Source organism: Patagioenas fasciata, chromosome 4 (assembly GCF_037038585.1).
Source record: "Patagioenas fasciata isolate bPatFas1 chromosome 4, bPatFas1.hap1, whole genome shotgun sequence".
NCBI lineage: Eukaryota > Metazoa > Chordata > Aves > Columbiformes > Columbidae > Patagioenas > Patagioenas fasciata.
In genome coordinates this window covers 15,775,315-15,916,956 of record NC_092523.1, presented here as the reverse complement: position 1 = coordinate 15,916,956, position 141,642 = coordinate 15,775,315, and the positions used below count along the sequence as shown (strand labels likewise).

Below are 141,642 nucleotides of genomic sequence, written 5' to 3'. Positions count from 1 at the left end.
TTTGTTTTGTAATGCTAAATAAGCAAAATGTTCATTTTTCAGCTCTCTAGACTTTTGATCGTATTCAAGCCCTTTGCTGCATCTGTTCCAGTTTGTTCCCTCACACCTGTGTTCAGAAGCGAGGTTGCACAGGAGGTTCCTAAGGAAGTCCACCCACCACGTTATCATCATTTACGTGTCTCTCTCTGCTGGCAGCACCTCTTCTGCCACAGTACAGGTTCTATTTGCCTTTTTCACAGGCACATCTCTTCTGATGGATTATAATGACTGACAAAGCTCCTACTCGTGTCAGATCCTCTTTGCTATTGTTTGGTGACCTCAGTGGAGAAATACAACCCTGAACATCAATGATGTTAACCTCCTTAAAAAGTCACCTACTGTCCTTCCCTCTAGTGAGGGATAACATTTAGGAAAATCGTCTTGTCTATGAAATGTATCTTTAATCACTCATTACATTATTCCAGAATATGGAGGCATTAAAGGAAGTTTCTTCTGCTGAGAGAAGAACTTTTACTTAAAGACAGGGGGACGTGCCAATTCCACAAACTGTCTTTGCTTACACACACTTCACTCACCGATGGTATGAGAATAGCGTCGTCTTTTCCTTTTTGACAGAGTGTGTGTTTCAGCCAGGTGACCTCACTGTCATTCTGTGTTTGGAATTCTTTTTTTCTTTGGTTAGTAGTCCGAAGTGCCTGTCATCTCAATTACTATTATACTTTACAACTACAATAATGATCTGCTGTATTTAAGCATAAATTGGGCATTGAATGTTTCTAGTTTCCAAGTTTTTCATACACTCTGTCTTCCCAGAGCCCTTCCTGAGCACAGGGAAGAAAGGGGAGCAAAGGAATGAGTTTTCCCTTGGGTGCAGCAGCAGCCACATCCATCTTGTTCAAAAGTTAGGCTTGTAGTCCAGCTTGAACCTTGATGTGTATATAAAGCAACTGTGCTTTCATACTCTGCACGGAGATGAAACAGAATGTCCTGAAAGTGTTTTGTGGAGAGATTTGCTTGAGGCACTTTGTTACCACCTATAGTACAAGAACACGGCTACCCTGCAACCCAAATAAATGAACCACTTGGCTATTTTTTTATGTTACGGCAGCTGTTTTTCCTTGCAGTTTCTTCTCTCAGAACTGCTTAATTTCTCTGAATATTAAAATACTGAGTGAACCAGAGCTGTCCTGGTAGAAGATGGAGTTCAAGTCCCCCTGCTGAGTTTTACAGAACAAGAACTTGAATCTTGCTAACTGCACCTCAGCTGCCTATGGTGACCAACTGACTGTTGGCTGGTTGTCAGTATCTCTTCATAATTTTTAGTGCATTCTACGTAAAAGGTTATTTGCAACTTTACTGTCTTCAACCTAAAATACTATAGGGTTATCTATGGTACAGTTTTTAAATCACACAAATGCAATTTGGTTGGGTTTTTTTGTGGTGGTGACTTTTTGAACTAATTAAAGAGTCATCAGTACAAGTTCATTTGCAGTTTTCATTTTTTTATGGGGTCCAGCAAGTTTGTAACTCCTGCAATTGGTGACATTTCACTCTAGAACCTGATCCAAAGTTCGTAGGTGCACTCAGCAGCTGGGGCAAAGTTTTTGCTGATGCTGGCAGATCTCTGAATGCCTCAATTTTCTATTCAAACTACTTCTCTAGTTAACACACCTACTTTTCAAGGGTTTGTTTTGGTTTTGGTTTTTTAGCCTGTGATATCCATCCCAAATACACACACTCACTGTTTCTTCCCTCCCAACCTATGTTCTGAGAGCATCGTGTGTACAGAACAACCTCTGGCCCTGATCCGTCACAGGCAGCATGCTGCCCTGAGCTGCCTTCAGAAACTCTATAAAAAGTCATTCCATAAGACCTGGCAAGCAAGAGCAGCAAGTGCTCCTGGTCACAGCGACTATCAACAGACATCCACTATGATGCAAGTCAGTTCAGGCTTAGGTGTCAACACTTCAAAGTCTGATACCTGTGTCAATTTCTGCGCTGGGAGAAGATCACTTGCCACCACATAGTCTTGTCACTCCTTGCTTTTGGAAGAGGTAGTGGGACCTCTGTGATACTGAAAGTCACTGATCTGAAGAGAACTGCTGCCCTGAAGCTGAGATACACCAAGTGACTTCTACATGTCCTTCCAAAGCGGCACTTAATTTGCTTGGAGCTGTATCTGTTTACATTGTAAAGACTGAATTTACCCAGTAGATTTTTGTTCTCTGCCCATTAAAGTTATTCCTTGTGAAATCTTTTCAGTTTTAAGATTTAATGTGAACATCTGAACAAAGGTGACTGCACATTCATATAGCTCACACTTACTCCAAGCTGTTGATAACTTGGTAATTCTCAACATTGCCTGCTCAGTTGTTTCATACACCAACTCAGAAGACTCTTGTCTTCACAACTTCAGCCACCTTCCATCGATTTCATTTGCTTGTACCTTCAGTTCAGAGGAAATTGCCCATGTCAACCTTCAGGTTTTGGTAACTTCTTCAAGATATTGTGCTTACTTATTCCAGTAGGTTCCTCATCCCAGCTATGTGTGTCACTCTCCATTACTTCCATCAGCTTCTCTAAAATCCTGGGTCTGTTTCAAGCAGGGTGTTATTTTTCTGCTAAAATATGAAAGTTTAAACACCAAGGAAATTCTATCTACATTCAGTGTCTTGTTTCCAGATTCTGTGTTTCACAAAAATTCCTTGAAAGGCTATTTCTTATTTAAACCACTTCCTCTGTTATATCTCAGCTTTTATGCTCTTATCTTTGCTGGCTTTGTGAATAAAGCCCAAAAGAAAAACATAATAAAAATAAATGTCTCTCTGGGAGTCCCTAGATAGCTGTATTTAAAGCTGGGAACATAACACTCTTGCCAAACGACGAGGGAAGAAAAATATGGTTTGAAATGGCTGTAATTTAGAAGGGCAGGAATAGATTTTTGGCACTGTCTGTGCAATTAATTAGCCTAGGGTGGAGTTTCATGGTCCGGCCACAGCTGCAAGGCACCTTCACCTTCCCTCTTCTTCTGGCCCTTGGCCAGTGCCTTCCTCCATGCCAGTGCGGAGTTGTACCATCACAGGCTGCTGGACGGAAGCCTGAAACTTCCTCTGCAAAATAAAACTGCAGATTAGCTGTTTATGTGGTCAGTTCACTAAACCGGCTGTTGATGGGGTTGTGTGAATACTGCTGCCCACACAAAGAAGACGATGATGTGGCAGAGAGGAGATGTGAAGTCACTCTTCGATTGTATCATCGATTTGAGTACACTTAGGCCGGTCATCCAGGTGAACCATTAGTTCTCATGTGCATTTATGCTGTCTGTGTATCAAGTAATTAGTGTATCCATGGACAGTGAGCTAATTTGTGGGTTTTATCTTTTCCTAGTGACAAAGCAAGGAGACTTCTTGCAAGAAGCATGGATTACCTAACTAGTCAGGGATCTTTGCTGTCTACCATGTACGAATAAGAGATCATGCAGTCTTTGAAAGCCGAAACCAAATTTAGACTAGCTATAATGTGCTGTGTCACTTCTCAGAAGTGCAGGTAGTTTAATGGTGAAATTACTTGCAAGCGTGCGATGGTTTCTCCCCTAGTGGACTGCTCTGAATTCTGACATGGAACAAGATTTTTCAGGGTCCTTCAGGACTGAAGCCCCGTTTCTAAAACTGATGTGAAGGTTGCAGTTGTGCTCAAAGATTAAACTGGATCTAATGTTGAAACATCTGAATCTAAGCCAGCTGGCTCCCTGAGGAAGTTAGGAATTCAAATGAAGCGCCAAAGCTTCTGATATCAGGATTTAGATGCTTAGCTGCAATCCACAAAGCTGAGCAAACTCTCCTGGAAGCTGACAGCACTGGCCTGTAGGAAATAGCTAGGATTAGCTCCTCAAGGACAGGTGTGTAGTGCTGGAAGATGATGTCTACCCTCTGCTTAGGTTTCACCAAGGATGGACCTTTGCTGGCCTTTCTTCTAGAGATACAAAGGAAATAAAGGCTTTTCTTGTGCTGTGGTTAGAGTGTGGGGGGGCTTGAACCCATACATCTCAGGAAGGCTGTAGGGTATCTGAAGGTGGGTACTACTTTCTCTCCTGTTAAGACATTTCACATCCCATGACACATCCTACTTGCTGAAGCAGGAGCTGGGGACCAGGTCTCAATGTCCACACTCCAAATTACTTCCACTCCATAGCATACTGAGGAAATTATTGTTAGGGGCATACCTCTACCACCATCTCATTCAGTGTTTGTCAAAAATAAATGCTTAGGATTTTAATTCCAAGGTTGGCTTCATGCCTGTGGCTCCTGAACAGGATGAGGCATCTCCTTCCACTCCAAGTTAGGTGTTAAAACAGACTTTGAAGGGTGGTTTGTCCAGCTCAGACACCTCACCAGGCACCTAGTTAGCCTGGCTGCTTCCCCAGGCACTGTACAGGATTTCTGCTGAGGTAGTGGGACACCCAGTGGGTATCTACCTCCAAGGAAGATATCACAATATTAATTATTATTAATGTAAATCCTCTTGTAATCACAGGCCTCAGTTTTCCCATGTTGGAAACAGCTTATCTGAAGATTATTTTTAAAAATAAATAAAAAATAAAAATAACTTCATAGGAAAGAGAGAAGGCATCACCAACAATTAGGCTTTACTGTTTATTTTGTGTATTTGCTTCGGGTTGGTAGCAAGATATACTGGCACTTGAAAGGCAGAGTGGGATCAGTGGCAGGACATGTTACTGGATTTTTGGTATACTACTTTATCCAACATCTCAGAACCACAGCTTGTGAAACTTGCACCCTCAGTGTGGATGTGATGCAGTAATGACATAAGAGGCAAACAGTGACCTAGACTATGCAGGAGGACGGACTGGGTCGCTTTACTGATTCCTGCTAGCACTGAGGTCCAGATCTTTGTTAGTACAATGCAAAAAACTTACATTCTGCAGGATATGATGAGTGAAGCAGACACAGACTGGAAAGACGTCTAGTAAAGGTGAAAAGCAAGTACTGAAAAGTTAATAGAACTGCCTTGCTGGTGCTGGTAGCTATAATGTCACTCCCATGCTTACTGTTAGCTTAGCTTAGCTTTTGTTTATTGAGCATTCTCAGGCACTAACCTAACTCTGCTGGGAGTTAACAGTGAATGTAAGACGCACACGTGCTGTGGCTCCGCATCTCCATCCTCACCATCAGCATCTCTTATCAGCAAGCTAAGATGCATTCTGATGTAGAATAGCTGTCTGAGAGTCCTGACCTCTAATGGCACCAAATACATTGAAAATAAATATGATTTCCACGGAGGAAATAGAAACCTTTCCATCAGTCGTCAGTTCAGTTTGGAGATCACGTACATGCTGCAATCGTGGTGAGCTCCTTCTGAGGCTTTTTCTCATGGAAGGACAATGTCTATACACATCGTCAGCTGAGCCACACACAAAGTGCAGCTCTTACCTGGCTTAGTTAGCCAGTGAGAATAGAGCTAAAGTATAAAAAGCTTTACCATGTATTTCAGCATAATTTGAGCACTCCTTCACCAGCAAACCACATGAATGGACCAAAACTGAGCCATAACTTTAAACACGTTTCCTTTGCTGATCACACAGCCAGACAGCACAGGCGCTGGCTGTGCCTCGGCCCAGGTACTGAGGATGTGATTGACAAAAACTGATTATCAAAGCTGTCGGTCTTATTGTCAGTTGGACAACTCAACCCTCTAATGATGTCCCTTTTCTAGATTTTTATTCATGCCATACATGATACACAATGATTTATATAAGTCAATATAAATTAAGATGAATGAATAAAGAGCAGTACATGGGAGAAAAATGCTCAGTGATCTCATTCATGACACGCCAGCACCAGTTCCAGTAGATAAATTTAAAAATGTTAAAATTAAATAGCCATTCCTGCTTCAGTGCCCAAAGCAAGCAGAGATCTGAAATGTGGCTTTCATTTCAGACAACGAAGGTTCACTCTGCTCTTTCTATATAAACAAGCACTAAGAATTGCTTGGTATTATAGTGCTTATTTAACTCTATTCAGCCAGGATTTTTCAGGCTAAGTAAATAGGCAATATAAGGCTACTTTAAAATGAAATATAAAAAAATTTAAAAAAAAAAATTAAACTGATGATAAAACTTCTTTCAATGAATTCTGAACTTTGAACTCCATTAGGTCCTCAAGCATGGGGAATATCCTTTTGGGAAAGCTTTAATCAAAGTAAAATGGGAATCCCACACTCCTGGGCACACTCCCAGTGAGATGCCAGCTCCTCTTCTGGATCAGAGGAGGGCTGGGTGACAGAGACTGAGTGTGGAAGTGGGGAGAGAAGCCACCAGGGACATGCACGAAGGGCCCATTGGAGGTTGTACCCTTCCCTGTCCCACTGCCTGCAGTGGTCAGTGTGACAGGACTGCCAAAGAGGGGGCTGGAGCTCATAAGTACCTAGTTCATGTCTCTGTGAAGGTCCAGCACTGGCACCTCTGTAAGACAGCTGCCTGGAAGCCACTGTCTTGGAAGGAGGCAAAGACTGGTTGATCCAACAGGCAGGCTGTTCCAGGTTTTTCCCAACATGTGATGTCTAACCAGACAGCAACAACAATTACACGTCACCTAACCCTGTTGCTGATTAGATTTAAAGCTTTTTTTTTTTTTATAACCTGAAATTCTCTGCATTTTGCTTAATCTAGTTTTGTTACTTTCCTGTTTTTAAAAATCTAAATTGATTTTGTTCTCAACTTTCAGGGTCTCATATATTTTCTTCCTGTCTTTCCCCACTGGAAAAAGAAAACAAAAAAAAAGAAATGGAGGAATGTTATGAAAGCCTCAATTCAGAAAGAAGATAAAGTTTTCTTCTGTTTTGAAATAAACATATAAAACAAGGAAAGTGTTCTGCATTTTAAAAAGAAGAGAAAAAGGAAAGGAAAGGAAAGGAAAGGAAAGGAAAGGAAAGGAAAGGAAAGGAAAGGAAAGGAAAGGAAAGGAAAGGAAAGGAAAGGAAAGGAAAGGAAAGGAAAGGAAAGGAAAGGAAAGGAAAGGAAAGGAAAGGAAAGGAAAGGAAAGGAAAGGAAAGGAAAGGAAAGGAAAGGAAAGGAAAGGAAAGGAAAGGAAAGGAAAGGAAAGGAAAGGAAAAGAAAGGAAAGGAAAGGAAAGGAAAGAAAAGAAAAGAAAAAAAAGAAAAGAAAAGAAAAGAAAAGAAAAGAAAAGAAAAGAAAAGAAAAGAAAAGAAAAGAAAAGAAAAGAAAAGAAAAGAAAAGAAAAGAAAAGAAAAGAAAAGAAAAGAGAAGAAAGAAAAAGCAAGCTTGGTTTTTTCCACTAAGTCTTCTATTGTTTTTTTCATACAAAGGTTTCAGCGTTTTGCCCCGCAGTGAAGCTTTGCAGGTATACATTAGTTTGCCTTAGCCTCAAGCTAAGAGACCAGGGAGCCTCTTCAAGTGTAGCCAAGAAAAGACAAAGGCAGCTGTGCCTTATAACACGGTCACAAAGCTTTACTGTTACAGACATATTGTTAGCTTCATTTTTCTTGCATGAACAAAACACTGTCCAGTTACCGTTATAACGTCATAATAGATGCTTATACAATTTTATTGGATTTTCAGTATTGGGGAAGTTTTGCTTCTGAAAACAGAGTGTAAGTACCAAGTACTTAAAACACAATTGGATAATACTTGTTGCTATGATTATATACCACAATGGCAATAATCCAAAATGGAATAATCTGTCATAAGTGAACATGAAGAGAAGTAAACGCTACCACAGTACTGGATGTGGGGATGTGTTGTACTGAGGCACTCTATGAGATATAGAAGTGGAAGAATAGAATATAGAATTCTTCTACTCCTTCATAGCTGTCTCCCCTTAGAAAAAAACAATAAAACGTAATCTTTTTTAATTTCACTTTTCTAAGTTCACCTAAGTCTTCTCTTAGGACTTGTCCATTTGATTTCTTGAGGCAATGGGGTTGTTCAAAGACAATGGCAGTGAATACAGCATCCTTCCCAGACCTCATTCCTTCACTTCCCTCCCTCTTTTCACACTTTTCTCAGATTCTTCCTCAGCTTTCATCACCTCTTTTCTGCTGTAAGAAAAGAAAGAATAGGAAAGTGCCTGACAGCTTTTTTTTAAAAAGGGAAAGAAGTCCAATTACTTTTGTTTTCGCTTAAAGGCATCATGCTTGAAACAGTCCATCTGCACCAGCTCTTCAATTTTCATTGACCAGGGAGAGAGATGACGGTGTGGAGCCAACATGCAACATATCCATTGGGCCAATATTTGCTTTATACCTGCCCAACAGCTAGAATATCATGTCTTAGTCTGGTTGGGATCTGGCAAGGGTGGATATACTAAAATACGAGAAAAAATTTTAGCATATTCCAACAATCTGTTTGGGGCCAGAATCATTACAAGTTAGCAGGGAAGATCCTGGTCCTGCTGAACTCCTTAGAAGCATTTCCGTTTTGCCAGTCTATTCCCAGCAAGGCTGAGGTCTCAATCAGCTGCTTTTGAGACTTTTCTGGCCTCCTCCTCCTGCAAAATCCACACTTAGAAAGCAAGCAGGTAATTTTCCTGATTGTAAAGCAAAGACAAACTCTGTGCACACCACAGAAAGGGAAGCCTGTTCTCTGTTACATGCATCAGACTCTCTGTTTCTGTGCAAGTGCTTCAGCAGGCTTTGAAGGATCTATCATGCAAATCTTCTCCAGAAAATAAATCACAGGGTTGCAGGTTGATTGAAGAAAAAAAAAAATAAAAATAAAAATAAAATTAAAATAAAATAAAATAAAATAAAATAAAATAAAATACTAAAATAAAATTCCACGCACAGCTAGTCCTAAAATCGCCACTAGATGGCAAGTGGTGCCTGCCAGGTAGCGCAGCCTGCGCCATGCACAGGCTGGACCGGTAAGGGCACGACAGAGGAGCCAGGAGGAGCTGCCATGAGATGGTCCTGGGCATCCTGATCTGCCCATCCATCAGCTCCTCCTGAGCTGCTGCATGGCACGGACCAGCACAGGCAGGATGTCACCGGTTTCGGCAGCAATACCTATTTCCTGCTTTATATTCTTTACTATAGTGTGCGGCATGCCACATAGAGGTCTAAACCCGTGTAGTGTTATGTTTATAGATACAGCATAAATTCTGTATAACAGGGTCTGTGTTTATAGGCACATCAAACTTCTTGAGCAGCAACACATTTAACAATTTTTTTTCAAGTACAACAAGTTAAATTTGGAGGTTTAATAGAAGCTATCCATTCCAGCCACAGATACCTTGCCCAGACCTTTCAATTTCTCTCATTTTGCAGCCCCCAGTTCCTAGCACTTTGCCAATCTAATTCCCTCCATCCTCACTTCTCATCTCATTTGTCTTTCACTCAACATCCATTTGTTCGCATCCCATGCACTCCAGTTCCCTCTGAGATTCCCTCTCAGCTCTGAGTTCTCCCTTCCTTTCCTCTCCCCCTTCTCTTTTCCTTTTCCTCATCACTTTGTTGCATACTCTTGGATCAAGCAGATCTGACTTCTCCCTCTGCCATTGTCCTCCTTTCATTTCTTCAAAAGTCCTCCTGTCAGCTCAATTTTTCCCTCCTCTCAGTCTTCTTGCCATGACCAGGAACTTTTGTGGATGGCAAAAGTACCTGGATGAACTGACATCTAGACAGGTTAGACACAGGCCACTAGCTGCTGAAAGATTATAAGAGAAGTTGTGAAAATATTGACTAAAGCAATTATAATCCCTTGTTCATTAGCCATCCCTATTCCTCATTTTTTACAGTTAACTCTGATGTGAGTGGAATCATCTTTCAGTCTCCCAGGACCCAGCAAGGAAGAGCTGGGTCAGAGTCAACAACCTAAAGCAGGTGAGCCAGCAGGAGGGAAAATAGAGCCCTCTCTTGAAGGAAATTATCAAACTTTCTCTGTATCTTGGAGAAAAATGCACAGGGGACTTGTATATATCATCTGGAGCCCAGAAGCTAGGACACATGATAAGGGATGCATATCAAAGCTAGGTACAGCAAATAACGAACCAACACTTTCTGAAAATGAGTTTATTAAATGCAAGAATATGGCATTGAGCTGTTCATGAGAAATACCACTACCACACACAATGTCCAAAGGGCTATGGCTATTGAAATGAAGCAATGCACAGATTCCTGTCATGACATTGATTTGTGGATGACAGGCTCCTTTTCAGCTCCACAGCTGGTAGTCTTGTCTTCTCCTCACTGGAAGGATCTCACTATCTCATTATACATGTGTTCTGACACTTACTATGATCTCTGTAAAAGCAGCTGCTACCCTATACCAAAGCAATTATATGACCTGCCCAGGCCTGCTTCCACAGTCACCATGTGTTAGAAAACAGCTCTAGGAGCTGTAATAGTGCCCATGGCCAAATGCAGATCTAGAAGCAAGGCATTTGGGGTTGGAAAGTGGAAGTTCTTCCATGCCAGGTATTGCCATAACCCCCATAGACTACAGGGAGGTCAGCTCTTCTCTCCAAGGGTGCTGCCACTCTTCCAGAGTCTGTCAGCAGTTCTGAGTGCTTCAAAGTCAACACACCTTATGGCTGCAGAGATTTCCTAGTTCTCTCTTAAGAAGCCACTTAAAGTAGCTGAATTAAATCCTGTGAATGAAATATTATTTTACATGAAGATTCTTCGATTTTGGACAAATTTTGTCCCCCCATGATAACTATAGGCAAAGTTGGAGATATTAATATTAAGAGGAGAATAACTGATCAATATACACATATATCATTCCTGTTTCGGATGGTCAGTCAACCAGACAATCATCGTGACAGTACAAGGAGGTTAGAATACAAGGACTTTGTTGCATATTTTGTAGAATACTATATTGCTGATATACTTTTGGAGCTATGAAGCATAACTCTTTGCTTTGTTAAGAGCTGTGTTCCTGATGAGGCAGCGTATATAATGCAAAACAGCACATTACCCTGCACATCCCTTCTCAAAGGGAGTCTCTTTGGCACAAAGATGTTGCTTGAAGTGTGCACTGTGTGAAACACAGCCACATCAGAAGTCCTCCAGAGATACAGAAGGACAGTTGACAGCAGCATTTTTGGCTGAAGATCAGGTTTTAATGTTTCCTACAGGCAGCACTCTACAGTGGTCCTAAATGGGCTTGGTATTATGAGAGTATGTAGAGAAAAGCACTAGGGTTTTAATCAGCTCTCATAAAATACAGACAATACTATAAAGCACCAGAAGGGTACACCACACACTACCCACTTTCCCAGGGAGCGAGAGCAGAAAACTCTCATTGCTCCTGCCAACAATAACCTCATCCACAGTGCAGGAAATCACAACTTGCCATCTTGAAAGTATTACCAAAATGTCCTTCCAGCCAGCACTCCTCTGTCTTCTCCATTTCACTTGCAGGCAGATTTCTGCATCCTTTTGTTGAGAAAAACCTCCCGGAGAAATACAAGGACTTTCTTGGTTTCCAAAGGGATTCATAACTGACATTTTGCCTGCCCGCATGTCTGTTGACTCTCACATCGTGAGAGTTTTCCACTAAGCCACAGGAGTCCTTTAGTACTAGAGATTTCTTCAACCATATAATTTACTCACATTCATGTAACAGGTAGGGTACAAACTGCTTTTGTCACATTACACATTTTCATTCTTTGTCATCTGTCACCTGTCTTAATATTGTTTTCTTCTGCTAGGTAAATCCCAAAGTGTGTCTTGCTAATGAATTATAAAAATAGCTACTTCTATGACAGGAATACCCTGAGAAACCACTCAGGCTGTGCTCCCCTCAACACCATAAAATGCTCAGAAGGAGGCAACCTATAACTCAGAATCTCTAAATTTAGACCAAAATAACACTAATGAAGACGGAAATTCTGAGAGGAGAGAACTGAGTGTCAGAAGGATGAGACAGGGTGCATATTTGAAGTCATCCATAACTGACATGCTCAATGTCTCTATTCGCTAAGATACACACAGAAAATATGAACAATATCTGTATTGCCTGCAGACAACTTGTGTCATGTTTGCTCATTTTCAGGCAGCCAATTAAGCTTGCATGTGAACTGAATACAACCAAGTCACTAATTTATTTGTGAAGTTTATGTAAGTATTTGTATTCTCACATAGCAAGCCAAAAAAATTAGTGATTTAATGTAAAAGCTGTGTTCAGATGAAATGTACAGTCACTGTACATACAAAATGATTGCCAGTGGAAACAACTCACACAGTGAACCTGCTAATTGCCCTAACTTCATAAACCCAACATTGGATCCAAGGTCTCCATGCTCAAACAGCTTGACTGCTCCACCACAGGTTACTGGGCAAGGATCACGGCAAGGTCAACACTATGGCCATGCAATGAAGCCACAGGCGTGGACTCCCCTGTCACACAGCACGTAGAGTTGGGGGACCTTGTTTTCCACCAGAGGTGTCAAAAAGCTCTCAGAGAGGCTGAGGTCCCTTTAGAGAGCAGAGCTACCATGGAGCTTCCTTCTTTGCTCAATGAAGGGACCGGACCAACCATCCTGTGCAATTACCTGGTGAACTCACATGTATGACGTCAAACACATAGGCCTGGATCCAGAACAGAACAGACATACCACCATTCTCATCTCTGCAACACATCACGTTTGAGGCAACTGAGTTCAGTTTGGAGCTCCTGAGTTGGGTCTGTTTCTCTGTGCAAGCACAATGACAGCCAGTATGGTACACAAGAGACTGCCCAAGATGTGCACAGAAACCCCATGTCCCAGCTCCATGGTTCTGGCTTCCCACTCAGTGTCAGGAGGATGTGAAAAAACTGAGTCCATGATCTCAAATTCTGAAGTTTTTGAGCAATTGGTGATCTGCATAAATGTATAACGGATAAGTCCCAAATACTCCCAGATACTACCATTGTTGGGTGCCTGCTCCTGATACGAAAAATAGACAGAAAAATTAATATAAAATGACTTGACCTGCTATCAATACACATGTGACTCTTAGACTAAGATGTGAAATCACTTTATAAATTTAAATAGTTCCAGTATCCTGAGAGGCCAGCAGGCTTACTTGATTTACCTAAGCATCAGAAGTAATAAAAATACTTAAATGTTACCCCAGTGTATCCATTGATTTAATTACCAAGCTAGTCCATCATCCATCAAAAATGAGCTCAATTATTTCAAACAAAAAGTGGGAAATATTATTACTTATTTATATATTGAGGAGCAATGGTAAAGGAAATCCGGACTTCAGATGATGTTGTATCAAATAAACACCAAATGATTAATTTTTATACACATGTTCTTAGAAGCCTACAGACTTGCATACAGCAAATGCACTACTGTAATATGGTGAAAATTCATTAAAGTATTCTAGCAAATAATAAGGAAAAAAATCAGAACAAGTAGCTAGACCAGATACTGTATGGATGACTCACACATACATGATTTTGGCAGAAATCATTCAATTTGTTTCTACTTCAATTCTTCTGTCAGAGAGTGCAAATAAATAGACTACCCCCTCCTTTTAAAATTGCTTGAAACAGACAGAAACTTAAATGCAGGAGCTATATTTATTTCACAGAAAAACTCAAAAACTTTAATTAATGACTATGAGATGTATCTAGCCATTTGGATATGCTGGTTTGCTTTATTAGTAAATCAACTAGTAGATCTTGTCTTGGTTGTATTTCTATCCCGCAGATAAATATATCAGAAGATGAGAAATACATAGCCATTTATGTGGGTAGTAGAAAGCCTAGCATAAAAATAAGGAAATAGTCAAAGAGAAGATTTATTTCAAAAGATGAACGCGCCTGAACACAGCTGCAGGTCGGGGCTCTCAGTGCATCCATAGCTAGTGGCCTCCTGGTACTAAGCAGATGAAATGGCTGTACAGCTTCATTCTTTCTCGGGAGTTTGATGATTATATAGTCCATATGTCTTGTCCTTTGCAGGGTCTTGCAAGGAGGAAAAAAACTGCCATGTGGTGAAATGAAATGTTGGTAGTTTTGTTTCCGTGCTTGGTACTCTGCATGCCAAGCCTTTGCTTTTTATTGTTAAGATGAGGCAACAAGAGGGAGATTTGGGTTGTTTTTCCCAGAAATAGCAGCTCTGAGCAATAAAACTGGGCCAAATCATGTCACCATATATATATATGCAACCAGCAATATTCAAGCGTTTCTTTCAGTTTGGTTGTAAACTCCTATAGGAATGTTTGCGTTTGAGCCTCCCAGCCTTAAAGCACACAGGCTTTTCCCCATATAAGGAATATGTACAGCGAAGGGAATTGCAAGCCAGCTATTAAAACCTACTGAGCTAATTTGCTAAGACATTGTCAAGTTTGTAAGATTAAACTTCTCGTTGTCAGAAAAATATTTGCAGATTCTCCAGGTTTAGTATTCAGTTGAATTCTAAAAATCATTCAGATTTTCTCTGAATTGTAGGCGGTGTATCCTTCTTTCACTGAAGTCCATAAACATGTCACAGTTACAGCTCAGCAACAACACAGGATCCTGACATCAGCCGAAAAAAGCAATTTGAAGGCTGAGTGTTGCAGCAGTTACTTACGTGAGGTCCCTCCCAAAATGCACAGAGCCAGAACTTGTTTTAGAGATGCACGGCTGTCACCTACTGTGTATCTACAGCTGTATTTACTTGGCAATAGTCCGTTATTATTTAAGAAATAATCAAAACCTGTTCAAAAGCAGATGAGAGCTGAGACTTCTCTGCAAAACCAGCAAGTTGTCCAGGACACATTTATGTGCCTTTGCTGCACAGCCAGAGTGGAGCATGGCCAAGGTAAAAGCCATGAATCAGGTTTTCTCCATCACCAATAGAATCACAGAGCATTAAAATTCCTTGTAGGAAGAAACACTGTTTGTACCACTGCCGTCTTCCACCTAAGGCCCTGGAAGACCCAGCAGGAGACTCTACAAGGATTTGCACCATCCTCTGTATATCAGGAGGCAACCCAGGGACAAGGTTGTGGAGACAGCTTCTGTCCAGGAAAAAAAATCACCTCTGGGAAGCACTGCCAAGAGGGGTATAGGGTAGCCAGGTAACTCTGGGGCACAAAACTCTTTGGCCTGTTTCAGGGCTGAGAAGGGCTTGGGGTGGCAGAGAGCCAGGACAGAAGTGGCACACCAGTCCTGAACTAGCCTAGCTCGAAGTGCGGCCGAGAGCCAGCACACGGGCCACATCACTAATTAATCTCACAGAAAGAAAAATCCAACCCTGAAGAAAAGGTTACAACATTTCGTTTTCCCAGTACAAGCTACTCCTATCCCGGGACCATCTAGGTTTTTTTATACAACGTTATGTGGTGTGTGCTCTTTGCGAAGGCTCTTCTAAGGTTTTGCAGTCACCTTTGTGGATGCGTGCGCTGTCTTTCACACGTTTATCTGCGGTGTCGGTAAGATGCCCGTGAAGCAGGACACATCCTTCTCTGTTTCTTCGCCCCACACACTATATGCAGTGCTTTCTGTGAGCGAGTTTCCTCACACCTGGCGAGAAAAACGTCTCAGAGACTGCAAAAAGCCAGGCAGGCTCCGCTCCCGCGTTCCCAGCCCGCATCAGGGTTTGCCATGGATACTGGGAGCGGGCATTGCCTTTCCACCGGTGCCCCCACAAAAGGTGACCTTGCCCTGGCCCACCCCGGGCCCGGTGTCACCACGGACCCGCTGGCCGCCCAGGGCTGGGCAGTGCGGCGGGGACGCCTCTAGGGGGGGCAGCCCGTCCGCCAGCAGCGCCGGCCGGGCTCCGCCGCGGGGCCTCCGGGCCGCCGCCGGGCAGGAGCGGAGCGAGAGGGGCGGCTGGCAGGGCTGCTGAGCGGGGTGTCGGAAAGAGAGCCGGGGAATCTCCGGTGTGCGCAGGGAAAGGCAGTTACGGGGCACGGCGGGGTTTGGGTTTTCCGCGCTGCAAGGTAATACACGTCTGTAGAACGGCGGATCCGACACAACATATGGGTTTTAGCTGCTTCCAAACCTCGGGGAATAGGGGTGCGGGGGGTGCGGAGCCCTTATTAGGGGTGGGGGCAAGGTGGAAATCGTGGCCCCACGACATCCCCGTTTCAGGCGCTGCCTTGTCCTCTCGGCTGCCCACCCCGCTGCTTCCTCTCGTCCCCCTCGAGCCTTTTCCTGCGAGGAGAGTTTGCGCCCAGTTTCCCCCAGCGCTCGGCGGGGGCCCTGTTCCCGACGCACGCCGCGGCTGGGGAGCCCTGGCCCTCTCGTGCTGCCCCAGCTGAGGGAGGCCGGGAGTCGGCTGCGAGCCCTCCGCCCGGCGGTCAGTGTGAAGCAATGCCGGGCCGCCGCTCTCCCCCCCACCCCTCCCTCCTTCCCTCCCTCCCGCTGCCCGTCTCCGCCGGCGGGGCTGGAGGGCGGGCGCGGCGGGACCACCCAGCTGGCCCACGGCCGCTGCAGTCCCGGGACCGCCGGCCCTGCCCGACCTCCTGCCGCTCCCCTGCGCCTTACCCCGCTGCTGCTCGCTCCCGGCCTCCTCCCCAGGCATTTCCTCCCCCAAACAGTAGTTTTCTGGTCGGGAAGAGGGCGCAGAGATCGCCCCGGGAGGCGGGAGAGGGCGACAGAAAGAAAGAAAAAAAAAAAGAAGAAGAAAGGAAAAAAAAAAGAAATAAAACGAGGTGGGAGGGAGAGCTGGGCAAATTAGCAAAGAATTACACCCATTGTCAACTAACCGCAGGTATTTCCAAGAGCTTGGACGCGAAACTTTGTAAATCAGGGACTTCGCGGGCTGGAAACTGTCTGAGCCGGAGCTTGGAGCGAGGCGTACCGGGGAGAGCGCCTCTGCCTCCTTCCCGCCGCTCCCCCAGCCCTAAAGCAGCCGCCTGCTCTGCCTCCCGCTCGGCGGCCTGTCGCACCTGAGCCGAGCCCGGAAAGCTGCCGCGGCCACTCCTGTCCGGAGCGCCCCGACTCCACCGTGCCCAGAGCCCCTCTCCGGCCGTCAGCTCCTTCCACTCGCACCTCCAGCTTTTCCCCTTAGAAGAGCAGAGCCCTTTTCTATACCCACGTATCTGGCCACGCATCTCCTCTAACACCTCAAATTTCATCTCTCGGCTGGTTAGCAGCCCTTAAAATGCCAGCACAAGGCACTCTTCCTACCCCTCCTGCACATCTCCTCGTAAGTGGATCTCTCGCAGCTTCCCCAGATGCCTCTTATTTCCCTCCAGGTCTTAAAAAAAAAAAATCCCCTTCGGGTATTTCCTGAGTGTATTGTGGCACCGAAATCTGGGTGGCAGAAGCGACGGCTTTCCCGGGAAACATCTGGGTGGCAAAAAAAAAAAAAAAAAAAAAAAAAAGATAATGGGTGATTCCAAGCAAGATTATTAAAATGGGCTGGATTTGTTCAAAAATATAAAGCCTATTCTCCTCCAGTCACTCGAAGTTGCTCTCCGGCTTCGTGCTGCAAATGAAAGCGGGATTATTTATTACATGAATTTATTTCAGGGTAGGAATGGTGAATGAAAACACTTAATTCGTGCCAGAGTCGTTGATAATCGATTATCGTGGCTTCCTGGTCTACTGCGAACAGGCGCTCATCTCTGTGGGATCCAGTAAGAAAGTGTTGAAGGTGGACGCACGCCCGTGAAGAAGCAGGTTAACACCCTGCGGATTCGGCTCACGAAGCGAAGCCAAGTTTGGGGTTATGATTGTGATATTCTCTAGCTCGTTAGATTGCCTCGACTCCCCAGTATCAAAAAAATCACGGTCGTAAAGCTCTGGAATTTCATTTTTCGTGTATATGCTGATACCCTCGCCGGGACTTTTCTGTTAGATCTGAGAATGCAACTGATGTCTGAAATAAGGACAAGCATGATACTTGGGGCACATTGTTGCTTTGGCAATGAGTCGTATTCATATAATTCACATGCGTGTAATAGTTTCCGAAAGCGTCTTGTTTAGGGCCTTTTTTTTTTTTTTGAGGAGGGGGGGATGAATGGTTTCAAATAAAGCAGTCTTTAATTTGCGAGAACTTGCCCTCCAAAAACGGTCTTCAAAAGCCTCATGGGCCGAAGACCGTCCCTAACATAAAACTGACTACACATTTAAACAAATACCGGGCGAAAAGCCCGTTTTCGAAAAGCAGTCGAGGCTATTTTGCATTTACACTCACAAGGCGAGCGGCCGGAGGTTTCGGGAGGTTTCCCTGCACCTCACACAGCCCTGGCCCCGGCGCGGCGTCGCGATCCCCGACAGACCCTGCAACAAACTAATTATCGAGGCTCTTCCCCGAGCAACATGCATCGAATGCTTGCCAGCCTGTGGCGTCGTTCCCATTCCCCCGAGATGTTTTCCGCCGTGACCGGACCCTTCCCCGCCGCCGAGCTGCAGCGCTCGTTGCCCGGCTCGGCCGAGAGTGGAAACACGATGAAACTGTTATCCCTCACTCCAGGGGCGGAAGCCGCCGCTCTCCGCTAAGCAGAGGGACCCTTCCTCCGAGGGTCGCCTCCGCCACGGGTGGCACCGGCCGGCAGAGCGGTGGCCGGGGTGGCCGGCGGGAGGCAATGGAGCCCCGTGGGCCTCAAAGGGTTAAGTCGCGGCGCGCCCCGCCGCGCGCCCCGCGGAGCCGCATCGCCCCGCGGCGGGGAGCCAATCGCTGGGCGGGCTGCGCGGGGGTTGCCCAATGGGAAGGCGCGGGGCCGGCGCTGTCAGGCGGCCGTGAGGGATGACAGCGCCGCCGGGAGAAAAAGGAGAGGGCGGGCGCGGGGCGGGACAGAGCGGGGCGGAGGCAGCGCCCGCGCCGCCAGGGACCCGCGGCGGCGCCCGGCGGAGCGCGGCGCGGTGGCCCCGGCCCTATGGGCGGGCGGGCCGGCAGCGGCGCAGAGAGGCTGCCCCCGCTGGCGCCCTCCCTCCCAGCGGCAGAGAAGGGCCCGGCACCGCCGCGGCCGCGGCCGGCGATGCGGTCGCCCAGCTGAAGGCGCGGCGCGGTCCGCTGCTCGCCCGCGGGGCCGCCCGCCGCCGGGCCATGGCCGTCCGTGGCGGCAACGCCCTGACGCCTTTCTCCATCCAGGCCATCCTCAACAAGAAGGAGGAGCGCGCCCGCCACGCGGCGGGGCGGCCACCGCCCCCGGGGGCGGCCGGCGGCTGGCGGCTGTGCGGGGCCGCTGAGGGCCCGCCGCTCCCCACGTCCGCGACTGCCGCCCGCGCCCCGGCCCCGCGGACGCCGGCGGGCTGGGACTCGGACTCGGCGCTCAGCGAGGACCCCGAGGGCGAGCGGCGCTCCGAGGAGGAGGGCGCCGGTGGCAGCGCCCGCCCCGCCGAAACCACGGGCGGGGGGCGACCGCCGGCGGCGGCGGAGGAGGTGCAGCCACCGGAGGCGGCGGAACGGGACGCCGCCGGCCTCAGTGACAGCGAGATATCGGCCGCCGTCTCAGGTAGGGGCGGCCTCGGTGGCGGCCCTTCCGCACCCTTGCGGGTAGGGCGGGAGGTCCCGCGCTGGGACCGGGAGACGATCGGGGCTTTCCGCCGATTCCGAGGGGTTGTGCAACGGGCCCAGGCTCTGCCGGGGCAAAAAGCGCACGAAACGCGTGCCGCGGGACGAGAGAGGGCGGATCGGTCAGAGCGCTTTCCCAGGCTGAGACCGCAGCCCGGGAGGGCGCCCGGCGCTTAAAGGGGAGCGAGAAACGGCTCTGCCGGCGGCGGGATGGGCAGCGGCTCGGCGGGGCCTCCGCCCGCCTGTTTGTTGCAGGCTGGCCTCAAGGAGCGCGCCCGGACGCCTGTGCGGGAGCGGACTGTCCGCGCAGCGGTGCGGGGCACGGGGATGTAGGTATCCCGGTGCTTGCCTGCCCTGACCACCGTGCTCTTTCCTTGCCCGCAGATCGCAGCCCTCCGGAGGAGGAGGATGGAGCGGGCAAGTGCGGGAAGCTGCTGCCGGGGGAGGAGGAGGTGGCGGCGCCGAAGCCGAGGAAGAAGCGCTCCCGCGCAGCCTTTTCCCACGCACAGGTCTTCGAGCTGGAGCGGCGCTTCAACCACCAGCGATACCTGTCGGGGCCCGAGCGGGCCGACCTGGCTGCCTCCCTGAAGCTCACCGAGACGCAGGTGAAGATATGGTTCCAGAACCGGCGCTACAAGACCAAGCGGCGGCAGATGGCTGCCGACCTGCTGGCCGCCGCCCCCGCAGCTAAGAAAGTGGCCGTCAAAGTGCTGGTACGCGACGACCAGAGACAGTACCACCCCGGCGAGGTGCTGCGGCCGCCCTCGCTGCTCTCCCTCCAGCCCTCCTACTACTACCCCTACTACTGCCTGCCCGGGTGGGCTCTGTCCACCTGCGCCGCAGCCGCCGGCACTCAGTGAGGGGCACACATACATCCCACCCTCCGCAGCCCCCCCACCACACACACTGGCAGCCAGAACACCCGCCTCCCCTCTGTCACCCCCCCATCCATCCATCCATCCATCTTCTCAAATTCAGAGCCCCAACTGCAGCTCTCAGTGCCTTGGACAGTATTTATTATTATTTTATTGTTATTTTTATTATTAATATTATTTGGATGGTTCCTCACCCTCTCCTATTCCAACGTAGGGCTTCTCAGCCACCCCCGCCCCGACCCTGTCCCCCCTGCCAGCCGAGGACTCTTGCGATTCGGCACGACTAGTTCATGGTATCCATGTTGTCAGTGTATTTGGTGTAGACTTTTTGTTTGTTTGTTTTATTTCGCTTCGGATTGGTAGAGACTCGATCTTGTGTGGGAGAGAAAAGAGAGAAAAAAGGAGAGGAAAAAAAAACCCCAACAACCCACAAAACCAAATGCAGCTCAAAAGACAAGATCAAGGACTCCCTCGGTGGATTGTAAGGAGGATTATTTTTGACGTCTGTTTGAGTCCTTGATCTTCCAACTCGTTGCAAACTGAGTGTGCCTTGTATGGTGCTGAATGTAAGGAAGCCTCTTTCAGATCCCCCCTGCTCTTGTTGCCCATGTTATTCCTGTGTTCCATGATCCCTGGCAAAGGATAAATATGTCACAAAAGGGTGAGACTTCTATCAAAACTCCAGGCTTCTTCTTTTCCTTTTTTTCCTGAGATCTTTCCATGTTTGGGGAGGGAGGAGTTATGGATTTTTTCGCACTTTCCAGTTGTATTAAAGTTGTTGTTATTATTATTTTTATATTCAATGTGAATATTTCTAGTCAGGCTTTTTAAGAAATCGATGTAACGGGAAATGTTAATACCATCAGTGCCTTTTACAGCTCTTCTGCAGACCTCTCCTTCAGGGGCGGGGATTTCAGATCTCCTCAGCAATGTAATTACAGTCTCTTTCTTTCAAGGTAACTAATTGCTCCTTTTTTTCTTTTTTTTCTTTTTTTTTTTTTCCCCTTTCCCTTTCTCTTTTAATGGCACTGTGCACTCAACTAGATTATTTACTTCGAAAGAATTGTGAATGTTTGTAAGCTACCCGCTGTACTTTTTTGTTTCTTTCCTTTTTAATTTATAAACTTTAGTTTAACACTTAGTTCTGCCGCTTGTGTCGTTTCTGAGAGTAGACACGGGTTTCCCCAGCGAGTTTTTCCCTGCAGCAGACTTCAGGCTGTAGTTCAGACCACGTCCCTCCTTTTCCCACTCGCACGGAGTCTGACTCTGGCTCTGGTGGGAACAGGCAGCTCCGGCGGTGGGCATCGTGGGACCTGGCGGGCATCTTTGCTCCGGTCCCCGCACCGTTCTGCTTGTGTGCACCGTGCGGCGCCTGTTTCCTCCGTGCGAAGCGGAGAAGACGAAAGGGCTAGGGCCGGGCGCCTTAAGGAGTTATTCGATAACGCGTGTCCAGGATGGAGCGATTCCCCTTTACGCCGGAGAGCCGGGGTCGCTGGTTTAATTCACGGCTGCCTGGGTGACGGTGAGGATGCGCTGCGGTCGGAGGAGCCGCGGGCACGTGAAATTGGTTTTCCCGGGCGAGGGAGGTCTCGCAGTGCGGGCCATATCGGTCTGAAACCTTAGCAGCTCCCGGGGAAAGTGCGTGGGCCGGTGGATTGTTTTCTCTCTTCTGGAGCCTGGCGGAGAGGCCGGGGCCGGGGACCGCGGGCGGTCGGAGGCTCCGGCTGGGGCCGCAAGACGTGGCTTTGCACTCCTCGGCGAAATGGCCGAGCCTGTTTGTATCCCGACACAACCGCGATAGCCACTTGGGGCAGCCTCCCACCTTGGACTAAATTCCCTCGGAGCCTTCGCGGTGAGCCCGGGCCCTCGTCACGGTGCTGGCAGCGCATCCCCGTCACCGGCTCCCATCCTCCGCCGCCCCGCCGAGGCCAGCACTGCTAGACGGGACGAACAGCTTGCGCTGTGGTATGCAGCTCCACCCGAGGGGCTGGGGCCGTGAAATGATGCTCAGATGTACCGGACCTGGTGCTGGCTACGGTATTTTCTCCACGCCGATGGAGACCTGTCCGAGCTCCGCTCACAGGAGTCCGGTTTTCCTGAGCGCCGCCGATTCTCCGGCGCCGCCGGCTTCTTTCCTTTAACGCTGGATCGCACGGCCTTCCCTCCGGCTCCCGAGCACACAGTGGTTTAGGGGGAACTCCTGCTGCCCCATCGCCCCTCGCCGCAGTTCTCGCAAGCCGCTCCAAGAGACAGCCGGGCTGTCCCCCCCCGTCACGCCCTCGTCCCGACCCTCGCCTGGTTTGTTATTTCATTTTCTCCGGGCTCCGATAATCAGCGCTGCGGGCTGAGGGCGCTTGCCCTGCAGGAGAGGTGCACCCAGGCTGGCAGCCACGGCTGCTTTCGGTGTTGGGGGGAGAGGGGCGACGGCGGCCCCAGCGGGTGCTCGGGGCGACCTCACTGCTCCTGAAGCCGTCAGGGCACCCGGGGAATGCTTTGGTTTTGGTTCCGTTCCCACGGGCGAGTCGGCAATCCTGCCGACGGAAGCAGCGCTCCATATGTAGCGGTCCCGGCGAAAGGGTGCTCTATAGAGCAGACGCTGGCGGATGCGCGAGGACTGACATATATTGATCCTGAAATCTTAAAAAAACAAACATTGCTTCCACCTTTCCCAGCGCTCTAGATTTCACGAGCAGGCCCCCCGTGCACTTGCGAAGGCGAGGAGGAGCCCCTGTTGACCCACCGGCAACTCAGTTTGCTCCTTTTCTGGCCCCTGGGATTATTTCTCTGCCTGCAGCCCCATATGAGGCTTGCAACCCCATACAAGATATACAGCCGCTGACTCCCATCCCAGATTCGATGGGACAATTTACACCAGCGGAGCTTTTGGTCCCGGTGGGCATGGGGAGGCAAAACGGTGGGGGGTGTGTGGGAGTGCTTTCGGCGAAGCTGGGTATGGTTACCATCGGGGTCTCCGTTGGAAAGAGGATTATTTCGAAGCCTGCTTTTTCCCATAAGACACCGTGTTTTATTATTTTGCTTCGTGCTTGCAGACGGATGTAGAGCTGTAGGGAGCCGCCTGATGTGAAAAGAAAGTGTCGGTCATTAGGGCTTCCCCGGGGTTCCCCGGGTTGTAACACGGATAACATACTTAGGGTAAATCATCAAACTATTTTTCTCCGAATCTGATAAAACAAAGATGCATTTTACTGCAGACAGAAATTACTGAAATAGATTATTCAAGTGAAGTTACTTGGAATTTTAGGGTAGTGTTTAATATCGAATATTTAGGCTTTGAGAGTGTCCTTGGTGGAGACTGGCAGAATTCGATATTTGCGAAAAGTCAGTATTTTGCATCGAGAAAATTTAATCGCTATTTTAATGGAATTTTTCGGGAATTTGAAGGCGTTTCTATTCCGGTTTTTACTTATAATTTTACGATTTAAAATATAAAGCAAACGCTCTGAGTATTTTTGTCTTTTCTTCATGCCAAAGTCCATACTAACCCGCATGTAACTGTACTAGGGCCAAGGGCATTACTCTGGATTTTCGACGTTGCAGTTATCAGCACAACCCGGGCTCTAGCATGCTCTCTTCATCGCCCCTCGAACACAAACTCAGCTGATCAGCACATCCACGGCTGCAACAGGAAAACAATCTCCCTAACGATATATTTCAGCTTCGGACCCTCTCCCAAAATCCGAATTCGTACAGGAGCCGTGGGAATCCTTTCCCATCCGGTCGTGGACAAGCTCCAGTCTTAACAGAAAATAGTCGCGATAGAAAGATGGAGAGAGAGAGAGTGAGAGTGTAACTACCGCAGCTACAAGACATTCGACTGTTGAAATGTAATGTAAATTGTGTATATCTTTGCATATGTCTCCGTAGGCGCTTGTGTTTGTGTATTAAACACTCGCACAGGCGCAGAGACCAACTGTGTAACCGTGAGGTTGTCTATATTTAGACACCTTCTGCTTGCTCGCAGGGTAATAAAACAGGAAACCACGTAGATTTCTCTCCCCCTTCACTTGTCAAGCAGAAACCAGCCACGCTTCCCCGGGAGGAGGAGAAGCAGCAGAAGATGCCGCAGCACAGGGAGCCCCCCCGGCGGCGCAGCACCTGCCTGGCCTCCCAGTGGCTCCCGGGAGCGAGGGGCAAAGGTGGCCCGGGGGTTAAGGGCCTCTCCCCAGCAAGCCTGGGGCTTTGGCAGATACTTTTCTGCTCCGCTTCTCCTGTCAGTGAGAAGGTGAAGCGCCCCGAGCGCGGCCCACGGGCCGGGGAAACAGAGAAGCTCACCTGCCCTCCCGGTGGCCCCCCGGGACTAGAGCACCAAACCGCCCGGAGCAAGCAGCTCGGCTTGGAGACCCCCGGAGCCCAAGACAGGGACGCTCCTGCCCCAGCAGGCCAGGAGCGCTCCTGGGGCAGGACTGACCGCGGTGGCCGAAAAGCCGGAGCCCCGCGGCCAGGGGAGCCCTAAGGCAGTGGCCGTGGTGGCTCCAGCGAGGAGCCTGTTTTTTCCCCAGGTGATGGGAAAAATATAGAGCACCTTCTTGGTCCGGAACACACCTCAGGGATGCTATCGCTCCTCGCCCGTCCGAAAGCCTCCCCAAAGCGGGGTGTGCTTTCGCCTTGTTTGATGCTGCGGGGGAAACCGAGAACCATTCCACAGCCAAGTCGCACGGCGGCCGGGCCGGGTAGCGCTTCCTGCTCCAGGGGAGAGCAGAGACGCCGATGGGCAAGGACGCTGTGACCGGAGATCCCGACCGCGCCGGTTCCTCCGGCTGCGGTGGCCCTCGAACCGCTCTGCCCCCGGGGAGTCGCTCTTCCCCCGCACCGCGGCAGCACGTCTCGGCGGCTGTCCGGTGCCTTGCCGAGAGACCACTGGACCGGGTGGACTCTCCCTCGCATGTTGGACTTGTCTTTTTTTTTTTTTCCCAACATGGTTTGGTTTGTATTTGTATATTTTTATATATATTTTGAAAGGGAATGAAAGAATTTCAGCGATCCACATGCATACCCTCATTCTCTCCAGATGCATGGTGCGGAGCAGGAGGGCGAGTTCACGCCCGGGCCTGCTCGGGAAAGGGATACCCAGGTGCACGGTGAGGGACGGCACCAGCCCCGGGCAGGCCAGGGGTGAAGGCTGCCCTCCTTCCCCCGCTACAGCAGACACTGCCCTGCCCAGCTCCCAGCCGGGTCCCACGGGCCCGAGCGGAAAGCGCTGGCCAAAAGGTGAGAGTTTTGATTGCGCTGTCCGGAGCCGTCGGGGCGACTAAAGAATCCTCTCCGCCTCTGTTTGCACATCTCTGTATCGGAACTGGGAGAAGTGTTAGCCGAAAGGCAGTTCCCAAGTGATGCTGGTGATGAGTGCAATTGTCGGGGCGTTCATTGAAAACGTAATAGCGGGGAGTGGTGGCTGCAGAACAGCAAGTTACGCCGTTCGGGGGCTCTCAGGTGCTCCCGTGGCTTTTAGCCTAAAATCTGAGTCGGTAGTAAAGAGGCCAGCACTTGTGCTCCCGAATGACACGGTTGGTAGCCAGCAACGGATCCTCCTCTGAGCCAGGGAAGCCTCTCCCGCGGCAGTAGCTCGGCGCTGGGAGCAGCGGAGCATAGCAGGGGGGAGAGAGGTCAGCCCCGCTGAGGGCCAGGGTCGGGTGGCGACCTGAAGAGACTACCTGCTGTCTCCAAAGGGGGTACAAGTTGCCATCAGGACTGGTGACTGACGCCCTTTCCACCAGAACAGGGACACAGCTATTAATAGCGACAAATATATAGGTAATAGTGCTCGAATGTATTTCAAATATTTTAAAAACAATATTATTTCTGAAAAAAACCAACAAAACAAACCACCAAAAAACCACAAAAAACAAACCAAAAAAAAAAAAACAAACCAAAAACGATCTGAAAAGACTGCAAGGCTGCACTCAGCCTTTTCATGTACGGCCGATTGGCAACCAAAACAGTGCTTCCACACCGAGCAAGAATGGTCATAAAACTATAAAGCGGGTGGAAAGGCAAAGAAGGTTCTGATTTTCAGCTTCCTAGGGCTGCACGGCATCAGAGTGCGGGAGCAACGGAGCGGGCGGGCCAGGGCAGAGGGGCGGCGGGGAGGGGGTTGGCCGCCGAACCGGGATCAGGGCGAGCGTCCACGAGGCAGGAGCCGCCTGCCAGGGTTGGACACGGGTTACCCCTTTCTTTCCTAAATTTCTCCGTGTGGAAAGCAAATCCTGCAAGCGGTGATGACTCAGAAAGATTCTACCTCCCCTGACCGTTGCTTCAGATCCCGATCCTCCCTTTCTCCACTCGAGGTTTGAAAACCCTGCTCGGCATCGCTGATCGCTCCCCTCGACGGCGAGATCCCCCTGCTTTTCTCCCGGGTGGGGGTAAAATACTTCGTCCATGCGTATGCGCTGCGTTGCGCTAAAACCGGCCGGGGAAACTCTTCGTGTCGCAAAGGACTCGAATGATAATTAGGGATGAAATGTGCGTGGAGAAAACTAATATTATTTTTGGCTTGTACGGGAATAATACCGATCTGCAAACTATACGAATAAAGCTGAGTACGGTGGGAGCAGAGGGGAGGGAGCAGTTCTGTTGGCTGCCGGTAGCACTGGGGCTTGGTGGCGAGGTTTGTGCCGGGCTTTTCTGCTCGGGACAGCGAAAACGAGGGACAGGTCGTGTCTGGGCTTTGCTTTTTAGCACTCGCATGTGGTACCGGACGGCGGCCGCGGGGTATCCGGGGGTGGTGCAGGAGGTGTCAGGGCGGGGGCGCAACCCGAGCGGGACAGCCGAGGAGACCTGGGGCCGTTTTCCTCCCGGAGGGTTGTCGTGAGTGGATTTACCGAGGTGCCGACGTCGCTTCTCTGCTTTGCACGATGGCACAGTACTTCTAAATGAACACAGAAAACCAATAATTTGTACTTGGCTAATTAAAAACACATAAAGGACGATACGCGGAATCCTTTACTCAGTTAACAAAAAAAAAAAAAAATCGGAAACGGGGAACTTCTAGGGACATATTACATTCTCCGAGTATCGCAAGAACAGAATATATGCTCTAATTCACTGGTTATAAACACCACTCTGAAGGGGTGCAGGCTCTCATTTTGTCAAGTGGTTCTGCAGGTTCTTCTAATTTGTCTAAAATTTGACCAATTTGTAGAATAAAAAATAAAAAAAATTCCTGGAAGAAACGGACGGTTTTCCTCGCTTTGACGCAAAAACTTTGACGTGTTGTTTTTAAAAGTGTGGTCTGCACCATGTATTCGTGGACCCTGGGAAGTTGTACTTAAATGTCCATGTCAGTCTATGACCCGAGGCATAACAATGGCATAGTTTTGCCAAAAATATTTCCAAACGATACTGAAATATACGCTTCGTTTTTGCGAACAAATGATTTCGCTGAAAAGAACGATTAGAAACGAAGGGAGAGGATGCAGGAAAAAAAAAATCTATCTCAAGCCCTCGCCGTAAAGGGTGAAATTTAAAAGGAAAAAACGACATTTTGTCTTAGAAAAAAATATATGCGAACTTTGCAACGTGGAAAATGCTTGTAAACCAATCTCGCCTCAGGAAGAGTCTCGTTTTCAGCGCTATGGCAAAGCTGTTTCGCCGGGCAGGCGCGGCGGGGATGAGCGGGGCTGGCGGCGCCGGCTGCGGGCTGGAGACCGCGGCGGGGCCGGGGTGCGCTGCTCTCCCTCAAGAGCCCCTCCTGCCAAGGACTGGTGTAACTACGGGAAATGTAGCCGTGTCCCTTGCAGAGGACATCTTTCAGAAACCGTTCTAGCAGGGTCCGACTCCCATCATTTCTCTCCTCCGGGAGATGCCTGCTTGCTGCTCGGGACAACCACTCATCGCGGCCACATTCCCGTCTGGCTCCCTGCCCCTCGCATCCCTCTACCTGCAAAACCTTATCTGAACGACGGAGCGCCTCTCCTCTGTACCCCGCACAGTGAGCAGAGCCACGCAGCCTCGGGACAGAGCCCTCGCCCGCATTGTGGGGAGCGGGGCGGGAGCGTCCGGCGGCCCCGGCAGCGCGGTGGCCCCGGCCCCTCTCTCGGGCCCTGCCAGCGCCCCGCCGGGCTGCTCTCGGCCTCCCGCGGCCCAGGAGGGAGGGTCTCCTCAATGCCAGGCCTGTGTATTTGCAGTTTGATTTCGCACGTCAAGGATAATTTCTTCATACAACTTAATGGACGTGGCTTGACATCCATAATGATCGCTAATCATTCAAATTATTTTTGCTAGCGCCCAGACATGTTCCAGTTGTTGTGATAGATCGCGTTTCACCCATAATGACGGACAATTACCATTTCTAATTCGCCGGCTTTTGACACCTAAATCCACCCACCATATGTGGCTGAAACGCGCCGGGCTCGGCTGCGAGGCCCTGATGACATTTGCAGCAAGCCTCTCTCATCTGAGAGAGGCACCTGGGATGTCATCAACCCCCACCCTTCACCCCCAGCACCCCCAACCCTTCCCCAGGCCGCTGGAGCTCGGCCGTTTGCTCTCACAAGCCCCCGAACGGCAACTCGGTGGCCGTGGGTGTGCGTGGGGCAACCCGGCAAGGAGAGAATTGAGTCCCGCGCCGAACAAGCCGGTCCGGTCGCTCGCCGCTCCGTCGCCCTCCTGGGGAACCCCAACTGGGCTCGGCCTCGCAGCAGCTGTACAATTCGGAGAAAGTCCCGGCTGGGAAAGCGGGAGCCGGGAGTCAGGGGCGTCTCTGCGGGCTGCTCCCTTTCCGCTGCCCCATCGTGGCCGGGAGAGCCCGTGCACTTTTTTGTGCAGGGCCAAGGGAGATCGGCTCTCAGTGCAGGCGAAAAGCCCTGATGCTGCTCGACGGTGGGGACATATGGCCTTGAATGGTCCCATATGGGAGAGACAGAAAAGGGTGGCGGGGAGGCTCAGCGGTAGAAAGGGCGAGGAGTGCTTTCCATCACATCCATCAGCTTTCCTGGGGCATCCACCTCCACGGTCCCCTTGGAAATCCGATGCACCCGATGGAAGGTCTCTCTGTGGGATGCAATGAACCCGGGAAGCAGAACTGGCAGCTCCGCGCCTCCACTGCCGGCGCGCCGGCTCCACTCGCCCGGGCCCGCCCCGGCCGGGGGGCACCTCTCGCTGTGCGGGCAGACGCTGCCTGGTACCCCCGTCCTCTCCGCGCCGAGACACGTTTTGCCAAAAGCAACCGGGCGATGATTAACCCTGGGTGATTTTTATTTTTATTTTTTTCTTTTTAAACAAAAGAATGCAGCCGCGGCGTTTGGTTTTAACCTCTGCCGACGGAAACGCGCCGCAAGTGACACGACACAAGCAGCACAGCACAACGTCCCTGCCGAGAGCTGCAAGAAGAGAAACTCCACGTTTCTATAGATTAGCAGGCATCGCTTTCTTTTTCAGCCCTAAATATTTCTGCTGCGCTATCATTTGAAGTGTCACACGAAGAATCTCCTTCGGCAGGAACAACTGTCTGTGGATATCCCAGTCACAGTTGCAAGGAAGGGCAGAGAGGGAGCAAACGAGGTCAGACCCTGGCATTGTGCTGCTCTCCCCCGCACTGCAATGCTCACCGATGGAGGTAAAGGCCTAGTTAGAGCGACAGACAAGCACAGACAGGGTCGCTCAAAGACACGCGTGTTTCCAGTGGGATGGGCAGATCTGTCCGAGGGGTGGCGACCAGCGGTGTGAGCGCCATGCGCCCGAGCATGCCGCGGCATCACCCGGGGCTTCCCAGTGCCCTCATCCCCTGGCTGTTTTGCCTGAGCTCCTCTACCAGCTCTCCCGTGAACTCGAGCTGCACACAGCCCTTCCCCGCTGCCTTGGACATCGCTTCCCTTCATCTTCAAAGCATAAAGCCCACCCAAACTCGACAGCTCCTGTTCAATACCCTTTTTAAAAAATTGTTTTTCCGCTGTTTCTTTGCTGGGCACCCGTAAAGGGCAGCGCGGCTGCCGGGAGTGGCTGCAGGGCGAGGGGACCGCCGTGTCCCCCAGGGTGAAGCTCCGGGGGGAGCTGCCGGGCCAGCATCCTCCGCTGGTCCTCGGCTCGGGGCGGTGAGCGGGAACTGTCATCGGTGGGAAAGTGCTGAATTTGGCTTGACCGCCGCGTCGTCCCGGCCTCCCTCCTCTGCGAGAGGGATAAAGTCCCTTGGACAGCTTGGGGGGAGGAAATGTGGTTCTCATAGTCTTCCTAACGGAGAAACTGGGAGGATTTATCCATCAATATGCTTTAAAATAAGGACTAGAGGACTTGACTGACTGAGGTTTCTCAGTTCCAGGCGAGGTATTTTGATGAGATTTATTTCTAGTTAAACTTCCACGGCATGTCTGAGGTGTGATTGCAGTTTCCTCTAACAAAATACTTCCGCAGCCCTCGATGTCGAGGTAAAGACGATGGAAAAAAAAAACATCAACCCACTACATGTTAAAAATTAGGGCACTGCGAGTGATTTAATATCGACTGACTACCAGGAGCGAGGGCTTCTCGCTTGGGAAAGGAAGGCTGGTCCGAAACGCCTCGGTTCTCAGGCAGACCCAAATACACCGCAGGGAAAGGTGGCACAGCTCGAACGGGCAGTTTGGGAGCCGGGTCCCCTCCCTGTAGCCCCTCTCCCCCTTGCATGCGGGACTCCAGCCCCGTGCCTTTGCTGCCGCCCCTTCCTAGATGCTTTATCCCAGTGGCCCTTATTTCTGCAGAGCCCCGGGTACCACTGAGCTCTCCCGCCTGCACCACCTACGTCTTCAAAATATCTTCTCATCCTTCCTCTCTTCGCTCTCAAGGAATCTGCCTATTTTCAGGTCAACAGGAGAAATCATAGAATCACGGAATATCTCAAGTTGAAAGAGACACATAAGGATCAAGTGTTTGACTTGGGTGTCTGTGCACACAGTTAATGTTTTGCTTGGTTGCACCTGGGAGGCTGGTGGGTCCAGAACTACAGCATGCAAAGGAATAGACTCATGTCCCTCAGTGGGAGCAGGACTAAGGTTCAGGAGCTCTGTAGTGCTAGGAAAGTCATCAAAGACACCTCAATAAGAAGCCCCCAAACTCAGCAGAACAATAATTGTTCATGATCTCACGGGGTTAGACATACTGGTGCGATTAACGGGTCTTTAAACTTTGATTTTCCCACCGAGACTCTGCCAGGTGTCTGGACTCCAGATTTCTGCCAGGTTTGATGTGTGGCTTTTGCCATGTTTTAGATCATATTCGCGCACCTTCTCCACTCTGACCTTCACATGCTCACCCTCATCGATTGTGGTGAGCTTCCTAAAACAAGCAACAAGACAAAACCATGACATTTCAGAACTCATAAATAATTTTCCCTGTGTGTCTTTGACAGAGAGTAGGCTCTTACTACACATGTCGTTCCAGCCGGCTACAGAGACACGTTATATATGAATTTGGAAAAAAAAAAAAAGTTAAAAAATAATCACCCTAGTTCTCTGTTTTTCTGCTGGGATAACCACAGGGAAAAAAACAAACAGAATCACAACACAAACCAAAACCCTCAAACATACAATCATACCAACCAACAAAATAGCAACAAACAACCCCCAAACCACCCCAACCAAACGTGCTCCCTTCCCCCCAAAAACAAACAAACAAACAAACAAAAACAACAACAACAAAAAACCAACCCACAGCACCAAAGCAAACCACACAAAACCCAAAACAATGTTTCAGCGACAGAAGGTCAGTTTTCCTTGACAACTTTGCAAGATACATACAATTTTATGTCTTAATACACCATCTTAAACCTGGAGATCTCAGAGATCTGCAAGAAAGCAAGACCTGTTCCACAGAAAGTACTGTCTTCTTGTGCTTCTGCAGTATATTTTCTAGGTATCCTGGGAACACAAAAGTCTCTTAGCTTCCTAGCAAGATTTCCACAGGGACAGCAAGGAAAGTACGAAGTCCTCAGTGCTTCTGTCCCCCGTCCCAGGAGATGCAGCTGAACCAGCCTGTAGTCCCCCGCTGGCTCGGGACGTGGTGTCTGACACTGCCATCTTGTGTCCCAGAGCTTCAGCTATTATTTACAAAAACAGAGTCTTTGTCACCAAGTTTCAATGAAAAGGTGTAATTTGCAAAGAAAAAAGTGTAGCTGGGTCTGCAGACAGTTTAACACATGTTCTCAAAGGCAGGTGCCAAGCGCCCGTTTTATTTAAGACACTAAATTTTAACATTTTAGCTTCTAGCTAAATAGCATAGTTTAAGCATAACTGAGCCTGTTGGATCTTCTCAAAGGACCAGATATTTCTGTGTCTCTCACGGTTCAGCTCAGGCTTTGCTGATCTCTCAGGTCTCTCCAGTGACACTTTTCTTCTAGTCTTGTTTACTATGCTCCAGGAAGAAACTAGCAGAGTTTGTTTATTATTTTCAGACACAAACATGAAAATCATGTCAATAGTTCTCTGCATATCTTCTGCCTTTGCTGCCACCACTGTAACCACAAATGGATATCTACAGACTCACCATGCAGTTTTGGTGAGTGGTTTCAATAGGTAAAGCTCCAGGAAAGAGAAAAACTATGGAAAAATAATCAAATGAGGCAAGACAAGGAAGTTTTACCCTAGCTTAATCATTTGAACTGACTGCCACGGTGAGGACAGATGGAGGGGAACTGAGGGGGATATAACCATTTTACACCTGCTACTACACGTATAAACATTTTGGGGACTTGGTAAGGGATGGGCAAAATGGGGACAAAAGAGATATCTCTGGAAATGCAGAAGGGCTGTCAAATCATGTATTATTTTTAAATTATCTATTTCTTTTCATCACAGAGAAGGCCTCGTGCCATGTTAAAGGGAATGACACAAAGTTTATTTAATGTTTCCTGATTTTTTCTTTTGGTATGTTATGACCTAGATTACTTAAACACAGTTTTCTTTTTTAATTAAAATAAGTATAGATTGAAAATCACTGTACCCTTTTAAAAGTATTAAAGTCATATAAGAATGGTGTAATTAGAGTAAGTGATGAAAACTTTCTGGTCAGGAGTTCAAAACATGTCAAATGAATAACGAACAACTTAGTAAGGTGTTGCAAGTAATGTTAATTAAAAATGTCCATGTGCAGTCCCTTTGAGGACATGTGAATAAATATCTAACAGTTTCTATTGGGGTCTCAGTTTATACTGAAAATGAGGAAGTCTTTATAACTCATAACTATTACAGAGTCTTTATGAATGGTCTTTCTCATATTTCCCACTGGAAACCATTAGATAATCTGTTTTTATTATACAGAGCCAAACATTTGGCTTAATATTTTTGTTTTAGAACAGACCACAGAATCGTGGGGATATTAGCCATCTCATAATTTTTAGGGGTGCCTTAAAACCACGTACATTTATTCCTGTCTTGAGAGTTTCTTAAAGTTACAATCTTTGATCCTTTTTCTCCTAAAAATATTACCCAAGATATGCATAAAACAGGCATTAAAGGAGTTTCCTACTCTATGTTTCTTCATTAACCACCCACCAATGCTGTGGATTTAAGAGTCTACACAACTAACTGAGTCTGTAAATTAACAAAAAAATCTAGACAGCTGGAGCAACCAAGCATTGGCCTTCATGTTCTCGTATTAGCACGATGAACAAGCAGAAAGGGAGCTTTCAATTACGCCTCTATTTATTTTTGTTTTAAAGCAAGAAGATAGAAGGTCTTTTCCTGCAAAGCCAATAGATTTTTTGATCCAAGGCTGAATTAAGAGATAACAGAAGTGTGTGGATTAATGTATTCCGCGTATCTGAAAAAGATTTTAAATTTGGAAGTAATGGACTTCAAGCACAATTTCAGATGGTGTTTGGTGTTCTAAACTATGAGTTATTCAGTATTTCAAACTGTCAGCTTGTAAATGTGAATTTTATTAAATGCAGAGCAATAAAATTTTGTAAGTTTCTGTCATTTTGAATTTTAGTGGCTCGGACTGAAGCCTCGAGCCTTTTAAATCACAACTTGTGTGAGCACAGCTCTAAAGCATTTACCAATCTGAAGTATGTGCCTTTCAAAGTCTCGTTATTGCCTTTGCTCACAAAATATCCTTGTCAGGATCCAGGTATGCATGTCTCCTGTCACTGATAGGCTCAACTGTCGTGTTTACAATCTATATTGTATAAAGCTTTTTTCTCTTCATTCTCACTAGGCAGAAAATAAAATAGGGTTAACAGTGATATTACCCTTCAGACCAGCCAGATTTTCTCCTTCTTAGATTTCCAAAAATTTTCTTTGCATGTGGATGGCAAGAGTCTGGCTCAAAGATCCTTGGTTTGCACTTGAGAGGACAAATAAAAACATACCAACACCTATCAGTTAACGCTAAAATCTAGAAGGGAATATTTTTTTTTAAATTTCTTGCATGACAAAATGAGATCAGTGTAGATCTCTGTTAACATTTTAATGGACTAACAGAGCTTGAGGAGAAAGCAATTTTGTGTAGACAAAGGATTGCAGGAACTTGGTCAAACAGCTCAGACATTTATGACAGCTTTTTTTTTTTTTTTTTTTTTTGAGAAGATTGAGCTACCACTGAAGAACCAAAGTGAAGTGACAGAATTGCACAGCATCCAACAGATTTGTGTTTGGCAGTGAGGATCTAAAATCCAGCCACTTCACTTGATGTGCTCCAGCAGTCACAGATACATATGTCAGTGTGTGTGGCTGTGTATGAGCCTGCGTTTGTCCATTTAATGGAATACTATCAACTCGATATATCAAATGTTATTCCAAAAAAAAGTACTCTACAAGTAACCGCAGCAAAACAGTCCAAACATTTCAAATTGTGTTGCATGGTAAGAAAGATTAAAGAGTCAGCACATCTAATTGTAAGTCTGAGTCTCAGTTCTTAGAGCACTCGTGATGTGTATCTTTTCATGGTATTTCATCAGATCTATATAATAAGCTGTGAAAGCTCTTCATTCATTTAATATATTGCCAAACTGAACATGAATTTTAGGCTGTTATTAACAAGCAAGAATTTTGCCAGAGTAAAGTAAAACAAAGTAAGCCCGTCAGGATCTGATGCACTATTAGGCGATAAAAGGATATTTCAAGACATTGAAAATGTAATAATCTCTCATTAGAGAGATTACACCTAATCTCTCATTAGTAACTCTTGCACATTCTCAAAACCTTAATTGCAAGGTTTCATCCTGGTCTACTTGAGTACAGATTTAGATATGCAAATGCTGTCACAGTTTAATTTTTCCTGGTGTGATTTTCCTATCTCTTCCTTGCTATTTTCTATATTCATCTGGCTGCTAATATATCTCTATAGTTTGGCTAAACACAGATCTGACATAATCATGCTATAAAGCTACGCCAGCTCTGTTAAGAACTCCTATAGTTTTGGCAGTGGTAGATGAACTGCCCTCAAAATGTAACATTTCCTGGGAGGAAATTCATTTTGGAGCACATAGCTCAGTGTTGAACGAAAGCATTTTGGGTGAGTCATGACTTTTGATACCACACCAGAAGAAAATCAGTACAAAAAAGGCTTTTGAAAATCAGTTACCAAGATATGTAATGTTGCTGGTCTTACTCGCTGATTACTGGCAGGTAGTTCTGATTTTAGTTGTTAGGTTCAATAAAAAGATGGGCAGTATCTGAAATTCTAGCCCTTTGTCATTCCAGCGGAGACATATTACCACTGAGTTGTGAGCTTTACTGTGTTAATATCCCAGAGGGGATGTTTATTAGAGGTACAACAAACCAGCTGCTGGACTCAACTGTGATGCCCAGTGGCTGAGTCAGGACATCAGCTTTGCTCGATGTCACAGCAGCTGAAGTGGCAGCAGGGGTTTGTGTCCAGCCTCACTGCTGATGTCACGGTTTAAGTCACTGAAGAAGATGAGTTCACACAAAGGCACGAGGCTGTGGTGTGGGTGCACGGTCATTTCTGCCAAGTCTTGTGCTGTGAGGGTAACCATAGGCATAGGTGTGGTAGCAAATGAGGAGGGGGTGGAGATCATAACATCCCAAACCGCGGCAGCTGTTTGCTCTCTGAATGTGAATCAGAGCCCTCTGCCACACTGGGTAGTGACATGAATGCCTGTCAGGCACAATAGACATTTCAAAGCTGATTAGGACATGTTACATTTAGTTATTCAAATAGGGATAATTTTCTGGCAAAGTACACTGAGATGGTTAGTGCTTCAATCATCTTTGCCTTCATTCGCTGACATGTTGCACTGAAATGGCACAGCTGGATGGTTTGTGGAGGTAACGCAAGGCTTCATCCTCTTTCTCTTGCCCTATATCTTATGTAATCACTATGGCACTACATACCTGTGTAGGAGGCTACTATATGACACTTTACAGACATTTCAAATTAATTTTGGACTCGAATTGTGGCCTACTCAAGAAAATCAGGTTTGGGTGTCTGCAGTCAGTGCAAACCTACCTCTCTCATGAAGGTTTGAGAGGAAAGCCATGCATCCAGCTCAGTAATTCCAGACTGAGATGTACAACTGACTGTATTGCTTGGATACTCACAGCAGCTAAAATCTCTAGTTAGGCCTAAAGATCTCAGTTCACAAGATTATGTATACAGGTATAGCAAATCGGTCACATTTGTTCCTTAAAAATTGCAAATTGCAATCTAGGCATAAAGAAAGAAACAGGAACTTGCCACGGTTGCAGAGGAGAAGCAAGAAACAATGAGACAATTTGATTCAATTTGACAGATAACTGTCGTGGATCATCAGTGCCTTCCAGCTGCAAAGATACTTATAGACAAGGAGGTTGAGCAGTGAAGAAGTAGAGTAAGCTCTTGTCTCTTCGCATCGGAGTTCTTCTGTATTTGGACTGGTAATGGTTTTCCCCATACAGTACAGCTTCTTGAAGAGCTATGCAGATACACAGCCAAAATAATTTGAAGTGTAGAGACATCTCTTTCTGGAACAAAACTCCTGGAACAGAGATTCTAATTTTTCCAAGTGGATCACAAACCAGAATATTTTTCTATGTTATATAGAGACTAGTAAAATGAAGTCTAGCAGTCTAGGGAACTAATTAAGTTTGAACACACTGAAAGCATGGTTGGTATGCACTGCAGTGAACACAGAACTGCATGTTTAGGTCTAACAGTCATTACTAACATCTGCAGTTTAGTGCTGGACATAAATGTATATTTGGAGAGGTCAAGGTAGGGAACACAGAGCTCTAATCTTGTCTTTGAGTCTGACACCATATATGACTATAAACAGGTCAGTTAGAGTTGGTGGAAAGAGAATTGCAGTGGGTTTCCTATACCAAGATTTATTCAACTGGTGTACATGCAGTTCCTTGGATAGAGATCAATAGCCAGCGATTATTGTTGGAGAGGCTGATCATAAAAATGATGAAGGGGTATTTTAATTATCATGGGTATGTTCAAAATAATCTGAAATTAGTAATTTATTCAGAAAACTGAGTTTGTTTTCTTGCGTATTGTTCACATGTAGATAATATCTTCTCAGACTGATAGATTATATAAAGACATTTACTGATGAGGCTCCAAGGGATTTCTCCTGGCATAAAGTTCAGTGTGAAAAAGAATAATTAATAAGGACCTCCAGGCAAGTGGAAAATAGCATACATTGCAGCATAGGTTTATTTCACGTGTCAGATTAACGTGACAGTTTTCTTTGCTGAAAGACAACGGAGATGTGGTAGATGTCACCTATGTGGACACTGATAAAGAGAGGGTAGCTACTCATTAACTTAAAAATACGGAAATCAGTGGATAAAATGAAGATGAGAGAACTAGCTAAGGAGAAGATGATGGTGGTTATTACTGAAAGAAATATCAGGTTGAAGGGGATGTGCTATGTTAATTATAAGCTTCTGGTGCAATCTTGTGTAATGAATTTCTTAGTAAGTTGCCCACAAAATGCAGGATTGAACTGATTAACTGGTAAGATGATGTTGGAAAGCTGAGGATAGTGGGCCAAAAGAACAGGATACATCTGCATCTGTGGGATAAGATTCAACCATATAAAGTGCAAGGTCATACACTTGGAAACCAGTAACTAAGTCTTCAGGAGAAGACATTGTAGTTAACAGTTTAAGAGGAGAATGAGATAGATCGATTCTAAATGTGTTTTATTTATGAAAAAAGCAAATGCAATTGTAGTGCTCAGTAATAAAAGCTGGAGGAAAGGAGGAACAGGAGGACATTTGAGGTTATGGCAGTTGTCTTCCCAAGTAACCATTATGTATGCTGAGGCTCTGCCTTCCAGGAAGGATCTAAACATTTACCTGCTGATGGGAAGTAGTGAATGAATTCCCTTTTTTACTTTGCTTGTATGCATAGCTTTGTTTCACTTATTAAACTGTCATCTCAACCTTCATTTCTTATTTTTGCCCTTCTGATTCTCTCCTTCATCTTGCTGAGGGAAAGTGAGCAAGTGACTGGGTGGGTGCTTATCTGACAGGTGGGGTCAACCTACCCCATGGAGTAAGACCACGGCTCTAGAACAAGCTTCCAGCAAGAGCAGTGAGGGCTTTTAGACTGGTAACAAGTCAACACTGTGAGAAAGACAGCTTTCTACATTATTCTAACAAGCATTGCAGTTTTGAGACAAGGAACAGGAGTTCCCAGTGATCCTCTGTGTTCAGGTGGGAAATTTCAAATTTTCACAACCCTCTCAGTAGAAGTCAGATGTACTTTGTGTGAATTGCAGTTGCCTCTTCTACAAATTAATTCTTGTTCTGAAGACCTTTTTGACCTCTTTCTCTAACTGTTGTTGTTACTTAGCCTGTCTGTTGCTGGATCTTCTACTCTGAGTTGGCTAGTGTGCTTTCTTTCAACAGTGAGGAAAAGTGTCCACCACATTGAAAATGTGGTGTGGCTTTACTAGTAAATTCAGCTAGTGGAAAGACCAGAGAATTTGTTTGTGCATTCACACAAGTGGAGAGCAAGTTTCCAATGTGGGTTTTCCATGTTAGCTGTGGCCAGAATTACTGTTCATGTCTTAAATATTAGCCAGGTGTCTGCGATTACCCCTTCCACAATGCAAGGAAAATTTAGCACCTTGCAGAAATTAAAAAGCTACTACTTACTTCACACTTCTCTGCCCATCACAGAGAGTGTAGAAGCAGAGATGTTGTTTGGGACCGCACGCCTTGGTCACTTTTGCAGGAGGGAGGATGCGGTTAGCCTTCTCTTAAACATTTAGCTTGGCCTCTATAGTCTCGTGCTTGGTGAACCTCACTGGTCCTGTTTTACTGGGTAGTTTGTGGGGAACAGCTGGCTAGCGGTTCTTCCCTATTTTATTAGGTAATGTAGTTCATAAAAGTTGTGGCCTTCAGTTTAACCATATTCCTGTGTGGAAAGCCTTGTTCACTGCAGTGCCCAGGCCAAAGGCGTTTACATCACTGTAATCAACAGCACTTTAAGTGGTTATTCCTTAAATGACCTTAGGTTAGCAGGAAGCAAGATGGAAGAATGCCCTTCCAAAAGCAAAGATTTCCAACTTGAGTAATAACTGTTTTCAATGTGTATAAAAACAAGTGATTATTTAACATTTCCACTCAGTTGTCAGTCTAGTCAGCTGCATTAATCACTGAGTCTGACTCAAGGCACAGTAATCAAGCAGTGCAGAAAAAAAGACTATCTGGTAAAGACATTAGAGATTATATTGATGAAGAAGAAACGGTTTGGTTTTTATTTGCAAATCTCTAGTGCAATTAAAAGTAACAGCTGTTTTCTACTCTGCTTCTTAGCTGAGTGGCAAAATCAACACAATAACACTTTTTTTTAATGCACATTCTGCCTTTTTTTTTTTTGGCAACAATTTCACTTTCATTTTCAAGCAGGAAACTTTCTTCATTCAAACAGATGTAATGGCAATTTCCACCTTGAAGAAGAGGAGTGTCTATGGATCCCAGCTACAGAGACCTGAAACAGAAAAATTGATAAGCATGAAACACAAAAGGAAATGGCCATGTTTGTATAAACACAGGAAGAAACAGCAACACAAAAGTGAAAAGAATGGCTTGTACTAGAAACAGAGGACACAGCTTCTGTCGATCACTCTGAGAAATGTGTTGTTTCCATCAAGCACTGAAGAGGACAGCACAGATGACTTGCTAGCTAACGACCCTGCATTCCTGACCAAGATGGCAAAAAGGTTGCAGGCTCTCACACATGCTATTCCTTTTTCCCTCAGCCCAGAATTCCACCCATTCAGTTTGGTTCACACCTCTTCTCAGAGCTCGGGAGAAACATAGAGCTATTTCCTATGCAGATAATGATTTTTGGCTCTTTTGAAGATATTTGCATGTAGGAAATGCAACCTCATACTATATTCTAAAAACTTCACACATTCACAAAGATCTAGTTTGCATTTGTACAATTTACATTTGCAAATATATTAGACTGTGTATGCCATAGTCAGGTTAACTTCAGAACAAAGGGGCAAAGGAATCAGAACTGGAACTCTGCTATTTCTTCTTCAAACTGAAACTGATTAGTAACAATTGTTTTTCAATTAAATTGGAACAAAATGGTGCAGAAAAAAAAGGGAGTATTTCTGATTGTCAGCTCAAAACAGGAGCAGAATGAAAAGCAATAGCTTGCACTGAAAAATGTGACTAGGAAGGTGTACGGGAAGATGTGAGGGAGGGAACTGGTGGCATCCACGAGAGGTATAGAAATAAGCAGGTGCCAGGAAGGAAAGTTCCTTTTGACCCAGATGAGGAGTGAGCTGCTCTGTCTCCCATGAAGGAGGAAGATGTTCCACAGAAGGGGCTGACTGCAGAGAATGAATAACAAGAGACTCCCACATTTGTCTCTCACCCTGAGAAATTCCCATAGATCTTTCCTACAACGCCCACTCAAACCCTCCCAGTCCCCCTTCCCTACCTACGTAAAACCTCTGACTCCTCCACCACTGCCTGTCTCCTCCCCTAAACCTCTCTGGACCTTCCTATCACCTTTGTTTCCCCCACAACTCATCCAGCAGTTGTAGCAATCCCACTTGGGGAGAGCTGCCAAGCCTTCGAATACTCCAGCCTTTTCAGCTAAAACTTAATTGGAACAACTTCAGTGATAATCTGAAGATGAAGAACCAAACCAAACGAAAACATTTATTAAACTCACTGCCCAGTTAGTAAAGGTGTAAGATTTAGTAGTGGCACAGCGCAGCAGCATCAATCAGCCTTACAGACTCTAAGAAGTCCTCAACCAGAAGTGAAAATCTGTGTAGGTTAAATGTAAGCCTTCTGGGTTTGCCTTTCTCAGCAATCTTCCATGGACTCCTGCAAAGTGTTTTCAAACACCCAAGGCTCCAGTGACCAAGAACTATCAGTTTAGAGAATCAAAATGAAGATATATAGCTCATCTCTCCCTTTTTCTGAAGTATAGAGATAGGAAGCTGTCTATGCCATTTGGTTTTTCACATATTACAAAGTTGAACTAATTCAGTAGAAAATGCTGAGGCCAAGTAATAGGTCAAACCTGACAGAGAACAGAGATAAAATTACTCTCTTATTTGGAGCCTAAATGAAATATGGACATTTTTAAACCATTGTCATCTTACTTATCATTGACAATATTCTCGATTACCAGTGGATTACCAGATAATTTCTTTATTTATTCACAAAGAAATAATATAAAGTATATAGAAAGTATAATGAAAAACAAAAGAGCAAATATAAAAATACTGACTGATTGTCCAATAAACAATAATCTTCCTGTGTCACTGGGTGTCATTTTGCAGTGAAAGCTCTATTCAAAGGCACTACTCAAGAATTCTTTTCTTCATATTCTAGAAATGCAGGAGTTTCATATTATTTGCATACTGCCATCAATGAAAAAAAAATGACTGGAGTGTGTTCTGTTTGTTAATTCCAGTGCTTTTCAATATGACTCACATATTTTCTTCACCTGTAAAGTATCAAGCAGTTCATCTATAAATCTTTGTTCATATTTAGCAAATAACAAATTAGTTAAGATTGCATTACAAAAATATTTCAATTTGAAAACCTCTCTAGAGGGGATGTGCTGGTACCAACAATCCATACCACTCTACATAAAATAACCACATCACATCATTAATTTACTTGCTGAACATCGACAAATACGATGTATCAAGATTTGTCGTCTGACTGTTTGCTCCATTATGGTAGTATAAAGTGAAATACGGTAAATAACCGTCTTCTGTAGTTTTATTGTTAATTAAAACATCAACTCCACCAAACAGCTTTAATCTTGTATACTGATTATTTATATAGCAAAAAGGGATTTTAGTACCTCCCTTAAGAACTGCAGGGAGGCTCTTTGGGGCTGAATTGTCCAATTACATTCCTATGCTGTCTCCTGGAGTACTTTCCATTCATCTTTCTTGGTGGTCAACAGCAAACGTGTGTTTATCCACACCAAGTATTCTTTGTATTTCCAAAATTATGCCTTAATATATAAATGCTTATTTAAATAGATCATACACAGCCTCAAGACAACTTTAAGCCCATGAATGCTGTATTAAAGATGACACAGTTCTTTTCATATTGTTCACTCATTTAGATGATGACACTAACTTTTAAAAAGATCAGGTGATTTTTGGAGGAAGAATAAATATAATCTATGAAGATAATTAAGTTTGGGCATGTGTACTATAACACACACATTTCTTTGTCATATTTCAAATGAGAATACATATGGCCTAGACACCTGGAGCACCTTCCTCTCTGATCATTCTGCTTTTGCACATGCAGCTTGAAGCCTCCCTAATTCTCATCTTTGGGGTTGAATAGAACTCTGCTTCATCCCAAAAGCACTGGGAAGCTTTGAATTAATCTTTTATATTCTTTCTTGGCAGGAATATGAATAGTTCCATCAACAGTGGTTTATCAATCACCTGTCTGCCCTGATATGAGATAAGGAGCTTTTAAATGTCAAATACCAATTGTACAACCATTCAGTACATTGGAAATCAAAGTAAAATACAATGTTTGTTCCTGTTGCTATTCCCTTCAAGAAATGCTGTTCAGCTGAGCCCAGATGCTGACCTTGCTGAAGTTCCTAGTTAAGAGAACTTGCAGTATAATTGGGCTAAAAGAAGATTTGAAATGGAAAGTAGTTGATGAGTAACACGTTTAATTTGTTTTGAAGTATGAAGAAAATGACTAAGATGTGTGTCTGGTTTACCATCAGAAATTAAGGTATTTTCTGCTTTGTTATTTTTTTTTCCCCCAAATGTCATTGGAAAAGCATTTGGCCTCAACTCTGCAAACACTTAAGTACATGAGTAATAAGGAATCTTCTTGATCCTGCTGAGGATTGAGTAAAACAGTGTACTTGTAATATTGGAAATTTCTGACATATTCATTTTAAAAAGAAAATCTTGAAGAGATTGAAACAGGAATGATTTCTATTCAGGCATTACACAAAGTTCTTAAAAAAATTCATAGCCTGATATTGAATCCATTAAAGTACATCTATATTTTGAATAGTTTTAGCTGTCTCTCTTCTTCAAATTGTTGAGTAAACTATATCGAAAGAATTACTTGTTATCACTTGTACTGGAAGGATATGGCAAATAGGGGCTTGCAGAGATCTGGCACTATTTGATATATCTATTAATGACTTTGGAATAGATAATATGATTCTTAAAGTTGCAGATAAAACTGAGTCAAAACGTATAGCACACATTTTGGAGGACCAGATTATAGATAAATTTATTTTAACAAACTGTGCAAGTAGCCTGAAAAATAGGATGAAATTCGATGAGGACAAGCAGAAAGCATTACAGTTAAATAGGAATAAAACCTCAAAGTGTATGGAATTCTGATAACAGGATATTCAGATGTTTTTTAGCAAATCAGACACAGTGTGAGTCAGCAATGTCATACCGTGAAGAAAGCAAACATCATACTGGGATATATAAACAGGAGTCTCATATGTAAGACACATGAAGCAAAACTTCCACTGTATGCAGTACTCACAAGGTCTCAGCCACGGTGCTGTATCCAGTTTTTGGCACAACACTTAAAGAAAGTGGAGAGGGGCCAAAGGAAAGCATCAAGAATAATCAGAAGTCTAGAAAAGACAAACCACTGAAAGACTGAGCGAAGAGGAGTTGTTTAGTCTACGGAAAATAAGACAGACTGGAAACGGGTTGGCAGTTTTCGAATACGTGAAAGGCTGCTGCGGAAGAGGGAGGTTATAAACTGTTTTCTGTGGTCATCGCGCACAATAAAACAATGGTTTAAAACGCAGCTAGAGCTATGATGACAAGTTTTCTTAGTGACTGCCTATATGGACAGCAAAGTTCTGAGTAGATTATGTAAGAAAGTGCCAGCGACCCTACCCAGGGGGTTTAGGAGAAGGCTGGGCAAAGAGCTGCCAACAGCAGCCAAGCTGCAATGTGGGGAGACCAGGCTGGGCTCGGTGCGCTGCTCTCAGGTTTGCTTTCTGTGCTAGCTCATTTCTTTAAAAATATTAACACGCCTCGTTGCTGCGGAGAAGCCCAGCCACGAAAGGGGCTCGGCCACGGAGGCGGATGTGGGCAGAATGAAAACGCAGCCCCTCGGCTGGGGCGGATCGCGTCTGCAGGGAGGCACCGCAGGCGGCCGGTTGCTGCTCTCGGAGATGTCTCCGGGAACGACCCAGGTTTTATTCTCCTGTTGTGAGCCTCCAACTGTCCCGCCAGAGCTGCCCTTCCCGGGAGGCCCCCGCCGGGCTCAGAGGGACGGCCACCGCCGGGCGGCCACGGGAGCCCCGCACCGGACAGCCGGCCACTCGGGATGGCGGAGCGCCCCTGGTATCCCTGCCCGCCCCGCCACCTCTGACCTCCGCGTTCCTTAGTTACCGCGCGGGGCGTCACTCCGGGGCTAAACCACCGCTGCGCGTAGCGGAGAGATGGGCTGAACCATTCGCGCCGCCGCCGGGGGGGGGGGGGGGGGAGATAAAAGTGAGGGCGTCGCAGGTGCTCCCGCTTGCGCCCGCAGCGGCTGCTGGACTTGTTGCTGTAGCTGCCGCCCACGAGCTATCCTCTCCCCCTTCCCTCCGTTCTCTCGTTGGTTTCGTCCCGTGCGGGCCATAGCGACGGCAGGCGCGCTGAGGGAAGATGGCGGCTCCGGCCTCTACACCGCAAACGGCTCTGTGAGCGCGGCGCTCGCCTCTTTCCCCGTTCCTCTCCTCGTTCCTGCACCCAGTCCCTCCCGGCTGCCCTCCGCCTCTTCTCCTTCCCCGCCGGGGGCGTAGAGATCATGTCGGACTCGGAGGAGGAGGAGGGTCCGGACCGCCAGCTCAAGCTAGTGGTGCTGGGGGACGGCACCACTGGCAAGGTCAGTGCCGGCCCTGCCGGCAGCGTCCCGCTCCTCTCCGCTGCCGCGGTGCCCCGAGCCCCCTTCCCGGCCTTCCCTCTCAGTGCTCCCTCCGGCCCTCCTGCTGAGGAGGGAGCAGCCCGTGGCGGCTGCCAGTTTGCTGTGCTGCCCTTGTCGCGATACCCGGCGGCATGCTGCTGGCTGACCGCTCCCTCATCACCCCGGCCGTGCACGTCTCTCTCTGCGTGCTCTGCCTCGCATGTGTGCGGCGGGGCCGTGGCGGAGAGCTGGGTGGGCCCCCCGCCGCTCCCCGGCAGGCAGAGTCGGGCGCTTCGCTGCGGGGCCGCCCGTATCCGCTCCGTGCTCGGCATCGAAACCCTCCCCTGGGGCTTCCGTCCCCTCATAGCCCCTGAAGAGCGTTGATCAGCAGACCGACCTACACAGATTTAATACAATTTTCTAGAGCCAAAATAAAAGGAGCGGTCAATAACCTAATTACTATGGTGCTGCCCGGTGCGACGTTTCCCAGCGATCCCCGGGCGCTGCGGAACGCGGGCTGGTGACTGGCGATCGCTCGGCTGGAGCTGCTGGCGGTGCCCGGGACGGGCTGGGGTCGGGGTCGGGCACGGGCACGGGAATCGCGGTTCCCGCCGAAACGGCGAGCAGGGAAGGGCGCTCAGCTGAGTCTCCAGGCTCTCTTCATTTCGGCTGCAGGGCTAATAGCCTCCTGAGGAGGATAGAACAGTTTGCATCTGTTTGAGTTGCTGTTTAAGAGGTTAGAAGGAAGACCCTCTTCTGGGTCAGTGTAGTTTTTGTTTGTGATTTCTAGGTTTATTTTTTTTTCTATCTATAATCAACATAATTAAGTACTATATACAAGCAGTTTGTTTATAAACAAGCTATACTTGTCATTTTGAAAGAGCAGTTTTGACAAGCAGAGACCAAGTTAGGCAAAAGAGAGGGTGCTTTCTTACCCATGGAAATAACCACTGATCTTTGCTTACACGTGTGAACACATCTATGGCAATATGTAGCCTGAATCTGTTTGTGAGATACACACTAAAGTTTTATTGTATATTTGAAGAATGCAGTTTTTCCTCTGTCATTAACTTGAAAACACAAGGATGGAGAAGTCTGCCTGTCTCACAGTTCTGATGTGAACACTAGAAGTATTCTTAGAAGTGGTTTAAATGAACCACCTGCCCTTAGTAGAAGTAAGCTCTTAGTTAAAGTGTGTGCGTAGTTTTGCTCACTTACTTATGCAGAGCTCTATGAAGAAACAAAATATTGTTTGTCTCCAATGATTCTAAACTCAGCCTGAAGTAGTATTGTTTTCATCTGAGTCAGTAGATGGGCAATTCCAAGCCACTATGTGTTGAGAAGCATAATAAATGCACAGGATTGACAGCTGAAGTGCTGTTTCACTGATAGTGTTCCCGGGGAGTTTTCCATTCAAACTGAGGAATTCTTTCACTACTGCTGTTCAGCACCTTATGGCAAGACCTCTCACCAATCATGGATTTTCAGGCGTTCTTGAGTTTTGATGCATATTCCTGCTGGTTTCTACCTCTCACACAGGACATGCCACTCGCTGAATCTCCTGCTGGCTCTAGGAATCCTGTGCTTCAAGTGCAGTTGATTTTGCATCAGCAGCAGCTATGCTATGGTGGGCTGCTTTTCCTCCTGTCCCCCCTAGATGATGCTGTAATAGAGGCTTCTTCCAGCTATCCTGATGACCTAGCAGCAAACACTTGCAATAATAGATTTATTGTAAGATTTTGTAAAAATAAAGTAGTGACTGGGTCATGCAATGGAAGGATAAAATGTATCTAGTGCTGTTTCAAGCAACTCAGAAGACTAAATTGTTGAGGTTCCTCTCCTTTGTTGGCTACTCTTTCTGCTTACTTGTTGAAACATGCATGTCGATATGTTTTCAACTCTAAATAGTCTGGCTCTCACATCTGGTCCACAGCTGGTCTTTACACATATGTATACTTACCCTCTCATTTACTGTACAAGACATTGGTTTTTCTCTTCCTCTGTTACTGGGATTATTGGCCAGGAGGAGTATAGAAAATAATGGAATATATCTTTGAAATATTGCGTCTCATGTTTAATGTGAGATGTTCATATTTGACTTCATTGCTTCCCTCTGGCCAATAAAAAAAGAAAATCCCTCCCCCTTGGCCGCCTGGGGCTGTCTGGTCTTTGGTTCTCCAGGGGAAAAAAAAATCATGTCTTTGTGAGTCAGCTGGCTGAAGGTGAAAATTTCATTTCTTTTTCTTCGCTCGTTGTTTAGAAGCAATGTGATTCAGGTTCTGTGCATGGGTTGGTAGCAGTTTAAAAACAAATCAGTGTCAGTTCATGCTCAGGGTAATGTTTTTGTTTCTACTAGCTAGGAATTGCTCTATCCATGAGGCAAGGGGGAGATCTTGTGCTTCTATTCATTTGTTTTGTGATGTCTGAATGAATATTTGGATACTTAGAATTTTACAGGCAGGAATAAGCATTGGTGGAACAAGCTCTAAGGATAGTAGAGTGGAGAGGGACGAAGGAATGAGAAGAGTGAGACAGACAGAGTAGAATCCAAAAAAGTATTAGGATAAAGTAGAGATGGTAAAGAAATAGTAAATTGTCAAAAAGAAAAATTGAGGAAGGCAAGATTGGTTAGTAAGAAGATAATAATAGAGGATGATTTTAATTAACTAGACAAACTAGGAAAATAATCTGAAAAGAAACTGGAAGTGGAGACAGCATCAGGTGAAAATAAAGAACAATTATTAGTAGCAGTTGCCTCTTTGATTTGGATTACAGGATGGAACACAACAGTCTTATGCATCTATTTTTTTTTTAAATCAATCTACTCTTCCTCAGCCAAACTGATTTTCCATTAAAATAAGCAATGCTAGTATGGATTGAAATAAATGACATTACGATCCAAATATTTCTACTCTTGCTGTGCACAGATTAGTTTAATATTGAAGTTTGTAATGATGCTGATTTAAGCTAGAACCACTCTGATTTGCTACCATTGAAAAACATTTTGGGCCTTTGGAAGCAAATCTCGGAGCTATTCACGGGGCGGTCCTGAAAAATATGTGTGCGGGAGGATCAAAGCAGCCGAGGGTCTTTGTTTCTGCCATCCATTGCAACTGGGACTAAAGTACAATAGCAGAAACATGCTACCATTTCCTTCTCCTCTTAACAACAGATGATGAAAATGAAAGAGCAAATGCTCAACCTGGTGTGAGAATTTACATAAGCTGGAAGACAGAGTGGTGTCCTACTTCAGGATTTTTTAGGATACCAGGTTTTTAAACATTGTACCAATTCTGGATCTTGTTGTTACACATGAGCTTAAAAACTTAGTCGGTGTTGGCAAAAACTTTGTCGTTACTGTTTAGTCTTGCAAATGGAAAACTGCATCGAGTGTCCTGTGCAGACTGTCCTAGCTTCATAGATGCATGTCTAATGTTAAAAAGTCTTGGTGATTTTATCTTTTTCAGTGAACAAAGTTTCATCAGTAGATAGAAGTGGGGTAGAAAGACATGACCCTCAGATGACAGAACTACTTTGTTTGTTCACAAAATACTCCCCCCCCATAAAGCTAGGCTGTTCTCAGTGAGAAGTTCTCTGTGTTGGACAGTTAAGTGTTTTTATGCTAGTTAAAACATTTAGTTATTTAGCCTGGTATTTATTTTCATTTTATCTGTCTTAAAATTCTTAACAGTAGGGATAGGATGTGACTGAGGGATGAATGTTGCTCTGCTTGGAGAATGGCACTGATGTTCTAGAAGGGAGTGTGGGAAGGGACAGGCATGTGTTGCTTTTTGCAAAGTGCATTCCTAATTGCCTGGGAAAGTTGGTATGCGAATGGAAATTCATGGCTTCAGAAATATATGCTTGCCTTTCATTGAAGTTTTGTTTTACTTTTTTTTCTTATGACTATGCTACTACACTTTGTCATTACTTTCTGAAAGCTTTCTTCTATAGGACTGTACTCAAAGAATTGTCATTGGGAGGGGTTTTTTTATACGACTTTCCATGTTATCCTGGTGAGTGGTCCGTGTCAGAGCTGGCTATCGTGGCTTGTTCTGTTTGACCTGCCTGCTACTATTTAATAAATATTGTTTGCTTTTTTTCTGTGTACTCAGTATGCAGGTGTTTAGGAACAGCATGTCAGCAGTTTGTACTGTGAGTTGTTGACATTGAAAAACAGAAGTTTTCTTGCCTCACCTGTGAGGTTTAATTCCATCTTTCTTTCCAAAATGGTTTCCCAAATATCCCACTGGATTTTGTACTTAGAATACTGTAATTGTTATGTATGATTTTTAGTGCTGTCTTGATTGCTGTATATTAAAACCCGAAGATATATTTTTTTTTGTCTGAGGGACTTAGTAACGCCAGCCTTCAATAGTGTATTGGTATTCAGAACAGCATATAAACATTTGCTTTTAAGTATTTAAGACAAATGTGTGAACCTGCCAAACTGGGTCTAATAGAAAGTCTGCTATAAAAGTTGGTGGCCTGATTGTCTTCGCAGAGATGTGAAGGATCAGAGCCTTCTTGATATCATCTGTCTCTAGTTTAATGACTGCAATTTTATGAATGGCACATAATCTTTTTTTAAAAAAAAGTCACTGATCACTTATTTATTTTTACAGCTACAGTTCTAGTGCACTGTTATTTAACTTCTATTATTTTTTGTGTGGATTGTACTCCACATATCCCTACAGGCAAAAATGTCATGCAGAATCTTTTATGGCAAGCATGGCAGAGGACAGTTTTAGGATTGAAGGGAGTGTTTGCATTGTAGAGGTACTTGAATATGCATTTACACAAATTCTCTGTTTACCGTTGTTGAGAAGTTTGGACTGTTGCTCTTAGTATTTTGTGAAAAAATGCTTGTTTTGTGAATAAATAGAGGACTCTAGTCTGGTAATCCAACACCTTCCTCGAGCTCTAACATTTATTAGAAAAAAAAAATAAAAAGGAGTTAGTCAATAATTTTCTACTGTAAATTCCTTTGCATTCAAGAGCATAGGAGAGGAAAACTGTTTAAGAGAATTTTACTGTGCTGTTGATTACTTGCTGCTCTTATTGGTTGGCTGTAAATTGAATGTATGTTGTTTATTTTTACTAACACCCCTAGAACCCCTCAGGGAATATTGAGTGTCACAGAGTGATAAAGCTAATATTTACTGAGCCCTTAAAACTAGAAGGGAGTGGTTGCTTATTTAATGGGGATCTAAATGAGTGCGTTGGAGAGCACAGAATACTATGATATAGTCAGATAATATTTTATTCTGTACTCTGGGTACTACTGACTTTTCTGAAAAGGAAAATTTCAAGGATAAGACCGTATGGTGTATTCCTGCAATGTTCTTATTATTATCTACATCTTTAAGGTCATAACAGAATAAAAATAATGTCTTTGTAATCTTAACATTTTTTGTGACTGAAAGAATCAGTTCTACTGCTTTTTATTTTTAGTATTGCAGTCTAAATCTGCACTGACTTTTCTTTAGTGCGTGGTGTTAGTATTACTGTCACATACCTGTAGGCAGAAGAATCTTCTTACGATTCATCCTCTGTGGTCTTCACACTTTCCACAGTGATATAATTATATAAGCATAATCATGCTATTTCTAGTTTACTTGCTTTTTTCCTATTTATTTATTTATTTTTAATCCTCTCAGGGCTTGCGTTTGAAGTAAATGAAAATGTTGCCATAGTCTTTAATTGGTTTTTTTTTATTACTTCCTAGACATACATTCTGATATCAAAATATCATTTACTATCTATATGACAGTGATGGGAATATAAATGTGATATAAAAACAAGAAAACAGTAAATCTTGTGTTATTTGCTTCACAGATAATTTGATAGATTAATAATTGTTTGCCTATTTATACTAGAGCTTTAGTGCTGGAGCTCTGGTGAACATGTTTTCATGCAAATAAAAAGAGTAAGTTACCTTTTCTTCCTGTGTCCTTTTGTCATTATTATAATAATTTAGATCTTTGTTATAACTGTTTTATTAATATAACTTGCCTGTTTTAATTTTTCAGAACTATTTGCATTATTTTGCTATTGTATTTTTAACTAAATGTGCTCTAACAGCGATTTCTAGTAACAATTGATATGACTAATTTCTTGGGGTCTTGATGAATGGAAGGCTGGCAAAAAAAATTCCCTCTTGTCCATTTTGAGATTTCTCAGACAGTGAAGGGTTTTGTGAGGTTGTCAGGCTTTTTCCCCCCCTATATATGTAAATGCATATTTATTTTTTTTTCTTTCTGCAGTTGCTTTGTTTTCATTTTTTCAGATGTCATGTCGACAAGAGATTTGTGAGCATACATCACTAGTTTGATGTAGGATGTATATTATCTATGTGATATAAATTTTTAATACAATATTTAATTTTTTTCCACAATACAAACTTGTGTATTCTTTGTAATTGCACTTCTTTTTTCTCCTTTTCTTTATTTTTGACCTTAGATTGTGGACCATCTTTCTCTTTCTTTTTTTTTTGTTTCCTTGTTTCCTTTTTTTTTTTTTCCTTGCATGTAAATCTTACATTTCTAGTGAAAGAATATAAATGCCTTGCTTCATTACTCTATGTAGGTTGGTTGTATATACTTTTAGTAGTATGTAGTAAAAGCTGATCCTTTATTAAGTCAACAGTGTAGTGTATTGATCTACTTTCATAAATACACAAAATATAAATTAAAGAAGTAAGTTTCCAAGGTTCTGCTTAAAGGAATGATTCTGCAAATGTGATTCTTAACATGAGTTTAGTTTTTTCTGTGTACAAGAAAGTTCTCTTCCTATCTTAGACTTTGTGTAATCCCTGATCCTGAAACTCTGATGTACAGTGGCAGGAATCTGCCACACTTGGAGCTTCTGTGGGGCTCTGCACTGTGCAGATCTCTGTTCCCTCCCAGAAAGTTGATCTGGGATCATGGTGTTCTGTACAAGGGAAGGACCCTTGTTTTGAAAATGAATGCTTTTTAAAAAATAATAAGGTTTTCAGGTAGGGATAGTTTCATTTAGATTTGTTGCAGTTTTGAGTGTGTAATGATACCTCATTCAAATCTGTGTGATATTTTGTGATGTGACTATCACAGTGTCTTTGAAATAAAAAGGAAATACGCACCTTGCTTCTTTTTGCGTACATTAGTAGGCTTTGCCACCTCCTCTTAGTATGTTGAAACTGGATGTAATGCTTGTCACTCCAAACCCATGAACACTGTCAGCATGCATTGTTTTAAAAAGTGCTTAACTTTATATCATACTTATGATTTAACATTGAGTTTTTGACTGTTTAAAATTACAACTTAATTGGATATTGTTCTGTTTTAGACATCCTTAGCTACGCGTTTTGCCCAAGAAACATTTGGAAAGCAGTATAAACAAACCATGGGACTGGACTTCTTCTTGAAAAGGATAATATTGCCAGGTAAGAGAAGAAAAACTAACACTGAAAGGTTGGGCAGCAGCAGAAGACTTGCAGAAGGAGGTTCTTCAAAGTAATGTGTACTAAATAAGCTTAGTACAGTGATTTTTATGGCAAAGTAAATCAGGTTATTCAGAGAAAATGTTAGTACGTTCTTGCCAGGTGACAAAGGGTTATGTATTTGCAACTTATATCTTTAAGAAAAATACGAAATTTAAATAAAAGGATTGCTATCTATATTAGTGATTTTCATTATCTGTACTTGAGTATACTCGCTTTCCGTGTGGATAGCGTAACATGCAACAATGAAAGGCAACTTTAAATACATTCATTGAAACAGTATGTGTCCTGAAAGAATTTTTTTTTTTAATGAAATACACAACTCGTATTTGAGTTGTGTGAGAGAAGCATAATGCAGCTATGGAATCGCAGTGCTCTAATATGTGAATGCTGTTTTATGCAAGGCAGCATGAAATTGCTGGCATTTAATAGACCACTAAAATTTAGGGTCCCTCGGCACTCATAAAAATACAGGTTGAGCATTCAAGATGTTTCCCTTCATGATGGCAAAGAAACTATTTAGATGGCAGTTGCAGCACACTGCATGGAAAATGCAAAGAAATAATTAAAAAAGAATAGTTGTGGGTAGAAGTTTGTCTCTGAACAATTGAGGGTTTGAAATAAGTCTTTTCATTGGATTGTGGTTGCTCAATTTCTAAGTATGAAAGTATTTCATTAAATGTGTTTTCTTCTGGCTTCAGAAATTAGAAGAAGTTAAGAAAAGTATATGTAATTATTAAAGCTTGTAGTGAGATTTGATAAAAGTTGATGGAAGTCACGTAGTTCTGTCTTTTTCGCTTGTGGATGGCAGGAAGGGAAGCAAACCCAGAAATGGAGCATTTTAGCTATGACCTCAATGTGTAAGAAAATACATACAGTTCTTGAACTTATTTTGTTAAAATTACATTGCTAATAATTTCTTGATTATGTTTATATATTTTCTTCAGTGAAACAGAATAATATTTTCAGACTATTCCTGCATTCACTATTTTGATTTGGCCCTTTTGCTGTGCTTTTTTAGTATCTGGTGAGTGATAAAGTACCAAATTTCAGTGCTTATTTCTCCATAAAATCAACAGCATAATTTTTTTTATTGTCCTGCTCATGCCTCTAAAAATACCAGCGTGCATAATACATAATAGCAGTACTTGCAAGTGGAATGTGTACACAAATCATGTAGTGTGCATGCTGAGAACTTGTATTTTGCAAGTTTTTTTCCAGCTGTTAAGCATACAGAAGCTATTAGTACATTACTGGGATTCTAAATATTCTTGTTGAGTAGAAAGTTTGGAAAATTATCAACTATTGATGCATTCATGTTTTAATTTCTTCTGGTTTATTTTGTAATAAAATCAGAATGTAGATGAAAATAACAGCAAAACAACAGTCTGTACATCTGTGTTCCTCATTTATCATTAACAAAAGGGAATGTATTCATATTCAGGAAGAAGCATTTTTCTGTAGGTTGTCAATCTGTTTTTGCCTATGCCTATATATGTGTTTAGGTATATATATGGATTTCTGTGCTTTGTAGGTAAGATGAACTTGTTGTGGTGAGAGGGGAGGGAGATAAAATTTCTAAATACTGGCATGGGAAGCATTACTTATGCAAGCGGATTTTTTAAATTTCTTGATTAGTTCTGCTTTTGCAGAGCTGCTAAGTTTACTTGAAAGGTCAATTCATACTGCTCCACAGAAATTATAATATGTATATCAGCAGAAAAAAGCCTCAATTTCTCTTACTTATTAGGAGAATTGATGAATAACTGGTTCAGTAGTTGATTTTTTTCTTTTTCCTTAAGTTTAAGCAAAGATTTCAGAAATTAAAATTACTGATTTCTAGAATTGCAAAGATGTTTATATTAGGCCACATTAGAAATGCTTTTTAGCTTGTACAATAAAGTACTGTTTTTCTGTGTGTTTTTTTTTTTTTCTTTCTTTTTAAAAATAAAAGCGGTATTTGTCACTGGTTGTTTTTGTAACTGATGCAGTTTTGCAGTAAAAAAAAATTATTTTACATGGTAAAACAGTATGATTTAGTACAAATAGTAAATCCCTTCATGAATTTTGAACAATATAACTTCTAGTGTTCAGCTCTTGACAATTTCTTTTCATGCAGATTGTTAAAAATATTTTTTTCAAATGCAAATCCATTTTGGTGTATTTATTGACAGTATCTTGTATAGTCTGGATGCAACCATGGTGTAGATTTTAGTGCTTAAATAGTGTATCTGTTAGTCAGAGGGTCTGCTGATAGAGATTTTTAAGAGCTATAGTCAGATACTTTTAGGAAGGTTGTAGGTGCCATCCAGTAAACAGTATTCTTCTGTTAAAAGGATGTTTTTTTAAAGTCATCACTGCAAAAAGTAGGCAGACTCATGTTTTTAGTTCTATCTTGACTGTGCAGCATTTTAAGTAAGGTTAGGCAATGCAGCAAGTTTACTTCTGCAGGATCACTGCTGAATCAGCCCAGTGGCTTCATTTCATACCAGAAACAATCTAGATACCTGCACTGTGTTGCCTCAGATGTTTTAACTTAGTACTTGTGTGCATTTTGTACAGAGTAAAGAAGTGCTAGTGTTTTCTGGTTCCTTATCAGTGTATTACATACTATTTATATGGGATTCTTAATTTATTTTATTGATATATTGACCTTGTTTCTAAGAACTGTCTTCTTATGCTTGGTTTGTTTTTCTTCTATTGTCATTCCCTGGTTTGTATGTTCCTTTTAAATCTATGAAAAAAGAGAAGATTTCAAACTCTTTGTAGAAAACTTCATATGCTACTAGCATATTTGCTAGGCAAATTGTCTGGATTTTTTCCTTCTGCTAGAATAATTCGAACATCTTTTTTTCTCCCCTAAAACTCGTCTGAGTACGAAGCAAATATTACAGGACCTAATTGGAGGAAAAAAAAAAAAAGGAAAATGAAACATTTTACACTGGAGATGATAAACATCAATTTCAGTAGTTAGTAAGGTCTTAATTAAGAACCTCTTCACCTTAAATGAACATTCCAACTTTTTTTCCCCCTAGTTTCTTTTGCTGTTGTTAGTGAAACAAAGTAAATAATTCATTGTAGTAGATTTTAAAATTAAACAGTCACTGTTAGATCATTTAATTTAACTTCCTGCATTAAAGTCTCTCAGATAATTTCATACTGTTATCCAGGTGCTAAGCCCAGTACGGTGTGCATGATTGCTACTTTTAGGAAGAAAAATGATGTTAGAAACTTTTTGAAGCATTTGAACTCAAAATTTGCCATCTGAAAATTGTTGAGTTTGAAAGTGATAATATTTATAAAGCTTTTTTCCCAAACAGCTGGCATGAATGACGTGGTAAATTTCCAGCAGAATACATACAACTAGGTTAGGGGTAGAATACTGTGGCATGGTGGGCTTTTGAGCACGTTTTGTTTGTTTACCCACTGAGGATGTGTAGTCATCCCAGACTGGGGATTCACCAGTTTATCCCTGCCAGGTGCTTTGTGGAAGACTTTCCTGCATTGTTTGCAGTCACATATGTTCTAAGCTTTAAAAATAAGTAATATATAGTATATGCGCTGTCAAAACAAATAAGCTTTTTGTTCGGTGAGAGGTTACCTTTATTGAACTTGAGTGTTTATAATATGTTTACTAAGCTCCATGTAGAAATTCTTTATCTTAGGTAAAATTCAGTGTGGCTTAAAAGTATTTGAATAGATTGTTTCACATTCATCTCTATCTATTGGAGACCAAAGCAGCAGTTTAGGAAATCTGTGTATTTAACCAGATTAAAGCAAGATGCATCATAAAAATATAATATGGCATGTTTAATACCACAAGTAGCTCTAATTTGCTATGTGGCTCTAATTTGCTGTTTATATTCACCAAGTGCTTGGATATATTTCCATGGAGCATACTTGCTTGCATAACCAATATGAGTGTGTTAGTTATAAACTAATGGCTAAATAAAAGACATTGTGTAAAGTAAAGTTGTTAATAACATAAAATAGTTGAATTAAGATTATGTCTTTCTTAGCAGCCCAAAATAACGTGTTCTGTTTCGCTTAAGTCTCAATTGTTGTCAAGAGGAGTTTGCTGCTTTTTTTTTTTAAATCAATGAATAAAATTAATAGGCAGTTGTTATTATTTGTAAGTATGTAGAATTGTTATTAACATGCAAGTCATTTGGGTTTTATGTAGATTAGAAAAATCTTTATCAGACCTTACTATACTAAAGCTTGGTGCTTCCAGGTAATCTGTGCAGTTTTGAAAATATTGCCCATCGTGCAAAATGAGCCAAATTATACTTTAATATGTTTGTATGCATGTGGTGACATACATTGCTGTGTGTATCTTTAGTCTGAGTTTGAGTTGTTAGCTTGCAGAATATGTATGACTTGTAGGATATTAAATATTCTGTATTTACACTGATGTTTTGGTTACTTTGAAAACCTGTTCAGAGCTTCAACATAGCTTAAAGACTATTTAGAGTAGAAAGAAAGATCTGTTCTTGATGTAGATTCTTCAAAGATGAAATTATGTAAATCAAGTCCAGTTTAGTTGCCTGCTTTGGAGTGTTGGGTAGAGGAAATAATCATAGTTTGCATCCTCAACTTAGATGTAAGTATTTCCATTTTAAAATCTGTCAACTATATAATTCTTTAACTGTGTAATACTAAGAGCATCGCTACCAAAATGCAGTTACTATGCAGATTTTCTCCTAGATTTGTAAAGAAAATTTGAAGGGGAGGGATTGGGAAGGGACACAGAGTGTGAAATAATTTAATTAAGTTGGCATTAATTGTATTACCTTTCAATTCCAAGTACTGCACTATAGAACTTTCTCTGTAAAGTTTTACGTGTTTCTTCAGTGAAGTATGTTATATAATTCCTAAGTTAGGAATGTTATACTTCATGCAGTTCCAGTTCTTTTCTGTTAATATTAAATATGTTAGTGTCTAGCTATAGTTTTAATGCATCTAAATGACTTAGCTGGACACAAGTCACTTTTTTTCCAAATGATCTTCATCTTTGTGTTGAAATTTAGTTACTATTTATTGTATACTTGTAAAATGCTAATACTGTTGATATTATCACCTGCTGTGATAATACATCTTTTATTTTTATTTTTATCTAAATTTTTCAGGTTATACAATTTCTGTATAATTTACTTTTCAGGAAATTTGAATGTTACTCTTCAAGTGTGGGATGTAGGAGGACAAACGATAGGAGGCAAAATGCTGGATAAATATATTTATGGAGCTCAGGTACAGTATAAATTATTATAATTGTATCATAGTAATGATATAAAATTCATTGAAATTTTGTTCTTAAAAGTATAAATAACTTACAGGTTGTAGTTTTGAAATCTCAAGTGTTGAATCTCTACTTGACCTAAACTTCATTGATATTAATACGCAAATCTAATTTTGGTATGTAGTTAATGTTTTAGAGCTGACTTGAAAAGCAAAGCAAGAATGTGCATTTGTAGATCTGAATAACTCTCAAGAACAGATGTATGTTTCCATGCTTTGTGTCTTGAGTTAAAAAAAGCAATCATAGTAAATAGTGAAGGCCATTTGGATATCCACATGGTAGATATAGTGGCTGCTTTTAGAACAGATGCCTCCTGGGGGGACAAAGTAGAAGGAGGAAATTAAGAGCAATCCTACACCATTAAACTCATACGTACAACTGGGGTTATAAGAGGGCAAACAAAAGGAGGGAAACCAGGTAGCTAAATATTTCTGCAGAACTCCTATGCAATTAATTTTATCTTGAGGTTAACTAAGCAACTTAAAGTGAATTGTAGAATTATGTAAGAGCTAAATATTATAACAGTATCTTGAGTTATTAGATGATTTAGGAGGATGTACTTACTATATGCCAAACTTATTAACATGGGTGATCCTAAAATGTAGTCTGTTCTTCAATTTGAAGTTTGTAATGAGAACAATAAGCATAACATATTTTATTATATAATGTCATATTTATCCGAAAACAAACACAACTGTTTTTTCCCCCAGTACTTTAAGCAATAGGAATATGGAATCCTAAAACTTTGATTGGACAGAAACCTTGTACTAATAAATACAGCACAGGAATGGCTAATTAAGGAGATTAGGATTTATTAGTTAATGGGATAAAGACAAAGTTGACAATTTAACATTTTGTCACTTTCAAAAAATGGCTGGTTTTAGCTGTTGCCTCTGTTTCGTAGCATTTTCTTATTTTTTAATAAAAAATATTTTGCTGCCCTGTTAAAGATCTACAAGGCAACAGGAGAAAGTGGCTTCCATGACAGAGGGAATTTGATAAATCACACATTGTTGCCATATGCCCAAGTAAACTCGATAAAGGAAATAAAAGGCTATTAACTTCTTCTTTATTGGATTTGGTGGTAAACTTAGGAGCTTCTTATCATCGATAGCAGATCAAAAAGTTAATACCAGTGCCTGAAAGTAGTGAAAAAGTTGACATCAGTAAGCTTAAAGTTACAAAAGTTTGATTTTTAGTAATTTTGAGCACATTAACAAAAACCCCTACATCTAATCTCTTCTACTTTAATCCTTCCACAACTCTCATTGTAACCGTAATTTTTTTAATGAACTAATAACTGTTCTCTCTCCTATTGTTGGTATGTATTGCCAGTGTCTGTAATAGGCTTCTTATCATCAAAGCTGACTTGCAACACACTGTTCTATTACCTTTGTAACAGCACCTTTTAAAGACATAAAACCATTTTCATCTGTTAATGAAACACCATCATGCTTTTATCCAGTATTTACAGATATCCACAATCTTGAATAGACTTCATCTTATTGATTACTGTGAGATTCAGAAATCGCAAGTGACTGAATTCTTGGTTTTCTGTGCAGAAATCCAAATGTATGGTAGACCTACTTATAAAATACTAAAAACAGCTGGAGATGTTTTGAGAGTCTACAGCAACTGAAAAGGTTATCTTAATAGCAAGTCTGCAGTTCTCTTGGTGTCAGTTGAACTTTGATCAAGATACCAGGGGAAGTAAGTGGAGCATCCATCTATACATTGCTGCAAAACTTGCCACTGGAGGTTTCCTTCCACTGAGAGCTGAATCAATTCTCTAGGACAGATCTTTCGATTAAGTTACTGTTAAGGTGCCATTTTTTTTGACTGAGGTCCCTGATTTTTTTGTGCCATGTTTTAAAATAAGAGTGCCAGATTTGAGGATGGGAACCTATTTATAATAATTTGCTTGTGTGGTTGCACTTACTGTTTTGAAGCAGTTGCTTTTTCTCCCCTTGCCCCCCTCCCCTTTTTTCTAAATTTGGTGTTGCTCATCCAGAACAGTATAGTTACGGCATCCCTTCTTGGTAGCTGAATTTCACTGATGGATCAGAAGAACTCCGCAAGCTGGGATGAAAAATAACTCTTTGGTCTTTGGAAATGAAAGGTGCTAATAAACAGCTTTTTGTCAGTGTTGCTTAAAACTGACACAGTTATCTCAGAATTGAGAGAGGCTAAGAGTAATCGTATAGTCGGTTACTACAGCTGAGCTGATAGAAAGTAGCTCATTCAATTATGGCAACTCAATTGCGTGCATTTGAATGACCATATCCTCAGCGTCAGCAAAGACAACAGTGATTAAGCATATGTAGACTGTAAACTGTTTTCACCTGTAAAAATAGCAGTTCTGCAGATGTGCAAGGTACCATAATGAAGTTACTCTTTGCTAAAATGGATATTCTATGGCTAGAAAAAATATCTTAGAATTTTGTTCTTACATATTTAATGAATATTAATGAAAATTTGAAAGTTAATTTAGTTCTTCATACTAAAGTCAGTTATAGGATGAGGGCAACTGAGGACAAACGTGAGGAAGAAAATGTATGGTTTTAATTAGTGTTTTCTGTAGCTTTCTTTTATTATGACAAATCTTGATGTAAACTTGACACCGTTTAAATGTTGATTGTCTAGTGTGAATATGTTGCCTGATTACAGCACTTCCATAATAGTAGTTCTGCTTCTCTTTGCATGGTAAATATTTCAGAAACTCTCCCATCTCTTACCTATAATTGCTGCTCCTACCCACATATCTAGTTTAAAATATCTTTAAGAGCTGGCGTATGCTACCTCATAAATTGGCTTGTTAATAGAATAAGGTTACTGCAGACTCTGCCTTCTCCAGAGACCAGCAAATCATTTCTGCAATATTCTCAGTTTCCAGTGACCTATTTTTGAAAATACTCTATAATTCCAAAACAAAAAGCACTCACATATACACTAATGTAGGCAAAATGTCTCTCTTACTAGAGTGCAATTATGCAAGCAGGGAGTATTTTCCGTGTTCCTGGAGACTAGAGAATTAACGTGCTGTTCTGGGCATGTTGTCTTCCATACCTTTAAAACCTTTTTCATAGCAAGGAAATGCGCTACTTTTGTGTGAAAGGGCCAGTGTTAATTTTCTACCTTAATTCCTCATGCATAATGGGAAAATAACAGCTCTTACACTGTCTACTCCTTCTGCACTCCATATACTGTAAGTTTGTGGAAAATATGATGTATTTTTTGGAAAGCAATGATGGGATTTTTATATTAATTTAAAAAAGGTGAAATAAATTTTAGTTAGAGTTATGACTAATCCTTCATTAATTATCTGTATCATACTAAGTTGCTTATAGAGTACTGTCGTAGCAAAAATTTAAGCAAGAAGTATTCCTTATGACCTGCATGCCATGCTGCTTGTTTTGCATCTCTTAAGTTGTCATACCTACCATTTTTGTTTCCTGCAGCAAATATTGACAAGATTAAAAAAAAGAATGGTTAAGAAAAGAATATCCTTTAGAGGCAATGTTTAGTTCATGGAAAAGGGGGGCAAAAGGAAATTAGGTGAGCTCTAGTTGTGAACTTTGTTCAGTTATTTCTTTCACAGTAAATCCATTGTGAATACTGTTTCTTCCACAGGTGTAGGTAGGCTGCAGTTGGCTAGAGGACATGTAGCAGAGTTGCATTTTGATAAAGAATTGGTTAGAAGCAGAGTTGGCCCACCTTAAATGCCAAGGTTCTATTAACTTCATATTACTTCTAAAATTAATTAAACTCTTTGATGCTGAAGAGGGTTTAGATGGTCTGATCTGCTTTTCTGCAAGCTGGTGAGAGAACTTGACTGCTGGTGAAAGAAGTGTGCCACGTACTTTTTCTTATTTACAATTTTCAGCCTTATGTCTGTTGGGTTTTTTTGATGACCTTTACAATACCTGTCCATGTTTCTTTTTTTGACTGAGAATTTAATAACATGTCCTTCCTAGAGCAAGCCTTATTTTGGGGTGTAAAACTCATTTTCACCAAGGGCCACATCAGCCTTGCGGTTGCCTTCAAAGAGCTGAGTGTAATTTTGGGACTGTATAAATGTAGTAGTAGTTACTCCTAAATGTAGGAGTAGTTATATTATGAAAAACAAATAAATACATGCACAGGTGTTTGAGCAGTTATAAAAATAGTTAGGAGAAGTTAACTGATATGCAAGATATTAAAGACTATATTGTACAAAAGTTGGAAGAGAGAAGTGGATGTTTAGTATCAGATCTGATCAGTAAAGTAAAGGAGGAAAGATAGCACGGGAAGAGATGGGTGTTGTAATTCTTAATTTACCTGAAGGAACTAGTGAAAGCTGTTCCTCAGAAATTAATAGCAATCATAAAATTGTAAGAAACAAGAACTCATTTTGCCAAGGAGTTAATGGCATTCAAGGAAAAGAGATTTGTATGACTGTCATATGGAAATAGGAAGTGAAGGGATCTCGGTAGAATCTGTTGCCCTTCTCCGAAGCTGTACCTGTATGATGTCTATTTCTTTTTTATCAACCTTCAAAAATCCTCCAGTGTTGGCGACTCTGGTATCCCTAAAGTGATGTATTTTAGAGTTCCACTATTCTTATTGTCTACGTCTTTTTTTTTTTTTTTTTCTAGTACATACCCTTCCTATAATCTTCTTGTTGTAAGTTATACCCCTTGCTACATATATTGATCACAGAATTGTGAGAAAGTTTAAGTGGAAGGGATCTCAGGAGATCTCTAGTCAAACTTCCTGCTCAAAGTAGGGTCAGCTCTGAGGTGGTACTAGGTTGCTCAAGGCTTTACGCAGTTCCTTCTTGTAAACCTCTAAAGATTGAGACCGAGCAACCTCTTTGGGCAACCTATTCCACTACTTGATGCTCCTCATAGTGAAAAAGCTTTTCCTTGTATCTGATTTGAATTTCTCCTGTTTCAAATTACATTGTGCTTCATCCGCTGGCTATGTGCTGCTGTGAAGAACCTGGCTCCATCTCCTTCATAGCTTCCTCATGGGTATGAGAAGGCTACTTTTAAGTCCTTAAAGGGCCACCTCCTTTCCATGCTGAAGAATTCTGATTCCCTCAGCTTTTCCTCGTAAGACAAGTGCTCCAGCCTCTGATCATCTTGGTGACCCTCTACTGAACTTACTCCAGTTTATTGATGTCTTGAGAGGCCTAAGACTGGGTGTATTACTTTAGACATGATCTAACAAGTGCTGAGTAGAAGGGAAAAGATCCCTAGATCTAGTGGGTGTGCTTCGGCTAATACAACTCAGGATCACGTTGGCCATCCTTGCTGCCAGGGAACATTGCTGGCTCATATTTGGCTTGCTACCAAGACCTGCAGGTCATTTTCAGGTGCTCCCCTGCCAGTCAGTGTCCCCCCCGACCCCACGGCCTGTGTTGTTTATTCCTTGCCAGCTGCAGGGTGTTGCATTTGTCCGTGTTGAGTGTTGAAAGGTTCCTGCTTGCTCCTTCCTTGAGCATATGTATGTACCTCTGAATAGTTGCTGTGCCCTCAGGCGTGTTGGCTGGTCCTTCTGATTTACTGGCATCTGCCAACTATGATTTAATGTCACCTGGCCACTAGATATTAAGAACATATAAAAAGAGAACTCCTGTTATCTTCTCTTGAAACTTTTACCAGCATCATCATACCTGCAGTCAGTCTTGTGTTTGTTGAAACAGTCCAGTTTTTCCAATTTTCTGATGTCAGTTGTGTTTTCTAAACCTCTGATATTGTTACTTGTCTCTTCTAGTCTACCCTTTTTGTGACATTCAGTATCCAAAGCTGGATGCATTATTTCACCTGAAATGTTTCATGGCAGTGTGATATTTGCCTTTTTGCTACAAAATAAGCTTGACGTATTAAACTGTGATGTACTATAACTCCTTGATCCTGTTGTATAGAACTTGCTACAAAGCCAGGTGTTTTCTATTGTGCAGTTGATTATTGCTTCCTTTGAACTTGTCGTGCTACTTATTGAATTGCATCCTATTTTTTTAGGTTGTTTCTCATCATGCAATCTTAAGTCTCCTCAAATAGTCTTGCAGTCTCTACCAGTTTGTTGTCATCTGCTAAATTAATTTAATAAGTGTGCACTCTGTTTTATGATCCAAGACACTCTTCATGAAGCAATCAAGTAAAGCTGGGCCCAGACAAATGCCTGAAAAACCTGACTTGAAAAAAATCTTTTCTGTTGACAATGGGTCATTGAGTAAGCTAATTTTGTATATATTGTATTGCTTTTTTTTAGGACATTAGTGAAAATTTCATGTGAGGAACAGTGTGCAGTTTTAAGGATTTTTTTTTTTTTATTCCGGATACGAACACCATGAGAACAAGTGCAACAGAAGCCAATAGTGACTTTATTCCCCATTTACAAGATACCTTGTTAGGGTGTAGTGGAAAGCAGGGACAGAAGAGAGTAATTGAGAGGAGAGTGATTTGTGAGAGCTGATCTTAGAATTATGGAGGGGAGAAGGTGGACATTTTGGCTGTTAATGGACTGTGCTTTATAATATTGGATACTAGCTCTGAGGAATCCTCAGTAATGTCTGAGTATTTGTTACTTGTAGCCTGGCTTAAAACTGCTGAAATGATGGGACTCCCTTGTTTTAGACTTCTGACCATGTTTCTAGTTTTTCCTTTGAAATTTTAAAGCTTGCCAGTACTTCTTGCTTATCCTCTACAACAGTGAAGGAGGGGATTTGGTCTTTCTTCCCAAAGGAGAGCAGAGAGACAACAGTCACACAATGTGCAGAAATCTATGATTGAACTGCTTTTATTTTTAACTTTTTAAAAAAAGGGAACAATGAAACTACGGATAGTATTAGCTAAAATGAAAGTCCTTCTCTAGTGTGATTTTTATCTTACTATTAGTGTGAAGTATTTTTGTGGTTTTTCATAAAGCATGTGCAGTTTGGAATATTTCTAATATAACTAATTGTGCTCTTTACAGAATAGCCATTATTTTTGGCCCTTGTAGTTCAGTTAACATCTGAATTTGGAACACACGGAATGCAGGAGAAATACTGTAATAAAATGTGTTTATTACAGAAGCTTATATTCCTTTGATTATTCCTCAAAAGAGACAACACCATTATTTGTTAATGCTCTATTTTATGATAATAGTTTAGACTGATGCGCATTTTACTATGTTCAAATATTTTTATAACCTGTAACATTTTAAAAATATCTTTTTATTTAGGGTATTCTCCTGGTTTATGATATTACCAATGGGCAGAGCTTTGAAAATTTAGAAGACTGGTATAATGTGGTGAAAAAGGTGAATGAAGATTCAGAAACACAGCCACTTGTGGCCTTGGTTGGAAATAAAGGTAAGTTCTTCATACTTAAATCTTAGTTGAAATACTATGGATGTTGCTTTCTTTTGAAGAAATGTCACAGGGCATCTTTAGTAAAATGAAACTAATACTGTCTAGTGTGTTATTGCTGTGTACAGAAGACTTATTTGGGTGTACCTCAGGACTCTGGTTCTGGGCTGTTAGATTGAAGGACTTGCTGCATTATGTTTTGCGTAGCCTGCAGCCTCTGTGCCTGTGCTTGCTTTACTTGGGGAGCAGCACACAGAAGTAAAGAGATGTCTCTCACCCATGTTTGAATTTGATAGGGCTTCAGGATATAGCCATGGCATGCATCTAGAACAGAGAACTGGGAAGCATTCCTGGATCTTATAACAGGTATATCTCATGGTTTTGTATGTCAAGAGACTGCTAAACTAAGTACCAGTATATATTATTTAAAATAACTACACTATGCAGTAGGCATGATATTTATGGGTTGCTTAGTAAGCTTTTTGCATGCTATCTGAAGTTTTGCATGAGGTTACTTATTTCCTGTTGTTCTGGGATTTTTTTAACCTTTTTTGGATCATTTAAGTATGGTATAATGGTTTTCTTCTGGCCACCAAAATAAGCCACTTTAAATAGCCATCACCTAGTGAGTTTCCTAATTAGGTGAGTTCCAAATTCCTCTATTTCTAGCTGAGAAATCTTACAGAAACATCCTTGTTACCACATTCCTGTGTAACCTCATCTAGGTGTTCCTGCTCCGGGAGGGGGACTGGACCAGATGATCTTTTGAGGTCCCTTCCAATCCCTAACATTCTGTGATTCTGTGATCTGAGGTCTCTTTACCCTTTTTCTGTTGAAGATGATAAAAGCAACATAGAGCAATTCTAGAAACAAAGTGGTGGAAGCAGATACAGATTTTTTTTTTTTTTAAACAATGTAAATATATTTATTTAATGCAGAATCACAAAATGGTTGGGGTTGGAAGGAACCTCTGGAAATCATCTAGTCCAACCCACCTGCTAAAACAGGTTCATCTAGAGCAGGTTGCGCATAAGTGTGTCCAGGTGGGTTTTGAATGTCTCTAGGGAAGGAGACTCCACAGCCTCTCTGGGCAGCCTGTTCCAATGCTCTGGCACCCCTAGAGAACTTGAACAACAAAAAACAGATCTGTTTTTTTTTTTTTTGTGACTTTCCACGTAATTTGTGTCCATGTCACGATGTCCATATCATGAACAAACCTGGAAAAAAAACCTCATCCAGCAATTTAGTATTGTTTAAAAGTATTTGAAAACAATGTAGAGACAGTACAATGGTTCATTCAAAACCATTAACTGTAGTGTTGCTACTGTGTTGCTGTAACATTTTATGATATTAATTATGAAAGACTACTTATTTTCTGGGAAGAAAACAGAGAAGCCCTTAGAGTTACAATATATAAATAGCACTTCTGAAACTATAACATAGACAGTTTTGTGCTCTAGCTGACCAGAGTCAATAATACAGATTCTGTTGAAATTCAAATGAAAAATATTTTTCACTGATTCATATTTTGCCCCAAAATTGGACTTCCTAGCTTGAGTTCTGCAAATCTTACGAAGTATTTACAGTAAGATACACTGTAACATAAGATAAATAATATTCTTTTGCCAGAATTACACCATAGATGGAGAAAATCAGGCATTGGTTTCCATTTGAAGGAATTTTATCTCTGTTACATACCTTAAGTAAGCATTTTTCTCTTATACATGCCTGCAATTCTTAAAAATCCAAGTATTTCCTTGGGAGAATCTGCAAATAGATTATGGTTTCATGGATGAGTTTCCAGATAAAGGCTGACTTCAACGAGTGAAAGAGCTTTCATTTTATGAAAATTACAGCTGAAAGAACAGTGTGCTTGCTACCTTGTTTTCCTTCAGAAGCTGCCTATAAGGAAAAAACACAAAATATTGCTTTCACATGATCCTAAGGCTGATCGTTGTTGTTTCACATGTCAAGCGTATAGGGGATGCTGCTTAAAGAGGTCATTTTTTTTGCTTTGTTTTTATTTCAGCATGATAAAAATTAAGCTTTTAGAAGTGTATTGCTTTTCTGAATTCTGTAATAGAAGAATATCTAGGATGGCTTCCACTCCAATGTTTTAATAGCCTGCGAGATGCGACTGTGGTCAGGCTCCTGTTGTTGCATAAATAGAAAAGAAGGTGTTTTTACAGAAGCATGCTGTTAACTCTTGTAAATTATGAAAGGATAAAGCTACCAGTACTAACGAAGTTCATCAGGTGGAATCACTGCATTCGGAATGGCTCAACTTCTTTACTCAGTAAGTGATAAGACACAATGCAAGAGCAATAATAGGTTTGAAGCCAAGAAAAGCCGTTTGATGAATTGATGAAGTTATTTGACCTCATGCATCATATAGGAGAGATACTTTCAGTCTGTAGTTTCTGTCTCAGGTTTGCGTTTGTTTCTGAGCTATGCATGTCTTTTAAGAAAATAACCAGGTATGCTTGCTTGAAGACTGGAAACATCTATATCCCCAGACGAGTTATTCTAACACTTTTTTTCTAATAAAAGATTTTAAAAATTGCTAAAAATGCAATTATTTTCATTTCTAGCAATGGGAAAGCATTGGACTAGTATTGAGATACCTAGATAAGAATTTGGAAGCCCAACTGAAACCATCCATTTTGAAACCTTGACCTAAGTCAAGTGCTGCTCTTTTAAGTATACTTAGCTTGGGCTTAGTCTCTCATTTAACCATTTCCACTTGCTAATACTGTCTGAAAGAAATGTGTATTTTTCCATTTTGGGGTATATACACCTGAGATCTCTGCTGTAGTGCTTCAGAAATAAGAATAAAGCTATAGGGTTTTTTTTATTTAAAAAAAAAAAAAAAGCTTGGATGACAACAATGCAAAATATTTTTCTTTACAATGAAATATAGAAAACTGTACATATGCATCCTAATAGATGAAAACAATTTCCTTAGGTAATTTTGTCATTGAAAGCAAATTGATTTAGGTACAGCAGTACGTGGAGCAGAATTGTGTACTGGCTGTTAAGTTGTTCATAAAACTGCATGACTTATCTGTGGATTATTTTTATCAATTTGTAGTCGTTCTGTTAAATGTGTTAAGTTTGCAGAAATTTCTTCATTATTCCACCAAACTTGAAGAAATTTTTCAGTGCTGATATAAATGAATTGGTGCTAGTTTTGACTGTTCTTTTTTGTTGTACATTGCAGTAGATAAGAAGCATGAACACAGTAAACTACTGTGTGTCTGTTGAAAGCATGATAATTAACTTCAGAGTGGTGGCAATTTATTAAAATATCCTGTTGTGGTTATAAAAGATTAAGATTTACTCATGAAACATTGGAAAGGTAATTTCTACATACAAAACTCCAATCATTCTCCAGTGTCTCATCCATCAAAAATTTATCTGAAAATCATATTGTATGAATTGAGATCTCCTAAATTCTAGACCTCTTCCCTCTACCCCTCCCTCACTCCTTTTTTTTTTTTTCCTCTGGACTAGCTAAAATGAAAGTCTGTCATTACCCACTAATTCCTTATAAGTAATTGGGGGAACAAGAACTTCAGAGATGCAGTTGTCCTTTGTGAAGATGGTACTTTATTTAAAGTGACTGTCTTCCTCTTGGGTGCTTAGTTTTATTTTTCATTCTTTCTTCCTTCACGTACATTTTTTTTTCTATTGCTGACTTACACATTTTGTCAGAGAGAGTAAAAGACTGATTAGAGTCAAGATCTTGCCCAGACTTGCTTCATTCACTTGCATCTGATTATCAGTTAATTCTCTGTCTTTCCATAGGTTTTTTTTTTGTCTGTGTGTTTGATAAACAACAAAAGGAATTTTAGAATTTAATGTAGAATTTTTCTTTTTCATATTAATTGTAAGTCATAAGATTGTAATAATCCTAAAATTTACTGTTGGCATTGAATCTTAGATTTAACGTTCCTTGTAACTCACTGTGCTGGATTTTAATCTTATTTAATATAAAGTATATTTGAAGTGTGCTTATTTCTGTCTTGCTAATACCACTTCATTTGCACCAGAAATAAGGGAGTAAACCTTATAGTTAAATTAACAAATGGTTTTAAGTTTCAATGCAGTAACTTAAAACTTTTATATGTATGTTGCTGTCAAATACTTAGAGTTATTATATTCTACAGGATAAGTTGAACTATAGTTATCAAATGAATTAATTATATTTTGTGGACTTAGGATCTTGACTTAAATTTGCTGTTGACAAAGTTCAGTAATCGCAATGGATCTTCTAGTCATTTGTGTGAATTTGGGAGGTTTTACTGTGTTTTGTATGACTGATGTGTTTCTTTCCTTTCTACCTTGACTACTTTATATATTTTCCTCTGCACTAATCTATGAGCAGACTCCTCAAGTGTCGTAGCAGCATTCTCAGTGGATGTATTGTAAACAAAAATTAACCCAGGTTGCATGGGAGCTACACTCATTTTGATTTATAGCTCCCAAGATGGTCTTAGGGCGGTGGTTATCTGGAGCTTATTTAGGGGTAGGAATTATCAGGTACCAGTGTATACTTGATGGATGAATGATTTCTATTCTTAGAGATATTAACCAGACCCACTCCTCAATAGAGAGTAATAACTCAGATTTTTAAACAGTCTTCATGACAGATGAGGGCACAGAGGAGAATGAATCAACACTAATTAAGAATGTTGACCGTTTGTTCGTCTTAGCCATGATTAATTGATCTTGGAGTGCTCTCTCTGAACAGGAAGTGGTATGCTGTTACATTGTGAAGTTTAAAGGTTACATTTTAGTGTACCCTTTAACTTGCATTTACATACAACCTAGAATGTTTTTACCTATCTTATCTGAGTGCAGTAAGAAACATTTTTCAGCCTGGATACAAGTGAATGTTTACTGTACTGTGTACTAATGTGAATCTGGCAAGTAAGAGGACATACCCAGTCTGCCTTTGGACTCTGTTACTGCCTTATACACTTATACTCCCCAGTTGCACTCAGAAAATGTCTTCATTAATACTCATTTTGTGATTCCGGCTTATTAAAATTCACAACTATGCATTCATTCTCTTCTCCCTCCCAACCTTCCTCAGCTGTTTTCTGTTCTTGTTTCCTGTGGGCTTGCACTTGTTTGGTCTTTCACCTGTAATTAAGACAAGTGTTGAGTAGCAAATGTGAAGACCCCTGTTGTTTTGAGTCTAATGCTTGATTAAATTAAAGTTCCTGTGAGGCTGACAGCAGGTCCAGTGACCTGAGCCTCATACGTGCTCCTGGGATTGGAGGGTAAACTTCTTATATGTAGAGACTCCCTTAAAAAGAAAACCTTGTCCTGTGCATGGTCAGTTTACCAACTCATTTGAATAAATGTAGAATGCTACCCTGTTTCAAAATATGTATAGAATGTTTGTTTCAACAAACTCCTAAGATTAATAGAAGATTGCAGTCTTATGGATTTGTTTGTTTCAATGGTTGGGTAACTTTTTTTTTCCTAAATTGTTTTTAACAAGAAACTTAATGAAAAGGAAAAATCACAGGTCAAAATGATCTTTTATTCACCATAATAATATATTTCTAACCTAGTGTCCAAATGTGGTCTGTATTGCTTTAGAGATGGCATCAATTTAGAAACATACATATTTTTGAGTGATAAAATTATCTTGCGTGCCTGAGAAAGTGTCTCTCTTGTGAGATTTTGATCCTAAATCATGCTTGGTGTAATATTAATGGTGCTGGCCACCATCACTGCCAAAGTGATCTATTTAATTATGTCTGTTAAGCTGCCATGTGGGCAAGTCTACTAAATTGTGATATATGACACACTAAGACACGTGAACAGAGCCTGATCCTCAAGTGTGGTTCTTTAGAAAGTGGCTGAGCTCACAGAAAATTACACAGAACAAAAGAAGGAAGGTTTATTGTTGTTGTGTAGTATTTACTTAGATGTATTCCATTGGCTGAGAAGGGAAGACACCTGGGAGGATAGATCACAAGGATCTGGGCATATCTGCTCCATTCTAGTCCCAGTCTCCATGTAATCTGCTGTGATAAACGTATCTGTTGCATCTGGTTGCAAATCAGCCCATGTTGTACTTGGACCCTTCTTTCAGAATCCTTTGTAGAATGATCTCTTGGGTGAGAAGTCACAGTGGACACAGTAGCTGCTAAATCACCTGGTTAAAGGCAGGTTTTTAGACCTCTGGACCTTCTTCCAGTGCTACAGCCATTACTGAAGCATGTATAAAGAAGAGATTTTGATGGCGGCTCTCAGAAGCCACGTGGCCTGTGCCATAGTACTAACAACAACAACAACAACAAAAGAGTAGACAGGCGAAATCTTTCCTGTCATGCAGCTCAAAAGATAATTATCATAATTTTCTGCCCTGCCTGTCTTAAGACCAGTTTCTGATGTTCAGCACAGACAGGGTTCACTAGTAGTGAGCTGGTTTTTTAAATTGTCTTCTGCTGCAGTAGGAGATTCAGTACGGGGATGAAGCTGAATAATATATACATCTTGCCCACAGAAGGTCTGTTACTGTTATACCACTTCTCCGAATTTGAGGTTTGGACAGCTAGACAGAGCCCTGATATAAACAGGTGTAATTCTATGAAAATCAATGAATCTGCATACATTTGAACCAGGACAGATTAGATATTGTACAAACTGCTGAAATTAATGTTTTCTCATTTGGATCATATGGTACTTTAACAAGAAAGCAAGGGTAGTCATGAACTAGTCCAACTGATACGATGTCCTTGTGCCTTTTTATTTTAGTTGAGCGTGAATAGCTTGGTTTCTTCTTCCTGCACGTAAAATCTTGAGGCTGTACTTCAGGTTTTTTTATTTGTACACATAAGTTTTGTCTGCTAAGACCAACCAAGAACTAAGATCAAGTTCACTGACCTGGTAGAATATTGTTAATGTAGTTGGAACTGAATGCCAGTGCGATGGAAGTGCCAGTAAATAATATATTCTCCTTCACTAACAGTTATGCTTAAATGCAGAAAAATCTTTAAGGATGTCATTGAAAAATGGAAGTAGAAGTAAACTGTTTAAATACAAAGGTTAGAACAGTATATGTATCCTATTTTTATAATAATACACACATGAAATGCTGAGAGATCTCTTACTGTTTCCATGGATTTTGTCTGTAGTTTATTTAGCAGTGTAGATATACATCTAATAAAAAAGATGCTGCATAAACCATAGTCCAGGCTGAATGTGCTTCTGTTTTTGGTTTAGGTAGAAATGTTTTTTCTGGCTGCGTCCTTCATACTTAGGTCTTCTTACAACAAATGGAAAGCCCTTAATTGTACCTAAGGGAATAGTTAATCTACGGTGGACATATGGTGGACAAAAGCTGAGTCTAGTAAATGAAAAAAATTATAAACAGAAAATGTGTGAATGCCTGCACAGTCTGAGAGTCATGGGGGATATTGTACTGTTGGATTGTAGCTTATTTAAAAATAATTTGCTATTCTTTTCTATTAGTATATTAATGGAAGCCAGTGCAGCATAAAAACTGTGGTTTTAAAAACCAATCAATTTCATGTCTGTTGTGTTGGATTGAAAAAAATCTGTTTTTAAAACAGAATTTCTTTGCTTTACAAGTTGTCCTGCTCCCACCTTTGCCATATGACATAAATGCAATTTGATTTCATTAGTGGAGTGAAGCGCTCTGAAATTTTTAAAAGTTTGATTGGGGGCAGTTAATCAGTGTTAACCCTGAGCAGCTCTTGGGCTTTATGGATTCAAGCACTATATGTGGTTGCACTGCTCCAGCAAAAGGTTAAGTATTAATGGAAAATGTTCACAGCTCTTTTACTCAAAGAAAACATGTTGCGTGTAAGTTTTCTTTTGATTTTACTTTTACAGTTACATTGAATGTCTTCATTCATTTAGCCATCCATAAAGCAAATATTGTTGCACATGCAGTGGATAATAAGTCTTTTTAGGACTACTTGTGTGGTATGTCACAGATCATTAACTGCAAGTAACCACCTGACTTGAGGGAAATCTGGAAGCATCATTACAGTGAAATAAGCTTTTATTTCTGTATCACTGCAGCACATTGATTTGTAGGAATGTCTCCATTAGCTACTGTGGAAATATATTCTCATATATTATTATTGAAGGAAGTTGATGAGAGAGGATAACCAAATTTCATGTGTGAATAGCACATTAGTATTAGGATTTTGGACAAAGTGGGAAAAAGACAAGCGCTATTGTAGCATTATTTTCTACTTAAAAGTTAGGTAGTCAGAAAACAAATCTTTTTGTAATGCTTTACATTTTCAGAATCAGACTAATAAAATATAGTAACAGTTGTACAGTGTGTGTGCAATGCAACTTCAACTGAAATGCATATAGTAATTGAACATGTTTACTACTCTGTACAGGCAGAAAGTGTGGAAGAGAAGTTTCTTACTAATCAGCAGGGAAAAAATAACCTTTTTCTATTCATTTCAAAGAACCATAAAATTTTAAGATTTTTCTGGGAGGTATGCAGTGGTTGTTTCAGTACAATTTAGAGGGTGAAGGACAGCCTATGTTAATATGGGGAACAATCATAATGGACAACCTCTATTAATATGATTAATAGGAGTTTGCACTGTGAATAATGCGATTCTGAAATATTGTCCTGAAAATATTTTAGAAAATTTGAAGCTTTTACAGAGATTAAAGTTAAAATAATACTGCAGGATTATCTTCCTATGTTGCTGTTTGTCAAAATTGCTGTCAGGTCCTTTAGGAGCAAAATATAGTAGAGGACAGATAAATGAGTAGAGTGTTCAAATCAACCGCTTTTAGTCATGTAGTATGAACTATGTACTCACAGATTTTTGAATGAAGAAAAAAATTATGGGAAATGCATCATATGTGTATTTTAAAATTGATTAATTGTCATCACATTATCATGTTTATTGGACATTTGCAAGAGAAGCAGCAGGGATTAATGGTACTGTTTCAAGTATAGTCCACAGTTATAGCTCCATGTGCTCGATATAATGAGGCATTCTGAGTTTATGATGCCCATTTCAGTATAGAAGTATGTATTGTCTGCTAAATGCAGGGCTTTTTTTGATAAATCTTCAAGCATATTAATGCTTTTGTGACATCAGCACCTCCGGTTATGAATTCTTTACTGTCCTGGTATTTGAGATAGTACGTCTTAATGTGGTCCTGAATGAGGTACAATTATTTTCGGCTATCTACTTTGGTTTATTTTATAAGTCAGTTTTGAAAACAGGTATTTGAAAAAAGCTATTTCGTTATTTGCCCGTGTAATGTGAAACTGTGAAGATTTTACCAGGGGAGTAACTACTAAGCCAGCATCAAACTTTGTTTGATCTTAATAGTTCACTGAGGTAAGCCAGGCAGTTTAAATGCCGACAGCATTTTTGTTATTATTGTTGTTATTTACAATCTGTGCTTCCAACCCTCATGATATGGAGGATAACCTCAAAATATGTTTGTTTTCAAATGAGACATCTAAGATTCTGTAGTGCAAAAAAAGTGAGTGTTAAAAAGGAATTAAGATTTCCTGAAATGTATTGATTAAAGGAGGTGGAGTACAGTGATGATGAATGGTAAATTAGAAAGCTAGTTTGTTTATTTAAAATATGCTCTTTAAAGAGGAGGGCTTTATGTACCTTGTATGTAGTTTCTTTTTAAAAAATACTGAGTTCTCTATGAAATTTTTGTTATATATTTTAGCTTTCTTAACTGATACTTTTTGGAGAAGTAGTCCTTTCCAAGTTTTGTCTCCCTTGTTTAACAATGCAACAGTATATTTTGTGACTACAACAATGGAATTATAAATATGTAACTTCTGCCGAACCTTTTGAGAAGTTTTAGTTTAATTCCATCTGTTCATCCTTTGATGCTCTGAACACAAGGAGTAACCATCCCATCCCATCTCAACCAGATTAGTATTCGTAACACTTAAAAATTTTTACAAATGTAAAATGAGCCATATCACATTTGATGAGTTCCCTTGTTTGGTGTGGGGAGTTACTGACCTTCAGATAAAAGTTGTAGTTGTTTGCATAGGTGTAAAATTTAGAGCATGTTTAGTAACTTCAGATGATCTGCTCCAAGTTTACTCTGGTGTTTTCATGAATAGCCCTGATGGTATAATATTATTTTCGATTGCTTTTTATTATATACTTACCATGTGGTCTTTCTTTTGTGGTGAGTATTGTCCAATTTGTTTACTTATTTATGTTGTGATAATAGGAATATATCATAGTAGTATAATACTAGTATGTGACAGTAGAATTCATTAAAATTTTGAGGCGTATACAGAAAGAGGAATAATGTTACCTTTTTCTGATTTTGACTAGAGAACACATTCCTAAGCATTCTTACATAATTGCTTTTGAAAACTACCATTAGGATCATTGCCCTCTTGTTTCAGATGCCGAGCAAACACAAATTAAAAAAAAAGATACAGACTAAATAGTTGAAGGAACACACAGTATAGTAAAATGTCTTAAGAAGAGCTCGCTTTTGAAAAATACTGGGATATAATAATCATGTATGTTGAAGGCAACTTTAAAATGTTAGATTTTGCAATCTTAAGCATTTTTCGTGATAGTTTAAAATGAAGGCTGGAAAAAAATAAGATTTGTACAGATAGCATACCTTTGATGCTTTGGAAAGAAAGCGAGACCCTTGGTTGCTATAACCTGCTTTATACATTTACAAATGTTTGAAAAGTCATTTGCTGTAGGCATGCAGAAGGGAGAAAGCAGCGTATAGAAGTTGTTCGTCAGGATGTTAAGTTGACTGTTTCAAAAATATTTTTATGTTCTGCTCCCCACAGTGAAAATGATGGCATTTTGTGATCTACTTCTCAGTCTCCCTTCAAAACCATTATGGAAAAGCTTCAAGTATTTTGATTTGCTGATGCCATTGCTACATCTCATGGGAAGTGTAGGGCTGATGCTTCTCCTCCCATTCTCCGGTGGGCTAAGCTTCTGATGCTATGTTTATTAAGGCTGGTTTTGTTTTATTTTTTCCTTTTATATCTTCCATGATGTATCACATCCTCTTAGGTATGATAGGACTTTGTGAGAATAATGCATCATGGATACTGTCCAACTGACCAATCCAAACTTGGGAGAAAATAACAGTGTCTAAAACTATTCTGTTCCCTTGGTTGGATTTTTTTTTTGAGGAGTTAGTTTTATATGGAAAAAAGAATATTTTTTGAGCAGAAAAAACAGTTTTCAGTGCAGTTAAAAAACCCCTGGTAGTTCTCACTGATAATTCTGGACTAGTCCAACTCTAGAGATTTTCCAGAGTTTTGATTTTGATCCATTGTTCGATTCTAAGAATACTGTTGTAGTTGTCTGTTCTAATAGCATTGCCCTGTACTTACAGATAAGAGGGGAAAAAAGCCTAGTCTGGTTATATTTCATTTCTGTGAAGTTAAAAATGGTTCTGTTTGAAGAGGGTTGACAGTTCTTTCACAGCAATATTCAGTGAACAATGCTGTAAAGAAATTTTCTAGAAAGCACTGTATAAAGCAATTGTAAAATACAGAGTGGAAGTTCAGGCTGTAGAAGGGTTCTGGGTTTTCCTAGAAGTTACTTATTGCATTCTTTACTGTTAGCTCTTGTCATCCTACATTAATTTAATGCTACAGTAACTGTAACTTTGTACAACACTACTGATATCTATCAGGAACAATTGCTGAAAATTAATAATGTTTGAACTTTTTTTAAGTAAAGGGTGTTTATTTCTTTTGTCTCAAGCTACATAGTACAAGTAAAGGAAACAATGTAATGAAACAATAAAGAACAGTCATTGTAGAGATCTCTATTGCCAACTAATTGCCTAATAATTAACAATTTTCTTGGCCTGGCTTTTTAAATTTCATGTGTTAAGATGACCTCCTTTTACACCGTCAGTTTTGCAGTTTTATTTTGGGAATGGTGTATCCAAAAGGTTTTTAGAGAATAGTTACTGGTTACATGTTTAAGTGGTTGATTGCTAGGCCAATAATGCTGGTTTCTGAGCACAGCCAGTGCTTTTTCCAGCTGCTTTATAGTGATATCTTGAAGCTTAAAATGTAATCTATATGGGTAAGCCACAAAAGCCACTATATATTAAAGCAGACTCTGACAGTAAATCAAAATTGGACAGCTGGCAACACTACTAAAGTCATAAACTTATTTATTAAAAAAACTAAACAGAAGAATTATATTGAAAAGAGAGGAATATGTTCTACAGACCAGTGGATATAGCTTAAAACCTGGAAAGTGCTGCAGATTAAGGGCCCAATTTATGAACATCTGTTCTGGCAGTTTCTGTGAGATTCTCATGTTCTTTACAATAAAAGTGTGAAATGTGTTTCGACCTGCCCCCCCCCCCCGCCTAATCATGCTTTTCTGCAGTTCATAAAACTTGCATTGATTCTTTTGCAACTGGGCCTGTCTGCTTTACACACTTGCTAGAGTAATTACTATTCATGAAAGAGTAAGTACTGCAGCAACATCACCATCCCATGGTATATGCTTATCCTGACCTGTTCCAAGTGGTCTCATTGCTTCAAAAGCAGTGAAAGAACACAGACATTTCCTTCATATATTTAAACTTAGAGTGTGGCATTGAACTAATGATGGAAGCAGATCACTAGAGAGCAACATGTGCAGAAAAATGTCTTGTATCTGTTTTTTCTGAAATTGAAGCATACTTCAACTCTGGTGTTTTGTTCTTTAACTGCCACCAAAACAACTTTTAACTCTGCTTATCTCTTAATTTTGAAATAAATGATTATGGAATTATTATTTTAATTACAATGTTTATACTGAGTAGTACCCTACATTTTTGTGGTATTGACAGGTATGTGGGATTAAGGTTTAGGGTGTTCTTGATCATCTTTGAGAGGGAACTGAAACATCATACATTCAAAACTGAGTGTCTAGTTCCAGTATCAGCAGTACTTTTTTGCCTTTGATGTCAGCATGACCAAGATTTGTTTCAGAGATTTTAGCCACAAGCCCTGCTTTATAATCAGGTTTGATCTGCATGGCAGAGGTCATCATATTTTGCTTTCTAACTCTTGCTTCACGTCTAGTAATCCAGACTGAACTAGGATTGATCATTGTGAAAAGGCCATTGTTTTTTTCTCAAGCAGTGCAGACTCTGCAAACATCCCAAGCCCTGCTGCTATTAGGAGACAAAGGCAGTCTCTCAACAAAGTCAGAGATTAAGAAACCAAGGTGCAAAGGAAACACTAAGCAACCCTGCAATAAAACCACTTTCCTTGTCCTGAGCAGGTTATATTGCTTTATTGATGGAAATGGTTACGGTGTCTTTCCATTTGATTAGTTTCACCATGTTATGCCTTCATTTTTTAGGTTGCAGAACCGTATGCTTTTATAGTTGTTTAACCTGCGGAGAACACTTGCAGCCAAGAATCCTCAAGGCAGGAAAATGTCTGTGCTCCTTTGGGGAGCTAGCTTCTGATATGTGCAGAATCATACTGACTGACAGGTGGGAAAAGAAAGAGGATTTCTGGTATCCTTTGGACAAAGGGATACCATATGGGAACAAGGCATTTTCTGTTTACATGCCATCCATTTTTGAGCATTTTATAGTATGGGTGCGTCTCTGTGGTCTTATTTGTGATATGTATCAATTTCTGAGATCAGTTTTCCAAGTCTTTTTTCAGTTAACTTGTGGAATATGAAGGAACTGTATTTCTACCAAATGTATATGGGTCATTGATAGTTCTTTTTGTTGTATCATTGAACGATACTTTTATTATTGATATATGTATATTTGTAGTGCTGAGCACAGTACTATTAGGCAACTGAACAAAAAGTGACTTATAATCGCTTCATAGTTGTGGAAGTTGAGTTTTCTTTCTGTCTAATATGAAGCATGCTTTTCTAATTGGTGCACTATGAATCATTTTACCTGAGAGTGGTGTACAGTATATTAATCTCAGTTCTTAAAACATGGTTTTATTTGTAGAAGATTCAGAAACATTAGTGCTAAATTTGCTTTATCAGTGTGTTTACCTGTGGTGAACTTTAATTGGTTGTGTTTGATGTGTTAAAGTACACCAATTAAATGCATCTGCATAAAATATTTTACTTGTGACCTGGGTTCCATTTGTCAAACTGTGCCTTTTATTGAGCAAGGAACTAACCCAATGGAAATCAAGGCTCCATATCATCAAATACAATATTAAGTTATGTCCCAGAGGAACCCTGGGCAGGAATCCAGGTTGTAGTGGTTTTTTTGCTGGACCTGACTAGAATATTCCAGATTCCTGGGTTTGATTAGATCAGATTTTCGTACTTGTTATGAGGGCTTTATTTCTCATCCTTGATTCTCTTATTGGTCGGTGGACAAGGAGGGCAAACAGATGGCTGTGTAACTAAAATTTTCCACCTGCCTCCCTCCATTAGGCTCTGCTGTCCAGGCTGGATTACAGATCTCTCTTCTTGCACGTTTTATCCTTTCCATTTCTTTATACCTTGTCCCTCATGCTTGGTGCAAAGGGAGTGCTCTTAATGTTGTTGGTTTTCTTTTTCAATCATAGATCTTCTGTGAGTGCTTTCATAAACCTGATATTAAGACACCAGGTTTTTGTTCTTTGATTTTTTTTTAGATGGTAATGTTTTTAGAAGTGAGGGTTACTTTGCGTACTTTTTTCGTATATTAGACATCTAATGAAAATCTAGTAGCTTCTCTGGCTGAATAAACTTGATGGATGAACTGCTGAGGTCTTTTGGTTTAAATAGTAGCTGTACTAGTGCACTGGAAAAGCTTTCTTTTGGAGCTGTTACAGTCTACAGGGCATATAATCCAAATGGATTAATGTGGCATTTCCTTCATAATCCCAGGAATATTCTGCTTTAAAATACTTTTATGTTTTTCCTAAGAGTTTTAGTAGAAAAGACCCTTTAAATATGTGGTGATATCTGGAATTATTATATTTTCATTGTGGGCTTTTGTGTTTAATGTCTACAAGTAGAAATAAAACATGGCATTTTTATTCTTTCTTTCTGTGGGTTTTTGTTTGTTTTTGTGAATTTGCTATCTAGTGCTATGTAGTAAGTAATTAGGACAAGAGAGCAGAATTTTTGTGACTATGCCTGTGCTTAAAAATGTAGACTGCTGTCTGGTGGGATTTTTAAATGTGATTAAACCATTGCCTAGTTGCCCAGTAGCCGCTTTGACTCTTTAAAATATCCCCCTAGGAGTTGCTGCTTGCATCTTTTGGTGTCTCAGTACCATTGCAAATCTGATTCTAAACATTTAATTATTCCAATAAGACATCTCTAACCAGGGAAAGTTAAATTCTTTTGAGAACCAAAACAGTAAATATATTGCAGTAGTAGTGAGCTTGTTCTGAGTTGTGTGTCTGAGTTTTCTGAGTTCCCAAGTGTATTTGGAAGTAAAACTGGGACCCGTGAAGTTGCTTCATTCTGGAATTAATTTTAGGATTACTCTGAGGGAAAAGCATAGTCGACAGCCAAATCCTATTATATTTGTAAAATGCAATTTAGTTTAATTTTGGAAAACATTTCTGAAGAAAGATAGAGTTAACTTCCCATTAGCTAATAAAATCCCTTAAGTGTGATACACACTTAGTTTTGTGAAACTTATTTTGTGTGTTTACTCTACCTCACTTGCTCTGGAGTTCTTTTCCCTAGCATCAGCACAGCTGCATCATCCATTTCCACGGTCCTTTTAACCTCTACTTTTAATTAAAAAAAAATTAAAACAGATGCTGTTTAAAGCTTCCCATTTAGTTTTCGGAAAATAAAAGTTCACATCTAGCTTAGGCGTGTGTGAACAGCTGTTAAAAGCCACAAGCAAAACAATACTTATAAAAGTGGTAGGGGGAATTTTAAGAGCAAGCTGCCAGTTTGACTGTACTTTTCAATAGCTCTTCACTTTCAGCCAAATGGTTTTAACAATAATTTGCTTTGAAAAAACCTGTGTTTTATAGAAGCAGCAGCCCAAGCAGTTATACCAGTGGTAATAGAAGGCAACTTGCCATTTCTCTTTAACTTTTAATGAAATTTTTCTTTGAATCTGGGGAAATTGCTCATTAGAGAGGTTGGAGGGGCTGATGTCCACCCATGCCCACCCACCGTGAAAGTACATCTGTCCCCATCCAATACTAATGAGGGGTCTCATTCTTTGAAATTCCTGAGTTCCAAGATGAAGCATAGAAGGATAATACTTCCCTTGTGCCATATTTTGCAGCCATTATAGTCCTGCTCATGACTTCAGCATTTTGAGATAATCATAGGATTTCTTTTTTGAGTCTGAGTTACCAAATTTGACTAATCGGTTGGACAGAAACATGCGAGGAATTTATCAGATGTTGAGTATTTAAAAGAAAGAGGAAAGATTTAGAGCATTCCTTGTTCAGTCCACCTTCTATATGTAAGGGGCTTTCAGAGAAAAAAGATAGTTCTTTCACAAGCTTTTTGTCTTTACTGATGGGGAGGGGGTACTAGAGTATAAGTGCTCTGCGACCTGATAACCATGTATATGTATGTCTGGAATTGATTTGGGCACTTTTCTTTGGGCCTGTCCTAGCTGGTCCTTTCCACAAGCAAGATGTCATTGCTGTAGTGCTGTCCCAGAGGTGTGGTGGCAGTTTGTCTGAGCAGGTGTGACCAGTTCCACCAGGGTACACTGTGGTGGGGACACAGTAGGTTTGCTTAGATTGGGCTTACAGTGTCAGTGTGCACTAACACTCAGAACACGCATCTGGATGTGGAAATGTCTCTATACAGTTTGGAAGCCTGGCAGGTGTATGGCTGTACCACAGGTGAGGGCCATGTGTGATATACAGACGTGACCTTGTGTGTGAGTGAGAGTGGTCTCTCTTGGCACTGGTCCCTTTGTTACACTTCTGACTGCTGTATTGGGGTTTCCACGCTTGTGTTACACCTTCAGTATCAGTTTTTCACTCAACACTGTAGCCCGAACTATGCAGTCTAATGTTTTGGGTTTGAAGGTTTAGTATGGCTTTCATTTGACACATCTGCCTTTGCAATATGCCCATGTTTTCTTCGCATGGGCAGCTGGTGAAGATGAGTTGTGTAGCAATGTAAATTCTTTTAAAGTTATTTTGTCATTGTTTTCTGCTTATATGTGTAATTATGTTATGACTTCATATTATTAACAAGCAAGAACCAAAAAAGCTTGTTTATCATTTCTAGTTTCTTGGATGTCTCATTTTTGCATTTTTTTAGTCAGAAAATTTCCTACTAGTATTTCTGAAAGGAAATGAAGAAACAAGTGGGACAAACAAAATTCAGACAGAATAACTTGTGTCACAGTGAGTATCCCTGGTACCGAACTATAAAGCTCTCACAGAACTCTGTCTATGCTGGGATTAGAATTTTGGGTATAATCACAGAATTATCCTAACGAACTGGGAAAAGTTCAGGTAGTCCCTGTCTACAGAGTGTGTATAGGAAGGCAGTAATGACAAGAGGAATGAAAAAGCTTTTATATACAGCGGGATGAAATAGACTGAATTCTTTAGCAGTAGGAAAATGACAAACAGGTGTACAAAACCACGAGAAGAGACTAGAGAACGATTATATACCATCTTTTCAATACAAGCCCAAGGAAGCTTAAAATAAACAGATGAAACACCTTTTTCATGTTGTGAATAATTAAATTGTGGAAGTCCTATTCATTAGCTGCTGTAGAAGGCAAAAGTGCACAGGGGTTCAGGAAGGAACCGCAGAGATTTGTGCGGGGCAGGTCCACCAGTGGCTGTAAAACACTTCAGATATACTCCTAGCAACGTGGAGGTGTAGTGTCAGGCTGGGGAATGCAGGCTGCCTCAAAGTGAGGTGTGTATCGAGGAATGATCGTTGTAGATGTATTGTTTCTTCTTTTCCTGCCTCAATACCTGCTGTTGACTGCTCCTTGAGGTGCATTACTGGCATGAGTTTTACCAGGCCTTCAAATACTAGATTTAAAACCCCCAAATTCCTGACCTTGAGCTGCTACAGTGACTGCTCCCATGCCTCACCTTCAAAAAATAACCCCAGAACAGTGAACGAAACACCCCCACCTTGCCATTTTGCCCTCAGTGCCTTAGGTTGTGTAGCTGTATTTACATATATTACTTTGGAGCTGGTTGGTTGAAACAGTGCAGATGAGAGAATGTGACCTGGTATCTGGTCGTTGCTTCACAGACTCTCATTTATTTTTCAACACAACAGTCTTTGGATAGAGTAATTAAGAAGTTTGTGGGATAGAGAGAGCCACTGGGTATTGGAGTAATCCCTGGTCATTAATTTTAGGCCCTCAGGGTCTTTACAGTATCTGCTCTTAACCAATTCAGCTATGCTAGTCATACAGACTCTGCTGAAAACCCCACTTCTTGCCTAGACTATGTTAAAGGAGTTTGTTTTGCTGAAAAGTTCTAAAAATCTAACATGTTGTTTAATATGTTTTTATAAATATATTTTAAGTGGAAGTATGGTGGTAACATTATTTTTCCAGGAGTACTCAATAATGACCTAAATGAATGTTTAAACATTAACTAAACTCTCTTTACTGTCATAATTTTGAAAAATTCACCTAGGGAAATTATACCTGCAGAAGCTCCATGCCCTCTTAATGCATATTAGAAGAGGTGGAGTATACTAAGTCACAAAGAAACTAAGTCATCATCAGGGCTGTGCTAAAATTTTAGTAGATAATATCTTGGGGTTATTTACAAGGGACTTGTTAACTTCTTGACTCATATTCTCCCTTTCCTTTTCAAACCCAGCAAAGGAAGTGCTGCTTATCCTTGAGGACTCTTAACTATAAAAAGTAGAGTGGCTGTGTTTAACTGTTAGAAGTTGTGACTGACCAAACGATGTGGGAAAATATACTTTCAGCATCTAAATTCTGCTGTAAGTCAAATGTAGTTGATTTCTCTAACTTCAATAAAAATTGAACGAAGCAGAAACTCTTGAAATTGTCTTTGGTTTTAGGAAGATTTAGAAAAAAGGTGTTAAAGTTTACAAAAAGAAATCTCAGCTGAACCTTGACTTACTTGCTTAATATTTTTGAATTAAAGTGAATACTGACAAGAATTTTTAAGAGTGCACACATGTCCAACTCAGCTGTTCCAGTGCTGTTCCCCACAACCCTCAGCCCAATCTGAGGAGGTGGTTTCACAACTGACTTAACCCAGTTTTACTTTTGTTGACTGTAGTCGTGATAGCGCTGCACCGAGAGATGGTTCAGTTCACTGGTCCAACCTAAACTGAAGAGAAGAATGGGATGAATTCTTGTTTGAATGAACTTGTGGATTCCTGTTATTCTGCAGTCGTACTATCACCTGAGAAGGTTTGGGAGTGCTTGGCACCAGAACAGGGAAAGCCAGGACCATCCATTTGATTTGCAATTATGGTAGTTTAAGCTGCTAAAGAAACTGCCACTTTTCTAATTCTAACTTCAGGCCAGCCCCTTCCACTGAACCACCCAATTTTTTGATAAAAGTTTTTTTGGTTTGACTGTTCTTTCTTTTTGTGTGTGTGTGTATGTGAGACAGGAAGAGGTAATTGGATTGCTCTGCACAGAAGATGGCCAGGTTAACTCTGAGAAGTGTGGACCCTGCTCTGTTCGATCTGTAACAATCAAATGATGTATAAAGTACTGTTCTTATTCCTTTGGGTCCTTTATGCAGTATATAGCTTCTATAAAGTTGCAATATTAGATTACTTTTTTAAGCTTTTAATTTGTTTGGAAAAATAGTAGATATAAATATTGTAGAAGAGCTTTTGTATCTGAATTAATTATAGCCTTCTATCAAGTTAACAAAGTTTGTGATTGAAGTGTTCACACTGTGGTAGAAATTTGTCAGGAAGAAACAAGCTAATATATTAACTGAAATTCGGGTGTTTGGTTTGTTTGTTTTTTTTGCCTGGATGACTAGTGAAATATGGTAGTGAAATTATGAGAGTTGGTAAATGTAAAAGAGGTTTGTACAGTCCCATTTCTACTGTCTTGTTTGAAATAATCATATTGTTGAAATATAAATGGTTCGAATTCAGTTCTTTGTAGTCTATGAAATGCTGTGACTCAATTTAAGAAAGAGCTGATAAATTTACTATCGGTGACCTGGATATTTTTGCTTTTAATTTCTCCTTTTATAGTTAATAGATGTATGTTATATTTCTTTACTAAGCAGTCTTTTTTTCTTATAAAAAGTAATTTAATATGAAGTTGAGTCGTACTATTAATTTTTTAACTACCAGTTCAAAACAGTTTGGCTTGGTAATAATTAGTTACAAAAGCTTCCAATGGAAGAAAAACTGGGCTGCTCTCAAACAAGATTTGATACACATGGAACAGTTAAGCAGTAGTAAATTGCCTAGTAACTGAGTAATTTCACTCAGATATGTGCCAATCTTGCCTCTACATTGAAGAAAGTTTGGAAGAAGAACTGATGTTTGAAATTGCTTAATGCTGGAGGTTTATTGTAATAACAGTAATACTGACTTGGCCTGATCTTTGAGCATTTAAGGCTTGTTTTTATATCCCAGTGAATGATTTCATGTTCATTTATAATTTTTGTTGTGGGAGAGCTCCCAGAGGCATATGTAGGAGAAACACTAAGTGTCTCCAACTCTTTATTACATCTGCTGGAAGCAACGATGGAGTGGCCCTGGAGCTGACCTGGGTTGGCTGTGGTAGGACCGAGTAATTCAGAATATTGAATAAAAGTATCACACTGGAGAGAATAGCAAGTTTGGCGTGAAATCAACAGAAGTAAACCTGTGGAAACAGTTTGTACAGACGGATGCAGCAGCAGCCATCAAGAATGCTAGAATGGGTCCATTCATTAGATAAATGCTTTTTATAGGAAGACATTTTCTATTAATAGTTATTTTTCATGGCTTCATGAAATATACTGTTCTGAGATAGTGTTCTCAAAATAATGCATAGGAACATGTTTTAGGAACTGCTATGTTAGAATAAAGCTTGTTGCTTGATATTATAGTATGTCTGGATTTACTATTTTTGGAAGAAATTACTTGTAGAACTGTACCTAGCTTACAAGGCACTCTAGAATGTTTGAATTATAGGCACAACTGCAATTGTGTCTGACATATTGTGAGGGTTTAGTGAGGGGAAGGTGGTATGTTGTGTTGTTTTCGTTGTGTTGTTGTTTTGTATTGTTTTAATATTCTGTCTGTAATTGCAGACTGCATCTTCTCTCTTAATAAGGAGATACTTGCTTCTGCTAACGTGAAAAATTTAGTCTTTCGTAGGCAATAGAAAGACATTGTTACCTAGGCTGCCTGTTTGAATGCTGACAGGGATTCTGGCCCTTCTGAGGTCACGGAGGCTGCACTTATGGGATGGGTCGGTTTTGTGGTGAAGCCGGTTTACAGCTTGAAGTTACACTGCTACCTCAGGGGAAATCAGATCTGTGACTTGATCTGGGTTAAACAGAACATTACAAAAAGAAATGGCTATTTTTAACATTGAGCTTCATAAGCTCATATGAATTGCATGGCCTCCTTGGTAGGTGAGGGGAGAATAGAACCAGGGGTGGGACAGGTTGGTGAGATTTTCAAAGCTTTGGTGCTGGCATTGTTAGGCCTGTGGCTGGGAGGTCTTGCTGCTGACTGCAAAAGGAGGCAGATGTGAGTGACTGAAGGGAGAGTCTAAGAAATGTATGAGTTTTCATTAAGATTGCAAGACTTTGAGTTGATAAAATTATAATGAGCTTTATATTTTATGGCTGTCAATCCACTAGATCTTTTTGAATTTTAGAATGATAAATTATTTAGTAGTGTTCTTAGTATTTAATTGAAGCTGACTGTACTTTTTACTGGGATTGATAAATTCAGTGATGATCTAGTAGATGCTTCAAAATTAGAGAAGATATTTGAGAGAGATGAAGAAAAGCTGATCCATCCATGGCTTGCACATATATTGGACTAGCACCATCTTCTGAAAGTTTAGTACATTACAACTTTATGTCTTCACTAAGGTATTAAAGAACTTAAAATTAACTTTTAATTTCAGTAATCACAGCGTCTTTTTTACACTCTGAGTCTATGAAATTATTAAATTAAAGCAAAACAAAGAATATCTGTAATTGGATTAGTGAGAAATTAGGATTTTTTTTTACTATTTTTTAACCTCTGTCCTAAAAAGTATGAGAAATGAATTTTTGAAAAAAGCTATTTGTCGCTAGTAGCTCAGCTAAATAAATACATTTAAACTTTTTTTTTTTTTTAATGTTGCTTCACTAGTCCTGATAAAAAGAATTTCCTGTTGAATCCAAGAAGGGTCTGTTGTTATTTTTCTGTCAGCAAGTTTTGTTTCAGGGTGCTTGGACAGTCATTAAAGTTCAGTATAAAGAAATTTGGAAACTACTATCAGAACTGCTAATGTGTAATCTAAAGAGAAATGTATTGATTGAAGTTAGGCTTATAGCAGTTCATTTGTCCAGAGGAGTTCACATGAACATTTAAAATATATATATATAGCAGTCATCATATGTTAAGAATATTCTTACAAGATGATTAATCAAGTAATTGTGTGTTTCTCGTATGTTGCTCTGTAAAGGGAAGTATTGTATTGTTGAGAAAATGTGGATTCTAAATGGTATAACATTTTTCTTGTTAGTGTTGCTAAAACACTATCAGTTAGAAAATGACATATGACTTGAAACTTGTTTTTTTTTTTTTTTCAATGAGTGTGTTTAGCTACTGTGTTTGTGAAGGATGCTGGATCCCAAAAGTGAAATATTGTATTTATTGCTTGTAGAAACTTTTAATGTGAGAAGAAATGCTGCAACTAGAGTTGCAGAGGTACAAAATAATTATTACATATTTTTATGCTATATTGTATTCGAGTTATGGTTCTTAATTAACAGAACTGCCGTTTCTCCAAGATGGTCACCTAGTGCTGTTACTGTATTTTTTATGATTTGATTAGACATTTCATTGTCTGACGCCAGTGTGGTAGAATGTGCCTGTGGGGACTGGAATTCCAGCTGTTGTTGGGCATCCTGGATTTTGGTTTGTGGGAGTACAGGTTCAGTTTTTTTGTTTTGCTTTCTCAGTGTTGTTCAATAAATAAGCCTTTCCGAACTGTGTTCGCCTGCTGTGCTTGTTGCTGTGGCTGCCGGTGATTTTTATAATTGGATTAATATAGCAAGAAAACCCAAGTGTGGTGTTGTCCTGTCCCAACCTTTTCCTCATTTCTCCTTGTCTCCAGGAAGTAGGTATTTATAAAGATGCTTGAACACAAATTAACAGCTTTAATAAGGAAGTAAAACTAATCACTATCAAATTTCATATTTGCACAAAGATTAGGAAGCCTGAACACAAGTGTTAAAAAAAGATGAAAGATGATTTAGTGCACAAAGCAATAAATTCATGGTTCAGTGAAGCTCTATGTGATCTTAGGCAAGGCTTTAAATTTATCTTTTCATATATGTTTCATTTTTCTGTTTGTAAAAATAAGAATAGTATTTGCCTAATATTGGGAAGAGAATTAGCCAGGAATTGATTTGTTAGCAATTGCAAAGTGCTTATAAACTGCTGATAAGGGCCACGTAAGAATCTGTCGTTAAAAAGGAAGAGTGAACAAGCTGTCTTTTTTCCAGGATGAGCTTGTAGTTTTAGGACACGTTTCTTTGTGAAAAGTTAAAAACTAGTTAATCCAAGGTGTGAAATTAAAGAACATAAAGTCCTGTGAGGTGATGCTTTTGAGAGAGAGGGCATTAATACGCTTGCTGAAGCGGGGCTGTTCTCTCTCCATACAAATACACACACGAGTTTCATGTTCTTTCATTCACACCCCCGCTTGATTTGTTACGCTTACCCAAAGGATGTGTTTATTCTGTGCACTGCCGACAGTAAACAGAGATACCTGGTAAAATCGTCTGCACAGAGGTCTGTACTGCCACATCTAAACTCCTCATACCCAGATTAATGCATTTCAAGGTAACTTGGTCACCTCTTTGCTGTGCCACTGTCACATGTTCTATGCACTTGGTCACTTGCAGTGCAGGGTGGGGAGATGGCCATCAACACGGGCCTTCTCCTCTCTTTCTTTCTGTGTCCTTATGAAAGTCTTTTAAAAAGGCAGAGTTATTCCAGTTATGTTTTAATCCTAAAATAATACTACAGGGTGACTGAATTATCTATTTGTTTAATAAAATAATCGGTTTTGAATACTAATTTCTGAAAATGGCTGCATGTGGGGTAGGGTAAGGACTCTAGGTACATAACAGAAGGGGTCAGATTCTAACACTCAGTGTAAGATTAGGCTGTTCAGTCAAATGCTAAATGGTTGCAAGAATTTCAGCCAAGAATGTATTGAAAAATGAAAATGGGAAGTGTCTAGCTGAGAAAAAAATATTCTTATTTTCTTGTTAACTGTCTCATCAAACTGTGCAAAGCCAGTCATCTGTCATCTTAGTTTTGAAAAACTTGGGTGAATTCTTTTTTTCTTCATAAGGAATTTTACTTCTGTATGAAAAAAATGCCTGCTGTTTGTATTTGCAAAGGTTAACGTGTCTTTTTAAACACAATTTGTCATTTACCGAACGTTAAGCATGCCTTGTTATTAGGCAAGAATCTTGTAACATTGTGTCCTCCACAGTTAGATGCCCTTGGTGTGCTGGGATGGTTACTTTTGCTTCTGGCTGCTCTGCTTTTCTTGAAACCTACGTTTAATCCTGGAAACGTTAACCTTAGCCTTTTGTCTTCTAAAGATGTACGAGGACCACTGTGTTTTATAACTTTAGTAAAAATGCTGTAAACCTGTATTATTTAACAGTATTTGAAAGTCTCATTTAATATGGAATGTTTTTTTGTGTAGAAAACTTAATATAAATGTTACAGCTACTTCCATAAATACAAATAAAAGAGAACTTGTCATGCTAAACACATTCTTTCTCATTATTTCCTCTATTAGAACACTCTATTAGCATCATCAATCTGATTTTATTGTGTGAAGTACACTTATTCTAAGAAGCTCATAATGGATTTTGTGTCATCTTATGTCATTCTTTGAGAGAAAAGAGAATTCCAAATAGGCTTTGTACAAAAGTCGAGGTTCATAAAGGAACTATGCATGAAACCAGGCAAACCTCGTTTCACAGGCAAGATACCTTTCTGTTTTTAACTGGAGACCTAGGAATTGCCCCCCTTTCATTTCCCACATTCGGCATACGTTTTCTTGTCTTGTATCAGCAGGAATCTATCTTTTGGTTTAGAAGGAGCTTAGATCATAGTTTTGGCATTTAGAAAGTTGTATTTTTTTTTTAGTAATTGACAATGTGATGATAATGAATTGACTATTTGATGATAATTTTTATTTTTTAGAGGAGGAAGTATTACAATGTTCTGTGTAAATTATGAGCGTTTTTAAGCTATCTTTTTTCTTTTTTTCTTTCTGAAACCAGTAATTTCCTGTTGTAGCTGGAAATGTTAAGTATATTTTTTTAAGTATTAAAGTGCAGCACCAGCTATTATTATTCTTTTGCCTTAGCAAGTCTTCTAATACAACATTTGATTTGTTACTATGTCCTCATAGGGAAGCATCAGCAGTAGAGTGTACATGACAGTGAGAAAGTAAACACATGCTTGCAATCAAATTAATGTATTTCATCTGTCTTCAACTAATAACAATCTGTCATGCTATCTATCTGAGAAGGGGCATAAACAGTTTATTTTGTGTTTGGAATAACTTCCTGGCGGTAGTTAATGTGACGTGTAGTTTGTCTGACATGAGTATAACCAGATCAACACTCTAGATGTTTTCTTGATAACCTAAAAAAAATACTAAGAAAATCTGTACTGGAACTGTATTTATATTTTGTTTTGAGCTTCCTTAAATCAGAATAGTGGCATAGTTTTCAGGACTTTCATGAAAAAGTTTTCTTTTCTTGGCAGTTATACAGTTTCAGTGTGAGAAAAAGATTGAAAGTATTAATAAAATTGTGACTACAAAAAGCTGCGGTTTGCACTCCAGCACTCAGGTTTGAATATTCGAGAAGTGTGTGCTGTAGTAATTCAAAACTACCAAAGCAAACCTGATTTTTAAAAAGCTGTGTAATACACAAAGTCTGATAGTACTACAGATGTGGTAAAATTTTTTGTCAAATTAACTTATTATTATTTCTGCATAATTCTGCATTACTCTTATGTTATTATATTGGTAACTATTATTAGTAACATCAGATATATGTTCCATTAGATGATTTTTATTTACCCAGAAAGAACCCTTGTGTCTAATTAGAAAATGAAAGTGCGATTGCTTATGTTCTAAGTAACTCATTCAAATATCCTTTAAAAAGCAAGGCATAACGAAATAGCTGTGTCTTTTAGTGGGAAAGCAGTAGGTTACTGGTAAGCTGGGCAATAAAAAGCTAGGGAGGTTTTTTGTTGCCTGTTTTTTTTCTGTTTTCTTTGGAGTGATGGCAGGATTAGAATTAAAACTGGGTAATATTGCCGAAGAGGCCAGAGATGGGTTCCTTGTGGCCAGAGCTGTGGGACCTGCCAGGCCGGGCTCTGCCGAGGTTCTGTGGGGCAGAGCTCTGAGAAACTGGGCAGTAAATCCTGTTACCCAGGACGCTGCTCCCAATATTCATCATGATTTCTGTTTTATTCTTTAGAATAGTGGCTATTTGGGCACATCTTAGAGAAATCTCATTTTTATTCCCTTTTTCATGCACTTTTGTTTATACCCGGGAGAAGCAGAGCCTTTGCGCTCTGAAATGAAACTGTGCTGTTGAGCAGTGAATTACTGCACGGAGACATTACTGTGTGACAGGACTGTCTTCATCGCTCTGTTGGATTTTCAGGTGCTCAAGCTAGGTTTGTTCTTCAGAAATCAGGCTGAAATACTACCAAAAAAACAGAACGAAAAAGAGATGGTCATATACAGCCCCCTTTCTTATGACCCTGGAGTATTTTCAGAAGAGAAAATATGTACATAATTTTAAGCACATGTAAATCAAATTAATAAATTATTAAAGCATTTTACTTGTCATGTCTGTGTGGGCTAATCGTGATAGCTCATTATTTAAACATTATGTAATTGTATACCTTGTGTGAACAGCTGCAAATACTTTGCAGAAAGATTTATATTTCGTTTTTCACAGCATACTATAAAAGAATATATTTTTGTGCAGTACCGTAGATTAATATAGATGTTTACTTATAACTTTAAAACTATACTTGGTTATATCAAAATACGAAATAGTTATAATATGCATGATAACTACAAAACTAGATAGATGTAAATTCATTTACGTGTTAATACCAATTTCAATGGCAAATACTGTAATTATCAATAAAAGAAAAAGTTTAGCTTAGGCAGGAGAACTGCTCTTTTGTAACAGATTCCCTCGCAGTTATTACAATTGCAAGCTTTGAAAGTGAAAGATGGTCAGATTTGGGTGGAGAGCGATGCCTTTACTGAAATTTTCTGAACTCTCTCATGTTTCTTTTCAAATATACGGTTTAGAAAATAGGTTAGTTATCACTGTTACAATCATCTACAATGACTGTATAGTGCCTTATATTTTGCAAGTGTAATCTCACGGTCCAAGAGAAATGCCAACAAACTATTAAACATTCAGACTTGCTTAACATGCATTATGCATGCCACTCAGCTGTTTATGCCATTCTGAACAAGTACTGACACTATTTTTTCAGCTGCTTGGAAGTACCTGTACAAGTTACATATTTGTGTTTCTTCCAGAATTACCTGAAAGGAAGATTCATGCAAAATGGATGTTTTCCGACTTTAAAGAACTGTAGTTTCACATGGAGTTCTTCTCCAGTTATGTTATGAAAGAAGAGGCTGGCAGCCCTGTGGGAAAGGGAGATAAATAGCATGAGTAGCAGCCTTTACGTTCTGCATAAATGATGTTCTGATGTCTTTTTAGCATATGTGCAGTTATTTGCTTGAGTGATAATATTTAAATAAAAATACATTATTATTACATTTTCCGCCATTTTAAAGATTATAGAATGAGAACATTCATTATTCTTCTAACTGATTATTCATACTTTAAAATAGTTTCTGGCTTCATATTTGTACCAGGTGTATTACTCTGATAAATTGTATTTTAAGACAATACACCTGTGGGATTTGATATCACACTTTATTCCTTGGAGCAAACTCTGGCGAGCTGCTTATATTTGTGCTAGTTCATTTCAGTGAAGCAGGTGAGCTAAAGTAGTATTTAAGCTGCTTGACTGTTGGTTTTCCACCTGCATATGGTTTAATGGAATTTAAATGATCATTTGTCCCTGCACAGTGGTGCTGTGTGGCTTTTTTGCAAGCCTTTTTTGTCTTAAAAGAATGGCACATATATGTAAGTAGTGTAAGAGAAACAAATTTGGCATTAATGTATTTACCATTAGTGGTTTCAGAGTCTCAAGTCAAAAATAGCAGAATTATTCCATCAAGACTGAATTGCTGTGTGTGGGTAGATTGTAAAGCACCCATCTGTGTTTTATCTAGCACTTTATCTAGTGTCTTTCTATTCCCTTGCTACTACCCAATAAACTAAAATTTCAGTGACTTAATTTCTCAAGTAGAATTCTATAGAGATTTGACTTTGCATAACCATTTACACTGTCTCAAGTGTTTGCTGAGAATTTTTCTGTCATATGGTATCTAGCCCTGCAGACAGACATTTAAAGTACGATTTCCTTTTCCATTCTGAGTTAGCACACTCTATCAGCTTTTCGCTGCAAATAGGTGATTCAAAGGGTGACTCAAAGGATGATGAAAATGTTGTTTATATAAATCACCTGAAGTGTGGTCTAATCAAATCTGTCTGGTCCTAACTTAAACTGACTATTTTGTCCTTGGCTTCTTTGAAATGCCACTTGCTCTCCACATAGGCAACCGTCATGGTGTTTGCATGTTTCCTTCCATAGATTCTGCAGTTTTCTTCTTACCTGTTTCCACCCCCCTCCACCCCCCCTTTTTTTCCCCCTTTCTTTTTGTTCTTCTCTTTTCCTCATATCTTCAGGAATGCCTTAAAGGGGAGTATCTTGGGGATTTCTGTGGGAGTTTCATGCTTGTCTGCTAGATTCTGTTATCTTTTTTCACCTAACTCGATCTCTGTTTAGTCTCACCTTCAAATCAAAACTGAACTCTCCAGAGTTCATGAGCAATAGGTTTTTTAGCAAGGTTTACCTGGTTTTGATACAGCAGATGCTGACCAGTGCTGGTTTAATCTACGAGGTGAGGTTTTTTTCACTTGGATCTGTCTGACTTCATGCAAGTTATGTCGGAATTACCGAAGTTCCTAATCTATTTTTGTTGTGCCAGTATCTTTATGGGATACCTGTACATCCAAATGCGGATAGATCTGTTAGCTATGGAGCAACAATTTATCTTAACTAGCTTTGATTGAAATGACTCTTCCCACCCAGGCAAACTTAATGGTGAATGTTTGGTTTGATTCCAGAGAATCAAAAGGTTGAACTCTTGACTGGTTAGGTAGAAAAAGAGTTGCAGAACAGGACAACTAAGACAATGGAGATAATTATTGGAGAATATCTGGCAGCTGTGGGGGTTTTTGGTAGTGGTCACACAAATGTTGTAGCGTGTACTTCAGCCATAAAAATGAGCAAATGGCAGCAGCCCATCTTTTGGATGCTTTTTCTAGAAAGGGACTTGAAAATTACTTTGGGGGCTGATGAGCCCCTTTTTGTGTCCTCATCAGGCCAGTCAATGAAACAATACTGTGACTTATCTCTCTCTGCCATTGCTCGTGATGTCCTTCTGCTTCTCCTGTTTTCAGTTTTCGTGTAGTTATTTAAGTATTCAGTTTAACACAAATATACTAAGTGGTTCCTGTATTGTCAAAGAATTAGTGAAGTTCTTGTACTCGTTTGGCGTTTTAACTGTTGCTTTGCTAACTTTAACTGCTATTCCTGTTGGTCCCGTTTTTAAGACCTTTAGAATTTTAGATACGGTAGAACAAATAAATGCTCTCACTGCAGTCTGTAAAATCTACACATCTTGGGGTTACTTTTAGCTTTTCATGATCAGAAAACAGAATTTATTAATGTACATAGCAGAGTTTGTATCCAAGCACTTTTAAGGACCGATGTGTAACATTCATGTGCTTTAGACGTTCACCATTTGCAAATAGTTATATCTTTTCTTTCACTTTTCAAACTAAAAATCCGCACATCTCTTTGACATCCCATTTTGAATTTCTAGCCATCAATTTAAATTCTACTTGGTAAAAATGGAACTTTTAATTTTGCCCTGCCGTTGTCTTCTTTCTCATTCCCTTCAGATGAGGAGGATGACTGTAGTATCTGGCACATAAACTTGACGTTGGGCCTTTCTCTAAATGTTTGTGTTTGATGTGTGTCCAAATCTTGCAGACTCTTTCTTTGAGACCTTTGTTAGATATGGCCTATCATAACCATTACCACTGTTAAAAATGTTCTTATTTTGCATCTTAATTTCAGTATTTCCTTTTTCTTGGCCAATGTAATGTTATCTAGTCATTTAGTCATTCTAAATGATCATTTTCCTGGTTTGTAAAATCAAACCGTATTTATGTATCTGATTCTCTTTCTATCCAAAACTTATTTGTCTTTCCCTTTAAACTTTTCACGGCTTGAACGCATTCTAGTATCATCCTTCATCCTGAAATATCTATTCCTGCTGTTAATTGGCTCATCATATGAGCCCACATTGGCCAGCTGTTAGTTTTCTTTCTATAAAGTCCCTGCATTCCTTATAAACATCTTTTTAGAAAATCACTTTTCTCCTCCAAATCCCTCCTTAAAGTCTTTTTGCTGTGATGTCTAAACAAAAGCTGGACAAGACTTATCTCCTGGTGTGCTAAGAATTCTGCCTGTCAGGCTGACCAATGTCAAGAAAAAAAAGGACTAGAGGGTAATTATTCACTGTATTTCAGCTGATTTTCAGTAACTGTCTATGATTGTGCCTTTAGCCTGTGGCAATGCAAAGTAATTTGAGTTAGCATAGTCGTCTTTCATTGACTGGAAACAGCACCTTTTTATAGTTAAATATTTATTAACGCTTGAAACCCTTTTTTTGTACTAAAACTGTGCCCTCTTTCATTGAGAGCTAATGTGACATGAATTGCCTTGCATTTACAGTGGGCTGCGAGTGTGCACATGGACAGTTATGGTGCAGTTATCTGGTGCATAACTGACCGTACAGTTCACAGCAGACTGCCCCTAATTCAGAAGGCACAAGGTGAAATACTTGTAACTGCGGAGAGGGACTGAGAATTACACAAAATTCAGAAACATGATTTCACTTTGATTTTCAGTTTCAGTCTGCTGGATTCTAGGATCTTGTGTGCTTTTAGTTTCTCAACTGTAGTAAATTATACGCTCCACTGACCACATATTATTCTTGATGTTTCTTCAAATAGAAGATAGAAGGCATTTGAGAATATGATTTCCAATATGGCAGTGGCATTTTCTTCCTGAAAATTCATCAAGCTTTCAGCATGCTGTTGTTTTTTTCCACTCCCTATTCTTTCCTTACTGGGAGAGTATGAGAGAGATTATAACTTGGAAGCTTGTATTTATGGACTTTCATAAGCATGTCATGGTATTTTAGAGGGATGCAGTGTAAATGTTGTCTATCTATTTTTATTGCAATCGTGTGTACATTTTGGGTACAGTGAGTAAAATTTGGAGCTGGGGTTAAGGTTGCTTTAAGAGCTTGTCAGATAAAAATTAAAAAAATATATTTATTTTTCCCAAAAGAGTAATCTCACTGTTGTGTTTTCCAAGCTGCACTTAAAGCTAATATGTGAAGAATAAAAATAATAGCTAATAATGACATGGTTTAGGCAGTGTGCTGTATTTTATTCTTAAAAGCATTTCAGCAGAGGCTCTCTTCTGGTAGTTGTTTTTCAGAGAAAAAAAGCTAAGTAACTGTTACACAGACTGCGTCAGTTTTTAACAAAATTGTTATCGACTTTGAGTTCTGTCTTTGTAAATGCATTTGTTCTTCCTGTTTTTTATAAAACTATTTATTCTGCATTTAGTATTATGAAAAACTGTGCTTCAAACGTTAGTGTTAATAGCTTAGTATTTTAGTCCTTCACAAATTAATGCCTGTGGTAACTGGATGATTTTAGGCCTGCTCTTATAAACAAGGCCTTACTGATGTGCAAGGAACAGTAATATGTGGCAAAAACTCCACATTAACCAAGGTAAGCAGTATAAATGGGGTGTAGGAATCCCCTGTTAGACTAAAAATCTCCAAGAGAAAATCTCCAGAGCCTACAAATTAAAGACCTCCAATATCATTTTAAAATAAAGCCTTTTATGTAGTAGGAGAGCATTTTTTCAACTGATAATCAAATGACACTATTATACAGGCTTACTAGATTTGCAAATTTACAAGTTTTTACAAGTCAGTTGGGTCCCTTCCTCAGGAAATCAGTTTAAGTTTTTTTTCCTGTATTGAGTCAAAGAGGCTGGTTGTCCTTAAATCCTTCTGAATATATTTGCCTTATAATTTGACAGCATTGAGTCAACACCCTTATAGGAACTGTAATGCAATAAAAAGAGAAACTGTTCAATATAGTTTCCAGTTACCTTAGGATCAGATTTGGAGAAACTGGAATGTACACAATAAAACCTGTGCAAGGCTCGAGTTCCATGTTGTTTTGGAAGCAACCAGTGCTTTGCAACATAAAATACCATTTGAAAACTTTGTTCTGCTTCCAAGGGTTGTAAAATGATAAAAATGAAAATGTGTGTGTCTCTTGAAATATGTATTTTACTTTTTAAAATTTTCTGAACCATACCTTTGTGGAATTGAAAACTTTGTGTACAAGTAACTATGCATCAATGGTTTCACTCAGCTCATTTTTTTATTATAGTGAATGCTTTTGCTCTACCATGTTCCGCAATAAAATTCTTTTTAACTTGTTTACTATTTTACTTAGAAAAAATATGTAGATTCGGATGTGCTTGGCGGACTCCATTTTGTAAAAGTCTTTAGATTACACTGTAATCTCCAATATGCGTCATGCTTGCAAAGAGAATGTGCAAAATTTAGTGTTGTCTCAGGTTTTTGTAGGTAGTTAGTAGAAAAGTTGTTACAAATTTCTCGTGTGTATCCAGAAATAAATTTGTCCTTTTTTCAGATGTGAATTTTTTGAATTTGACCACATAATTTTAATTGCGGTTTTATTTTAGTTTTGCAAATAAAACAAATCTGGGGCAATTAGTTATTTCTATTTTGGCAAATGATTATAAGAAGAAAGAAACTTATATTTGCATACATCTGTAAAGGCAAAGATTGCATCTAATGTGTTTCCAATGAATAGTTTCTAAGACGGGTAACTCAATGGGCTCCATTGTAGTAATTTTTCCTTTTTTGAACTTATTTTTAGTTGACCTGGAGCATATGCGCACAGTGAAAGTTGACAAGCACCAGCGGTTTTGTCAGGAAAACAATTTCAGTAGCCACTTCGTGTCGGCCAAGACAGGAGATTCTGTAAGTAAGAAAATTCAAATCCTTGTAGATGTCTTTTTGTTAAGAAAACCATTATTCTGGGATGTGATGTAACTGTTCTATTATACTTCACATACCAAACCACTGAGAACTTTGGCTGCTGCATGTCCTTCTTGCCTACCTACTTGCCTGAAAAACAGATCTTTGTATTAGTGTATATGTTCTTTATTGACTGCAGTGGCTTCTCATCTGATTTGCAGTTTGAGGTATAGATTTCAATATAGAAATGGTCTAGCTTATGCTGAGCATGAGAACTGAGACCAGCTGGATCTCTATGTGCTGTCAGCCTGTAGTTAATGTATTCGTTCAGTCCAGGTGGAGTCTCATCCATAGGCCACCAATACAGAAACTTTCAACAGTTGATAATGTCACAAAACTGTGTTCTGATCAAAGTTTTTCATGTGGGTACTGAGCCGTGAGAGACACACCGTCTGCAGGTCCATTGAAATTTGAACATTCTGGTATTTGTAGTGCTTTGCAAAGCATATTTTTGAGCAATCTTTTGACTCCAAGCTGGGTTATTTGTTTTAGTTGGAAGCCTATGGAAGAAAAGGTTCTTTTTCAGTTGACTGTATCAGTCAAATTAAATCACACTGTATTGTTTTGCTTGATTTCTCTTACATGCCTAATGACTCTGTCATTCCCATAAAACAGCCGTGTGTCTGTCTCCTATTTACTGGAACAAAGTTTACTTTATTTTTATGTTCTTGAACAGTAAGACCATGTTCAATTACATGGAAATATAATTCTGTAACACAAATGGAATCACTTGTTTTAAAATCCTTGATGAAACTTCTTCACCAGCCTGCCCAATTTTATAAGATAATAGTTATTCTGTAAAGTCTAACAATACTGCTGTTACAAATGCAGTGAATCTTGAGTCTCCTTGTAGTTTGTGTTAAATCTTTGCCATAAGTTTTTGTTTAAAGTGTGAAAATTCCAGCTTTTTATGCTAAAAACAGAATAAAACTTTTATAATACTTCAGTCAGTGAGGTGTACATCTGATAAAACATATTCCTTTCTCAAGGAGACAACCTTTTTGTGGGATTTGGTAATATGTAGAAAAAGCAGTTCTTTTTATAAGGCTGATATATTTAACATTACAAATTATGAAGGAATCTCTGTTTAAATATCTACTAACAAGAGAAGGTATGAGCTATAGTTTACAGTAGTCCATTTTTAGTTTCACTATAGATTTGAATTAACTCTTTCACTCTTGCCACCATCTGTCTTTTCAGAACCTTCATGTATTTGGGTTTGTGCAGGAAAGACAGGGTGTTTACCCTGGACAGTGATTTAAGAAGAGGTTTTTCATTGCTACTGTGGATATAGACTAGAGGAGTTTTAAATACTCAAGATAAATGAAGTGATTTGATTTATTTAGCTCACATCTTTCCAGCAGACCTGTTTGCGAAAACTAATTTTTAGAAATAGGAAATCCCAAAAGTCTTCTCAGGGGAGAAAAACTTTGATGAAAGATTTAGTATAGCTCATTGTCTCACTGTCTGTCAAACTAAAGCACTGGACGTTTGTGCACAAAGCATCCTTGTGGCAGGTGATGTAGCTCAGTCCGCCTGCGAGACTGGGGTGGGTTCAGGGAAGCCTGTCCAGGGTTTCCTTTCTTGCTGTAACAGAATGAGGAGTTAGAGAAAGAGAAATTATTTTGGAAGCTATTGTGACTTTTTGGTTGTGCCATTGATTTGTTTATAGTTACCATGTCAGGTGTAAGAAGAGATTGTGTAAATGTTATTTGTTTGAATTTTCATTGAAAATGAATAAAAGCGCTTAGGCAAACCTTACCTTTCTTGGGGGTGGCAGCTGCATGATGAAAAACAAAATTTGCTAGTAGTTCAGCTTGTGAGCTCAGTTGAAAAAACATGTAGATAAAATATAGTGTGTAGCTTGACAACAGTGTTCAGCAGCACTGGAAGCTTAAGCTGCTCCTCTTTAACATCTGTTGTGTTCTTTAATCTCATTTAACATGCAGCTGCCTAAACAGTAAGATTGGGGGACTTGATTGAGATGAAGTGAAGGAGTTACTGAAGATAGCGTTGCCACTCCATGTAATCCGTCAAACCATGTCCCAGGCCTAGCTCTGCTAGGCTGGAGTGCGCTGTGCACCATCTTGCTTGTTTCCTAGATAACTTCTGTTAAGTGTAATACTCATAAGATTTTGCAAGACTCTTCTGAACAAATGGATCTTTGCTTGACTTTTGTATTGCTAATGGCTTTTTCAAACACTTTCAGTAAATATTTTGGTGACGTTGATGCACAGTTCTGTTGTTCTCAGTTTCAAAAACCTACATCTCTATTACACAATACAGTGGTAATATATTCTTGTGTGAAACGTTAGTGAATACCCTTATTCATATATTATAGCACTGAGAGAAGTATTTGAGAGGTTGGTTGTGTGGAAGCTTGTTTAAACTTCGGTCTCTGGAGGCAGAGGAGAAGGGTTGCTTAACAATCCAGTGTACTGTTCATTCCTTGTGCCATTGTTGAGTTATTTTCTCCAATTTTTAAACAAAATCGAATGTACCAGATGAGGTTATTTTCAGATCTGCTTTGCACAGGTCATAATTTTGTGTATCTCATTGTTTACAGTTCAAGAATGGTTTGATATGTTTGAAAGAACCTCTGGATGTCTGGTTTTAATCATTTAAATGCAATTTAATTTTTTTTCCATAGGTCTTTCTGTGTTTTCAGAGAATTGCTGCTGACATACTTGGCATCAAATTAAACAAAGCAGAGTTGGAACAGTCACAGGTGATTTGCCACAAATACAGGTTTTTTCGTAGTATTTTGTTTAGTATTAAAAAAGTAATCTCATTGCAAATTAATAATTGTCCTTTAAAGCAAGCTGCATCTCTTGTTCTGAAGACAATTCTTTTCTTTCACAACAACTTTTTGTAATATAATAATTCCTTATTTATCCATCATGATAAAATTGCTGAAGCAAGAAAATATATGTTCAAAAAAAACCTGAAAAAAACCTTAGTTTGAGAGCTGTTTATTTAAAAATAGTACTTAAAATAGTTTTGGAAATTAAAACCTCTCTATATGTATGCATATACAGGTTTGGAAGGCAGTCATACACATTTATCACTGTACATTGATTTCAGTTACAGTTTTTATGATAATGGTTCTTTTTTAATTCATTACATTTAAAATCAAATTTCATTTTAGAACACTACAAATGTAGGTGATAGTAGACATAAGCTTCTGTGAGTGGAAATGTTCTAAATCAATCTTCATTGTAGTCATACAGAAAAATATTTGTCAGTCACAGAGTCAGGAATTAACTGTGTCAAATCCTGTGTTTGGTTAATCTCAGATTTTAATTTTCATTGTGTGCCTGTATAATACAGCACAAGAGTACTTTTCCTTGGTGACTGTCTGCCTCGGGGAAGGGATATTGACTTTCTAGTCACCATTTCCCATTTTATTCTGATGTGCAGATGAGAAATTAATCCTATTCTGGTTCAGCATACCCATTCTCAGCAGCAGACAGACCTGTAGCTGTTACGGCTCCCTGGCATCTGAATTTTTTTTTCTCACTGTATCGGTCCCAAACAATCTCCCCCTAAAGGAATCGCAGAGTTTCTGCCCTTGTGTTTTGTTCTTTGCATTATGAGTGTTATCTTGGGGATGTTCAGCCATTTTCTCTGCGGCAAGAAAGGGCTGAGAGGAGAATGTTTCCCAGCAATAGGTGGGAAAGTCATCAAGCAGGTTGTCCCCCATTGTCTTATATTGGTTAGCAGTGCGTTAGGGATGTGAATACAGTGATTTCACTGGGAACGCGTGGCAAAACCCTGCGGTGTGTCCTCCTCTGAACTGTAGCAGAGCTTTGTTGCAGTTCATACTGTTCAGTAATTGATGTATGCAAAATAACTCTAATGAGAACATTGTTTTATGACCTTATGAATTAGTGCGGAAAAGGTGTTTTCACTGTTTTTAAAAATTTGATCTAGAACAAAATTAACTAAAGTGTGAATACTTGCTTAAATTAATCTCCCAGAGTTGCAAGTCACTTTGCTTTCATCAGTGAAAGCTGGGAGATGAAAAATGTATTAATTGTTCAAATAAGCTATCAAGCAAGAGGTTTTTAATGTAAGCCCTTTTTTCTCTTACCACCTATTTCTTCCTAGTTCCTGCTTCTAAAAGTGATTTTCCTGCCAGGAAAACTGTGTGTGTAGGTTTAAACCAAAAAGATTTTATACAAATACAGTTTCAGAAACCTTGAAAACTAAGTTCATACTGCTAAGGCAACCCTTCCTATATAATGACATTTCAGATTACAGTATGCTGATTTTAAATATACTTATTGAACCAGAAGGTAGCTGTTCTAGTGGTGTAATATGCTAGAAGTGCTAGTAACTACACATATCAAGCGAGTACCACAAAATAAGTCAACAAGTTTATTTAAAAGTAAGGCACAACATTTCTTATGTACGTCTTGGTCTTCTGCTTTTTGAAATATACAGTAAATATTTAATTTTTGAAAGTGTTTTGCCACAGCAGTGTTTATAATCTACGTTGAAGTGGTTGACTGGAAAACTGTATTGCAAACAGTAAAATGGTAAAATATAGTGCATACCTAACAAGCAAAGCTAAGGAGCTTCGAAAAGCTGCAATTAATAGGCAGAGAAATATTGTGTCATTTCAGTGATCTCTTACTACTAAGGCATCACCTATTGTTCTGAGCTCTGTGATTATTTGTATATAAATAATTCAGCACATAGAGGGTTCTTTAATTTTTCTTTGGTTGTTTAGCTAGCACTGGAATGTCAGTCTTGGACCTCCCTGCGCTGTGTGGTGGTGTATTCCTATAACTCAGGTGTAAGCTTGTAGATAGGTGTGCAAATAAATTAAAAAGAGAATATGAGAAATGGAGTTGAAGAGAAAATTGTAGCTTTCTAGAGAAAGTGTCTGTTTTTAGGTTGTTTTTAAAGTAAGAACCTCTATATATAGCACTGACTCAGGAGTATGTAACTTTCTATGTCAATTTGGTATCGACTTTAAGTAGGTTTATTTCTACCTTGGTATTGTAATTACAATTTTTAATTTTTGTTGAGCCAAAGAGTGAGAGCTGGAAAGCAGCTGCCTGACTTTGCAAGGTTCTGCTAATCATGAGTACTTTCAATTTATTATAAGCTAGCAGTAGTTCTTTGTTACCAGTAACGCGTTTGCGTCCTTCCAGGGCACTGTTTTGAGTGGGCTGTAGGAATGGCCCAAATTTAAGTCAATGACAAGCCCACGGGAATTGTATTGGAGTGTCTGTCAGCTGTAACTTAAGGTTCACTGTTGTGGGGAACCAAATACTTTGGTCACTTCTTAAGACAGGAAAAGTAAAGTCTCTACATAAAATTGGAGAAGGAAAACTTTAACCTTCATATCCACAGGGAGGTGAATAAAAGGACATTTTTTGAGAGAAATCTCTTAGTCTGCAGTGGAAAAGACTGATTGAAGTAAAATGTTGATGCTGTTTCTCAAAATCATGGAGCTGGTTTCTTGGCTAGAAGGAGGTGGTGTTAGATGATGTTGCCATTACTAGGTTTCTGGTTTATCATATACTTTTGGTGTGACAGGTACAGGTTCCTTAGTGTGGCGTTTTTTTTTTTAATTATTATTATTTGTTTGGTTTTTTTCTCTATCTGTAAAATGAGCACAGGGCTTCCTTAACTTGTGGAACAATTAATGTGTACGTTAAAATTTTTAGGCGTTTAATACTCTAGCCAATGGCCTCTAAAAGTAGATGATTAGATAGATGGATGCTAGATAAATGCTATCACGAAACAAAAAACACAATAGTAATGTGACTCATCCTTAAATGAGTAAGTATGCAAATGCTGACTTAGGTTTAATTTTTAAAGAAAGAATAAAATACATTTTAGTTTTTACAAATGTGCAGTATTTACACGCTGGATTATACCTTTGTATTTCCATATTTTGTGTAATGTGAGGTTTCCTTATTTTGAAAAATGAGAAGCTTGTTGCTTGAATATGTTTGTCAGAGAACATCTGATGTGTTTCTTCAGTCTAGGTGGTAAGAAAATATAAGATGAAATACTGGGTTTGTGTGAGATGCCAACAGTGAAATCGTATATATGAATTAGGTGTTATTATGCATTTCTTCCTTGTTACTGATTGCCTAATATTGAGAGTAATCTTAAAAACCGTATCTCCCATTTTTGATTTTATGCCTGAAGATCATATTTCTTGTGCTTAAAATCAATTATAATTGTCACAGTCACGAGGAAGATCTTAGAAGTGACTCACAGGTGGTTAGAAATAAGTAATAGGAATCCCAAACACATTATTTTAACTTGTATGAATTTGTGGGGCTTGACTCATGACTTCTGAGCTTTGATGACTGGCAGAACTGCAGAAATTCTTGTGAAAAGTGGATGGGGTTCTCGGTCCCTTTCAAATTAACAGCAAGAACAAGCCTTAGAAATTGAATTACTTACTATGCATTGTTTTAGAAAATAGCTGCAGCAGTTTAAGATATTAATGCAACCCAAGCTATATGTTTCTGCCCTTTTGCTGGAATTTATCACTCCCACAGCAGAATCAGAAAATGGAAGGCGATCATGTGCCTTGGCCACATCAGGGTGAAGTTGAGCAGCTTAGCTTAAACTGCTGCCGAAAGCTGTTTTTAAGCGAAGCTGCCAGACTTTGTGCTGAAGCGGATGAGGTACAAGCACACGTTACATTCCACCAGCTCTCCTTTGGCAGCAGTGATCTCCAGCGGAGGAATAGGACAGACATGTGGGGGTGGTAAGTTTTTAAACTATCTCAGCTAGAGCTACTAAACCTTGTCTGTTAACATGCTGAGATGACTGTTAATCAAACCTTTGTTTGGTCAAAACCGTGGTGAAACAAAGAACTAGATTACTCTTTATGCGTGACTGGAAAGTAGAGCATGTTTTGGAAGTGGAACAGTTCCAAAGTAAAAAAAATTGCAGATTCTGACTTTTTTCGGTCCTCAAAATACTCTCTCTTTTAAATCGCAAGGGTCTGATGAAATTTGAGGAAATAGCTCCTTTACTAATCAAATGTTTTTCTTTCTATATTTTTTGCTTTCAACCGTAGTGTAGAAACTGCATGGGGTACAGCTTTGTTCCTTGGCATTGGCAAGAGCTAGCAGTTTTGTACGTGATGTGTAGTTTTCTCTCTAACTGAATGCCAGTTCAGCAAACTGGGCTGTATGTGCCAGCTTTGTACAACAAAACGTTTGGTAGATAAGTCAGATCTGGAATTCGGGGCACCTGCACCAAGAAAGGTTATTTCTTGTTATTGACAGCGACTTGAACTATGGCAATGATATGCATGACATAAAAACTAATACAAAGAAGCCCAAATTTTTAATTATCATGAAGTTAATAAAAGAAATGTTGCAGTGGTATTTTTTTATCCTTATTAGATGAAATTCCTGTAGAAAATACAAGTCATTTATGATAGTCAGTTTCTTGCTACAAGGTGTCTAAGCATGGGTCACTAACCTGCCTGTGTTTACGTGATGAGATTTAGACCAATGTTTTGAGGAACAATTAATTGCACAGGCGCTTTTTTTTCTTTTTTTCTTCCCCCCTCAGCTCTAGTAAAAAGATTAGTATTAAGAAACTAGGTCCTGTGAGGTCAGATAACACTGTTTAATGCTAAAACTCTACTGCTGCCTTACATGGGATTTGGCAACCTTTCCCTTGATAACATCAGGCCAGGAGTCCAGTAAATCATGAGTGTTGTCCACTAGATAAGATAATATGAATGTGATCAATTAAACTCAAGAAGAGTACATCAGCAGCTAATAAATCCAGATCCCTTACCAGCCAATTCAGTTATTGTTGCTTGTTTGACATACAGGTTTTATTTATAGAGGTAATCTTTAACATATATGGTTTTTATATATATAATCCAGTTTCTATATTGCTTCATTTAAAATAGTATTTATTCCTTTATCCATTAATTTTAACCTTGAAAATACGTTGTGTTAAAGTTGAAGTATTAAAGAAAAATTATTAAACTGGTTTAGGGTATCTTTCATAGCAGACCTACCTCCTCTGTTACTTCTTTGTTGTAATAGTTCTATGAATTTTTCACTCCTTTGCACAAACCTTGTATTAATAATGAGAAAACTTTTGACAGTTTCATTCATCTTTAAGATAAAAATTAAAAGCCCTTTATTTTTATATGAAGTAAAAATCAAAGCTTTCAGCACTTAGATGTGAGGTTGTTAATTTATGTCACTGTTTTTGATTATATATTTAGTTACAGTGTGATAGTTATGGAAATGTAATGTAAATATAGAAATGGATAGTAATGGCAAAGATGCATGGACTTGTTACACTTGTTGGTAGGAAGATGACTAATGTAATATTTAAGTACCCTGGACTTCAAGGAATTGGCTGTTGTCATCTTTTCTTCCACTGAATTGCTTCCTTTTTGTCTGTCCCTTCTCTTGCTTTAATACCCTGTTGTTGGTTGCACACATGAACATTTCACTTGGCGCTTTGCAAGGGCATGTCCTTGAAGAAGCTTGAGAAGCAGCCTTGGTGCTGATAGTGCTGCTTTCAGCTGGACGTGTTGCTCTTATATCAGCATAAAGCCTGAAAAAAATGCACTTTCATTTTGCTTCTGCATAGTCTTTTGATGTCATTTATTCGTTTTTTTCAACTACTGATCAATCTCTTCATTTTTTTTCCTTCTCTTCTCTTTCCACATTCTTCTCCTTGCCCTCTATCCATTATGTTGATACATGATTAACAGCATGTTGTCAGGGCAGAACTAGTGAAATATCCTGAAGAAGATAACCAACATCACAACACTTCCAACTGCCAGAGCAAAGTCTGCTCAATGCAGTAGTTCAGGTATTGATGGAAAACTTGGGGTTTTTTTCCGAGCTGCATTACTTTTACATGAGGTAACAACTGTTACAGTAAGTTCTATTGGAAAAATATATTTTGTATCTGTAAGTACTTGTAAGGCTTAACATATGAACTTGGAACTCTGTACAATTATATGGTGTTTCTAACAACACAGTTAATAGAATTTTTGAAATAATCCCTGTTACTGTATTAGGAACTTCCTTCAGTGCTGTGTATTCAAAATGTTACATAGCTGCCTCAGATGGAAATGGACACAAGACTGGAATATTTATGTCTCATATAGGAGAGACCAACAGTCTTATCAAATGCTTTGTAAATAGAATGGATAATATCTGTTGATTCTGTATTAGAAAACAAATATTATAGTATGCGGAGGTCACTTTTATATAAATTTAGTCTTTAGTCTGGGTCTATCAAAGTTTTTTTGACATATGGTTATATTTGAAATCCGCTTTGAATTCTGTCCCATATGTTCCTGTGAAGTGCTTAGAGTAAAGACAGAAAGACAAACTTATGTACAGTTGCCAATTACGATTTAGGCAGTTATTCTTCAAGAATTGTGTGCCATAGTAATTGTAAACAAATATTGGTTTATTATTTCCAAACAAAACAGTTTTCATGGAAGTAAAACTGTATTCATTGCTTTTGCAAAAAAGACCTGTTCCATTTGTAGTGTGAAAACCTGCCAAGGCACTTCCTTCTGCTTGGTAAGGATAAAATGGCATTTTGAAAGAGAATTAGCACCTGATAAGAGTTTCTGTAAGGTAATGAAAAAACCCCTAAACAGTATCTGCTTTGCCTAATTTTCCCTTCATATTTCATAGGAAAATATCTGTTGAATGCTTTGCCAGCATGAAGATTGTATTTTCTGATTGTTCCTTTGTTTTCTTTTATGACAGAGGGTGGTGAAGGCAGATATTGTCAACTACAGTCAGGAGCCTGTGACAAGAACCGTTAATCCTCCTAGGAGCTCAATGTGTGCAGTTCAATGACCAGACTCTTCTCTGTTTTGATACCTTTGGTGGTCCTCCTACCTTGACACAGGCTCCAGGATTACCAGGAAATTTACCAGTGACCATCGCAACAATGCAACTAGAGGTTTCAAGAAGGTGTTGCACCATTGTATGTTGAGAGCAGCAGGCAGTTTTTTGACTGACCAAAATTCAAACGTGAGACCACACACTTTGAGAATTAAGCTCTCTACTCTTTTAAATTATATTTGAATAAAGCAGTATAACTGTGTTTATATGTTTTGTCCCCTCTATTTGTCTGACACCAGAATAAAAATGGATTAAGAAGTCCTGCATTCAAAGACATCATCATGGAAGGGTATTTTGCCAACGCTTTTTAAAAATTTTTCTTCTGTGATCTGAACTACCACTCAGCAAAATGTAACTCAGAAAAGCTATTGCTGGAATAATGCTAAGCACGTAGTATATTTTATATAGGGATAATTTGGGAAATATTCCATTAGTATGTATATATATACACACATACAGTGCAAAATGTATAAATTGTACCCAGTAAGAAACAGTGCTTGAAATAAAGCTGTAATATAAAACTAGTTACTTTTCTAAAGTCTTGGGTTGTTTCCATGGATGCTCTGAAAAATGCTGGTGGTTTTGTGTATTTTTACTACCCCATCAGCATTACTTCTTGCAGTGGTAGATATGCTCATGTGTCTTCATGAATATGGATGGACCTCAGTCAACAGTCTAGGCTGTAAATGTTGAGTGATACATTCAACATGCATTAGAAACTGTTGATAGATCAATTAGAATCAATAATTTTTAATAACTGAATGACTTTTGGCCTGGTACTCTTTTCTTTCTAGTTCAGAGTAAATGACAAAAAAGCTGTCTGCTCTATGATCATCGCATTTTTCCTGTGCTCCTTTTCTAGCAGTTGCTTTTAGACATGCAGTTTCTAGCAGTTGCTTTTAGACATGCAGTTCTGTGCTGGCACATCTGAAAAGAAAGCTAAGGAGAGGAAAAAAAAATAAGCTGACTTGCTTCCAAACTAGCAATTGTTTCCTGTTTTAACTCTAGAATGTGTTTTCTTATAAAGTACAACAAAACTTTTGGAGATTCAGAAAATTAATGAGGCTGAGCGAAGGAAGCTTGTATATCACAAGTGAAAATTACAGGGTACTTCAACTGAGTGTTCCTGTTAAGCTGTTAAGCAAGTGCTTAATAAGTGGAACTATTAAACTATTAATAGTTTAATAAAATAGCTTAACTATTTTAACTATGTTAAAAAAATTTGCAGATGGCAAAAATGTACTCTTTGTTATTATATTGGTATATTCCGAGTTCATTGAAAAGTTAAGTTCATTTTTAAACAATTCAACATGCAGCTTGACACATGGTTTTATAACTACACGATAACGACATAGTGTTGTAATATTATATCATTCAAATGTGGGAAATTCTAAGCAGCAAGCTGAGATATGGAGAAATGGTTCTACACCAAGGTAGGTGTGAATTTGAAATAAATTATTTCTCTTATGGTTACAGTCTGTGTTCTTGCTCCTGTCCCATGGAGTTTGTGTCCCACCATATAGCTTTACCTTATAGCTGAATGCAACTGAAAAGTGAACTATATTCTACTACCACCAGATGAGAACATCTGTTCAAACAGTTTTACTGAAGTAGCTGATAAGTTTATGCCTTCTGAAGCATGTGGTAAGTTTTTTGCACCCTCAGATTTCTTAGTGCATCCTGAACTCTGCCCATATGTTCAAATATTCATGAGAAGTGTCCCCTCTCTGTGGAGCTGAGCACAGCCCGGCTCAGCTGGATGGCTGGAGCATTCTTCCCTAGTTCATGTGAATCGACTTCATAGTCCTGCTTCCCAAGCAATATGTAGCATGGTCTTAAAAAACAAACAGTGCTTTTCTCTTAAACTTCTGTCATCTTACTTTTCAGAAGAAAATGCTTTTTCTTAACATAATACGCAAAACCCATTATTACCCTGAATAATAAAAACCTTTTGCTGTTACATTTGACGTCATCCAGCAGTATGAAGGCTGTAATACAAGTCCCAGTCCAAGCTATTTTACAGATGGGTTTTGTGTCTCCTCTCATCCCAGTCTGTTATTCCCAGCGCCTGTTTTTCTAGCTGTCTTTGACTTGCACATCCTTTTGTGTTTTATTCCCATTGATCTTTTCACTGTTTTCTATGTTAAAGCCCTGCCTCCTCTGAAGATATTTTTGTTTACATTTCTAAGCTGCTCTCATTCTTCCTCCCTAACATACATGTGTATTATTTACGCTAACCAGGAATCTCTTGTCTTCTGTGGCCCCAGCCCCTCCTTTTGCTGCCCCTCTTAACCTCCTCAGATTTTCTGTATTGTATACTGACTTCCACTCTCCCTGCCTCTCCCTACCCTTCCCACCCCATTTAGATCCATTACCTGTCCACGTTTTAATCCTTACAAATGAGCTTTACTCTTTTTGCTCAGCCCCGGGGACCCCACCCTGAGCCTCTGGATTCCAGCTGCAGCCCAAACCCTGGGCTGCGGTGGCCGCCTTTGAAATGCTGCAGCAGCTGGTGAAGGTTCAGGGGCCTTTGCTGCTGCTACGGCCCGAGTTCCACCAGCCTGAGAGAAAGGACAGAGAAAGTTCTGGAGGACTAAGAAACATGCAGCAAGGGAGTAGATGCTGTTCTGGAGGGAAGGCAAGGGCTCTGTTGAGAGGGGAGAGATAGAAACAAATACAGTCAGAGAGGTGCGTAGGGGGGGTGTGAGCCACTGCCCTGTGCCCGTGTCCTTCTGAGAGGAGTGTCCCACCACTGATCCACACGGTTCACATATGGTGGAGTTTAAGCATCTGCTGTATTAATCCACTTAAAAGTTTTTTGCAAGGTGAGAACTCTTTGAAAGCAATTCGACAAACAGTAATGAAGTTAAATAATGCAATGCTTTCCAAAAGCGAAGCGACATATGCTTAATGTCCATTGACATGGGGAGCAGGCTGGGGCCGGGGGAAGCATGTTTTTTCCTGAAGCTGAGGCCAGATGAAGGGAAGAAATGTGTTCAGGCCCTGATCTTACACAGATCCCCACTGGTGAAGCGATCTGCCTGCTCGGAGCTGTTGTAACTAATCATTTCAGTAACAGCTCTGCAGCTAAAAGTTGTTTGCTTCCAAGTTCAGCTTCTCGCTTGGGTCAGTCTTCTGTGTTGTGGTGAATGCCAATAGGTACGTTGCATCTGGCTGTGTGTTAGATTACCAGTGCTTTTAACACATGTTTGAAGTGTTTTTAGACTCATGCAACTTCTTACCTTTTGTGGTTCTAAAATTTGGTGGGGTCAAATTGAGTGTCTCTCACAAACAGCTGTGTGAAGGTATTTTCCCTTGTGACCAGCTGCTGTGAGAGCCAGAACCTGCGATGAGTTCATGATCTCCTCTCTGAATACATCACTCTTTTGACAGTTCATAGAAGTTATGAAAACACATGAAGCATCTTTTTAACCAGAATAGCTTAAAAAAAAAAGCTTTAAAGGACACATAAAAGGTTACTAGAAAAATCACATGAAGTGTTCTCTTTTGAAGAATTTGGAAATTGTTGGTGCTGTCTATCTGCATCATTAGGCACCTGTTTACCAAAAAAACCCTGCTCCATAATGCACCATTTGGATTTCACTGGAAGTAAAGGGCTTTTGGACCAGGGGGCTTATTTTAGATGCAGAACTCATTTGCTTGTCAGAGTAAACACTGGCAAATGCACCTGATAATTAACGTGGTAGCCAAAATTGTCTAATCATTTTATAATGAAAAAACATTGTAGTAATATTTAAAGTAGTAATATTTAAAGTAATATTTTGCTTTTTGGTGATGATGTCAATTGAAATAAGTCGAAATAATCTTTTTCCTTTTTACATCTGTATTAGGAACATGGGTGCTTTTTCACAAAAGGAGGTTTGTAATCTTTGCTTCATGATCCTGAGCTTTTCATACAAGTTGTAGTAGAGAGTACTGTTTGGAAGGTGTCCCTATTTCATGTGTTGATCTGAGACCAAAGATTCAGGTGTTGCTGGGAAGAGCGAGTTGCAGTGAAGCCGTGTCACTCTGTGCCTGTGCCGTGCTTGGGTCACTGCTCTGAGCTGGCCCAACAACTGCAAATGACTGAAAGCAAAACAAAATCTTCCAGAACTAGTTGTCTGAAACCCTTTCAAAGTAAATCTTGGCATATCTGTCTAGAACCGTACTGTCCTGTGTACGTTTTGTCATGGATAGAAGACTAAGTTACTGTTCCTTAACATAGTTAACAACTTTATAGTGATGGGAAATTTTCTGCAGGAGGTTTTTTCCTATTTCTAATGCTTGCATTAATTTCTGATGTAGCTTAATAGTTTGCATGAGGGGACTCATAGATGTATTTAAAGCAGGATTGAGTTTTATAGAAATTATCTTTTCAAAGCTGACATAAGTAACTACTTTTCCTTCTGGGATTCGAGCATTATTTCCCAAGCAAGGAAGTTATTCTGCAATGTGGTATTCTTTTCTTTCTCAGTTCAAGTCCTACTGCTTAACATATAATCTAATTTCTTTAGGCTGTCTTGGTTTAAAACTGACTCATAACCACTTAAATGTCAAAATAGCTGAATGCTGCTGGAAATAAAAAGCAAAAATGTATCCGTGTTTGCATTGGGGTAATGGAATACATACGAGATTAAAACTCCGGTCCAGATAATTATCCGTAGGAAGCAAATTTATACTCTGATTTCAGATGCTATGAATAGAATGTGATTAGAATTTAATGTGCTACAGTTTTATTTGCAAAATACACAGGTCCTATATAAAACCTCTTTTTATAAAGTACTCTCTAGAAGCCTTGGGGATCCCTGTTTAACTTGCAAATGCCGAAGTTTGATCTTCCCCAAATAGAAGATAGTGAAGCTCCTGAGTTCCATGAACTGACTCCTATTTTCGGCTTCCCATAGAGAACTGACTGTTCAGCCAATTTAAACTTTTTTTTTTCCTTTTTTAATTTTTTTTTTTCCTACACCACTTCATCTTCGTTCATTTTGGCACCATTTTGAACTGGAAAACTTCCAGTTAGCTAATTGGCCATTTGCCTTGTTTTATGTGGGGGTGATGTCAAGTGCTGAAATAACCAATTGACTGAAAGCAATCTTGTTTCAAAGGCCGGTGAGAACCAAACCTCAGAAGGTACCAATTTCAGGTTTGTTTTGTATTTAACTGCTACACAGCGTTCCTTATCCTAGTGGATGAACCTCGGACAAGAATATAGATTTGAGGTCAAGAGCCTGTGTTTGCTCAGATACCACATTTAGAGCACTGAATTCTGGTGGAAATAATATTGACAACCAATATTTTATAAAAATATTAATTGAAGTCCACATTTAAAAAACAAAATGTGGTAATTATACTTTCGTTCAGGAAAGTTTTAAGGATGAGTCAATCAACTGCTTATGTTGTATAAGGTATACCTGGCGCAGGTGAAGGTGTTTAATACAAATTACTAATCATCTTTACTTGGTATGATCTGCTAAATACCCAGTGTTCTGCTTTCTACTTTTCTTATTTTAAATAACTATTATAAATGCGAAATAAAATACCGAATTGTTTTTATCTAAATTTTGCCTCAGAAAACTGCTCCTGTAAACCGCTCCAGGCAAACATTTTTTCTTTGCTAGCTAAACTCCATTTCTGTCCTTTCCTGGGCTGATCCATACCAGGTAGTTTGCAGGATCATGACCTACTAATCCTTTTTGATTTCTGGTGAGCTTTTAAAAACAAAGTAGACCAAGAAACATCAAAGGAGGATTTAAAAGACACACACGGTGCCCTGAGAAGTAAATGTTCTTTGGAAACCATTCTCTCCTTTACAAAGAGATGAATGCTGTGGTTCAATACTATTCACCAAAAGCACTTAAGCATATGCTTAAAATTAAGCGCGTATTTAAGTTCTCTTGAAGTCTATGTGATTTAAGTACAAATTTGAAGTTAAATACATTCTGGCATACTTTGCTGACACAGAAATTCTGGCTTCATTGAAATAAATGCCTTTGAGGCTAAAGTTCTTTAAGGAAATTCAGTATCGTTCCTAAAATTTTTCTATCCATTGGGAAGGGTATAAACTGAAGCCACTCCCAAGTTGAAAAAAAAAAAATGTAAAAAGGTGTTTCTCATATACTTGGTTGCTTTTCTGATACTTTTGCCCAGTATGAATGATACGGAACTTGGAAAATGAAAAGTTGAAATCTGGTTCAGTTGTGTGATCAGAGCATTTACTTGACATTGGGATAGCTGCTGTTTTTGGAACAAATGCCCCTCAGATCCATAATGAATCTGAAACAGAGTAAAGGATCTGGAGACACTTGGCAACCCTCCTTGCAAACCGAATACTGACTGATAGTGCAGGAAAACATACCAAGCTCCCATTTGTAGTGTCTGAATTGCAGATCTGACATGGAGGATAAACAAGAGCCGGTACTTCTTTCCCAGATTTGGGGAGGTGTTTGATCACCATCTTGGAAAAAATGAAGTGTGATTTCTGGATATATTCCAGTATTTGTCAAAGAATGGTGAGGCAATGTTTAACTGCATAATGGAAACTGGAGAGAAATTTTGACATCCCACTCATCAATCCAATTACTTTTTTATCTCCCCACTGTCTTGGAAAGAGAGCAAAGTGTAAACCAACATTTGGCACAAATGGGCTGTCTGTGCCATTTAGCAGCAATTTGCATGTAATTGGTAACAATTATTCAGACAACCCATTTATAAAAGTGAGTGAGCTCACAACCTAGCATAAACTACAAGAAAACTAATCATATCCCCCAGGAATCATACACTGATGTAAGAAAGGAAATGGAAGTCTTTCAGTTTAACCTCTTTCCTGTTTTTTTCACCCAGAAATTCAGAGATACAAATAAGCCTGTACTCAGCAGGTTACACATTCTCAAATTAGAAGCACAATTTGTGTTTGTGCCAATTAAGCCTGAATATAATCAAGTCTTAAAAGAGTGCTCCCTATCTTTTTGTTTTTTTTTTTTTCATTATGGTTTGCTAATCTTTCTGACTAAATGTCCAGCCGTTGAAAGGCAGAGTTTAACTCCATCTTCACCTAAATCCAGAGCAAATCCAGTTCCTTGCAGCTGTTATATAGGTACTTATATCACACCTGTGCCGTTGAACTGTACCTAATGCTGTCTGCTATTGTTGCTCTTTATGTGTCTGTTCCAAAAATATGTATTTGAGTTCATATAATTCAGCCCTGTTAATAGACTTCCATAAAAATAAATATAAGGGAACAGCTCAGAGTGATTTACACTGGGGAGTGGAAAATCCATGCCCTACAGAGACAAAACAGACTTAGGGAAAATGCAACAATTTCAAAATAAAGGTGGGTTTGTGCACCTATGCTCATCTCCATAGTAGCATAAATCATGCACATGAAAGAAGGCAGTGGGCAGGATCCACGCAGGGTCTTCTGTATCCTGTAAGTCCTACACTGATCTGTGGAGTGTCCCTGTGGAAAGTTAGAGAAATGCAAGGTGAGATCAGTGCAAGAAGTGGGTTGTTGGCTCTGCATTTTATTATATGGCAAGTCCTATAACTCCTTTTGTACCTGGATACTTCAAAGTGAGTACTCATAAATTATTAGTACCTTCTGTGCAGATGAACCTCCATTATTCAATAGATGTTTCTCAGGGCACATTTTGTGGCTTTTGTGAACAAAAGTTCAAGTTTTCTGTATCAGTTTTGTAGCATTTTCTAGTTTTCCAGGCTGGAATAGCAAGGATGAGGCCAAACTTTCCCCCAAAAGAGTAAATTAATGTTGGTTCCAATGTCTCTTGTTCATCTGAGGAGGAAATAGTGGTACCACACTCTTGAGTGTGCTTTGAGATGTCTGTCTGAACAAGGAAATACAACAACTTTCAACATTTTCTGACACCTAACTGGAAATCAGTATGAGAGGCACAAACCTGCTAAATCATGGCACAGATGTTTGCAGAATGCTTTTGCTGCCAACAGAAATATGGTAGATTATGGCAATGGTAGGGTCCATGAAGATCCTCAAGCCTGGTGAAAATTGTCTTTGTCATTCAGCATATGAAAAATATGCTGTCTGGTTGCAGAGGGCTGAATGCAACGCAATCATTATTTTCTCCTGGGTATGAAGTTAATCAAAGCTGTGTGCTGTACCTGGTTTGGACCATCAGCAAGGAATTGAACTGGAAAGAAAGAAGGAGGGTAAAGGTGCTTCTTAAGAGATCAGTTTCTGTGTGGAAACTGCATTTTGCAACTTACCTGTATTTCTCTTTGGAATTTTACAGAGCCAGAGATCTGTTACTATGGCAGGTTTGTCAGTCAGTAAAGACTTCCTGCAATAAGGAAATTAATTATTCTCCAATATAAAAAAGTATTCTGATCATGACCACTGAGTCTGGCTCAGCTTTGGGCAAGTCTGAATCCAGATCCTTGTGCAGACACTGGCCTCGTTAGGCAATTCTCTGAGTAACATTCAGTACCATGCTGCAATATCCGTTAAAGGAGGATGTAATAAGTAGCTGGTGGTAATTCTGATATTTGTAATTGTTTCTCTGTTTTGGTGAAGACAGTTTCTCATGGAACCACAGACCTGGGAAAATGTAAAGCTCTTTCTGTCTTGCATTCCTCAGGCTGTACAAAAGTTCTAAAGAAAAACGACCTTTTTCTCATCCTTTTCACCTCTGTCTGACCTCCTCTTGACATTGATTCCACTTGCAGAAAGTTGGTCCTTTCCTGGGCTCCCAGATATTCAGTTCGCATTGTTGCCCTTGTATCTTGTAATTAATGGCAGAAGCACAGAAGATAATAAGGATTTTCAATAATTTTCCCTTTTTTGCCAAGCCAGCTGCCTCATCAAAGAACATCTGGCACCAAAAGACAGACCTGACTGTGTTCCGTATAGGGGCTACTTCAGAGATGCCTAAAATGAGGCACTGAGCAGGGCTGGGGTTACCCCATGTTTTGAAAATCGATCTTTGTAACTTCTTTCTCAATAAAATAATCTGTGAGCTTTTTTTTTTTTTTTTTTTTTTTAAATTCAATGAACAAAGTTTATTACCTTAAGTATAGAATGACCTGCCCCTTTACTGTACCTCTATAGTGGTTTCTCAGAACATCAAAGAGAGAAGAAATGTATTGGGGTGCCTTTTCGGCCCTTCTGAAATCTGTTACCAAAAAATCCTTTACATTCCTCTTTGGATTTTCTGGAACTTTTTTCATGAAAGGAGCAGTTACTGTTTTTAACATACCTGGATTTTCTCTTCTCCTTCCATCTGATGGTGAATAAGTGACTGAAGGAAAGGACTGTAACGTAATAGCAAATCAATACCGATTAGAAGCTTTCTCTTGTAGTTTTGCTTATGGTTTAAAATCTTCTCTGTGTGAGAAAAGCGTGTTTGGCATATGGCTACAACTGAAGGTAATGTAATTGTGTGTACCTGCATCAAAGCTGAAATTGTCCTGTTGTATAGAAGCTACAATCCCTAGGCATAGCCTGTTAATTTATATTTGCAGTATAAGTGTTTTATGTATGATATACATTTGTTATGTAAATTATATACATTTGATTAAATAATGGGGAGAAGAATACTTAGGTTTGAATTGTGTTTGCTGGGACAAACATGGAATAATATGTATTTGCTATATTTATCAAAAAGTGGCAAAAACTCAGCTGTGATCTGGAATTCCTTAAGCTTGATGCTGTTCAGATGCAGAAAGAAATTATGACCTCATTCCGAAGAGCTGCCATTGTAAGTAGGGAGCCAAACATGGATGCAGAAAGATAAGGGTAAATAGAGGTACGGTACACTTTTAGAGGTGGAAATAAGCTCCGTAGGCTGGATTTTGACAAAGGCAATCGCTCACTGTTTCACATCTGTGATGCTTGATGACTCTGGTATTGCTCATTAAAATTACTTATTGGACTCTGATTAAGACTGAGCACACCTTTCAAGCTGGAGGCCAAATGAGGTCTCCTGGATTCACAGAGAAACCAAAGGGAGTCTGTCTTCAACCTCCTACTATTCAGAATGGTGCATTCATACGTAGTGTAAATGGTAATAGCCACCATATATGTTCAATGTGAAGAAGCTGAATGGTGGTGTTGAACACCTTCTAGGTAGGAGGCGAGAGCTGGGAACACATGACTTGAACGTTCAATGGCATCACCTGAACCATCACTGCTACGTTCAGAGAACACATTAACTGTACAGGAACTTCTGTGTTATTGACTGAAAAAATTGCGCTTCAGTGCTTGACAGTGGCATTTAGTCAGATACCCAGTTGGAAAAGCAATTCTGGATAAATACTGTCAACCAGGCATTTAAAAAGAGAGCCAGCTTTCATGGGTAGAGCCCTCGGATGGGGACCAGGAGACCTGGGCTTCTCTCTCTGCTTTTTTTATGGCCATGCAGTAATACCTTGGGAAATCTATACCTGTTTTGTGGAGAGATTACAAGTTTTCTTTTACTCCAAGACAGAGTAATACTTCACAACCCAAGGTGATAGCTGGAAGCATAATAGGGAGGGTTTATGTCCCGAGGAGTGCGCATTTTAGAAAGTGTTAAAACCAGAAGCAGTCCAACTAGTTATGGCAAAAAAGCAGAGGCTCCTTGGTTCAAGGTTGATGCTACACTAAGTTGGTGTGGCTTTCAAAACATTTGCTCAATTTTAATAAATAATAGATGAATAAAGGACTCAGGGTTTATCCATGTGGTTACACAGTGCATAATCTGCTACTTAATAGAGTCAGGAGATGGATTTCATAATAGTTGGACTTCTGCCCTAGATTACTAATTGGTTGCTATTTGCGCTCATAGAGTCGTTGACCTTTCAATTTGTAATTTATGAGAGAGTCTTACATCTGATGATACTTCAAAATACTTTAGATCTTATTTTTTATCCAGACCAGCTGAATAAATGTTCTGAAAAGTCACTGGGATTTGATAAAGCTGAAATAAACCCAAGCCTGCTGGTTGTATGGTTTTTTTTTTTTTGTCAATGTGCTGCTGTTTTGTTTGTTGTTGTTGGTTGGTTTGTTTTTTTTTTAGCTTGAGACATTTTACTTGGTCTTAAAGCTGCAAGTACAAAAAATATATCTGCTTTGGTCTCTGTTGTTAGGAGGTGGGGAGGGTTCCTGTGAAGGCCGAGTGCTCCTGGTTGCTGTGAGATATTTAGTAGCTGACCTTACAGGGTCAGTTCTTCTATGAATTATTTGATAAAAGAAAAAGTTAATTTTGTCCCACACCTCTAACAGGGGTTTGCGACCAGAGCCAATGCCGCACGGTGGAAGGCCAGTACCTCTATGCTGTCATTGTATTGCTTGGTCTACAGAAATGAAACTGCTTCGCTGCTGTTTCTGTGAGTGTTTACGAGCTGCTCAGCTGCACCGCTGTCCTGCAAAGAGGAGCTGCAAAGGTACAACAGTGAGCCAAGGAGTACAGATGGGCCTCCAGCCTTTGGCTCAAAGGCCACCGTCTTAGCCCTGAGCATTTACACTCAGACTGTGAACTCTGAGATGTGGAGACAGTGCCAGGGTTTTCTTCAGACTCCGAGGTTTAAAGTAGCTGCTGGGCACTTGGTGTTTGAGAGAATCTGTTCAGAAGCTAACAGATGGTAGACTGACAGATTTTAGGACAGTGAAGCTTTAAATTAGCATAGTATTCCCCACATTGCTCTATGGTTTCCTCTTAGGAGCTGGTGTAATTTGTGCACAAAGATACTGCAAAAAAGAGAGATTTGATCCAAGGCAGGTTTCCCCAGCTGATGTGTCTGGGTTATCCAGATTGTGTCCTGTCATGCGGATACGTTTATCAGGGTGAGGAGAACCTGCCGGAGGGGATGGAGAGAAACACAGGCTTTGTAAAGGGAATCTGGTTTTGTGTTTGTGAGTGACCAGCTCATCAACACAGGCTGTTCCTTGACATGCAGGAGTGTGTTGATTTGACCACCAAAATGTGTGCTAATGAGAGAAAATTTCCAAGAACATTTTTTTCCCATTACTGTAGAGACAAGAAGTTTTAACATTGTGTTTAAGCTTAAAAAAAAGATCAGTCTTCAAGTGTAATTTCATGTTACTGTTATCTTTAAAAAACCTCAAATCTGCAAAGATAGCAAGAGCTGATTCAGAATATGTCATATATTTTGCTTTTTGGAAGGATTAGAAAATACACATAAAGAACACTTTTCACTACAACTGTTAACATTGTCTGCTTTCCGTACGATTAACTTTCTTTCCTTGGCACATTTTGCTGGGAACTGGCCCTTAAAGTGGTGCAAAATGAAGCAGCACTAACCTTGAAAGTGGTCTTTGCAAGCGAGTGCTTCTCTCTATTCCAGGGAGTGATTTTAACCCTGTCTGCTTTTCTGTTTTTCCTCAGTTCAAGCTCCTTTTCACTAGAAGCTGGTTCCTTCTTTTATAAAAGCTATCGGCAGAGCTGCTGCAGCTTCTGCAAAGATTTACCACGTTACGTTACCCCTTCCAATTCCCTGCATTTAGTTTTTAAAAGCTTTGCTAAACTTTGGGGGTTTGGGCTGGTGTTTCTCCCCTTGAGCGAGTCTGCAGGAGTCAGGGAGGAGCTTCATCGTAAGGGGTTAAACTCCACCTTTTAAAGTTATTTTTTCCAGAGTTATGGCTTGGATGGAAACCTCATTCTCTTAAGTGTGGCTGAGACCAAGATTATATGAGGAATTGGGTGACTGGGGCATGAGGATGGAGACAAGGCTGTTGTGAAAACATGTGCGTGGTCAAAGCACTCAGTTACTAGGGGGATGTGCAGCACCACATTCACCACTGAGGAAATGAGCCCTGCCCTCGCAGCAAGGCTTTCACGCTGGGGTAGTAAATAACAGAATGTACCACACCTTTCTGGTGAGGCAGGGAGAAAATATGCAATATCTGGGGAAGGGTTTTTTTAGGGAAAAGAGTGAGCGGTCATGTAATGGGAAATGGCGTCCCATGCATGAGCAGGCAGTACTATGATGGAACATACAACTTGAACTCCAGATTTTTGCTAACTTTTTGCTAACTTGGAGTCTTAATGTTCTTCCATACAGCTTTTTTTGAGTAAAACTTAATATAATATTACGGTATAGTATAAATAAATACACTGTAGTGGAGCCAAGGCTGCCATGTGACATTTAGAAGACTTCAAAGCAAATTATCTTAGTTGGGTTTTCAGTTAGATTGGGCTAGCAACTTTGTAAAAAGAGACCTTTTCAGCTTCTTAAAATACATCCCTCAAGATTATTCCAAGTTCCCACAAATGGATTGTGCTGGGAATGTGTTCATGTTCTTAATATTCAATCAGTAATTTGTGAAAATTCATTTTAGACTGTGGGTTTTTTTTATTATACCAGTTGCTGCAAGTTATTCATGCCATAGGATCATTAGTTGGTTTTGCACATTATTCTTTTTGTTTCCTTATGGAAAACCTAAAATGGAAAAATGTGCTATCTTCTTCTCAGTTTCCAAGTTGCTTGAGGATTTGTAATGGTTATTTCTATGCTGTGAAATGAGAGCTGTTGTTTTTGTCTTTTTTTTTTCTCCCTGTAAATACAAAGCGTGACTGCATGTACCCATTGTACCCATGGTTTGCATGAGAGAGCTTTCAATCCATGCATAGTCCCACTGGCTGGCTCTGCATGAGCAATAGGTTGTGAACATAAGCACTAGCAGAATCCAAGGCCTGAGTGAACAAACATGGTGCAAATACCAGTGCAGTGAATCAGCAGGAGAAATAATCGACAAGGGAAAAGTATTTGCAAATAAATTTTGATGTGTTTGCCTAGCACTATTAAATAGAAGATGTGGAAAAATTAACTGCTGTGATCATCTGACAAGCGAGCAAAATTCCCTATAGTCACTACCAGTTAAGCTTGGAATTAGTTAGTCATAGCAGACTGAAGGGTAAAAAAAATTAAAGTACCAATATGAAATGCCAAAAATAACTGCAGATAAAACAGAATGTTAATATTTTTTCACTTTCTCTGGCCTCCTTGCCCCTCCTCATCTGGTATTAATTTTTATTTTATTTGATTTTAAATAATCTTTAAGACATCAAGGGCATTGGGGCTTTAGCTGTAGAGCATGAGGTCTGCTTTTCACATTGAAGTGAAAAGAACCTACCTTTGAAGTACACTCATTGTTCAGAAAGGAACACTCCCCCCTCTCACTTTTAGAGTGAACCTCAGATGTTTTTAAATATTGGCTTGATATATTGAGTTTGAAAATGTTTTGGAGCAGTTTTGTTTCCTCTTGAGCTTTGTATCAACCTTGAGCCTGATGCTGCTGACTTAGAGACAGATGGGAAGATGTATTTAACAAGGGAAGATTCAAATGAAATTCTTGCTCCCACTCAATTCTACACAGCACGGTCTGGATTGCACTGCGTGTTGCCGGCTCCATAGTTGTCGTCGAAGCTCCTGTTACTTCTCAGAGTGCAGAATGATGAAGGTCGCAACCAAGAGACAATATTTTTATGCCAGACAAACTTTCTTCCTATGGCTTCTCATTCGTGATTCTTTAAAAAGTATTACTTGCCACTCAAAGGTACCTCATCTTAAAGCATACTGAGACAGCAACACAGTAGCATGTTCTGCCAGTGAATAAGGTTTTATTTTAAAAGTTGCCTAAATAGTGAAGAGATTAGACTTAGATATGTTGCTCAGTCTTATAGTGGTGGAGAGATGCAAATTTTATTCTTTCCTTTTGCTGAATCTGTTTAAGCTGGTCTATAGAAAGATGCCATTACTCAGCTGATCAGCAACATGTCAGAATGAGGCAGCAGCTCTGTCCTTCTCTACAAGGCTTGCAGGAGCTCAGCCAGAGCAGGAACCCTTCCTTGGTTCATCAGGTGTCTCTCATCTCTCGGGGGGATGATGGGAGTCCCTGCAGGTGCTGCAGCTCTGGATGTCTCTGCTTGGACAAGTGGGCATATGGTGCTGCTGTGAGTGGGGCAGTGGTGACACGGTGACCTGATGCAGACCATTGCACTTCAGCTGCCATGGATTTTGATTACTTGGGCGGGGCGGGGGGGGGAAGCAGTGAGTTTACCTTTCCTTCTGAGGGCTACCTGGGAGGTCCAGGCAGGTCTCATCTGACAGGCTCTCAGCCTAGACAACCAAAGCTGTCCTCGAATAGCTGACCGCAGGTGTGCTGAGCGCCGGTATTATGGTGTCAACACTCAAGAGACCATGGGCAACACAGATGCCCTCGTCAGGGCTGCAGGCACTGCCTCCATGGGCAGCACAGTGCGGTGCTGTCTGGAACAGGGAGGGGCAGCGGTCACAGTCCCCTTTCCTCTACAGTACAAATCATCTATTGGAGCCTTTCCTAGAATAGTACCACCTCCCTGGGTCAGATTTTGTTTTTGTATCACGATCATTTGCATTTTTTTTTTTTTTTAAATGTTAATGGAAAATATGAAATCAGGGAAGCGTGCTGTGATACTAGGTGGTAACTGTGGTATCTGCCTTTTGGGGAATTTCACTATTTGTTTGTCAATGTTAATGTGAATTAATTTGAAGTAGTGCAGGGCTACGAAGTTCTTCACATGGGTAAAAGAAAATGATTTAACAAGAATAATACATATTTTAAACCTATTCTTTGTTGTGGTTGAAAATGTTACATCGCTAATATTCTTTATGTAGTAGATAGTTTTATGAGGAATGGAGCTATTGTAAGTGTAAGATTTACAATTTCATTGTCTAACTTTGTGAAACAATATTAATTTCTCAAGCTACTGCCTGAAAGAAAATGTGTCACTGTTGATTTATAGCCTTTGGTCAAATGCTCTCATAGAGTTTGACCCATCTGTTAGATTGTACAAATTTTTAGAACGATTAATTGAAGCATGTAAATTACATCTTGTTGAAGTTTCTCCTTGTCTAACTGTGTGTCTGTCAAATAGATAATTACACTGATTAAATTTGTCAAAGAAAAGGAATTCAAACCAGATGTGTGAATAAATGTTTCGTGCTGTTACAGCAATTAAAATCTTCAGTTGAGGCAACAACTTAAGGAAGCATTGAATTTATTAGACTTCATAAAAAGGGGGTGTTTCCATGAAACCACCCCTGAGATTTTATAGCAGTGAAAATATTTAAGATATTTGTTACATTTTATTACGATAGTGTTTTTTTTTTTTTTTTTTCCCTCTGTATTTCTCTCAGTGCATACAGAAATACAGAGCTTTGAACAAAAAACTGTTCACATGCTTTTGGTAATCAGATGTTAAGATGGGTAATGTCAAGCCTTTGGTACCAAATATGTTATACAGTGGTGAGTTTGTGGATTGAACTACTGTATTTATTTAGGAAGCAATAAAGTCCTTAACTAATAGCACAATATGAAACTACAGGAGTCTCACAGGCACTCATGCCCTATGGAAAGCGGATGGGCCTCGTAGGCTCTTCGCATAAAGTCTTTGCATAAAGACTGATCTAAACTTCATAGCAAAAGTTTCATACGTTCTGAATTTTCTACCATGATACAATTTGCTTGCCAGACAAATATTGGTTCCAAGTGAGGACAGAGTAAGTCCTCTTAAGTAAGATTCATTAAAACTAAAAACTTACATGTATAATTTTGCCATTTACTGAGTTGTACTGGGGAAATGCGGCATGGATGTGTGAAAGCAGAGGAGTGTAGTAGGTGTGTGGAGACTGAGAACAAGGAGCTTAATGTGTGGGCTCTCAGAGCCAAATTTTTCATGAACGAGAACTGTGTGAATTTTACTTTTGTCTTCAGTAAGAGAAAATTTCCTAGATCTACCAACACATCGTAAGTAGTACAATGGATAAGAGCTAGGATTGCCTTTGTTTGAACTTTGTTTCTTTTCACTAACCAGAAGCACATCTTTACATTTACTCAGTATGGGCAAGAACATCTTGCCAAAAGGAGTTTTATTTTATGTATTAATGTAATCAAGAAAGAGCAAAAGAAGATTCTGTTGAATAGTGAGGAAGTGAGACACTAAAATGCACAATGATAATTGTCCTGACTTCTTCATACGTGGATGTGAATAGTTCCAATAGTTGCAGAGAGACTCCTCACAGCAGAGTGTTTACCTGCACGTTGTGGTTGTATTCGTTTATTCTGTTGCCATGCTTTTACAGCTATACGAGACATGGGAAATGTATATGAGACACAGGAAATGTAAAGCTATCCCTTGTATATTTCCAGTCTTGTGAAGCTGGTTGTGTGTTTTCCTCCCCACCCCCCACTAAAGTTATATTGAAAACATGTCTTTAATATTTTTAGCTGTAAAATTCTAGATCACCATGAACACAGTTTGGCCAATTCAACACCTGTTTTTTTTTTGTTGGCTATCTCTAGAAAGTGAGAAAAGAACTATTATCTTGAGCAGATATGAGAAGGTCAGCAGACCCTAGCAATTTCTAAGCATCTAGAAGTACTTAATCTCCAAATTTTAGTGGGAATTAGCATAGAAATTTGGATATGAGCAGATAAACACCATTGTGGAATTTGGCCCGATTAAATTTCAGAGAAACAACTGAAACTGCATGTGCAAATACAACAGATTGTTAGGTATTTTCAGTTGGATACACACGTAGTATAAGAACTTAACAAAAATAGGCTTATAAATAGATTTTTCAGTTGGTTATTGTGATTTAAAAGTAGTATGCTTGTGTTTCTGACTGTGCAGACTAGCAGAACTTTTAGATAATTGATCCAAACACCCTAGCTCCTGAATCCTTCTAGAAGAATACATGATCCTGCTGTTTAGATTCTCAGAAAACTGAAGAAAATATTAATCATTTTTACTGTAATTCAGCAGTGGGAATGGAATATTGTGTTTAGTCTTACAACTGGTTTTCATCAAAGTGTCTAAAAATCCTGTAGCTATATGATTTTAAGGGAAATGCTCTTTTGGGGACTAGCTTGCCAGAGTTTATTTCAGCACTGGGGTAACTTCACCTTTAATAGTTTAATGATTTGTTGTAATCTGTCTTAATCTTTTGAGCAAAATTAATCTTTATTGAAACTCCATATCAGGGATATGTATCACCTAATATTCATCTGTAATAATATCTATGTTTGTGTATGTGGGATAATTGTAACTCCTAGCTATTATTTTATAGTTATCTAGAATTCAGGAGTTTGCAGCCGGCTTGCTTGTACTTTTGACGCAGTGAAATTTAGTCTTGCTGAATAACCTCTCACTGAATTACTCAATGCTATTTCTTTATAGAAGAACAGAAGAATTAGAGGCAATTGGGCTTTTACACTAAATTTGAGAAACACTCAGCTTCTAATAGAAGACTAACTATAACTGGATTATTTCAATGTGCCTAACAGTACATTTAAGACAAATTAGTTATTTTTAGTCCTGTCTATCATAAGGAATTTTACATGACAGCTGGCTGATGAGGCGTAAATTGGCATTCTTAAGTGTAACTGAGACGACCCTTCCTTGCTTCCAGTCTTTGCAGTCCCTCTGCTAATCTGACAGCTCAACAAAGGTGACTGGTGTCTTTGGCTTTTGAAAGAGTTCAGGTGATCTGAGCCCAACAGCTGTGTGTTTTCTCCCATGAACATCTGGCACTCATCGTGGTATGTATTGTTGTATGTTTTGTTTTACATGTGCCAATACTGCCTTAAAGCTACTAGAAGGGCAAAGTTTATTTTGGCTGAGTAGTCAACTATTTAGAATACACAATAATATAAAGCTGCTCATTTCCCTCCAAACTCCTGCAGCTGTTTTGATAAGTTATAAAGCAAAGAGGGAAAACTAGACATGACTGCAACTATAAGATGGATTCTCTGGTGCATCTGCATCGGGCTCACAGCTTGGGTGGTTGCAGGTCAGATATATAAAGGAAAAGGGATCATTTCACACTGGTATCCATCATTAGTAGTAACTTAGGACAAATATTAATATTAGTGAAATCAAAGCACCTTGAGTTTTAAATGGGCTAGTTACATGTAATAAACTACTTAAAACATGATGAATAGCTTTAAAACTGTACCCTCTTCAGCAATTAAATGTCCATTAAATAAATTTCTAGATTTTTGTAATCATCAGCATTAATTATTTAAAATACAATATGTTAAGATGAAACCACTGACAGCAGTGAGGGTAAACCTGCTACTGATTAAAATGTGGAAGGTTAGCCTGAGCAATGCGCATGTAACAGAAGAGGATTCTGAGGTATGCTTTTATTATAATGACTTCTAAATAATTTGTTACTGTAATAGGTCCTCTAAGAAAAGATCAGTTTTTAAAACAAGTAAGAATTTCCATCAAGATAATAAATTTATGCAAGTTTAATCAATGAGCTAAGCCTTCAGTCTAAATATGATTCCTGAAAGAAAAAGCTTAAGTCACAAAAGGTCTGTTAGTGGGTCACAAAGGAGAGACTATTCTGGTCTGTTCTGCAGAAATTCATATTTAATGTCCTGTACGAATTTACTCAGTGGTCTGCAATGGAAACTTTAGGTGGTACGTTCCCTTGTTTCGCTTTCATGTGTTCATCACAAATTACAGAACTGCTCAGTTCTGTGTGACACACAAAATGGAAACAGTCCCTTGTCCATTGACTTTAGAGCTTAAAGGTGGAAAGAGAATATACAGTGAGAAACCCACTGGAAGGATTAATTTTCAAGTTATATTTTTAGACAGAAGAAGATGGAATTAGTTCAGAAATGAAGGTGGCATCATATTTATCATAAACTCCAGTTTTATTTCTCGTCTCTGAAATGTGTCAAGCTGAACCAGCCATTTCAGAGTTATAGGTCCTACAGGACCTGCCATCTTTGAGTATACTCCAAGACACAAAAAGGTAATTTAGCACAGTACAGAAACCTGCTAGTAATTATATGTAGCAAGTAGAAATTAGTTTGGGACAGAAGTATTTTTAAGGGGCTTCTGCCCTGTCTAGTTTTAAGTTCCATTAACTTTATGGCAGTGTGGAGAAGAGCCACAGTAAGAAAAGGGGCAACTAGAAGATACTGCTGTCTGGGCAAAGGAAGGAGGTGATTGTTAAGAGGTGCCTTGAAGGTAAAACAAGCTCTGTTTTATGTAGGAAATGCTTAACATGAAGGTGTTAGGAGAATACAGTAGTGAGTGTTTGTGTTAAATGGATTGCAAGGGAGAGGCATGGGAACTTTTGTGTGTTTTAAGTGTTTTTACATTGTACTTATACTTTCAAAGCTGTTATCCTGCCTCTTGGGTAAATAATATTTAGAAAATATTTATAACATATACAGTCAACTTGATGTTTAGGTCTTCCAGAGCTTAGAAAAAAAAAGGAAGTAGCAGTAGTGTTAACATAGTTCAACCCTTGTGTACTTAAACTGTAAACTTATGGAGGAAGAATTGTACAGGGATATGTTTGCACAGTGCTTGATACAGTAGGTTCCTGGCTTCTGTATCTTGTTATACTACAAATAGCAGGCAAGAAACATAACTACATTACAGTCACTGTATTTTAGAATTATAGTTCAGCCAGTAGTGATGAAACCAGTGGTAAAATGGGATTTCAGTCTGTTTTTGCACATGTATAATTTGAAATTAAATCCTCAAATAAGCCAGGAGAACTATAGCTGTAGGGGGAGCAGATGATCAGAGTTCAGAGGCCAGATAGTTAGTAGAAGGAAAAATGGGCTCTGGGGTTTCCTTTGTTTCACCCATATATATCTGTAACCCATACAGCTGCAAAATTGCCTTAGTTTGGCCAACTACTGCCTCCTTCTTCTCTTCCCTCTCTCAACACATGGCTTCTTTCTACTTGTACAAACTACAGCTGCAGAGCAAGTATTATACCATGCAACACTAAGGCTAGTGTTACACTAGCCTTGTCATTCCTATGCTTATTCTCTTCAGTGTCTGCATATAGCCTTCATCCCTGGGAGTAAAGGCTTTTTCTAAAATCTCATCTATTTTCAAGTGCTTCTGGGTGCTGTTTGGGCACACACCTGAAATATTACACTGAAAGACACGAGACAGTGCCTTTCCTTATGTAGAAAAAATATTCTGTGTTGTTTATTTGCTTGTTTTTTAATAATAAAATGAGTAGACAAAATCTTGGTGAGGTAGAACCATCAAACTAGGAAATTTGTTCACAAGCTTTTTGTGTTCTTCTGTGAATATGAGTAGAAGAGTACTTGCTTTTTTGGTGCTGAGGGGAGGTGAATGTCTCAATGACAAAATCAATTCTGGTCTTTCTGGGCAACCTGGTTAAAATCCAACTTCTTCCCCTAAGGAATCACAGAGAACATCTCAGCTCTGCTATTCTGCCTGCTCCACTCAAGTGGGAATCCCACCAGCTCTGCCCACAGGAGGAGAGCAAACAGCAGCAGAGATGAAAACCAGTGTGCATGTGAAAGAGGAGAATTTTGCTTAAGGCATCTGAAGTATCATGGGAGGCTTAAGATAAAAGTTGTTTTTGTGTTTGGAGTGCAGCTGTGGAATATCTGACCTCAGGCTCAGTAGCTACCAGGGCCTTCATTATTTGATGGTATAAAGTTTCAAGAACCTTGATTCTGCACTGCTAACATTTCAGATGCAGTGGACGCTGCCTCTTGTTCTTTGGCTGAATTTGCTGGAGGGCATAAACTCAAGAATTTTTCTCCTTGTTTTATTGGGTAGGAGAGACTGACTCTAGCTTTACGTGCAGATGAATTTTAAGTATCACTTCTTAAAATCATGTTTTTCTACAAAGCCAACAAAATGAGTAGTAGGCACCTGGCAAGGTGAGACTGCTGCGCTTTAAGATGACTCTTTCAGTTTTCCTTATACTTTCCCATCTGCCCATCTGCATTTGCCTGTACCTTCTGGTCTGATACTGGAATTGCAATGTTTCTGTCACAGGGGTCATTCTTCTGCTCAGGGTGAAGCTACACTTAACACACTGATGTCCATGTCCAGCACTTGTTTTCCCTGCAGCTAGTTCAAATAATACAAACAAAAATGGGTTTAGCAAAACTTCAGGAACTGCAGTCAGCAATCTCTTATTCTGCAGATGCCTGTGATTGCTGTTGCTTACACGTGCAGGCTAAATCCTCACAGTATAATTCTTCTTATGTGCAGAATTATGCTCATATCAGTCTCACCACAATGTTTCACATTACTGGAGACTCGGGACTATAGTATTTTCAGAGGAGAGCAAAAAGATATTCACTGTCTCAGTGGGGAAGACACATTTTGCCAGATCAGGCCAAACTGCAAAAAAAGTACTTGTGGTATTTCATCTGCAGCTTCACTTTGCCTTTTTATAGCCAGCATGCAGGGTTATATTTGTTGGTAGACTGATTGCTTAAAAAAGGGCTGTATTCTCTAAGAGTCCCAGGTGAAGTGTCAGCTCTGTACGAGCTCTCTCAACACTAGACAGTAGGATACAAAATCCTTCTACAGTGACTCTGTATCTCAAATACTGCACACATTGGTTATAAAAACATTCTGTGCTGTTTGAAAATGTCAGTCCCCGTATCTCTGTCAAGAGGTTGACATCTTTTCCCAATCAATTGGAGAACTCGTTTTGTCTAATTTCAAACCCATTCTGATATCATCGCTTTCAAGGTTCAGCTCACGCTTGAACATTACTGGGTTCATGTTTGAAGCTTTTGGAATGAGGATTGGAAAATCCAGGAATTGATACTTAAATGAATGCACTTAGTTTTTCTCTCCAAAAAATTATCATTTCTGGACCTTAGTAATTTCTCCTTTTTGTAGACCAAATTAGTTGGGCAGGATCATAATTTCTACATAATTTCTACATCTACATCTACATCTACTGATTCTGTACCTTTGTCAGGCTGGCAGGACAGTTTACAATAACCATGCTTTTTTGACTCCCAGTGTCAAAATCTCATAAGGTTTATTAATTTTTTCTTCCCACATACCTAGATTTTACTTTCATTATATATTTTAACTGACTTGTAATATAACATCACTCCTCTCTCTGTATGGATCCTGATACCATAATCCTGTAACAGCATTTAGGGTCAATGGTGTTCTGATTAGCTTCCAATGGTGATTAATCTTTTTTTTTTTTTTTTTCCTTTTCCTTCCCCAAATGGCAGTTGTTTATATCTTTGTTAGCACTCTCAATTCTGACCAGCCTTTTCTTATCAGTCAAGTGCTTTTTCAACACCTGGACCTGGCAATGGATTTCATGCATCAATGCCTAAGAGGTATTTTAGAGCCATTAACCACACCAGTGCTTACAAATATAAATGTCACACTCTCCAAGCAACATCCTGCTTCCCTGTCCCCATTTTTCTCCTCCTTCCACTCCTCTCTCTGTCCCTAGCCCCTCAAATTATTTTAAAGTAACCCTGTGATTCAGACTAGCCTGGGATCTTCACCAGTCTGTCCCGACTTTCCAGTTTACAACCATACATTGACTTCCAGACTGGGAAAAAAAAAAAAGGAAGAAAGAAAGAAAAGGGATTTTTACTGAGGCTGACTTAAGCATCTGCCTACTCTTGGCACTGTCTCAACCTGGAAAATTAACAATGCTGTGCTCTGGGCTGGCCAGTAGGTGTCAAAGTAACCTGTCATTTGAACAACTGCAGTGTGTTACTGATGGGAAACTGACAATCTTTTGTCTTACCCAGGGTTTGTGAAAAGCTGGGCTCAGCCAGCATCTTGTGTCCTTAACCAAGAATAGAGCTGATGTTGGCGCAACTTACTGAGTGTTTGGCACTGCTGTAAATAACAGTATTACAAATGTTGTCTCAAATCTGGTGAAATCAGTAGATATTGGGAATTTACAGAGGCTAGTAATGCTGTGGAAAGCCATACACTTCTCTGACTGCCTTTACCTCTCCCCCCAAAATACTTTGCAAACTGGACATATGCTTCCTAATAGGCTGCATGTAGTGCTACCATAAATTGAGATGGACACTTCATTTTGCTGGCCTTGTTGGCTTTGTTTTCGACCTTTTTGTTCCACTACATTTGACTATAAACCTGATTTTTCTGAAACTCTAGTGCATGAGAGCAGGCCCAACAAGATGAGTTTTGCCCTCAGGGGTGCAAGGTGGCTCCTGCTGACTTTAACACTCAATGTGACCCTATGAAGGGAAATAGATTAACCATTGTGTTTGGTGTCTCACTGAAAAGTTAGGCAACCGCTGTACATACTCAGAGTGTTTGGATTATGAACAATTGTCATGTTCTTTGAGCACTTCAGTTTAAAAGACAAAGAAATAATTGATGTTTTTGTGCTGTCTTAAAAATCAACAGCTCACAGCCTGAAATGTTCCTATTTGTTAACACATATGGGTACACCCTGTGGTCTCAGTTTACTGGGATGGATGTAGACACATTTTGCTGCCCTAAAACTTCACATCTTGTGCAACTGTAGTTTACTGTTGTGAAGGAGAAAGTTTACTTGGGTCTATAACTGTAGATTTTAGAAAACATTTTTTTTTTGTGTTTCAGTTTACTGATGAAACAGAGTAAAAACACAAACAAGAGAGATTTATCCTGTCTCCTTTGGGAACAGAATTTTACCTGATTTTTCTAGTTTCCTCAAAATGCTATGAGTCTGTATATGGGTCACCTGATCTTTGTGAAGGGCACTGTTACTATTCATTGCAGTTTACTTCAAGACAAAATAGGAAGCCCTTTGGCTTCAATGGAGATTCTAGGCACAGGTCTGGCTGGAATACTGCTCTCCTGAAAATCAGCCCCCTGCCTCTGTTTGTGATGGTGAAGCACTGAATTAGCTACAGTAGTGAGAGAACTACTTAGCAGAGTCTCAGCAGAGAGAATATAAAGCTGTTGTCAGAGGGTGTAGGGAGGCAACTGGAAAAGTTAAGGCCTCCTTAGAGTTAAACCATGTGAGAGGGGTCAAGGACAACAGAAAGAGCTTCTTCAAATACGTGGCAGATAAAACCAACACTAGAGGCAATATAGGCCCACTGATGAATGAGGTGGGTGCCCTGGTGACAGAAGATACAGAGAAGGCAGAGTTACTGAATGCCTTCTTTGTCTCTATCTACACTGCTGGAGGCCGTCCTGAGAAACCCTGTACTTGAGGTCCCAGAGGAAGTCGGGACAATGGAGGAGTCTGCCTTGGTTGACCAGGACTGGGTTAGGGAGCAATTAAGCAATCTGGACATCCGTAAATCCATGGGTCCAGATGGGATGCACCTGTGGGTGCTGAGGGAGCTGGCTGAGGTCATTGCTGGACCACTCTCCATCATCTTTACCAAGTCTTGGGAAATGGGAGAGGTGAGTGAGGACTGGAGGAAAGCAAATGTCACTCCAGTCTTCAAAAAGGGCAAGAAGGAGGGCCTGGGTAACTATAGACCAGTCAGCCTTACCTCCATCCCTGGAAAGGTGATGAACAACTTATCCTTGGTGACATCTCAAGGCATATCAAGGATAAGAGGGTCATTAGGGTCAAGATGGCTTCACCGAGGCGAAGTCATGCTTAACCAACTTCATAGCCTTTTATGAGGACATGAGCAAATGGATAGATGATAGTAAAGCAGTGGATGTGATCTACCTTGACTTCGGTAAAGCATTTGACACAGTCTCCCACAGCATTCTCACAGCTAAACTGAGGAAATGTGTTCTGGAGGATCGGGTAGTGAGATGGACTGTGAACTGGCTGAAGGAAAGAAGCCAGAGAGTTGTGGTCAATGGGGCAGAGTCTAGTTGGAGACCTGTATCTAGTGGAGTGCCTCAAGGGCTGGTACTTGGAACAATATTATTCGATATATTCATCAACGAGTTGAATGAGGGAATAGAGTGCACTGTCAGCAAGTTTGCTGATGACACCAAGCTGAGAGGAGTGGCTGACACGCCAGAAGGCTGTGCTGCCATCCAGCGAGACCTGGACAGGCTGGAGAGTTGGGTAGGGAAAAATTTAATGAAATATAACAAGGGCAAGTGTAGAGTCTTGTATCTGGGCAGGAACAACCCCAGGTTCCAGCATAAGTTGGGGAGTGATCTGTTAGAGAGCAGTGTAGGAGAAAGGGACTTGGGGGTCCTGGTGGACAGCAGGATGACCATGAGCCAGCACTGTGCCCTTGTGGCCAGGAAGGCCAATGGCATCCTGGGGTGTATTAGAAGAGGGGTGGTTAGTAGGTCAAGAGAGGTTCTCCTTCCCCTCTACTCTGCCCTGGTGAGACCACACCTGGAATATTGTGTCCAGTTCTAGCCCCCTCAGTTCCAGAAGGACAGGGAACTACTGGAGAGAGTCCAGTGAAGGGCAACCAAGACAATTAAGGGAGTGGAGCATCTCCCTTATGAGGAAAGGCTGAGGGAGCTGGGTCTCTTTAGCTTGGAGGAGACTGAGGGGTGACCTCATTAATGTCCACGAGGATGGAGCCAGGCTCTTCTCAGTGACAATCAATGATAAGGGGCGATGGGTACAAACTGGAACACATAAGGTTCCTCTTAAATATGAGAAGAAACTTCTTCACATTGAGGGTGACAGACACTGGAACAGGCTGCCCAGGATGGTTGTGGAGTCTCCTTCTCTGGAGACATTCAAAACCCACCTGGACGCCTTCCTGTGTAACCTCATCTAGGTGTTACTGCTCTGGCATGGGGATTGGACTAGATGATCTTTCGAGGTCCCTTCCAGTTCCTAATATTCTGTGAATCTGTGAGGCTTAGCTGAGAAAAAAAAAAGTAAATCTGCCTTTATTCAGGTTTTCACTGAAAGAAAAATTAAAAGATGAGAACTGCAGTGACATGAACAGCAGACAGATATAGACTGGTCATAAAAATAAGCAGTCAGGCTGGAAATGAGAAGGTTCCCACCCCTCAGAGTAGTGAATTTCTGAAACAGTCTTTTAACAAAGTGAATAAAAGAAACAAAACCCATCAAAACAAAGTGAGTCACAGATTATTTGAGGCAAATTATACAAAACCAATTGCCTGAATTGGTGCTTCTGAGAGCCAGGGTTGGATCTGATGACCTGAAGGGTCCTTGCAAGCCTGTTTCCATTGAAAACAATACCTGAAGCTGTTTGTCACCTCTCAGATGCTACAGAAGAACCTGTGTTCAAGTCACAGGGCTGCCTCACGCTAGAGACCTTGTGGGCTTAGATAAGAAATTGGTTGAAATCTGTTGACTCCTCTCACTGTTAGAGTGTGTCACACTGTCAGAAATTCAACACTGAAACATCTCACCCAACAGTGGGCAACTTGTCAAAAATAAGACTGTGTGTTGTTGACTTGACCTGTGCCAACTCATCAACTTATGCATTCATGGCCCATCAAGGGCAGGGTTCCTCCTTGCTGCTTTATGTTCATGGATGATTGTGGGGAAAAATATGTTTTCAGTTAGTATGAGACCAAAACCAACAGAAAATTTCAAAGTATGGGGAAAAAGTCAACCCTAAATGAGTCCAAAAAGTGCCTTGGGTAGGAGGTGAACCAAAGCACAAAGGCCACTCAAAGTCAGTCTCTTCAACCAAGCAGAGTGATCAGGCAGTATTTGGTTTGAACTGGAGAGCTCTAATTGATGAGATCTTAGAAGACATCACACATCTGGAGGATCTCTTGGTTCCTTGACTTGATGAGTAAATATAATTTATTTAAGTAAGATTTTAAATTGAAATACAATGTAAATTGACTCCTGCCCTTTCAGCTTTCATGTTTTTCAGATTAGTTTCTGATCCTTAATGTCACACTATAGCAACAATAAAAAAAAGTCTTTTTAATACCTTATAGTAGCTGCCAGTAATAACACTGGTTTATAATGAAGCCAACAAATACTGAAATTTGAACAATTTGTGAAGTCAGTAGAAAATGTGTAACCACATACTCAGGCAAATAGGCTTTTCTTATATAATAATCATCCTACTCTTATAAAAAGCAGATGCAATTTCAAAGCAAAAGAAAATATGTGTGCTACATATTGGAATACACATTTTAAAAGAAATAATATCTTTAAAGGTCCATCGTTTTGTGTTTACTGTCTCTGTCTCTCCCTTTTTCTCAGTGAGATTGTTTTCTGGTCCTTCCTCACCACACATTGAAGGTGCACACCACCCACCACGATCATGCTCCATTAAGTTCTTGTGCTAAACAAAAAAGTTCTACGGAGCTTTCATTTATCAACGTTCCCCCAAAGTGCTTTATGCATTTCATCAGGGATTTGCAAAACTATTCACAGCTTTGGAAACACAGCACTGGAGCGCCATGATCGATGGGAGGGAATTCAATAACCACCCAATGCTGTTGAGCAATCCTGGATAGTGGTTTGGGACAGGAAGTGAATGAGCAGAAGATAATGAGATGAGGTAGTTGATTAGGTCTTTGTTTAAAACTGCTTGGGATTTTTAAGTGCTTTTGGTAGTTAAAGCCTCACTTCTAAGTTTCATTCAAGAAATGTTAATTTGAGAAAAATATAAATTAACACACTGCTGGGTGTAGGTTCAGGCCTGTTCCAAGTGGGTATTTTACCTTGCAAAGAGAGGTGAAGTGCAAAAATATTTAATTATCACAAAATGTCTCATTTTTATACAGTGATCTTATAAAGATGATGTTCCACTGATCAGCAGTGATAAATACACAAGTAAAACTTTGCAAAAGGTGGATAGTACTGCTTCAACACAGAATGGTGCCTTGTTATTTGGATTAAAATTAGTGCTCTCCATCTGAACACAATCACAAATTAGCATTGTTTGTCTTAGCTATCCTATTAATTAAAGTAGAAATGCCTTCACAGGCAACATTTCCCCTTCTCTCCTTCGGAGTTAGGACTGGTGTAGAGGGGTGTGATATTTCAATCCTGGAACAAGATGGTTTGTTCTTGTGAACAGCTTCAGAGAGTGTCAGTCTGAGCTCCTTTATTCTGCACCGTCTGGAAAGTTGCCGCGTCTCCTCAGCTGGGTATTCTCATTGCTTAGCACATTCCCCACAGCCCTTGACAAGAACGTTACTGTGGGAACAGGGGAATGTCCAAAGCACACGATGTTCTGGCAAATCCCAGCTGGCAGGCAGCCCTCTGGGGTCACAGCTAGCCAGATGTGACGTGGGCTGCTCTAAATCAGACCATTGGCAAGCTTGAAGGACCAAGAAATTTCTTGCTACATCCACTTACCCCCAGCAGATACTGGGGCAACTGAGGTTAGAGGCTAACATAGTGATTCTCAGCAATTTTGAGGTGGAACATCGATCACTGGTTTCCGTGAGGAATTATATGGTACATTCAGCTTATTGACATGTGAGTCTATATAAAAACATATTCTCTCATACATGAGAGAAAAAATTATGGTACTTAAAGCATTCATTTAATCCACAGTTTCTATCACAAAAACAAGGGGCTGACAGCAATGTTGTTTACAGTTTTATTTAACTCAGAGTTAAATGAGACTATTCTTGCGTCTGGCCATAAATAGCGATGAAGTTACTATAATTAGAAGCTAAATTATTTCTGAATCCCGTAACCAGTACTGGGTACTATTGTGCTTGGTTATTTATAAATGTGGGATAGAGAATTCTTTCCGAGCACTTAATGGCAAAAAAGGAAAAGACATGACATGGACAAATAACCAAACAAATAGTGGAATAACTAAGTGAAAGTGATCTTATGAATGAAGGTGATTATCCTCACATCCCTATGTTAATACTCTTTTTCACAATCATAGGGGAAATTGTAATTACTTTGAAAAATCCATAGCTAGTTACTAAAGTGACTACACATTGTATTTAAACAAGATACTGTTGGAATGAAGACTCTACAGAATTTTATTAGATTTCCTTCATTACAGTTTGTTAATTCTTATGAAGACAATATTTGTCTTTTGTTTTAAATGATTATTTGCCATATATTGTTTCATTAAAGTAGCCACATTTTTTAATATCTTTTAACTTTCCTTGAGTTGTTTAGTTTAGTTGTGTTTTAATCACAACCCTAGTCAAGTGGTGAAGAATAAATAGTAGATAATAATGATGAATGAAGTTGAATATCACAGAAAATAGGTGTTTGATCCAGCTCCTGCTGAAATCCAGAAACAGATTTCTGTTGACTGCAGTGAAAACAAACAGAGAAACGATCTGTTAATTCAAGTTGCAAGTTTTATGAAAAATTAGTCTGCATAGTTAAATCCACATAAACCTTCAACCATGAGACACTATAGTACCATAATGTTTAGACCTGAAAGGGGTTATTAGTTGAAAAGCAGTTTTATTTGTCTGAGAATAGAAGTGTTCTCATTCTGTGTTATTGATTATTGGTAACTTAGGAAGATCTGGGTGGTCTTACGAAGGACAAAATAAATTATGGCAGAGGCAGTATACGTATGTGTGGATGAGGTGTACATGTATGGCATACCATATAACAGTGCCATATGACAATGAATGATATATTGCTTTTTTTAACTTGTTGCTTAAAAGCACTATTTCAGTTCTCAGTTGATAATTTAATATGATAGGAGAACAAGAACAGATAGGAAAAAAAAAAAGAGAATGGTTCTGCGTCCTTCTGTGCAGTCTAGGAGTGTTGCCTGTTTACAGAACGTAATACTGCTGGTTTTGAGTGGTGATGAACTTGCCTCTTTCGTACACAGATGACAAATTTCATTCTGCTGAAGGACTTTCTTTGAGTTGCATTCTTCTGTTTCTTGAACGAGATGTAATTGTATACCCAGTTGTTCTTTTTTTTACTGACAAATCTCTCTGAAACACGTTTATTTCTAGATTGGAGGCAGAGTATTCTTCTGCATATATCTATTGGCTATACACAACTCTTGAAGTCTGGTTTCACAGAAAGCAGAATTTATATATAAGTGACGTGTTTTCATGCTGAAGCTTGCACCAACTTTAGGAGAGATGTTGAGGTAAAGGTTATTTGGCAAAAGAGCAGAAAATTAGTGGAAACAGCAAAGACATAAAAAGCAAAGACATGAAAAGCAAAGACATGCAGTGATGGAAACTTGAAGAAAGCTCTTGATGCATCAAAACCCAAATAGTATTTTAATGAGAAGAAATCAAGAGGAATACTTCAGACAAATTCATTAGATATATAAACCTGCCACAGTGAACACTACTGCTATGAACAAGTGGAGGACATAGAAACTTGACAGAGATAATAGTTTAAGCTAAAATTATGGTGCCCCACACAGAGGAAGGCCATCCAGTAAGTGTTTGAACAGCTGAAGGCAAATCTGTGATGAGGCTGTAGGCTGGAGAGAAACTGGAGGTAAAAATGACAGCTAAAAATAGGTATGGAAGCTGAAGGAGAAAAGGTATAGGCAGAGGATGGAGTCTTGGGATCCTTTGTCAAAAGTAGGAAAGAAAATGAAAGAGAAATGTTGAATAACTTGTTTAATGCCTACTCAAAAGGCAATAAGCACAGGAAGGTTGGATGTAAACAGGAGAAGCATGGCAAAGAGTTTGTAAAAGCAGATTAAAGTTGAGAGACAATGAACATCTGTATTCAGGTAGGAATCTGGAAGGATGTAATTTCAAGGAAGACGCCAGACCAGACTGAGTGAAGGATGAGGTCAGTGGGGAAGAATTCAATATGACTGTTCATGGCAACTGCTGAAAAGGCGGGATAAAAGGATGGAAGCCAGAGAGGTTTTTGTGCCTTTCTTCTTCATACAATGTAGGAGAATGAGGCATGTTTCTGTCAAAAGTGTGAGGAAACTAATGAGAGCAAGAGGTTAAGGAAAGGCAGGGAGAGTAACAGGATGGCAGGGAGGATGCACTGGGTCACTGTCTGATGGTGGGAGTTAGAGGGGTTGTAACAAGTCATGTAATTACTGTGGCAGAGTGAAGGAGGAATAAATTTAATATTAATAGCCTTCCTTTCAAAAGTGTAATTTCTCTAATGGTTATACTTCATGACACTGCTGATAGCCTCCTGACTCTCCCTGATGTCACAGACAAACCTATACACAGGCCATAGGCTCTTCTGTTCGGCATACAATGCAGGCTGTCTTCCAGGGTTGTGTCCAACACTAATGCTAAAGGAAGGCTCTGCTTTTTATTTTCAAGGACTCAGGCTTTCAAGGCTTTGGATTGAGTGCCAAAAACAATTCATCAGGAACGCTTTACAACTCAGCAATACAAAACCTGTTAGGATACAGATCACCCACAAGACAGAGTTTGGGGAGGAAATATGTAAAGCACTGGTTGACCTCAGCATGATTAATGGTTTTTAACACATTGAACTCTGTTGCTTACAATGAGAATTTTACTCTGGCTCACCCATGCTTGTTTATTTTTATTTTTTGAAGGAGGGGGAACCTCCCTTTGTGAAACTTCCATTCATATAGAAGTTAATGACAGTCCATGTACAACAGCAAAATATTTATATTGAGACACAACTGTCCCACCTGATTCTACTTCTCCTCAGCAGTTTGTTTCCTTCAAAAGCAGCCTTTGAAAATTACAGATCTGGAAGAGTTTGTGTCAATCACGTCTTTTGTGAAAGGGTCATTTATGGGATGTGAAGCTCCTTTACGGGATTAGGGCAATGAATGAAAACTCTTCTATAACTAGGAAGGCACTGAGTCCCAGGACATTTGGTTAAGAATATCCTGAGTCAGAAGGGG

At 40.1% G+C, this 141,642-nt stretch overlaps 2 protein-coding genes across 6 annotated transcripts; both read left to right on the top strand.

The window, feature by feature from the left end:
* Window positions 1–18,959: 18,959 nt before the first annotated feature.
* NKX3-2 (NK3 homeobox 2) lies at window positions 18,960–21,443 on the top strand. Its single transcript, XM_065837621.2, has 2 exons — window positions 18,960–19,368; window positions 19,812–21,443. Exons 1-2 carry the CDS (start codon window positions 18,960–18,962, stop codon window positions 20,285–20,287), a joined length of 885 nt encoding a protein of 294 aa, XP_065693693.1. The 3' UTR covers window positions 20,288–21,443.
* Window positions 21,444–45,235: 23,792 nt separating this feature from the next.
* Window positions 45,236–109,687, top strand: RAB28 (RAB28, member RAS oncogene family). Of its 5 annotated transcripts, none has more exons than XM_071808580.1 (9): window positions 45,236–45,570; window positions 52,915–53,011; window positions 58,230–58,318; window positions 65,577–65,706; window positions 99,113–99,216; window positions 101,924–102,001; window positions 105,807–106,015; window positions 108,005–108,105; window positions 109,023–109,687. In XM_071808580.1, exons 1-8 carry the CDS (start codon window positions 45,493–45,495, stop codon window positions 108,024–108,026), a joined length of 807 nt encoding a protein of 268 aa, XP_071664681.1. In that variant the 5' UTR covers window positions 45,236–45,492; the 3' UTR covers window positions 108,027–108,105; window positions 109,023–109,687. The 5 variants fall into 5 exon arrangements, with proteins under 5 accessions (XP_071664681.1, XP_065693595.1, XP_065693596.1 ...); XM_065837523.2 differs by having other exon boundaries at window positions 105,804–106,015; XM_065837524.2 differs by lacking the exon at window positions 108,005–108,105 and having other exon boundaries at window positions 45,237–45,570; window positions 105,804–106,015; window positions 109,023–109,113.
* The last annotated feature ends 31,955 nt before the right edge of the window (window positions 109,688–141,642 follow it).

Bases quoted from the DNA above. Each gene is read 5' to 3' on its own strand.
- NKX3-2 (XM_065837621.2), top strand. From the start codon at position 18,960: ATGGCCGTCCGTGGCGGCAACGCCCTGACGCCTTTCTCCATCCAGGCC. The intron at 19,369-19,811 runs GTAGGGGCGGCC...CCTTGCCCGCAG, and splicing joins GATATCGGCCGCCGTCTCAG to ATCGCAGCCCTCCGGAGGAG.
- RAB28 (XM_065837523.2), top strand. From the start codon at position 45,493: ATGTCGGACTCGGAGGAGGAGGAGGGTCCGGACCGCCAGCTCAAGCTA. The intron at 99,217-101,923 runs GTAAGTAAGAAA...TTTTTTCCATAG, and splicing joins CGGCCAAGACAGGAGATTCT to GTCTTTCTGTGTTTTCAGAG. The intron at 106,016-108,004 runs GTAAGTTTTTAA...CATGATTAACAG, and splicing joins AGGACAGACATGTGGGGGTG to CATGTTGTCAGGGCAGAACT.